Source organism: Diplotaxodon limnothrissa, linkage group LG7 (assembly GCF_057381915.1).
Source record: "Diplotaxodon limnothrissa isolate DT_005_m linkage group LG7, D_limnothrissa_male_GT1.1, whole genome shotgun sequence".
Lineage (NCBI taxonomy): Eukaryota > Metazoa > Chordata > Actinopteri > Cichliformes > Cichlidae > Diplotaxodon > Diplotaxodon limnothrissa.
Window position 1 is genome coordinate 24588071 of NC_140602.1, and position 144179 is coordinate 24732249.

Here is a 144179-nt window from a genome sequence, read left to right on the forward strand (position 1 = left end):
TACCCTGTAATATTACAAAATAAAGTGAGAATCTCCCAGCATGTTTCAAAAATGAAAAAACAAAACAAATAGAGGGTGTGTAATAGTCAACACTATTTTATTTTCCTAAAACAACTTCAGCTGAAATGTCAAATATTAGCAAATGTGTTTTGTATTCATGCTAAAAACACTGAAATAATTTTATGTTACATATGTTTAGCATAACACTTGAAAAAAAATGCCAAATAAAAAGTTTCTACAATTTAACAGAGGCCGACTGCTTCTTCTTTGTCATCCTTGTATGCTTTACTTAAATACCAGCAGGTGGCTGAAATATTCGAAGCTGTATGTTTTGTTTGATTTTGATGATGTTATACATCCTATGTTACAGATATTATTATAATGCCATGTCCAACATCCAAAGTCACCTTTCTTACAGCGTTTCTTTCAACCAGATGCTACTAAACCAGAGAGGGGGATTCACACGAGTATTCATCCGTGGCATTTGCAGTTGTGTGTGCATTATTAATCCTGATCTAATGGGGCAAAATTAGACTGCTAAGGGTGTGTGGTTTTCAGTTAACGAGACACAGTTTACATTTAAGCCCAACCTCGTAAGTTGGTTTCACCGATAAAAATTGCCATTACAGTTGCATGAAGCCTACTGGTTACATAAACAAAACATAAACTAAAATTATTTTCATTTTAAGGAATAGATACTGACTCTTGGAAGCCCATTTTATTTCCTGTTTTCTGTCCTTTTCTGGATGTTGTTTTCCTAGCAACAGTGCTGCTAAAGGTGAAGAGGTGGGAGTTTGATTAACTGCAAGTATTGGAGAGGGGGGGGGGGGGGGGTGATGGAGGTTCCCAATTACTTTCCTGGCTGCATGGAGAAGAGGAGGTCAAGACCCCTTTTCAGCCAACTTATAAGTGTGAGTGGTTTGCCCTTGGCCTGGGCCTATACAGCTCCAAACTTGGCAGTTGTGAATTAAGTGACATAACTGTTTGGCACTGGACTGAATAAAATCCACTGACCACTTCCTAGTGGATTTTATTCAGCAGATACAAAAGTAGCAGGGCAAATGAGCTCTTAAATAAAAGGCCATTGGTTAAAGTCTCATGGTGACTGAACCACTCATCTAACTTGAAGTAACAAGACGAAAATAAAATCCAAACATAAAGGTTTGCATGAGACACTTCTTTCTTTTTATACACGATTAACTCCTTCCTGGAGATTAACCTATATATAAGTGTTACATCCCACAGGAGGATGTTGGTTTTCTTCTCTCAACTAACTCCTTATGTTTTGTCTAAGCTCCACCTCCTCTGTCCTGATTGGATGCTGCTCAGAGTCCAGCTAATTGTTAATCAGAATACTTAAGGCCTGTGGAGCAGTGTTTCTGTGCCCTCTGGCCATTTTGTTTTCCATACCTGTACAGGCGTGCATGCCTTTGTGACTTGTATGTGCATTTTTTTGTTTTCATGTTCAGACTGCTTGTAGGGGAGAGCTGCCTTTTGTTTTGACACCCTGTTTTCTCCTGTTTACGTGTTGTTAGGTAGGTTATGGTTATAGGTTGTATATTTGGTTTTCTTTGGAGTTAGGTAAGTTTCTTTTATTTTCACATCAGGGGTGTTTTGTTTGTTATGTTGGCCTTGGCTCTCCCTGAAGTTATACCTCAGTCTGAACCCAAATTTCATCACTAGCATTAAATAAACCTTTTTAAAACTACCATCTTGGCTCCTCCTTCACTTTCCACCTTTATGTTTGTCCCTTCAAACCCCCTAGACTAGCCAGGGGATGTAACAATAAGAATGAAAATGAATGAAACTTTTCAAAGACTGTCAGTGGACTTTAAGCCATTAGTAACAGAAGACTAATAAAAAAAATACTTTCATTTGATTGGTGAGTCAAAAGGGTAAGAGTGTGAAGTCCATATAAATGTGAAGTGTAATTTTTCTGAACAACATGACCAACTAAAATATATACTGAGGGAAAACATTACAGAACTATGGGGCTTCCCCCAGTGTGAAAACACTCACAATGTATGGTGTGAAGCTCTCCCAAAACTATTCAAAAAAGTATTTACAAAAAAGAACAGAAAAGCAAAATAAGGTTATTAAGAAATAGCCAGTGGTCACTAGTAAGAATTATTTTCTCATAACTTAAACTCAAATATAATCAAATCCGTTTTGTACAATTTTTTTTTAAAACCTTTACTTTAAAAATTCGTCAGTTTTGTAAATTACTGAAAAAAATATAGTGATTAGTTGATTTGTCCCTGTGCGCCATAGGTTGAATTGTGTGTCAATCAAATAAATAAGGCGGTGCTCTCATTGGATAGTAGAAACGCCTTAAAAACATATCTTTGGTGTGATTGGACAGAATTGACATGGCAACAAGTTGCGTGGTGATGCAAATTGGTGACATTTCTGCCCCCATAAGGCTACTAGCTTTTGGGCTCTCTACCAGCTAGCTAATGCAAACAAAGCGGCCAGTAAGGGGTTTGTGTGTGTGTGTTTATGCGGCTATCTCTCTGCTATTAGCTATCCTAATACCCTCTTTATTTATAAATCTTCTCATTTCTTCTTTGGTAGTCATACAACAAAACAAAACTGAAGTTGCTTTGGTGAAGGTAAGACATTTCTTTCCTTTACACGACCGCACTGGTTTTTCCAAAATGGCTTCTGCTAGCTAGTAAGCTAAAATTGAAACGTCTACCAACAGCTTGCTTAAGCTAACTATAGCATATTAGCTTAAGAGCCGGTGGATAGCCTAGCTTGCAGATGTCTCGGCTAATTTAAATAAAGGTAGAAAATGGCGTCGTCCTTTAGCTACTCCAACGAAAACTTAAAAGTACACAAACGTGTTAATGGGTCCGCTAAATGATTAAATTCACGAGTCCCACCACACAGATTCAGCCAAGTTCGCTTCAACACTCGTATGAAATCTGTATAAGTAATCTCAGCAAGGGATGGCGACACGAAGAATCGGCTGTAAACGTTAGCCAGCCATGCTTGCCCTGCCCTGTTTCACTGCAACACGGTGCAGCGCTGGGTATGCAGACTGGTCCTCTTTTCGAGCTATAGCAGCAAAGCAACACAAAGCACCAACTGTGGAGAGCCAGTGTAACCCCAAGCATCTATTTCCACGTAGCGTCACGCTTCTCATTTAACACTTGGTAAATTGTAGAAAACTATAATGTTAAAACACGGTTTATGGAAAAAATTCTAAAAATCTTAGCAATGTCGTGACGTAGTCTATGGCTTTAGAGACCCACCAGGCTAGCTAATTAGGTTAGCCAGTTAGCTGACGCACCTTTGCTTTGTTGTAGCCGAGCAAAGACCTGCACAAATGTTTACATTTCGACATTTAATATCGTTTTATCATGCCACTTAATCAGTGTTCAGCAAACACATCTGTAGTGGGTTCGTGTATAACTTGCTTAAGTAAAGAGGCAGGTTTATGTTATTTATTTTTATTTATTCTTTTCTGTGAGTGGCTGGGCCTCGGAAGACCTAGTCACGGAATTGTTTATCAGTCGTGTAAATGTCTTTGGGTATTTTTTTTTTTTAAAACCTAATCGTGTCCTGTTTAACGTTTCTCTAATCGTGTAGTCCGTGCCTGTCTTGTTTTCCCAGAGCCCCTATAGTGGCTAATTGCATTCCCTTTTCTCTTCCTCAGCACCGTTTTCCCCATCCCTTCCTATTCTTCTTATTCTTTTGAGTATTCTTCATTCTCAAGCCGCCAAAGTGGAGAGTGTGATTGCAGAAGGGGGTGCTTCTCGTTTCAGGTAATAAGTCATGGCCTGTGCAGGAAATGCCAACATGGAATTTTCTTTTTCTCCCCATGGTTAGCCCTCTGCTAGCATTTTGAGCAGGAACTTCCGGCCTATAGAACAAAGCAGGATGTGGGAAGGCTCAAAATGGCTGTCAGGCAATTCTTTGTGAGACCTTTTGAAAAAGGGGGTTGGGTATACAGACTGATCCTTGAAAGGGTTTCTGTCCTATTGGTTGGATGTTGATAAAGGCAGCACATCTGCAGGCAGAGGTAGCCAAAGTTACAGTCATTCTTCACTTGAGTAGAGGTACAGATACTTGACTGAGGTAACGGGGAAAAGTAAGGTCTTTTGTATGAATAAATTTGTTTGTTTTTGCAAAGGAAGCTGAACCTCATGTGTTAATATAATGATAATAATAAAACTATTTTGAAGTCACACGAATAGAAACAATTGTTCAACCTTAATGGTAATGAAAGCTTGAGCATCTGTTGTGTAGAACCCAAGCAGAGTAAAAACTAAAAGAATTTTATAAAAACTACCTAGCTGCTGTTGCTTGCATTGTAGATGGATGCTGCCTCCACATCTAAACAGAGAAAGGAGTACGGTTGGGATTTGGCAGTTGTAGATCATCTGTAGTGGTGGAGAGTGGGGGGGTATGACTTAGAAATGTCACATTAATGTCTGTTGTGACCACTAGTAGATTTTGTGTGCAGGCTGTGATCAGCTGACTTGCGTTAAACAGCAAAGCAGATGTTAACACGGATTGTCACGGCTAATTTCCAGCACCCAGGCAATATAAAGGTGGAATTCAGTGAGTGAATCAAAATGATTGTAACTGAAGTTAATTCCATCTAAACATAGTGTAACCTGACATTGTCCTTTCAGAGTTTATATCTGACCAATATCTGTTCATTAAAAAAACCTAATTAATTGTCATACTTTTACACAAAATCTTTAAAATTTCCCTCTCAAATGTCACAAAGTACTCCTTAACTTTAGAAATAACCTTCTTCTTTCTTTGTCTCTGAGCGGCTTCATCGCTCCTTCTTTTAGCTCCCTGGGAAATAAAGTAGCTGTACCTTTAGCTAGCAGACAGACAGTGAGGAAAAACTGCACAGAGACAGTTTTGCTGATACTGTGTTTGCTGATATTTGTTCATTTAAACGTTGCAGTTCCAGCTCATTCTGCCCACTTTAACCCCTGAGTGTGGAGCTATACATTATAGGGGGCGATCGTGGCTCAAGAGTTGGGAGTTCGTCTTGTAATCGGAAGGTTGCTGGTTCGAGCCCCGGCTTGGACAGTCTCGGCCGTTGTGTCCTTGGGCAAGACACTTCACCCGTTGCCTACTGGTGGTGGTCAGAGGGCCCGGTGGCGCCAGTGTCCGGCAGCCTCGCCTCTGTCAGTGCGCCCCAGGGTGGCTGTGGCTACAATGTGGCTTGCCATCACCAGTGTGTGAATGTGTGTGTGAATGGGTGGATGACTGGATATGTAAAGCGCTTTGGAGTCCTTAGGGACTAATAAAGCGCTATATAAATACAGGCCATTTACCATTTACCAGGCCATTTTTGTCTCTCCTCATGTACAATAAGCACCAGTGATGGATACACCAATAGCATTGTCTTTTCATCCTATTGGTGTTAATTTACTTCTATTTAAGTAGAAGCTGTTTTGGGAATATGAACTACCAATGTTTCAGAAAAGAACAGACCTAAATAATTTAAGTCAAAATGGCAGCAACAACAAAAAAATATTAATGCAATAATGGGTTAATTTGCTGAGCAACTTCTGAATGCAATCCACATAAATTAAGTAGAAGGAAACTAAATTCGATCCAACAATACAACATAAAAGTAAGGGCTATACCAGAGAACTGCATTTTTACCAAGCTGACTTTACATTTGGAGTTAACCTTTCTTCTTGCAGATGGATTGAATTTGTCATGCAATTCATAAATATAACAATTCTTTGTCAGCAAACACAAACTGTTACTGGCTCTCTAATAACTGGCATAAGTGCCTCAAGTGAGTCTTATTCATAAAGCTCTTGGCCCTGCCAAACCTTTACTACTTCTCAGTTTAGTTTAATTTTTATTAATTTGTATATTTAGTGCCTTATAGGATTTCAAGCGAGCTTTGTTCTTCTAGCGATTACAAAAACTAGAAGATAGTTGTAAATCCAGTGATCAGTTGCGGTGCTACAGTTTAATTGGAAAGATATTTTGTGTTGTGCGGTGTGTTATTTTATATCTATGTAGCTCTTTACAATAGTTAATTATCCAACTGTGCAGTTTTAAAAATGTATTTTTAGTGAGTGCTTTTCTCTCAGTGTGTTCTTTAGTGCAACTGAAGGTTGAATGAAAAAGCACACCAGTGCTGCATGAATTTTAAGTGTTCCACTGTGTTGTTTACTTCTGCAGTGCTTCTTCGGGGGGAGGAGGTGGTAGGGGTGCACCTCAGCACTATCCCAAGACTGTCGGCAACAGGTTTGTATGTGTACTTAATATGTGATAAACTAATTGGTTGTAATAAGGAATCAGTAGGTATTATTCATTCCCCCAGTGTGGAAGAGATTCACTAGAAAATCTTGATTACCCTGATGTCATGCAACATAATAGCTGCAGATTGCCCAAACGTGTTTACCATTCTGGGAAGCCTGAGATCACTTTACAACAAAGGAGTTTTAAAAAGTATTTAACAAGTTGGCAATGCATTAACATTTGTGTTGACCATTTAAAAATATTTTTGACTGCTTTTAGTGAGAGGCTTATTTTTATCCATCCATCCATCTTCTTTTTCCGCTTTATCTGGGGCCGGGTTGCGGGGGCAGCAGTCTAAGCAGAGAAGCCCAAACCTCCCTCTCTCCAGCCACCTCCTCTAGCTTATCTGGGGGAACGCCAAGGCGTTTCCAGGCCAGCCGAGAGATATAATCTCTACAGCGTATCCTGGGTCTGCCCGGAGGAGGGGACATGTTCCGGGCATGTCCCCTCCTCTGGGTAGGACATGCCCGGAACACCTCACCCAGGAGGCATCCTTGTCAGATGCCTGAACCACCTCAGCTGGCTCCTTTCGATGTGCAGGAGCAGCGGCTCTACTCTGAGCCTCTCCCGGATGGCTGAACTTCTCACCCTATCTCTAAGGGTGATCACGAAATAAGGGATATCACAAAACAAATTCCCCCTATTTAAGTGCCTTTAAGGAGCCTCCTGTAGAGACCTCGAGGATGTTGAGAGAACAAACCCCTCCACCACCTTATCGTGGTGGAGGGGTTTGTATGTCCCAGGGATCCCAGGGTCTATGTTGTCCGGGGGCTTTTGCCCCCTGATAGGGTCTCCCATGGCAAATTGGTCCTGGGTGAGGGACCAGACAAAGAGGGTTTCAGAAGACCCTTATGAGGAAAACGTTGCGGGAACAGTTTACCCTTCCCAGGATAGGGTTACCGGGGCCCCGCTGTGGAGCCAGGCCCAGGGAGGGTGCCCGAGGGCGAGCGTCTGGTGGCCAGGCCTTAGTCCATGGGGGCCGGCCGGGTGCAGCCTGAAAAGGGGACATGGGCCCATCCTCCCGCAGGCCCACCACCCGCAGGAGGTGCCGTAGGTGCATTGTGTGCCGGGCAGTGGCCAGGAGCCGGAGGCCCTGGTGGACTGATCCCCGGCTACCAAGACTTATTTTTATTTAACACCTAATTTTAATTATTGCTGCTCTGCTGCATGCTTTGAGGGGGCAGATAGACCTGCGGGGATCACTGTTGTGATGAGTGTGTGGTATTAAGCTCTATGCTTGAACAATTGCGCATTTCACTTTACCCACCACAAATTGAGATTCTGTGCCAGTATACTCAATCTCTTGCTCTGTATTTCTACAGCGAGTTCCTGGGGAAAACCCCAGGGCAAAGCGTTCAGAGATGGGTTCCTTCACGAAGCACTAGACGAGATGTCAACTCCAGCAACGAAAAAGAGCGACACGATGCAATCTTCAGGAAAGTGAGGGGGTAAGGTTCAACTCCCGATGCATATTTAAAGGGTTGACTGAGAGAGAGATTTTTTTTTTTTTTAATTGCTACTTAACCCATTTCAGTTGTGCTCAGACTAAACAACTAAACAAATTCATCTAAACAGATCAGTGTTTGGATGCCACAGTAAACCTGTCTGTAAATCAAGTTTAATCTTCATCCAAATTATACTTTTGTTTTGTGCAGACCTCTGTGGAATCTGTTAAATACCAGCTTAAGAGTTAAGATTAATTAATTTATTATTGGTATTGATTTATTTTGTTTTGTGGGTCATTGTTTACTGTGGTGATGAATAGGTAAGATGGAGGCAGGAGTCTCCATGGGCTGTGTGTGAATGAGAGTGAGACAGATGTACTAGTGAGGAAGAGAGTGCTGGCAGGGTGGAGTTGACTCTCAGGTGTGATTTGTGACAAAAGCATAGAAGCAAGAGTGAAAGTGAAGATTTACAAGACGTAAGACCTGCTATGATGGTTTGGAGTCAGCGGTACTAAGAAAAGAGACAGGAGCCTGAGTTAGTTGGCAGCGCTGAAGATGTTATGGTTTCCATTGGAAGTGATCAGTTTGGCCAGGATTAGAGAGGAGTACATCAGAGGGACAGCTGGATAGGCAAGGCTGAGATGGTTTGGATATGTGCAGAGGAGGGTCAGTGGATATATTGAACAAGATTTGTGGATGTAGTGAAGGAGGACATGCTGCCGGATGGTGTGATGGAGGATGCTAGGGATGGGGTGAGATGAAGGCTGATGATTAGGGCTGCCACAAACGATTATTTTGATAGTCGACTAGTCACCGATTATTTATGCGATTAGTCGACTAATCAGATCATCATCCACTGGACATAAAACTACAGCTTATTGCACCAGCAGCATCTGCTCTTATATAACTATCATTAGCTTACAGCTTTAAGCTTTTAAGGTGCTAACTAAAAATAAAGACAAGATGATAGTTTATTCAATTTTAATGAAATTTGCAGATTGTTTCGGTGAAGTTTAATAAACTCCTTGCTATCTAAAATATAACAGGACAACGGAGTATATTCTCGAGCATCTCTCACTTCTGATAATCAGCTGTCTGCTTGACGTTTATTCAGCTGTGTAAAAACTATAACTTTAATCTCAGACAAACCGATTTACTCAGGAACAAATAAAATACAAAAAAAAAAAAAAAGCCAAACAACAACATTTTTAATTTATCTAAGTGACTCATATATATTTAACCTGAGTAGCGAAAGACGGCGGTGGGTTTGAAAACAATTTGCGGGGAGTCCGGTGTTCTCACGGCGCTAGTGACCTAGCCCCCGGCTAGCTAACGAGCTAGTGGGTAACAGACGTCTCCGAAAACGTCGGAGCGCTTTTGAAAATATGTGGTGTCCTGATAAACTGAGCCGATATTTGAGGTTTACACAGCTACATTCTCGCCTGAAAATATGTTAAACGTTTATTTTGTGACCCAGAAAGAATAATAAGAGTAATATTAAAACTAACTAGCTGCCGCCATTGTTGGAAACTAAGCTGGGCCGCGCTATGAATTCTGGGACACAGCTGCTTCTTCTTCTTCTTCGGGGTTTAACGGCAGCTGGCATCCTTGTACATGCAGTGCTGCCATCTTCTGTTTCAGTCCATTATTACACTCTTAAATCCTGCTACTTATTCCTGCGTCTTTTGGGATCTTACAAAGCTTCAAACGACGCGTCGACTATTAAATCAGTCGTCGACGATTTTGATAGTCGACGTAATCGTGACTAGTCGACAAATCGTGGCAGCCCTACTGATGATCTGCTGTGGCAATCCATGAAGGGACTTACCAAAAGAATATAATTTTGGTTTTCATTAAGGTGTTTATACCTCTTATTGAGATTATTCCAACTTGATTAGAAATGAAGTATTGAATTTCGTAGGGCTGGAGTCACTTACATGGCATGTGTTTTGCTAAAGGCACTTAAGCTCTGCTTTGTATGTATCAGGAGATGTTCACAAGTACAAAAGATCGGGTGACAGTGTTTCCTCTGGCAATCTAAGCTTGCCAGTGTTGACCACAGAATGCTCAGGATCTGAGCTCAGGATTTCTGTCTTTTTTTTTTTTCTTTTTTTTTTTCCTTTTTTGGTTGTTGTTGTTGTTGTTGTTGTTTTGTTTGTTTTTTTTTCCCCCCCTTACAATAAACAGAACCTTCTTGGCAATATCACATGCCTACTTTTTGGTCTTGGGCAATCATTATATCCAGTCAAAATCCTTAAAATCTAATAAGTGTTCAGATTCTAATATTTAGTCTTGCTACCTCTCTTTCTTCTTTTTCTTTTTCTTTTTTTTTTTCTTTTCTTTTGTTAGCATACTCAACAAACTCACGCCTGAGAAGTTTGACAAGCTATGCCTTGAGCTCCTGAATGTGGGCGTAGATTCAAAACTCGTCCTTAAAGGAATCATCTTGCTGGTAAGCACTTATCTGTATTCTTTGGAACGAAGCTAAATGGAAATGTATGCATCTATACTTGGCCGGCTGCTCTGAGTGGTTCATACACTACGTGCTTTAATGACCTCCCTGGTTTTGTTTCTGCATTTCAGATTGTAGACAAAGCCTTAGAAGAGCCGAAATATAGCTCGCTCTATGCTCAGCTATGTCTGCGCTTGGCAGAGGACGCACCAAACTTTGATGGCACTTCACCTGATATCCAGACACCCCAAAAGCAGAGCACAGTGAGTCTCACTGATGTTCTGCTGCAAAATATTCTTTTCAGTCTGTGATACAGCAAAGTTTTTCTGTTTGTGACCTTGCTGTTTTATTAGGCCTGCTCAACACAGTTTAAAGTCATTAGGAACTCTTTACTTTTGAAAAGGATAATTGTGTGGGTTTTTTTTATTTTTTATTTTTTAAATGACTATTGTTTTTAAAATCCCCATTTATTCAGATGAAAAAAGCAAGTCCTAACACTTTTTGTTAACCTTTATGGAAATGCCTTGAATTCATTTTTTTTTTAACTGTTCAAACATTGGGTTTTGTCTGGTTTTTGTAGACCTTCAGAAGACTGCTGATTTCCAAGCTTCAAGATGAATTTGAGAACCGCACCAGAAATGTTGAAAGTAAGTCCGTTTGTCTTTGTGAATCTCCCAAGAGGTCCTCGTGGTGTAGTTAGTTACATAAACTTTTTGTTGCTTACCTCTGATAATCTTTTCGCCTCAGTCTATGACAAACATGACAACCCTCTTACTTCGGAGGAGGAGGAGCAGCGTGCCATTGCCAAGATCAAGATGCTTGGCAACATTAAATTCATCGGGGAACTTGGCAAACTTGACCTCATCCATGAATCTATCCTTCATAAATGCATCAAGACAGTATGGATTTATTTTTTTAAATTGTGTTTAATAATCTTATCTTTTAATTCTGGGGTTCTTATTTGCAAGATAAACCAGAATATAGATCCATTACATATTCCATGACAATTCTCCCTTGTTTCCCTGCGCTCTGAAGCTTCTGGAAAAGAAGAAGAGAGTCCAGCTCAAGGATATGGGGGAGGATCTGGAATGCCTCTGTCAGATAATGAGAACAGTGGGGCCGAGACTCGACCATGAGAAAGCAAAGGTGACAGCTTTCATAAACTATAGCTGTTTGGAGAGGCTGTGTATAGGCTTAAGGTGTAAACACAACATCTCAATTCAACACTTTTTTTTTATTTATTTATTAAAAATGACTGTGTAACTAACATTCATAGGTCACAAAGTTGAATCATTAGTTTGTTAAATGCAAGAAAAGTAGGTGCATTTATTGTTTTTACTCCATCAGACAGAACCGTGAAGGCAATTGACCCAGCCAGCGTTGATATAAAATCAGCTCTAAAACTTTATTTACGAACTGCTCTTTGCTCACTTCCTTTTTCTCTCCATCCTGTCATCAGTCTTTAATGGATCAGTACTTTGGCCGTATGCGATCCTTAATGAACAACAAGGAGTTGCCCGCTAGGATCCGCTTCCTGCTGCAAGATACAGTGGAACTTCGAGAAAACAACTGGGTCCCCCGCAAGGCTTTCATCGATAACGGACCAAAGACAATTAACCAGATCCGTCAAGATGCAGTGAAGGCGAGTCCATTATTTAAGGGTTCAGTTCATTCTGTTTACGTTTCTGTACATTAGCAAGGAGTCCCTTGTGATAAATGTGATGCGAGAAGTAAGCAGACAGTTAAAGGTTTCCACTCTGAAATGTGTTTAATTTAGTTCAGAGTTTTCAAAATGGTTAATATTGAATTTGAATTCTGGACTGTGGCACAGTTATTGACTGATTCTGTCATGCATGTTGTTGTAGGATTTGGGTGTTTTCATCCCAGCACCCATGTCTCAGGGGATGAGGATGGACTTCTTCCTGGAAAGCCCTTTCATGCCCAGCAGAATGAAACTGGACAGGGAGACTCTTGGGGGTTTGGCTGACATGTTTGGACAGATGCCAGGTGTGTTTTGTTCCTGTATCATGTATGCCTGTGCACTTCCTTTCTTGTTTTTGTTGTACGAGGCCATCTTAAAACATCTTTGTTCTCTCAGGCAGTGGGATTGGAACTGGCCCGGGGGTTATTCAGGACAGGTACTCGCCTACTATGGGACGCCATCGCACCAACCCACTCTTCAATGGCCACGGTGGCCACATTGCCCCTCCACCTCAGTCACAGTTTGACATGGGGCCCAAGTCTTTTGTTAAGTCCAACCAGGTAGCCTGCTTTTGAAAGTTTACATTAGTTTAGTCTTAAAGTTCTCCAGGTTAAAGCTGTGTGGAAATGGGGAAACAAATTATAGAACCTGTTTAGCTGCTTTTGACTGTCTTTGATCATTTGAATCTTTTGCCTGTGTGAACACTTATAGGTTCAGAACCAGCATTTCCTCAACCAGAACCAGAACCACATGGCCCAGCAGCAGGTCCAGTCCAAGGACATGCCTCCACGATTCAGCAAGAAAGGACAGCTCAATGCTGACGAGGTAAGTAGCTCCTAGCGTGGCTGAGTTAATTGTTGCCAAAAACTTTTTTTTTTTGTGTGTGTGTCATACTAAAAAAAGATTTAACAAAGTTAAAACATCAAATGTTTTACACTAGCCTGTAAAGGCTGCATTCTGCTCTCCTAATGTCCTGTGTTGAGTCGTGATGCCCAGTGATTATAAAAAGACGCGTTATTCTGAGGAATCCAACCTGCTGCTAGTCTTTCTTTTACTATCGTCTCTGTCTTTAATCTCCTCTTTTCTGTCCCTCCTCCACTTCTCCTTTTTATTCAAACTGGCAACAGGGTCCGCTGACTGCGATTATGAGATATGAGGGCATTTTATTTATAGCTGATATGGAACTTGAGTTGTTTTTGTTACATACAAAGACTAATACTATTGTCTCCTTTGTTCATGATGCCTCATGGCCCCACAGATCAGCCTCAGGCCTGCTCAGTCATTCCTCCTCAATAAGAACCAGGTGCCCAAGCTCCAGCCCCAGATCCCGACCATGATGCCTCCCAGTGCCCAACCCCCACGCACTCAGACTCCCCCTCTGGGACAGGTATGAGAGTGTCTACTTGTTTGTCAGTGAGTTAATCTAAGAGAACAGTTGGTGAGTTTTTAAAAACAAAAAAACTGGTTGTTGTACAACTAGCATATAAACAGCAAACATTAAATCACAGATTGAAGTGTCGTTTTGTTGGAGAGCTGTATCTGTGAACTCAAATACATGACTTTTGCCCTCAGCCTCCACAGCTTGGCCTGAAGACCAACCCTCCACCTATTCAAGAGAAACCGCAGAAGACTAACAAGAAACCACCTCCTGCAAAGGAGGAGCTTCTTAAAATGACGGTAGGGAGAACAGTTTCTGTCACATAAGCATATGTTCCAGGCTGAAGCAACACTTGACAATCATGTAAAATCCTCATGAATAAAAAGCTTTACCACAGCATACTCACAATTGAATTAAAACTGCAGGTCAGTTTTCCAAAAGGTTTGCTACACTGTCTGATGTAACCATAACAGCAAAGCAGTTCACTTATAAATATTGGTAAGCCTCCCTGTTTAGCAGTTTCTATTCATCACTGGTGAAATATAGAAGTGGCAAAATATATTTATGTAAGCACTTTGGTGTACTGCAAGATAATCTGCTTGCTACTAAAAAGATGAATTAGACTTGAAGCATTTTACCTCCTCAGCATGTGCATACAGAGTAGATGAAACCACAAGACCTACGTATGAGTTTGTTATGCTGGGTGATCAGAGTGACCACGGTTCAGTTCTGTTCATGTGCTTGCCTACTCCGTTTAGGAGGCAATCATGACTGAGTACTTGAACACTAAGAACCTGACTGAGGCTGTGAGTGGCGTGAGAGAGATGAAGGCTCCAAAGCATTTCCTGCCAGAGATGCTCAGTAAGATCATTGTGTGCTCCCTGGATTGTCCAGATGAGGACAAAGAGCACGCCAGCACTCTGATTCACACACTCCGCACTGAGGGCCTCATCACTGGGGAGAACTTCATGCAGGTATGTCTGCTGTTCATTCAGTATTGGAGAGCATTTCTGTGTTTGAGCACAAACACATTCAGTACGTTTAAAGACAAGAAAAGCTCTTTTATTATTTCACAATTATTTCACTGAGATTGATGTAATTATTTGTGACTAATTACATCGTATGTCACTGAACCCAGAAGGGCATAGTGTTATTCTTCATGCTTGAGGTATTTTCTTTCTCCCCTCACTCATTTTAGGCTTTCCTTAACGTCCTGGACCAGTGCCCTAAGATCGAGGTGGACGTGCCCCTGGTGAAGTCTTATCTGGCCCAGTTTGCGGCTCGGGCTATCATCGCAGAGCTGGTGAGCGTGGCGGAGCTGGCTCACCCCCTGGAGAACGGAACCCACTTCCCACTCTTCTTGCTCTGCTTGCAGCAGACGGCCAAGCTCAAGGATCGTGAGTGGCTCACTGACCTCTTCCAGCAGAGCAAGGTCAATATGCAGAAGATGCTCCCAGGTAGGCCCCCAATCCATCTACCAATTCAGGATTTTTTTTTTATTTTTATTTTTTAAATATAGCAACAATTCACAACAGATAAATCTTAAAATCACCAATAAGCACTTGGCAATAGTGGCAAAGGGAGGGGGAGAAGCAAGTGTGGAATAAAATCTCAGATGGAAGAGAGCACAGGGTTACTCTACCCCCTCCTGGGAAAAAATGCCAAAGTGATTTCTCCCCTCATCTATTAGGCTTCTTTTATTCTGTCATTTTATATTCTCAGCATTTCCCTCCAGTTTACAGTATAACGATCACCAGAATAGTTGTACAGTACCCAGTGAATATTCAAGTTTGCCCCATCGATGATGTCTGAATGAGACAACATTACATTCATATTTAAATGAAGTTACAGTAACATACAGTCCTGCCAAATGTCAGTTTGTCAGAAGAGATTTGTAGGTAATGATGCTTCTTGTGCATGTTATGTTGGAGTATTGTGAGTAAATGAAATCTTAATAGGATGGAGCTAAATATTTGTTCCTGACCATATTAAAATGATCACTTTCTGAAACCTTAATTACCTAGGTCATATCAGGAGCACGTTCTGTCTGGCTAATACATGACTTGCTCTCCCACTTGGTAGAAATTGATCAGAACAAGGACCGCATGCTGGAGATCCTGGAGGGGAAAGGCCTGAGCTTCCTGTTCCCTCTGCTGAAGCTGGAGAAGGAGCTGCTGAAGCAGATAAAGGCAGACCCCTCTCCACAGTCCATCTACAAGTGGATTAAAGACAACATTTCACCCAAGTTTCATACTGATAAAGGCTTTGTCAACATCCTCATGACCAGGTAAATTTGCAGATGGACTTGACTGAATCTGTTTTCCCAGGATAGTCTTAGTCTGTTTTTATAACAGTTATAAATTGCATGCAAGTGTTGGTTTGTCTGCGATGTCACTAAATATATAGCCGCAAGGTCACACATTTAAGGCATTGTAACGAAGTTCTTTAGTTTAACTAACATTTGTCCTCTGATCTTTTTTCAGTTTCCTCCAGTACATCTCCCAAGAGTTGTGCGAGGCAGAGGGTGATGAGCAACTGGCAGCGCCCTCTAAAGAGATGCTGGAACAAGAGAAACAGCTGCTGCTGGCCTTCAAGCCCGTCATGCAGAAGTTCCTGCACGACCATACCGAGCTGCAGGTCAGCGCCCTCTACGCCTTGCAGGTGCACTGCAATGCCCGGGGGTTCCCTAAAGGTAAAGCAAATCTTGTACAGTTTAGCTAGTAAGCAACAAGAAATGGGGAGTGCAGGGATGTGAAATCTTGATTACTCTGATTAGTTACAAAAGTGAAATATAAATAATGCAGGAGTTGTGAATTAAGTGCATATTAATTCATTTGTTTGTTTTTAACAAGGCATGCTACTGCGCTACTTTGTCAACTTCTACGACATGGAGATCATTGAAGAGGAAGCCTTCCTTGCATGGAAAGAAGACATTACCCAAGAATTCCCTGGAAAAGGAAAAGCTTTATTCCAGGTACAGTAGTGCAGTTTAGTTTGTTAGAAAGAAAACACAAGAGTTGACAAGTTTTATATTCTCTCTCTCTCTCTCTCCCCCCCCCCCCCCCAAAAAAAAAAAAAAAAAAAAAAATTCAGGTAAACCAGTGGCTCACCTGGCTGGAGACGGCAGAGGAGGAGGAATCTGAGGACGACGCAGACTAAGAAACCAAGCGGAAGCATCATGGCGTAGATCAACCGTATCTTATTGTTAGACTTGTGTTACCTTATTAAACTCCATGCTTAATTTAACCACTACGATGTGGCACTCGGCTGCTTGTGTCTTGCAAATATAAACCGAAAGCTTTTACCGACAGGGCCTCATGTGCTACCACCTGCACCGTGATGATAGGCTGAGAAGCATTGTTTAATCTGTTGCCTAATTTTCTGAGATCTGTTTCCTAATCAGCTACATGAATTCTAGAGTGGCTCAACCATGTATTGTTTTTCTCAATTTGCTCCGTTAGGTTGTAACTTTATTTTCACTGTATTGCTTTTTCTTACGGATTTAAACCTCCCCCAGATAGGAAACTGCTTTATGGTAAGAACATGTAGGATTTTCCTCTCTAAAATAAGACAAATCTTTCACGATCTTTGCTAATTCTAGTTACAAAGCAAACAACTAGAAACATTAACATAAGGTCTTGTCAGCAAGCTGCTTTTGTGATCTTCTATCAGGGCCTAGCCTGGATTGCTTTTTATCATACATGCTTAAAAACAGCACCGGGGATGTAGACAAACGGGCTGCACAGCGATCCTTCTCGTGAACCACACGTTAAACCTAGATGGCCCGCTGAAGTTGAATGAAGCACAAGCTGGCAAAACATTTCATGACTGATAAAGATGTCTCTTATTCAACATGTGCTCACTAAATTCCCACTTTGTTTTTGTTTTTTGTTTGTTTGTTTTTTTAATAAGTGCTCTTCATAGTCCCTGATGATGAGCATGTTGGTTTTTTTTTCTTTGTTTTTTTCATTAGCATTAATCTTTTTGTTCTGTCCTTTCTTCCTGTCTTTTTTTTTATCATTATTATGAGTGGTTGCAATACCCATTCTCCAAATGTTACAATATTTAAAAAAGAGAAAAAATAAATCTGTAATCATTGGTTTGCTGTCGTCACGTTTCAAAATTGCCTGTTTCTACCTCTTAGTTAGATGGGCTTTTTTTTTTTTTTTTTTTTGTGCTGGGATAAAGAAATCCACTAAGAAGAATATTGAGCCCATGCAGATGCTGAAGTATTTGGTTTAATCCTGGCCTAATTGCACAATAAATGTATTGAAGCAGACATTAACAATGATGCCGTTGCATGTTTTACAAGTGTTAACATCTCATTAGGATTTTTTTTTTTTTTAAATTTCACCCACATGATGAAATGTGTACTTATCAAAAGAGTAATGTCGACTAGATTTTGAAGCGGCCCTGATGAGGTTGGTTTTTATATTGAGGGCTCAAAATAATAAATGTTAGATTTGTCTGGCTCTTAAATTGGCAAACTATAAATTGTAATTCATTTCCCTTCTAAAGCTAAACAAATGACCATCAGGCTTAACCAAGAATTGTACTCTCAAGCCATGATTATGTCTAAGACATATGATTAGGGTCTTATTGTAAGGTATTCAGAATTATTGTGCACCTCTATTGCTTTAATGTCAATAAAGTCAGTACATGAGCACCTACTGTTTACCTGTATTTACTCTGCTTTACAGTTACATATTCCATCTGTCCAATAAAATACTTCACACTTGAACAACAGTTTGAATCTTCCAAGCAGCAGCTCTACTGGAGTGCTTTGATTTTCCCAGCAGCATGTGGTTACATTTGTGGTCAGTCCTGATCTGTGGGAATCCAGAAGTATTCCACCACCTTCCTGCTTCTGCGCAGAGGGCCTGAGTCGGGTCGCTCTCCTCCATAGGCAGGCAGCTCATCAAAGTGACTCGGACCCAGATCTCTCCCCATGTGTGGTGCTGTCACCCTGAGCATGGTCCTGAGTGAATACAGTTCACAATTAATTCTTAATAGTGGTCTTCAACCAGAGAAAAGCTTTACACTTACCTATTTGCCTTCACGTTTTTGTAAATTAGAATTTTAATCTTATGTTGCTACCATATCTGAACGATTGTAGTTTGTGTGGCTTCCCCCTGGTGGCCAAAGTTTGTGTTTACCTAGATGAACTCCTTTCAGGCTCTTCAACGCTGGACTCTGGAGTGGAGATGTATACAGGATCTCCTTCCTGAACAAAAACCATAACATAAGCTTCTGATTTACTTTTTAAATGTCCTGTATTGTAGACCTAGACATGCACAGCTCTCATGTGAGTATGAGATGTAGGATCATCTCACTGTGAAATTTCTCGGAGTGCCATCTGGATTTTTGAGAATTTTAACCCTCTGGTCGCTTTCAGTCATGCACAGGAAGTAGCTTTTGATGTGGGCTTGACACTGTTGAGAAAAAAAATCACTTAAAGATTTTACTTTAAAGAGATGAAAATGTACAGAACAAAATTTTTTTCTTTCAGCCTTGTTGCAAACGTGTGACTTGCAATATTGTACCACAGTGAATCACTCAGGGACGTTTTTCAAGATGGAAATAATCATTTAAACAGTATATTTTATGCTCAGTTCAAATAATTTCTTCCGTGACTGTTTGGGGATAAAAGGTGGGAGATGGCACAAAAGCACAGTAGTGTCCACTGTTTTGTAATTGTTCAGTGGGCGTGAGAGCAGTGGTGCTGTCTTACTGCTTTATTCTGCCTCAGAGCCTTCAGGTCTTCCTGAACTTGAAACATGTCAGCCAGCTCCTGGTACTTCTCCCTCCAGCTCAGGCACTCGGCCACTCTCTCCTGCCTCTCCTTCTCAGCCAGATGCCTCTCTGCCTCGACTTCCCGCCGAGCCTGGGTAGCTCTTTTGCTCCCCTCTTCTGATTCTGTTGCTCTGCGTTTCCAGTTCATCTCACTGAGAAGGGACAGGATGAAATTGCATGCTAGAACATCATAGCCAGACTGCATCTTCATGCACCTTTAAGCTAAATCCAGTTAAATCTTTAAACCGTCTTGTCTTCAGCCTGTTGTGAAGCGTACTCTCATTTCTGGTCTGCAGGATAAAAGCAATAAAGAAAATAAAGAAAATCCCTAAGACGTGAATTGAAAATGGTAAATGGACTGGTCCTTATATAGTGCTTATATATATATATAGTGCTTTTCTACTCTGAGTACTCAAAGCACTTTTGTTAACTGTGTTGTCCAGTCAGGTATTTGTTGTTTGACTCGAAGTCTGTGCAAAATAAGCACACCTGGTCTTTGGTACTGTTCCTCACACTCTTAGAAGAGTCATCTTGTGTTGTGTTCACGGGACAACACAGAGATCATGTGAAAACTATGCAGTGAAGGTAAATAAGTACACTTTTACAGACTTTCTACACTTTTACTTAGCAGAGCAGCCTCTTAAAGTCCTTTATATATTGTACGGAACGTCTTGGAGTCAATATGTCTGTGAAGGTTCTCAGTCATCCAGGTCATCGTAGTCAAAGGAGCTTGCAAAGAAAAGCGTCTGGACTTCTTTAAGTTGCTTGAAGACGTTTCACCTCTCATCCGAGAAGCTTCTTCAGTTCTAAGGTCAAATGGTGGAGGCGATTAGAGGATCATCAGGGGGTCCTTTTGTCCCTCTGTGGGGGGGTTACTCCCACTAGGTTTATATCTGGGACTCTCCACCATTTGACCTTAGAACTGAAGAAGCTTCTCGGATGAGAGGTGAAACGTCTTCAAGCAACTTAAAGAAGTCCAGACGCTTTTCTTTGCAAGCTCCTTTGTCTTGGAGTCAAGTACGCTTCCTCTGACTTTTCTCTTTGTTTCTGTTTTCTCCTCCTCTGCCTTGCTGATGTGACTCAGCTGAATTGAATTTTCTCAGAGCTATCAACTAAAAGGCCGTTATTGTTGCACCACGGACGGTCATGGACAATGACACTGAGTTTTGGGAAATTCCCTCTGAAGATAAATGGGAAATCCAAAAAAACCCCTCTAAAAACAAAAGTCAAAGTAATCACACACATATACAAACATGTTCATAGGTCTAACATCCTGATGTTAGAATTGCTCTTTTCTATATTCCCAGCATTAGATTGGATTTTTAAAAAGAGCTTGTGTATTTGGTATATCACAGAGCACTGGTTGGTACAAAATGCATTTTAATCAAAAAATCTGAATAGTTGTTTTTTTTTATCACACTCAAAAAAAATCTCACTTTTTTGACAGGAAAGTAAGGAATAAAGAAGACATCTCTAACTAAGATGTTTAAATTATTTCTTCTTGGGCTCACACAGTGTACTGTTATACATAGATTTGCAACACAGTGGCACGGTGGTTAGCACTGTTGCCGCACAGCAAGAAGGTCCTGAGTTAGACCCCATCATCTGGCCGGGGTCTTTCTGTGTGGAGTTTGCATGTTCACCCCGTGTTTGCGTGGGTTCCCGCCGGGTACTCCGGCTTCCTCCCACCGTCCAAAGACATGCAGCTTGTGGGGAAAGGTTAATTGATTAATCTAAATTGCCCATAGGTGTGAATGTGAGTGCGAATGGTTGTCTGTCCCTGTGTGTTGGCCCTGCGACAGACTGGTGACCTGTCCAGGGCGTACCCCGCCTCTCGCCCTATGACAGCTGGGATAGGCCCCACAGTGCCCCCCGCGACCGTGAAAAAAGATAAGTGGAAGTGAATGGATGGATTATTGCTTCCCTCATCTACTCTTGTTAAGGCAGTACAACTTCTTATTTATGTAGAAGAAGCTAGGACTAAAGCACAACTCCTATTTTTCATTAATGATAAAAACAAAACAAAACCCTGAAAGCAAAAATCAGAAAAGAGAAGTACTTAAAGATGATTTAGTGGGATGTAAGAAAATCAATCACAGTTGCCAGGTGTCACTAAAATGTATCTACCCCTCTTTAATTTGGACATTTTCTTGGGTGAGCTTCCTCAGCTTGTGTCGGAGGTCATCTCTGTCTGCCTCCAGGCTCCTGCTCTCCTGCAGGAGGGCCTGTTTCTCTCCAGACACCCGATCCAACTTCAGCTTACTTTCAAAGTAGTTCTTCTCTGTTTGTGCCAGTAAAAGCTGCATGTTCGCGTGCTGCAGAAAGAAAAAGCAGATGTCAAATTAAGTGTTACGGGCTTTGATTGAATGAACTAATCTTCCCGCTTGATTCAGGAAGTTCATTAACTGAGGTTAAACAAAAAAAGGAACTGAGCTGGAAAACTGCGTCTAAAAGCACTTTGAGTTATTTCTGCCCACAGAGATTGCATCTGCAGTTTGGACGATGGATTGCCATGATGACACGGGCGTCACAAACCATGTACATATCCTGGAAAGCTCCTCTTAAGGCTTTATCCTTCACTTTAACTCATTAAGCCCCAAAGTGACATCAAGGAAAATCGATGGTGTAGTCATGTCAAATATTCCCATGTTCCCAAAATAGCTAACTTTAGAATGCTTGTTTTTAATGATCAAAAGTCATTTTCAATCTATTTAGGATTCCTAACTCATCATGTCCGATATTATATCACGTCAACAAACTGATGCAAAGCAAGCTAAGTGATACATCCCAACCAACACAAGATTTTTAGGACTGATAATATTTAGTTATTTAAAAATCTGATATTCTCATATATCATCCAATAGGTTTTTTTTCTTTTAAATTTACAAAACAGATTTGTCTAACAGTTGTTTTGCCCGTCTTTGCTCAGATCCGCTGGCTGTTGCGTTTTTGGTGCGCCAAACGCTTTGCAGAGTGCCCTCTGGTGGTATGACTATGCAACATCAACACTCATAACATGGTTGAAGGGTGTTTCTCCAATTTCTTCCTTACTTTTTCATTTTCATTTATCTGTCATTATAATTCCCGTTACTTACAGATTGGCAAATAGCTACCTAATCAGGTTCCACTATGTGAATACTGTAAGTACTGTTTCTAGTCTTATAACAAGAAACAATCAAAGGAATTTTTTATTTAGCTCTCGCCCTAAGACAGCTGGGATAGGCTTCAGCGCCCCCCGCAACCCTGAAAAGGACAAGCGAAGTGAATGGATGGATGGAATTGTATTCAGCTTAATAGATCAGCGTTCTCTGTCATGTGTTTACCTCCTTTTTAAGCTTCTGCAGCTCTTCACTCAGACGTCCCCTGTCAGCCTCAGCTGCATCCTTGTCCCGCTGAAAGCCCAGGGACCGAGCCTCAGCCACAGCCCTGCCCTTCTCTGCCTCCGCCCTGGACTCCTCTGCTTCATCTGCAGCTCGCGAACATAACATCGACCTTTGCTGGCTCTGGTACAGCTTCTGCTTCAGCTGATTTGGGTCACACAGAGAGAGGTGAATGCGTGCTGCAGTGACATGATCGAGAAACAGTAGACGCCTGCTTTGTTTTACCAACGTAACGTGATTCTAACCCTTTGGAGTGACAAGGGTCTGCTTTAGCTGGCATGAATGGGTTAGGTTATATAGGTTAGCGGAATAATATGCATCTCCTTCATACATTCATATAAGATGTCTTATATAAAACTAGATCTAAGACTTCAAACACCTTAACAAGCTTTTCTGGACATAAAAAATTCATTTATAACACTTACTTTTATTTAAAGAATGCCTACTGTAAAGATCCCTCATGTTCCCTCATTGACACAATGGCAGTTCTGAAAAGGCAGTCACATTTCCTGCCACAAAGATCTCCCCCAGCATACCACAGCCACATAATCCTCTCTGTGTAGGGTCAAGCAGTACGGTTCTCCTGGTTTATGCTACACATTCAGTTGCCCATTTGTCAAAAACATGGTGAGGAATGGCTAACTGACCATAGCAGGTTTTCTTTACACATAAATTTCAAAATATAAAAAGGTCACATATTTTATTAAAGCTGTAAATTTAGTCTGACATTTAAAGCTGGCATGTAAACACTGTTTGATAGAAGCACATGCTGTTTTGCTGCTGTTTTAACATATGAATCTAACATTAATGTCCTGGAGAACAGGAAGCTGCTATAAGCCAATTGTAACTTGATGTAACTGAATTAAAGTTTTCCAACAGATGTAAAGACAAGGTTTGAAAGAAGAACATGTCTTGATTCCTTCCAAAAAGTCTGATTGACTACCATATAGGCGTGTGGTTATACTTTCGTTTTTGTGCTCATAAGTGGCCTACTGTTTCATCTCTTGGTTATTAGTGCCATTTAATAACACTGTTTGGCTGTACCTCCTTAACTTGAGCCTGTAGCTCCTGGTTCAAGTTTCTGAGGTTCCTCATGGTTAGCTCACTCTCTGTGCGCATCATAATCCGTTCCATGTGGATCTCGTTTGATAAATACTTGTTTTCTTTCTTCAGGTCCTCACATTCCTGAGAGAATTTATTAGTGACACACAGTGTGAACTAGAAGCTACGGAGCCGCCCCCCAGCACCACCACCCACCCCGAAATATACAAACTCATAAAATAATGAATTATGTCATCATGAGAAATTATGACCTTTACAAGTTCTCATTATATTTACAGCATTTTTTTCACATTCATCATGCTTTTTGTTTTACGTTTTATGGTTTATGGTTCATGTCGTCTTTTTAAGATCATTTAACTGGCCTTGGAAATAATAATACGAGTGTGATAATTTTTTACGCTCGTCTGGGAAACTCTTTTCCTTCAGGTTTTCCCAGAAGGATTCAGCTTCTGAACCAAGGTCTTAGATATCTGAGAGGTCACGAGTGCACTGGCTTACACAACATGAATTATTAGTATTTATCATACATTTCCTGTAAGGATGCTCTTACAGTGAAGCTGGAGGATGTTAAATGTTACACCTGCTGTTATGAATCATATGAGAACTCAGCAGTAAAATCTACAAAATAAATAAATACAAATAAAAATGTTTCTAAAAGTGAAAAAAGTGTGTGTTAGCTCTGTAACTGATTTTACAATTGCCTGAATATTTGAATGCTGAATCAGAGTTAATACGAATTATTTAATCTTAACGTTACATTTTGTAAAGAAAACATTCATTGTCCTTTTCTACCTTCTTACCTTCCTCTTTCTGACCAGCTCCCCCTGCAGATGATTGAGCTGGAGGAAGGAGCCATTGGAGCTGACGGCGCTGACTGGCCTGACCGCCCGCACAGGCCTCCTGGACGGCCTGGAGAGGACTTTAACTTCTTCCGTTACCCCATCCTTGAACCGGCTGCCTCTGTTAACGTTACTGCTGCTCATGGAGAAAGATTTGTACAGGCTGTCATCTAGCGAGGACATCTGCAGATCTGTGTGCGATCTGGCCCTGATTGACATTTCAAAGAAAAAGAGAAAAAAACAAAACGACTGATGCAGTTTTGCCAAAATGTCACTGTCACCAAAGGAAAACAAGGGCTCCCGGTTTGTTGTTAGAACATAGGCCAGCAACCTGAATAAAGTTCTCAGTTTCATGTTTGGTTCACTGGGTGGATCCTATCACCAGCCCAGCTTCATTCAACATTTATTGGGCAACACGATAGCAGAAAACGCACTGAGGCAAACAGTCTCTGTGTTTTGGTAAGAGGACACTTTCTATTCCTTAAAAAGCCTTAAAATTATTAATAATTTTTATATGTGAAATTGAAAAAGTCAGTGGTGTCAATTTATTTTTATGTATTTAAAGTTTTTTCAGTTAACTAAGGACCAGTAACCATGGGTAGCATATCAGAACAACAGAAGCACACACACACACACACACACACACACACACACACACACACACACACACACACACCTCTATATCTATACTTGAAAGGTCACTGAGACCTATTCTTTTGATGTCAGATTTCATTTTCATGTTTTCACACTTTTTTTTTACTGGTTCGTGATTTTCTGACAGTCTGTAGAAGAAGATAGACACACCCAACCGAGGAAGTGTGACCACTTAACATCTTTCCTGGGCCTATCAGTGGACCAGCAGTCTATCACTATCCTCAGTCATTACTGCTTCAGCCTGAAGAAGGCAGGAAGCACCATTATTTACACAACAGTCACTGAGTCATTGCAGTAGGACACACTGGACTGTTTTGCTTCCTGCAGTAGAATGAAAGTGGTGATACTGCAAGTTTTAACACAACAGGGGAAAGTACTCGTCATTCTAACCTGCCTTTAACTCGTGATTATGATGTGTTCAGGGTACCAAATGCCAGGTCTGATCACATGATTAGAGATTACATGAGAAAGCATGCATCGTTTTTATTGAAAGGCTAGTTTTAATAGTGCAAAAAGTTAAATGCGTCAGCTGAGTTGATAATCCATATGCAATCAATACGTAATTAATAAATAACCTTAATACTCAATACTTAATACTTAACTGAAAATGCCACACTTTGATTGTTGGGTTTTGTTGGGTCTACCTTACAATATAAAGTTCCTTGAGGTGACTGTTGTTGTGATTTGACGCTCTATAAATAAAATGGAATTGAACTGAACTTTAATCATAAAAAAAATTAATGCAAAAATATTCATGAGTCCTTTCACTGAAAATCATTCAACTTTACTTTCATGATTAGATGTTCTCATCTAATCATGAAAGTGCATTATTCAAGTGTTCATGATAAAAACCCGTGTGAATGTTTTTCTTGGGGTTTTTTGGTATTTACTAAGATAGAAACTAAACTGCAGTGAGGCGTTTCACATGATGCTCCAGGCTTAAGCATTTAGTGTGCCACTTCTTATTTTTATTATCCCAAAAGATTTGATCCCAAAATTCTGTTATGTATTTTTTTTGTCCATGTGGAATATACTATATAAATTACCTTGCAGAATACCATGAAGCTCTCTTGTTTATGTTACTATGCATTAACCACCAGGGAAAAAACTTACTGGTCACAAATCATAAATAACATGTGCTTCTACACATGTTTTTTGTCGCTTTGCTTTCCAGCTGTGCACCCTTCCTGAAGTTGAACATTTTTTTAAGCATCTTTTTCTTCTCAGTGTTTGCAAGTGTATATACAGTCCTCATAAAGGGACTCCTGCAGTTTGTCTCTATAATATAAAAGCCCTGTGTTAACTGTTGTCGTGGGTTGGTGCTGTATGAATAGATTAAAACTGGTTTATTTTTTCTATACTTTTTAAAATATACAACACTATATTTTTGTATACAACACTTTTTAGTCCATTGATTGATCATTTTATTTTGAAAAAATTGTATAATATCAACATTATGTATGTATTTTGTAAGCTCTGTTAATGGAAAGGGGCTGGGGCTGATATAGTGCTACATGTTGAGTCGCTTTAGGAAATGAAAAGATCAAACAAATGATTGATCAATGCATAATCGATGTAGGACTTAAAACAATTAAAAAGTAAACAAGCACACAGCAGTTTAAACAATTCTAAATACATTTGCACCATTACTGTGAAAGACAGACTTAAATATACAAGTAGTTCAAAGATTATGTGCCATGAGTCGTGATTTTTTTTCCTTTTTTGATCTTTGATAGGTGCCGTGAATGTGATGATTTGAAACATAATATAAACACAGAGGAAACTTGGTTATACGTATAAAATTGGTTCCAATAGCAGACAGCAAGAGTGAGGACAGCAGAGGAAAAGTTGGGAGGAAATTCCTTTTCCTACAGCTTATGGAGTGAAAAAATACCTTCATCAGAGATGCTTACGAAGCAGAAAAGCTCAAACTCATACAAATAGTACAAAACAACATTTAAGAAGGCTTCTTTAACCATATCCACTTGTAAAGTTTGATTTTTTAAAAATGAATAAACTCTTCACCCAATTGACAGTTTAGATTATTACATCCTTTTATTTGATTCTTTTATGAAACCCATATTCCTATATCTCTGCTTTGGAAATCATTAATATGTTATCACTAGTACAAGATTAGTGCTTTAAATGTCATATATGTCATGCATCTGCAATTTGATCACCCAAACAATAACGTTTAGAGAGTTACTGTGAAGGTCTTTCTCATGAGGATGCGTGTCCTATCTCCTAACAGGCCATAAAGCAGATTTGACCTTGTTTTTCCTGTTTCCTCTTCTCTTCCCTGTCACATTTGTTCTTGGGCTTCTCCCTCTGCTTCAGTTTATTTGATCCTCCACCGTCATCCACGTTGGGTATACTTTGTCATACAAGACATGGCAAGACTTTGTTGTTTGCCATCAGTATTACCTGTGATGTTTGCCCTGTTTTTACAAACCTGCGAATCCACTTTAAATAGAGGTAAGGTTTTTGTATGTTTATTTCTTCATTCACTTTTAGATTTAATCCTGGGATATCCCACAAGTTTAGCGTTTCAAATTCTAAAATTTCAGTCTTGTGTTTTTGAAATGTCTTTTAAGACTGCCATCAGATTTTATTGTTAAGAAGACGAAGATGTGTGGCTCCTTCTGTGATATTAAACTTTAATATATTAGCAAAAGATTAAAAAAATGATTTTTTAAAATGTTTTTCTGAGTATTCTTTGTCGCACACGGAGTGTGTGTGTGTGTGTGTGTGTGTGTGTGTGTGTGTGTGTGTGTGTGTGTGTGTGTGTGTGTGTGTGTGCGCGCTCATATTATGGTTTATTTCTTTGTAAAGTAGATGTACACACTGTGGTTACCTGTATATTGATATGTATACTTTACATCATAAGTAACAGATCATAAGGCTTTTCACAGGACAGTCAGTTCTTCTTTTACATCCATCCATCTTTTCAATGTAATTTATTTACAAAGAAAATTCGCTTTAAAATTTTTTTGTTAGTAATTTCTGAGAGTTACAGAGCCACTGGAGTCTTCCTGCTTATTGAAGGAGGAACCTACTACACCTTGAACTTCACAGCTGCCAGAGATGCCTGTCTTTCACTAAATGTCACCATGGCGACGGAATATCAGATATCAAAAGCAATCACACATGGACTGGAAACGTGCAAGTAAGCAGAAAGCATTTAACTAGGGTTTAATACATGTTGACCCATATGCATTTTTCATATTAATAAATCATGCACAAAAACAGGCGACTAACTCGAATGCGTTTCCCAGTAATAACATAAAAATATTTTAGAAAACACAACTAACTGTCCCAAATACACAAGATCGATGTATTGCATAAGCACTTGGGTCCATATATATTTGGTTAGTGGCACTTTTTTTGGGGTAATTTTGCCTTCTTACACCATCACACTTTAAATTAAACCAAAGATTATTTAAATCAAGGAGTTTAACATTTGCATTCCCTGTTTATAAATTACACACAATCCCTGATTTTCTGTGGCTCAAAACTAATTGGACAGACTGACCTAATTTTAACCATAATGATTGTTGTTTAATATGTGGATAAAAACCATTACTATATTACTGTTACTATTTTAACAGATATGGCTGGATAGCTGAACAGATTGCCGTCATCCCACGAATTTCCCCTAAACAAAACTGTGGCCAAGGCAATATCGGGGTAGTGTCATGGAAGACATCAGCAGATAAAGAGTTTGGCGTCTTCTGCTTCAATGCATCCGGTATTACTTATTTTCTTAGTTTATGAGACTAATATACGCCATAAACGTCAATTCATCCATCACAGATGTCAAATGTCTAATGCCAAGACCAAAGTGTCTGAGTGGCACATAACAATGAGTGTGATTGTGACCCGCAAGTGGTTTTCATGTTGTGCCTAATTACTGCCTGTAATTACAGCATCTGATCACTTAAATAGAACTGAACCATTGATTTTCTCAGCATTAACAGATTTGGAGACAACAGCCAGCCCACAATCCCCCACATCTCCAACTCCACTGACAACTCAAACCACACATTTGGTCACATCAACAACAAAGTCCATGTCCTCAACAAAAAAGTCAATAACAGGAAAATCTCAGCCGACACTTCAGCCCACACCCTCAACTTCAGCTTCTGATGTGCTTGTCAAGACATCGCAGTCAGCAAGGATTTCTTCCTCTGCCACCCCTTCTTTTAAAACGTTCTCAACCCATATTCCTGTTTCCTTGCCTCCGATTACCACTCTGAACCCCCCTGGTACCACTTTTACCTTTTCTGCTTCCACTCATGCCTTCAATTTCCCAGCTTCCTCTGAGTCGGTGCTGCCACAGACTGAGAGCCCCACAAAACCATCTCTAGGAGGTATGTTCTGCAATATCTTCTTTTTTCATTGTTTGATTTTGCTAACATCATTTCAGCAAAAAGAAACCCAAACATTTGGATAAATGATTTTAATCAAATTAACTTATTTACTTGTTTTCTTTTGTTGTTGTTTTTCTTTATCAGCTTTACATGTAACAGTTATTGTTCTTGGCATCATTCTTCTGCTCCTGACTGCAGCAAGCGCTATGTGGTACTTTCAAGTGTGAGTAATGTTTTCAGCACTTAAGGAAACAACTTTTGTTTCTTTGTTTGCAATAATGTGGTGTAATCCACATATGTTGTCTTTTATTAAAAACACTTTTCTCTGTCTTTTTGGAAAAGGAATGTTTTCAGGTGCTTGTCTCACTGGCAGCAGATGGATAACATCGAGACAGAGATGTGGAATTTTACTGATAATGATATGAACCAACTCGGCCAGTATGGACCGCAAGGAGATGATGATGATGACGATGAAGAAGAATCAGACCACAAGTACTCCAGTGATATCACTCTGTGTGTGAAATCAGACATCAAAGCAAACTCTTCAGAGTAATATGACCATTTTGTGCAAGTTTTTGTAGACACAGCTGTGTTGTCTGATAAAAACAAGATTAGAAGATCATTTACGTCATAAACTCTTCGGTTGATTGTTGTACTCATAAAAATCCTTTATACAGCCTGATGCAGGACTCTTCTGGCTACAGACAACTGACTCTGGCTCTATGTTTAGACTTGCTGTCATATACACATGAATGAAGGTGGAAGCCAACATATGCTTCGCTCCTGGTGGTGGAGAAAAAAACAATACAAATATGTAACTGACACAGACCATATTGTAAAATAATATTGAAAATATACAATAATAATTGTGTGACCTGTATTTCTGTATTACAGACAACCGATACTAACAAACAAGCTTTCAAAGTAATACTATTATTACTTTTATTATGAAAATAAATTGTGTTAATGTTATTTACAAGTGTCTTCTACCCCCCGCCCCCCCCACACACACACACACACACATAGACATATGCATATCTAGATTTAGCACAAAAAGTCGGGTAATTTGTGTTTGGGCAAATATTTCTTTGTAACTTTGCATCTTGGCAATAAATACTGTTGCAAAGCCTGTTTATTTCCTCTTAAAGGGCGCCATTTAATTCCCAAAGAAATGCATGTGTGGATTGTGCAGCAGAGACGAGTATGAAAAACTTACCAAATCTTCTCTGCCAATCCAGTAAAAGTACATTTATTTGCATTTATTTCACGTAAAATAGCAAAAAATATATACTTCCAAATACACATGGGTACATGTTGTTACCAACGCAGCAACATGGCGGCGGTAATGAATCGTTTCGGTATTTACTCACCGACATAAAACCAGCGAAGAAGACGACAACTCCAGAGCCAAACCGTTGTTGATTTTTTTTTTTGCTTTGCTCATCCATGTTTGTAAACGTTAAGTTACAGCTTTGGTAGAAAGCACACGAAATGAGACGCCTGGGTTCCGTACAGCAGAAGATACCGTGTGTGTTTCTGACAGACGTGATGGAAGAACAGTCCAGAAAACGCGACTGTCAGGTGAATGCATCTGCAGACACATTATCAGGCGCAGTAGGTTTATTATGGGTATCTCTTGCTGCTACAGTTGTTAGCACGGAGAAGCACCCGTCGTGAACAAGTTCTTAGTCGTGTCTTTTTTATCTTTTACTGGAAATGAAATGTAAGCAGAGTAAATGTCTGAGCCAGAGCAGGGGGAGGTGGCTAACTGTTGTCCTTTCGCCTGTAGCACGAGGACACACCTCAGGTCTTCCTCGGCAGAGGACCACACTGATTTGCATAATGTAGACAACAGGTTGAACAAATTAACTGACACATGGTCGTCGTGACAAATAGTTGTGCAGCTGGTTTCAACAGCAGAGAAATTTCTGTCTGATTTATTTATTTATTTATTGTAAATGTGGTGCAATCTGGCATCAAACAGTTATTTGCTGTGCCAACTTTCCAGTTTTTAACAGTGAGTCGAGTAGAGCCAGTGCTGTGTGATGAATAGAGTAGAGCAAATACCTGCATGGCTGAATGAAGGGTTTTTCCTACTTACTCAAGCTTTACCAAAGCACCAAAATCTTCTTTGTCAGGTAACACACAGACATATGCAGACCACTCTTGCAGGCTTAGTCACTGCAAGTCTGGAAAAAACAAACAAACTCTGGAATGAAGAAAATTTTGGCCGGGCTACTTGAAAGCAGAAGAAGAGAGGAAGAACGTGCCAGTTAAAAGACTTATGGACATTTCAGCTCTATCGTTAAGGGCATGGAAGAACCTGACATTAAATTAATGTTTCATAACGTGTAAGACTGAGAGCATCTTTACATAATTCAAATGTAGGCTAAACCTAACTGCAAGTTTGATATAAGGAAGTGCAAATAGATGGCTTGTTTCAGGATTGTAGTCAGTGAGACTTGTAGAACATTAAAACCCTACAGGAAAAAAATCAATGAATAAAGTTGTTTCTGAGAATTGATATTAATTACTGATGCTCATTACCGAAAGACTTTAGACACTGTTACTATTCACTCACTGAGCTCTGAGGGATCTTGTAGAGGTATTACTATCTGATGTTAATATACACAGCTCAAAGGAGAGATCTGCAGGTGTCAGGATAGGACTACATATAACAGGAAAAGTCTGTTTTCACACATTAGCTGTTTACCCTTAAGTTAAATCGTTGCAAAGAATTATTTCAGTCATTTCCCTAGATAATCAGTAACTTAATACTATCATTTTCTTTATTCATTTTTTAGCGGTTGTTTAGTTTTTCTTTTAGAACCCTACCACAGGGGGGCCACAAGCCGATGTAGTGCTAGTGCCGTTCTCAACCCAGCAGAAATGGGGAGGGTTGTGTCAGGAAGGGCATCTGGTGTAAATCAACCATGTGAATCATCAAGAATGAGATTTCCATAGCAGATCAGTTGAGGCCTGGGTTAAGAACGACCGCCTACGGTGCTGTTGGCCAACAGGGTGTGGATGGAAGTTGTGCTGCTGCTGGCCAAAGAGGAAAGTTGGAAGGCATGTTCGAAGACAGAGAGAAGGATGGAGCCAGGGAAGAAAAGGGGACGGCCAGAGTGAACAAGGCCATGCAGAGGCTATTTGTGGCAGAGGAGGATGCTTGAAATGGAGGCAGAAGATGAAAAAGTGTTGTTAGTGTCTTTTAGGATGCTAGCTGGCCCCCCAGATTTTTCTCCACAGCGATACATCAAACAACATCCATCCATAGGTCTCCAGCCTGTCCAAGGCCCAAACAACATAGAAATGACTTGATTTGTTCAGAATGGTTACCCTATTGATGGAACAGAAATATAATTACCACCATATTACTTTATGGCTGTGTTTACCATCCTTTTGGAGCTACGGCACATATTTCACATTAGAAAAATCACATGGCACACCACCAAACAAAAATGTCACAAAAAGCATATTGATCATTTTTCCTGTGCACCAGGTACAGCAGAACCACTACTCATGCTAGGGCCTTCATCTGGGTCAGATTGACTACTTTTTCTTTTCAGATATTTATCTATTGCTATGATGTGCTGCGTCGTCTCACAGCATGACTTTTTAATTTCTTCTTCATCATCTTCTGTTTTCCCGGCAGTTGGCAACCTATTTAATTAGAGCAGGTAGCTGTACTGCTCTCTAGTGGAAGAGATTGTAATTGTTCTGCCCGTTACTCACGCCGGTCCTCAACCTTTTTTGCTCCACGGACCGGTTTAATGTCAGACAATATTTTCATGGACCGGCCTTTAAGGTGTCTCAGATAAACACAGCAAAATAAAATGAAACAACCAAGACAAAAACAATGATATTTTGTAATTATAATAATAAACGCAAATTCATTGTGTAATTGTGTAACTTTATTAGCAGCGTCCTCGTGAAATACGGCAACAACATTGAGAGTAACATCCTCCTCTCTGCCCCTTAATGCTCTCTGGTCACTATGGTAACGCGTAAATATTTCTTTCAAAATAAGACACACAACTACAACACGGGAAAAGACCCAGGATAACCGAGTTAACGATAAAACCCCGGAAAACCATCAATTTCACACCCAAGCCTCAACATGCCATATCCACTTATCCACTTGATATAAGGCTAACTGGCAAACTGTAATGTTTTTCAAATTTTTTCCCCCTCTCTGATTTTTAAATGCATGTGCCTTAAAACCACCAGGTGCAAGAGTTCCCTGCAGAGCCTGGGATTAAAGTTTGTGGCTCTTGGAGGCCTGTTTCCTTTGCACAGGTTTTCTCTGAATTAGCTGGAGCAACCAGCTAATTCATGTCATATGTGCCGTGAGCACATTGGCATTCGTTCAAACTCTACACCACTTGAAGATAATTTCGCTTTCAGTGGAGTGATAGATTTCAAATAAGTGTTTTTGAATCATTTGCCAAACTGATATACTTCATCCATCCATCTAGAGCTGTAGAGAACGCTTTAATCTTGGCATAATGATGACACTTTATACTGATGATCATGGGCCTCATATCACTGGCACCTCATTTGTATCTCCTTAATGTTATGTTTTTATGTTGTGATAAATGTAGTCTTGTAGTCATGTGTGTTTTTTGAAAATAGCCAGAAACTGAAACGTCATTTGTTTGAATCAGCACCTGTTAATAGATATATAGGAGATATACTTTAAGAGAATCGCTTTTCATGGGATTCACTTATATTTCATGTAATTGATTCTCTGGTTGCTAAAACTTTGCAGTCATGAAATTATTCTCAAATTGCATTAGATGAATTGTGCAGCTGATTCAGTGTCAGCACAGTCATGTAGTCTGTTGTTGGTTCTTTAATCAAGCCCAAACTTATAATTGAAAAGTGGTGGTTTATAATGTGGGGCTTCTGTTTGATGCTATATAATATGTAGATAACTGATTTATGCATTCATGGTACCGTTACTAATGTTGGGTATAGTCACTTTCATTTATATCTTGCACTGATCAAACATGGTTTTGCTTCTCTTTAGCAATTTCAGGTTGTTGCCACAGAAAATGTGAACCCTGTTGCTCTGCAGGCTAACATACATAGTGCGCTTGCCACTGAAAAACTTGATGGCACCTGTTGCTATGTTACAGTTTATAAAGGTGAGAAGATCTCAGAATAACACTGATCATTTCCTAGTCAGCATCTACAAACTGCTACTACTTTGTAGTTTTCTAAGTGGAATTGATCTGTTTTCTTTAGGGCAGCCTTACCTGTGGGCTCGACTTGACAGAAGACCAAACAAACAAACAGAGAAGAGGTTTAAAAAGTACCAACATTCTCACAAAAGTTGTAAAGGTAGATTAACTTTGTCAAAAACAGTTCCCCCAAGATTTTTGAACACGTTTTCTTTTTGGTAATATTGCTTCTACACATCACCACAGTGGGTTTTTAGTGACTGAAGCAGATTCTGAGCCTCAATTCAAAGGGTTTAATAACAGTATTACTTAAAAATCCACTGTATTGGTATACACAAGCATAATTACCAGAAACCTATGGGGCTAATTGTGATAATATTGAGTGTGGACCAAAAAAGAAAAGGCCTGGAAAATGTTAATACATAACACATTTAGCAGTGGGGAAGGGTTTTATTTTTCCGGGCTTTCTTTCAGGTTTCACGTGGAACATAGAGGAAGATTTTAAACCGGTGCCAGAAACATGGATCCCAGCTCATGGAGTCAAACATCACAGCGGCCGTCCAGTGCCCGATGAACATGGACATATTCCAGGTTCTTAGTTCTCATTTTAGTTTGTGTGCAGTGAATTCACCTATGTCTATGTAAAAGAGTTTATGTAGAAAAATGGGGGTAAGTGTCAAAGTGATGATAAGCAGCAAGTATCGTCCTTCACATGGAAACCATCAGCATGACGAGTACTTTTCTTTGTTGTTATAAATATGTAGGCTGGGTTCCAGTGGAGAGAGACAACAAGCAGTACTGCTGGCACTCCTCTGTGGTGGATTACAACGTTGGGCTTGCTCTTGTTCTCAGGCCTCGACGTGACAACGAAGACATGTTAGAAATCACATCAGTCCCATTAGCTGAGCTCCAGGAACAAACACTGGAGCTTATTGGAACCAATGTCAATGGAAACCCCTATGGTAATAGAAACTACATTCATTTTTTTTTTTTTATATATAAGCTGTGGTTAGGAATTAGGAATTAATTATGTTGTTATGTTAATAAATGATTAAGATTAATTAACTTCATTGGGTGATTGATTTAAAAGAAAAACTGAAGTAAACAAAGGTTCATTAATATTGTACAAACAGGGCTGGGCAGCAAAAAACAGCCTGTCCACTGCCTGGTTACACATGGGAGTGTCCCAATCAGAAACCCACCACCTGTGGACTTCCAGCAGCTGTGCTCCTGGTTTCATGAGAATCCAGACGGTCGAGTTGAGGGCATAGTCTGGCACTGCAGTGACGGCACTCTCATCAAGGTGGGATAATATATATATATATTATTCAGTACATAAAATAGATTTAAGTATCTGTATTAAAAGATTGAGCTGCCATAAGCAGTTTACAGGGAGCAATGCTTTCATGCTTCAGTGTTCTAAATAGTGTGAAATCAGGCACCAAGCTCTTCTGTGTGTGTTGTTAGGTCCATCGTCATCACCTGGGACTGAAGTGGCCAGAAGCGAACACTTGCCTTGGTAACAAGCCGACGGCCATCCGTGTTGACGCTTATGGCAGCACGGAGTTGTTTACATCGTTTGTAGCACTAAATGGACACTGCTTCAGCCGGCTTCAGGACATTCACTTTGAACTATAAGTCCATGCGGTCTTGTGAGGATCTGCCGCTTCGCTGATAGATCCCTGATATTTCATCTGTAATTCCTTGCGAGTGATTTACAATCCTATACTCATATAGATTAATTTATTCCACAGAAACCAGTTAAGAACTGCTGCTTTTTGAATTCATGAAAGTCTTAAGAGTAGCTTACAGTGAGTGAGCTGTTAGTGGAAGAAATAAGGAGAAAACTGACTGCCAAAGTTTAACGTTTGGCACCCAAAAGAAACGGTGGAGTGAATCAAAACTTAAGATGGTTTTTGCAGAGATGTGTACTGCTTTAATGTAAAAATAACTGACCAACTTGGCTTTTTTTTTAGCAAGTTAAGTTATTAAAGGGAACCCCAGCTATTAAGACATGTTTGTGCTAAAATATGCACTATGCTTTCAATAACATGTGGTATTAAAATACGCCAAATGTTTTCCTTTTAAGCACATTTTATATAAAACTGATTTACCAGTAGGCCGCCATTGTTATTTACTTCTCAATGCACTCTGGGTAGTGACATCATATGGTTGCACCGCATTGAGTTCAGTTAGCAGCGCACTGGAACTGGCTTCAGTTCAACGTTTCCAGTTTGAACCAGAACAATCCGAGAGAGAGAATGAAAATAGTCAACCAGCACTTATTTTAGATGAAGATGAAAACAATCCGTCACACGAGGACGCGAGAGTGAGGGAAAACTACTGGTGTCTGTGCGGTTACTGCTTGCCCGTGCCAATCGTAATTTCACTGTATAATAAAAATTAGAATTCTATTAATGTTTTTATCACGCGGTTATGCGATGCCATGGATAGCTGCTGCCATAAAACTGAGCTCTTTACAACAAACGCTCTCAGTAGCCGCACAGACACCAGTAGTTTTCCCTCACTCTCGCGTCCTCGTGTGACGGATTGTTTTCATCTTCATCTAAAATAAGTACTGGTTGACTATTTTCATTCTCTCTCTCTCGGATTGTTCTGGTTCAAACTGGAAACGTTGAACTGAAGCCAGTTCCAGTGCGCTGCTAACTGAACTCGATGCGGTGCAACCGTGTGACGTCACTACCCAGAGTACATTGAGAAGTAAATAACAATGGCGGCCTACTGGTAAATCGGTTTTATATAAAATGTGCTTAAAAGGAAAACATTTGGCATATTTTAATACCACATATGTTATTGAAAGCACAGTGCATATTTTAGCACAAACATGTCTTAATAGCCGGGGTTCCCTTTAAAAATGACCACTTTATATATACTGTATCCCAAAACTCATCTGTTGCTAAGTGAAGAATGAATGAATAAATATTAACATTTTATTCAACAATTTTTTATTTGACAGAATACAAAAGTGACTTACAGTACACAGAAAAAAACTTTCATGTTACGTACAAATTTACATTCTCACAACAATAAGTTAGTATTCACATATTAACACAAAAATATTGTGTCATTTCATTGTTAAAAGGAAACTCCTTCCTCAAAATTTCCAAGGAATGTGACTGTAAAAGCATGACTTACATACCACACATTAAGTGATAGACACACTGGGCACTTCTGCCTTTACCCCAAATTGTTGACACACTTTTTTCAGCTGCTCCTCCAACAGAACATTCTTCTTCACCTCTAAGTTGTAGTTATATTTCAGGTCTTCGATTTCATCAAAAAATGCTGGGTCAAAGTTCTCCAGTTCTTTTTTCAGCTTCGTGACCTCAGCTTGAAGTTTGGTTTTTTCAGTTTCAGCTGCCTGCAGAAGCTTTTTGAGTTTCCCATAATCTATGGACACAAGAAGAGAAACCATCATGATTCTTCCTTAGACAGTACTGTACCTCATACCTATCAAGGTGTTTGTTAAGACGGCGCATATATATATATATATATATATATATATATATATATATATATATAAAAATAAAAAAAAAAAGTCCCAACCTCCCTCAGATTCACGCTGACAAAACAGTGTAGCTGGAAGACTCGCCTAGTTTAGATGTCGTCTCGCCGTATCGTTCACTGTATTCTTGCATCCTTCGTTTCATTTCTTCATTCTCTTTTCCCAGCTGAGTGCTGGCCAGTCTTCACATACATGACATGTAGAGTTTAGTCAAAAGCAAAATGTAAAGTTGAATGTTTCAGACAAAGGAAAAAAAAAAAATTTTCATGCGAAGTTTAACGTACCGGATTTCCTGGAAGGCCTTGCTGCTTCCTGCATCACCTTTTCCAGCAGCAGGAAAGGTTTTTAACACGTCAGCCTAAGAATGACAAACTGATAGTATCAATCAAATACAGCACCTAAAAAGACAAAACATTTTGTCACAGACATAACCGTGTTACATCATAGATTTTGTCATCTCTTTTTTCCACAGAAAAAAGAACGATAACTACTAAAAACTAAAGCTTCCCTTGAAAACACGACAAAATGTCAAGGAAAATAAGACGTGTTATGAACTGTGGAGCAACTCTAAAAACACAAACTTTTACACTTTATATTTTATTTCACTGAAGCAACTTTAGATTTCATGTACTATAATCTTATGACATTAAAACTAAATGATGCTTTTGTCAAAATATGATTAAAACTACAAAAAAAATTTGCTGTCCAAATTAACTTAACCCTCTAGTCTACTGCATAGCGTTGCCCTGAGGCAACAAACCACATTTTCATCCTTTACACTGGCCCTTCAAATAATGCTACCAGGTACATCTCTTTCCAATAAAATGAGTTGAAGGTGGTGTGACTTTCATGGGGGGGGGGGGGGGGCTTTCTGCAAGGTGCACTACATGAGACATCTCATTAGGAGGCAAGATAAAGATCACTATTTTACATGTTTATAGTGAAATACATGTATATTAAAAATACTTGTATGTGCATGAATATGTGAAGAAGAATATTTGATTGTTCTACTTTTTAAATTTCATTTATACAGTAAAACTGTTAATTTTCATTCATTGCCTCAAGGCAACACTGCACAGTTAGCCCAATTTTTTTCAGGCAATATAATGCATTTGCATATGTGTGTAGAGATGTGTTTGTGTGCATTTATATGATCATAGTCAATGTTTTTACTTCACAATCTACTCATAATTACAGGACATGGATGTAAATACCTTTTATGGAAGGAAACCAAGGGAATGTGCACTTTCTGTCCTCAGAAAGTGAGGACAGTGAGCTTTCAGGGAGTGACACTCTTCTTGTGTGGATGCCTGAATGAGGTTTAAGGGACACTTAGGAGCTCAGGGGTCAGTTGGTAAAGTAACTGTGTCTGTGTGTGTGTGGTCGTGTATTATTTATTGTTGTGGGGACACAAATTTGTTTACACACTCACATTGTGAGGTCTCGCCTACTTTATGGGGACAAATTGCAAGGTAAATCATTATATTTTAGGGTGAAGACTTGAGTCAGGGTTAGGGTAAAGTTCAGGCAGGGACTTGTGATGGGTAGAGTCAGGATAAGTCTCCAGGAAATTAATGTACCGTATTTCCCGGACTACAGAGCGCACCTGAATATTAGCCGCACAAGCTAAAAGCAGGGGAAAATCCTGTTTTGTACATACATTAGCCGCACCTGACTAAAAGCCGCAGGTGTTTCAATGTTGACTTATCATATGTAAGAGAATATGCACAAATCGAATTGTCAGGAAAGAGATGGCTGTTTGGAGACACACCACTTTTATTAATATTTTGAAAAACAAGTTATGGGTACATATTTGCATAACCTTTTAGGGTATGTGTACAAGTAGTGGTAATTACAAGTACAAAACATGTACTGTGCTTCATAAATGAGTAACAAATGTAGTACATAACAATAACCTACAGCACACCAGAAAAATAGATTCAGACTACCTTTTAGGCTCAGGTGCAGTGACACAGCTTTAACAAGAAGAAAAGTCAGTCATTCACCACCATCTTTCTCTTCTTCCTGCGCACTAAAACCACCAAAGTCCTCTTCTCCAGTGTCGGAAACGAACAGGCTCAGGGTGGCTTCATCATCCACTCTCAGCTCCTTTCTTTCGTTGTCACTTTCAAAACCAAAGAAATCCTCATTGTCAGTGTCAGAGTCGAACACCTTCTGAAGAGCCTCCTCTCCATCAGGCAGCAGTCCAGCCCTTCGAAATCCGTTGGTGATCGTGGATGTTTTCACACTTTCCCACGCTGTCAGAATCCAGTGGTAGAGTTGGGCATAACTTGCTTTTTGCAAGTTTATCACCGCTCATCATCCACGCCTTCAGCTGAACGCGTAGCGCTACTTTGAAGTTTGTTTTTCGCGCTACTTCGTACGGCACTACGTTGCCTGGCGGATGGACATGTGACTAACATACCACTCTTGAACTCCGATCCTTCCGCCAGGCAACGTAGTGCTGTACAACAGCGGAACAAACAAAACAAATCCGCTCATGGACAATCCATAGAAAAGCCGCACCTGACTAAAAGCCGCAGGGTTCAAAGCTTGTGCAAAAAGTAGCGGCTTATAGCCCGACAATTACGGTAAGTTAATTTAAGGTCCCCAAAAGTGATGGAGAAACAACGTGTGTGTGTGCGCACGTGCGTGCATGGGGTTAGGGTCAAATGTTGGATGTGTTTTATTGTTCTGTGAAATGTTTACATAGTTTATTTGTTGTTTATTTATTTGTTCATCCTTGTTGTACTAATGCAACTTATTATAGAATAACTTGGCGTTTTACTACCCTTGTCGCACAGTGTTGCCTTGAAGCAACAAACCAATATCTGTTTGGGGGGGGGCAAGGTGTCAAATTTTATGATTGATATATTATTAGTCACCCTAAAGCTCCCCAAAAATTAAAAAGTCATGCAGTAGAGGGATAAGATGCTGGATTAAAAACAGCCTGGGTAACAACAAGAAGTTTGAAAAATGGACATTTTTGGTCAGTATCTGCTTACCAAAGATTGTCATGACTTCTAGATTCAGCACTATCTTAAATAACAGGAACACATTTTAAAGTTTTTGCCACCTGATCCTCGAGTTGTCGTATTGTTATCTGAGCTCTCTCCTCCCGCTCTGTCATCTCTTTCAGATGTTGTTTGAGTTCAGACAGTCGGATGTTCTTTTGGGAGAGTTCCTTCTCCAGCTCCTTCATCTTGTTCTCAAACATCCTGCACAAATAGAAGTCAAATGACCATCAGATCTCAAATTGTGTCCAAAGTAAATAAACATGCTGTTTGTTAATATTGTCTTATTAAAGCTTGAGCATGAGACTGACGTAAATGAGCAGCCTTTATTACCAAAGAGTTTGCATAATGTTGACTAAGCCTGTTAGCGACAGTCTATTTCGCAGCATACCAGAGTTTGAATCCCATGGGCATGATAATGATTGTGCATTTAAGTCACACGCTGCTGATTTAACCTGCTGCACAACCCTAAAGCTTACAAATTACTTTTAAGTGCCCTTTTCTGGAAGACTATTGGTTTTGTTGACCTGGTTACCACAGATGACCTCATGGTCTTAGTGTCCACCCCCTCTGTGATGGGCCTGGACAGAGCTTCCCTCAGTCTTTGCTTGATGTCTTCCAGCTCTGCCTCAAGCTTCTCATTTGTCACTTCTAGTGTCATCTTGGTCACTCTCAGCCTCTCTGCAGCCTCCATTTCCTTTTACAGTGACACACATTTTCAAGCATAGCCAAGAGACAAAAACAAGCATTTAGACTTTTTTGATTGTTTTTTTTTTTTTTTTTTTGGAATAATTAATTCTGCCCCGACCCAACTTCATTAAAACGAACTTATAATAAGTCATAGAAGACGTTACCCTTTTAATCTCCTTTCGAAGACGTTCATTTTCAATCACTATTTTCTCCAGTCCTTTGGTTTTGGATTCAAGTTTGGAATTCAGCTCAGTTTCAGCCTCACGCTTCAGTGTTTCAAAGTCGGCCTGGAAAACAGCGCTTACTGTAAGCTGCAGTCACGGAACAGAGATGCTAAATAAACCTTCCCAAAATAACGTTTGTGATGTGTAAGGTGACACAGGCGTTGGCAACCTTTAGCTTAATATTTTCTTTCTCCAGGGCAGTGACTTTGTCTTGATTCACAGTGGCGCTGGATTTCTTCAGTGCTTCATTTTCCCGCTGCACCCTCTCCACTACCTTCTTCATCAATCCAATCGTCTTCTCGAGCTCAGGCACCGTTTTACCACTGTGACCACCCTGATGAGGATCACAGAATAAATAACGTATTAGATCAGAACTAGTTCATTTTTTTGTAAACTGTGTTTCAAGGTGATTCTGTTTTAATTCCTATGTACAGATTTATTTTCAGTTGTTTTAAAGATTGTGTAGGCAAAGAAAAAAAACATACTCCACGTATATGAGCCAGCTTTTTTTCTGCCTCTGTCTTTTCCTTTTTCAGTGCGTTGCATATCTCCTTAAGGTCCGCAACTTGATTCTGTAGGGAGCAAAAAAACAAAATACCTTTGGCAAAAAAAACCCAAAAAACTACTTCCAGTGTTTCCAAATCAAAGTATTAATTCAATAGATTTGCTCCATTCTTTTAAACCTCTTAATGTGGTGCTGAAAGAAAAAATTATGCTACAGATGAAATCACTTTTTATTAAAGCAAACTTTCATACTTTTTATGTATTTTTGTAAATGGTCTATTATTAAAGCAATTAAGGCAAATGCGTTTAATGAAGAGGTAAACTCTCCAGGTGCCATCAATAGTCTTCTTCCACGGGGCGATCGTGGCTCAAGAGTTGGGAGTTTGCCTTGTAATCGGAAGGTTGCCGGTTCGAGCCCCGGCTCGGACAGTCTCAGTCGTTGTGTCCTTGGGCAAGACACTTTACCCGTTGCCTACTGGTGGTGGTCAGAGGGCCCGGTGGCGCCAGTGTCCGGCAGCCTCGCCTCTGTCAGTGCACCCCAGGGTGGCTGTGACTACAATGTAGCTGCCATCACCAGTGTGTGAATGTGTGTGTGAATGGGTGGATGACTGGATATGTAAAGCGCTTTGGGGTCCTTAGGGACTAGTAAAGTGCTATATAAATACAGGCCATTTACCATTCTTTATATTTTAAAATTATAGTTCTCACACAGGAAATGTTTCCAGTCAGAGCTTTCTGCCAAACTGGCTCTCCCAGATCTGCAGCTTGTAACATTTATTAAAAAATATATATATATTATGGATGTATGTATGTTTTCATATATCCATAGCGCTCGTGTTGAACTGATCAGCTACCTCAGTCTAATTGGGTAATGTCTACCTTGAGCCTCGGCAGGTCTTTGTTGGTCTGCTCCAGCTGAAAGCGCAGCTCCAGGTTCTCAGAGGCCAGCTTGAGGTTTTCTTTTTGGCGGTCCTGCTCTCTCTCTGATGGAGTATTGGTGCCTCGTCCTGAAGTCTAGAGGACAGCAAGGGCACAGAGTGAGCCAGGTGGAAATAAAGGTTATCAAATTAAACTGAAACAAAATATTGCAAAGGGAGTGCAGAAACCACTGGGAACATCGAGTCCATGATCGACGGTGTGAGGGAAAGAAACAACTGCACACTAAAAAGCAAGCCATGGCCTAATCTTTGCTCTTCCATGTCTAATGCTATCACAGCATTACCACTCTAGCAGGGTGACTACAGAAGCCTTCAGATACCTTTCGACAGCTCACAGATTTGCCTTCACGTTTTTGTACTTCATGATCCATCTTGTTCCTGATGAAGTGTTTGGTATGAATAGAGCTGGGGTCCTCATCTTCATGTAATGGATTTTCCACAGTTGCATTCTTTGTTGTTTCATGTTTCTGTGTAACCCATTCGTCCACCTGCTGTGACTTCTCTGATGCGATTCCCACATCATAATCATTATCATCTGTATTTTGATAGTCTTGGTCGCCAACAGCCTCTTTATTTGGCGCTTCACTCATTTCATCATCTGTAACTGCCTCTGCTGGAGGAGGTGATATAACCGATCCCGGTCTTCCTGACAGTTCATCAGGCTCGCTTGCCTTTGTGGCCTGTTCTTCTTCCTTGTCTTCAGGTGTATGAACTTTAGAGCCACAATGAATTTCTTCTGTGCCTTCTAAATTGTCACCTTCGCTTTGTTTCTCATCATCTTCAGCATTATCAGTTCTAAGATCTACTTCTCTGGTCACATCTGGTTCGAGATAGCCTGGAGCTTCAGAGCTTGGTTGCGCTTGTTTACTGTGAACATCATCTGCTTCTGCACAGCTGGTCTGGGTTTCTCTGTTCACCCAATGCTGCTTTGGCTCCCTCTGTTGGTCAAAGGTATCTTCAGCAGTTTCAGTGCTAAGAAGGCTTCTGCAGGATTCGACAGGACAGGAACCTACATGCTCTTCACATGACCCATTGTCCACATCAAAAGTAGCAGAACGAATCTCTCTTAGAGTCTGAGAAGAGATGCTTTTTCCCTTCGTGGACAAACACAGTTAAATGAAAGACGTGTATTAAGAAAACTGGACGTAAAAAAGGGTGAATGCAGAAATGAAATTAATTTTAACAAACCCCCTTTCATTATGTTATTTCTGAAAAGTAACAGGCAAACCTCGGCTTCTGCTTAAGGTCCATACTCATAAATAAGAGTAAAAAAATCTTCCAATTAGAGCTGCCAATGACAATAACATATAAACAGATGTTTACTTGTACACCCATGCCCTTATGAATAGCAACCAAAGAAATTAATTGACAAAATAATGGCCTTAACATTAAATCCCATGTTCTGTGTGGCCAACAAACGCAAAGTTAAGAATAATGAATTTAAAATGACATAAAATGAGTAAAACCAACAAATTTCCATATTTCAAAGTTGGAAGCTGCCCTTTCGCTTGATGAAATTCTTACATTATCTTATTTGTTGATCTCAGAGTCAAATAAATACTTACAGAAGGTCTTGATGGAGATTCTTTGATAACCTGGCTCTCTAAGGAACGGAGTCTCTCCTCCAGGAAGCGGTTTCTCAGCATCATATCCTCAATGGCACCGTCACGCGGTAAAGCCTGTTGCTGTCTGTACATCGAGTAAGAAAACAAAAGCCTCGGTTTGGACTATGTAAAGCTGCTCTATCAGACAGAATCTACAATTACCAACAGTTTACAAGCACTGAAACGTATAGTTGTACAGGCAAAAGCAAGGACATCAGTGCTCGAGTGGCATCATCTTTATGTATCCATGCACACATGAACTTGATTTAGGTTTGCCATATTAATCCTGAATATGATTAGTGTAAGCATGTTTTTTCATAACTAATCCACTGGTGTTTTGGTCAATCTTTACAGTGTATGTTTGTAATTAGTTTTATTATATTATTATGTTTATTACTGCGTATTTATTACTAAAAGAATTCATTGTGTGTTTTAATTCTCCAATTAGTTCATGTGTACTGCCTCTTTTGTGTAAATGTAATTTAACGGCACACTACAGATAATATTGAATTTTGTGTATGTGATTCAGATTCTTTTATTGTTTCGTAAATTTATCATGTTCCAAGAACGGCCTCCTCTCCATCAAGAAGAGAAAGAGACGAAGACGAAGCCTAGAAAACTATAAACATGCCCGCATTAATGCAATCTACACGTTAGGACATTTGAACAGCCTGACAGATACTTTATAGTGAGAATCTCTGTCTCCAGGTCTGAATTCCTCTTCTTCAGCTCCTCCATCTCCTTCTCCATCTCAGTGGATCGCACGCCCACCACCTGATCAGCAGTGACCCCTCGAGCCTTCAGCTTTTTCTGCAGTGCACTCTTCTCTTGTTCCAGCCTATAAACGCAAAAAGACACAAGAAGCAAATAAAATGAATTAAGTGACAGTTCCACTGACACATTAACGTCTTCTACATCCACACAAGTGCCTCTGGGTTTTAGACAGAAAACACGAAGAGAAGTAGGTCAGCAAAGCCTGTTTGTGTGTGATGTCCAAACTAACCTGGCATAGAGGTCTTTAAGAGTGCTGAGCTGTTTTGAGAGGGATTCATTCTCTCGTTCCTTCTCCTTCAGTGAATTTTTGACCTTCTCCATCTTGGCCTGCCATTTCTTGCCCTCCTCCCATCGCACAATTTCTTCTTTAGTCTGTCCAACATGCATTAAATCACTACATGTACACCACATTAATATTAATAATATATTAAAAGGCTGCAGAAAACAACAGTCCTTTTCAGTCGTGTCCCAAAAGGCCATCGGGGAGCCACTGAGATTAAACACATTCGCAAGGGAAGGTTTTCAAATGACAAACGGCAACTTTGGGCAGCAGATTTGGTCGAAGTTCCTTCAGAGATCAGTGCAACCCTTACAAGCAAATGCTTTCTTCCAAATATCTTGTTCTGCTTATTGATAAAATAACAGGGCTGGTTGCAAACTGATGTTATTTTGCACTAAAAAAGAAAGAAAAACCACAACGACTATACTGACTCAGTTTCAAGTGACTCTTCTCTAATATGTGCCTCTTTTTCAGGATGTGTATAGCCAGGAAAAGAGCAAAATATCGCTGTACTATTTGGCACCGGTCACTGCACCACCTTGAAAACAGGGCCCAAAATATTTGATGCCGACTGAATTGATGTTCATACCTTTCCGTGATCGTCTTTGACATGTTTTATTTCAGCTCTTTTCTCCAAGTCAGACTCCAGTCTCCAGATCTTCTTCTGCAGATTCTCAATAGTTGGTCGCTTTCCATCTGCTTCTCGTTGGCTCTAAAAACAAACACGAAAGCACCTTTTCTCAGACAGGTACATAAATGGAGATGGAAAAGTTTCTGTTTAGGTTAGGGTCACGGTGGGGAGTTTTGGTTAATATAAATTATAGCCCAAGTCCTGAGATAAACCTGAAACTTAACTTACAAAAAACTCCTACATGGTACTGATCCACGAGAATATCTAAAGAATTAAATCAGTTCTGACATACGAGCTTTGTGACATGTGAGATTCCATTCTTGATGAATGCTTCAGTTTTTGCCACAGATAAGCACGACAGGGTTTGGATGTCTCTTATCTCGTGTTTTATCACCTGCAAGGTCTGAATATGACGCCTAAACGAAAGCATGTGGTCGCACATCAGCATGAGGTTTCAATGTAACACATAGCTTAGATTCTAACAACAACAAGTTGCGGCTCAAAGCAACCTGATGTGGTTTGTGATTTCGCACTTTCTGGAGGCACTAACTTGAAGAGCGCTGGTGAGCCTTTTGATTTGCTGCTTGAGTTCCTCGATTTCTTGTTCTTGCGCCTCCTTCTCAGCTTGCAGACGCCTTTGGGTTTTCTGAGCTTTCTGGATGTCTTGGTTCAGCCTGTCCACTTCCTCTTTCAAGGAGCTCTCGCGGCCTCTGGCTGATTTGGCAGACTCCTTTGCAGCTTGAAGTTCTTCACTGAGTTCTTGCATTCGCACCTTTGGGGAAAGAAAAAGAAATTTTAAATCTTTTCCGATTCAAAAAGTCTGATATTATTTCCATTCTCTTGATTTTGTGGCCAAAATCAGCATTTTGTTTTGTTCTATAGAGCAACATTTTTCCTCAAATCAATTAAAACACATAAAGGTTTCATAGTGTTGTGCTGGGTGAAGTTTACTTTAATACCACAAATACTGTGTCAATCACACACAATGTTCTTTAAGTGTAAATAACGACCAGTATGGAAAAACGGCTGCATTTCCCTAAACAAATACGATTATGAATAACGTTTAGATCATCTAAATTTTTTCCCCCTTAATCAGTTGAACTAAATCATGATAACTTTTTTCTATCTACTACCTTTATAAATCACACTGAGCCTCCCATGAGGACGTTAATGGTAATTAATGATGGGAGGAAGGGTTGGTTGAGGCTAGCCAGATGTCAAACATGCTGTTTATGCAATAAGCCCAGTGCAAGCAGCTTGTTCACCAATTTGATCTTTGGTTAGTTCCTATTCAAAAGCATCAGGTTGTGACTGTATAAGCCTGGCTCCTAAAACTGAGTGAATGATAAAAAATGCAATCAAATCAGAATGCAATGATTTTGAGATCATCTACAAATCTATACCATATAAAAATACAACCAGGACCAAATATTAAATATGAAATTGACAGTTTTTTTTGGTTTTTTTAAGACCAACATGTTTAAAAAAGGTTGGAGCAGGGACATAGTTTCCACTGTCTGGTATCTGGTTATTGTAGTTCTAAAAGCAAATTGTTTTTCCATATTTGCTTGATAATGTGTCATACGATACTAAATGTTGGTGATGGGTTACAGGTCTGGAAAGTAAAGACCGGAAAGAGATGCTGTTGTAATACACGCAGAATCTCTTTGGCTTTGTTTCCCTAAAATGGCCAGAATACTTGGCATCCAATTATTTCCAGAATCCGTTTGATTGGTCAGGGTACATGTCACGGAGCAGTGTGCTGTGATGCAGGTAGGATAGAGGGCCCAAATGCAGGACTCAAAACCAAGAAGTTAACTTAAAGTGCAGTTTATTCACTGGGGTGACTCATCAGAGAAATAAACATTACTCAAACACGACCAATAAATGGTGAACACGAAACTAGACACTAGACTGGAACCTAAAACAAGATAACACACAGGAACAGAACCAAGAACATGAATGAATTTCAAACACAGCACAGGGAGGAAGTGGACGTCAATGACCCGACACAGAGCAGGGAAAACGCAGGGCTTAAATACACACTGGGATATCGAGGGCATGAGACACAGAAGGGGAGCACAGCTGGGAGAGATTAGGGCTAACGAGACAGGGGGAGCAAAACTAGACACACTGACATGAGACAAACCTTCACAATAAAACAGGAAACAAGAAACCACCACACAAAGACGGAGACTAGACGCAGAACCTAAGAACTAATCCCCTAACAAACATAAACTAAAACATAGAATACTAATAATAATCAACAATGCACAAGAGTCAATACAAAATACAAAATTAAACCAAAACATGAGAAACTCAAAATGCTGGGTCAAAACTGACCCAGAACCGTGACAGTACGGGACAGTTTCCTCTCTTTCCCAGTCCATCTTCAATGAGCTCAGGCTCAGAGAACATGAAGGCAGTCTAGGATGTTGTTTATAAACATAATTTATAAATATCTTTTCCTTTTTTTTTTAAATCTAATCTTATGAACCTTTAGAATATTAAAAGTATTAAAGTGATACTCTTTCTCTTCACCAATATAAACTAGTAATACATTTTTGGTTAAGGTAAATAAAAAAATACAGAAATGATCATTGTCCATCAGATTGCCAGAAGGAGAAATGTGATTTATCAGTCCAGATAACACGTCTCCACTGCTCTAGAGTCCAGTTGCAGCATGCGTTACATCGCTGCATCTGATGAAACAAGTTCCATGAAGGTGCATGCTGCTCTTTGCTAATCTGAAGGCCACAAGTTTGCATGCCTAGATGCTTGATGTTATACACCTGTGGCCGTGAAAGTGATTGGAACACCTAAATTCAATGATCTGGATGGGTGAGTGAATACTTTTGGTAATATAGTATATCTTTCTTTGCATAGTATTGCTTTGAGTCTAATTTGCGGATGCAGAAACAAACTTTGATCATTAACACTGGTTTTCAAAAGTGTTCATGAGCCATGCTGTGATTACTTCCATCTAGGAGGATATATTTTTGGTAGCATGTTATTCTGTTTGTTGGTAAACACAATGGCTATGTAGGGGTGTAGAGTGGGGTAATGTTAACAATCCATTAAAATTTGCCTTACACCCACCAAAGTGTTCAAGGTCAACTTAATGATTTATTGGTCAAATATTGACAAAAAAGCCTTATAACACAATAAAACTGTGAATCTTACAAATGTGGTGTTTATTGTCAATAAATAAAAGCATCATATAAATATTTAAAATATGGCACATTTGACCTCTCCGTCAACGTCAACCAAATTATCTGTAAGTCAAACTGAAAATGTTATATAGAGCTATTTAAAACTATGTTTCTTGGTTCCATTATCTGCATTGACAACATAAAGGCATATAAGAACGATATATGGAGATTCTAAATAATCAAAGTAAACATCTGTCATGCTGCCCTGTCTGATCTATACTACACTACTAAACTTACTTTTAAAAATTATTCCCTCAAAAGTAAATTCTGCCCAGAGAGTGAGCTGTCTTGGCAGACGTTTGCATTCTCTAATTGTTTCTTGTTTCCACCTGAGAGGCCAGAAGATTGCAGAAACTCTTTTAATAACCAGTTTCTTAAGATTTCTCCAGATTCTCAAACTTTTCTAATATTATTTACCATGCTTGACAAAAAATCTTTCCTTTTTTACTTCTGAAACACAGCCTCAAACAACATCTCCAGAAAGCTCATTTCATTGTTTGTTTTACCATCTGTTGTGGCCAATTTAACTTCTTCCTTTTGTAACTTTCTGGACTCATATTCAAAGTGAGCATTTAATTTTCTAGGAACAATAAAAAAGTCTTAGTAGTACTTGATTTATGGTCTTTGTACTATTTTCATTTTAATATGGTGTTGAAATAAATTACATATCCCTGCATTCTGGGTTTTTGTTTTTCACTTTTAAACAGCGTACCAACTCTTCTCAGAACAACATTGTAAAACATTACAAACTAGAAGCAGGTTTTTGGCAAGTATAGAACCAACAATAAATCATATTTTGTGGTGTTGAATAACTAGCTCAACAGCTGATGAAATACAACATACACAAACACACGGACACCCCACACAAAACAGAAAACAAACCAAAACAGAAATGATTACATTCTGATGACTGTGGGCTCTTACCTTAAGGTCTTTGGTTTGTCTGTCAATCAGCATCTGGACATTCAGACTTTCCTCTTTCTGTGCAGCACTTGCTATAACTTGCTGTTCTGCAGCAGACGTCATCTCCGCACGCAGGTTCAACAGAACCTTACTGAGAGCCTTTAAAGCATACGCAATGCATCATCATCCATTAACAGATTATTTGCCCTCTACCATACACATCATTTTGGTAAGCAAACTGCAAAATTGACACAAACAAAAACATCTGACTTTACAATGTGTGTGGTGTAATTATAAATGTATCATTTAAAAGACTTTCTGCAGCCGTAACAGATATCCAAATCATTTAGTCACAAAAACATTATGCTGGGTGAACTCTAAATATTCAGGTGAGGCTTCCACTCCATCACACCGCCAGTGCAGAGAGAAGACAGTCAAGATTTATTTCACAAATTTGGAGTAGGCAGGAATTACGGTACGCAGGGAAAATACCAACTATGAGTGGAAAGCATTTTCTCAGTACGCTGAAACTGAGTGCCAACCACTTTACATGTGTGCACAACTTTCAAAGAAAAACTGGGAGGGAAAAAAAACAACAACCTTTAGCTGTTTCTCTTTCTGGGTGAGCTGTGCCTTCTGTTGTTCCATTAGATTTTTCATGGTGTTACTGGGGGAGCGGACATTAGCCTCCTTCTGGGCCTCCAGTTCAGCTCGAAGATCATTCATCTCCTTCTCCATCTGGGCCATCTGGCTCCTCTGATCCTCATTCTCCGCAGTCAGAGCTTTCACCTGGCTGACATGGTATTCCTCCAACCTGCAACAAATCCCCCATATCAGTTTTAAGACAAGAAATCTGTTAGCTTTGGATACCTTTGGGATTACTTTGCCTCAGTTTGAGAATAATGACTTAAAAAAAATGTGATCAACATGTGTCTGTGGCATTAAAAGGGATTTAGTTATGAGTTTAAAAAAAAAATATTGGACTATTGAAAGCAACATTATTTCCCCTCTGGGCAGTAGTTAGCATTGTTACTTTACAGCCATAAAGTTAGAAAATTACTGGTTTGAACCACAAGTGGGGCCTCTCTGTTTTTGGATGTTCTCCTGGTGACTGGTTTGGGTTTCCTCTGAGTAATCCAGCTTCCTTCCACACTTCAAACACATGCATGTTAGATTAACTGGTGATTCTAAATTTCCCATGTATAAGAGACAGACAAAGTGCCCACAGTTACAGACTTTGTTGTTAAATGTGGCTTCTACTCTAAAGTACTTTAAGGTGGTCAGTAAAACTTGCCATTTTGATATGAAGTAACGCCAGTGATATAACTGTGTAGGCGTTAGTATTTTAGTCTGCAAGATCAGGACAAAGGAGCTGTGGAATGATGCTTTGTAAACTAAGGAAAGAATCTGTCAGGCACTAATGCAGCTCTGATCCCAGGCTTATAATGATCTCAGCCATTGCATCAACTGTGTGAAAAGCAACATAGCAGCATATCAAGGGTTAACAGGGTCTAATGCCAGTTCTAGGGCGTAGTCTCACACTTCATATCCTTAAACCTGAAAAAAATCTCTACTCTTTTAAATCTTCTAACTCAGTGAGTTTAAATAATATTGAAATACCTAATGTTGATAAGTCAGAGTTTGACACAAGCATAGATATTCTTTTTAATTTCTACAGATAGCATGTCGAATCAAACGTCACAAACTGGGTTGCCCATTAATCAGAAGGTCTGTTGTTCGATCCTTGGCTAATCCAGTGTGCATTTTCAAAGTGTCCTTGGGCAATATTCTGAATCCCAAAACAAAGCTTCTATTGGTATGTGAGTGTGATAAGGAAAATGTCATATGTCTACAATAAGAGCTGTATGAACATGTGAGCAAATGGCTAAAGCTTGTAGTGTTAAAGGCCTTTTGAGAACAAAAGTCTAGAAAAGTTGCATCTTTGTGTGGACGCACCCATAGCTTAAATACTTATAAAATATAACACGGTACTATTCAATACCACCACAGCCTCCAGATATTTGCATCATCACCTCACGAGTCTTAACTGCAGCTGCATTATTGAAGAGGCCCACGCAAGATTAAGGCTGTGCTTATATCACAACCACATCAGACACAGTATAACATGTTTTTTTAGCATTAAATTTGTTGCAATTTCCATTAAACTGTGTAGTGCAAATCAAATTTACATCATTAATTCAAGCACCCTCCTTCCAACATGTTGCTCTCTGAAAGAGAAACTCTTACATATGCACTAAGCCAGCCAAACCCTTTCAGTCACAACACTGATGCTGTCCTTCTTCAGTAAATTGAATGTTTTGGTTAAGTATGGGTACACACTTCTGGCAATGCTCATTTTCTTGGATAGTTATGAATGAATCCATTAAAATGAACCCATGTCCACAGCACTGGTGGTCACCCTTTTTGCTGCTTAAACAGCCCTGACCCTTTTGAGGCATGGACTCCGCTAGAGCCCTGAAGGTGTGCTGTTGTATCTAGCACTGGGATGTTAGCAACAGATCATTTAAGTCCTATTAGGCCTCCATGGATCTGACTTGTTTGTCCAGCACATCCCACAGATGAGAACTGGGGAATTTAGAGGCCATGTCAACACCTCAAACTTGTTGTTGTGCTCCTTGTGAGCTACAGTAGCTGGTCTGTTGGACCACACGGGCCAGCCTTCACTCCCCACGTGCATCAGTGAACCTTAGCGTCCATGACCCTGTTGCTGGTTCACCGCTGTTCTTTTTTTGGACCACTTCCTTTATAGATACAAAGCAAATACAAGACCACACTGGGTACACACTTCTGGCAATGCTCATTTTCTTGGATAGTTATGAATGAATCCATTAAAATGAACCCATGTCCACAGCACTGGTGGTCACCCTTTTTGCTGCTTAAACAGCCCTGACCCTTTTGAGGCATGGACTCCGCTAGAGCCCTGAAGGTGTGCTGTTGTATCTAGCACTGGGATGTTAGCAACAGATCATTTAAGTCCTATTAGGCCTCCATGGATCTGACTTGTTTGTCCAGCACATCCCACAGATGAGAACTGGGGAATTTAGAGGCCATGTCAACACCTCAAACTTGTTGTTGTGCTCCTTGTGAGCTACAGTAGCTGGTCTGTTGGACCACACGGGCCAGCCTTCACTCCCCACGTGCATCAGTGAACCTTAGCGTCCATGACCCTGTTGCTAGTTCACCGCTGTTCTTTTTTTGGACCACTTCCTTTATAGATACAAAGCAAATACAAGACCACTGCAGTCTGGGAACACCCTACAAGTGCTGCAGTTTTACTCTGACCCAGTCGTCTAGCCATCACAACTCAAATCCTTATGCTTGCCAATTTTTCCTGCTTCTAACAGATCAACTTTACAGACAAAATGTTCACTTCCTTCCTAATATATATCACCCACTAAAAGGTGCCATGTAGAAGAATTAATCTGTGCTTGTAATGTTATGCCTGTATAGTGAAGCTAATGTAGAAATTGTCTTACAGCTGTTTCTTTGGAAGGGCCACCAGCAAGTGGTTCTTCTGGCTGCAGAAAAAGTCTGATTGCACAGAAGTCTAAAACATCCTTCAACTTCCTGGATAAATGACTCCAGTAAACTCTTTCCTGTTGCATTTATGGTCTTGATTGATAGATTTAAGCCATACTGAATACAGTAGGATATTTATTTTATAAATTATGTTTCTCATTAAAGTAATTAAGAAGGATAAAACAGGCTCTGCTTGCACAAGGTGCTATTATTTGAATGTGCAGTGAACCAAGATAATAAAAGCAAAAATGTACATCTTGTGCCTTCACGTGGGACTTCCCTAACAAATGGGCAACCAATATGAGTAGCTACATCCATGAAGTACTTAAATATTTACTTTACAGACTACATTAAGGAAACATTAAGCATTCCGATGCTGCTTTAATATAACTTTTAGTCGCAAACACTGGGTTAAAAAACTGAAATAAACACACATTTAAAAAAAACAAAAAAACCAACTAAAAGTGATAATCACTTTGACGTCTCGCCAGCGTGTCTCTTAGCCTCTGTTTCCATGGTAGCTTTCAGTCGCTCCAGCTCAGCAGTGGTCACTTTCAGCTTCTCAGTGAGAGAGCAAAGTGAAATGTCTTGCTCGGCCACTGTTTGCTCTAGCTCAGCCAGACGCTCCACGTGTTTGGAGGTTGGTACCCTTAAGGTGGGCTTTTTCATCAACTCCTGGACAGAGAGAGAATTAAACAGAAGCCTTATAAGCTCAAAGACTCTTAGAGACATGTTTTTCTCTGCTGGTCTTTCTTTATACAAATACAGCACATCCTTTGTTGATTATCTTTTGTTACGTTGGGAAAATTGGTGTGAAATACATCCAGTTATTTGTGGAAATACACTTCAAGAAATGAATCTGAATGCCTTATCTGGTCTGCAGTGGTCTAACGTTCTTGTGAGCCTTACATCAAAGATCAAAATCTACAAAAACAGAACAAAAAAGTTCTGAAACAAGGGCACCAGTACCATCGCTGTCTGTCTGAAGCGATCCAGCGAGGTGTCTGTGTGCAAGTCCAGCTTCTCGTGCAACATCTTCATCTCCTCCTGATGTCTCTTTATCAGTTCCTCTTGGTCCTGGTATCAACACCATTGAGGACAATTAAACAAATAAATGGTTAAAAAAGAAAACATGTTTAAACTGTTGTGATGGTGCCTTAAATGAAGTAAATAACTGAAATACTTCATGTATAGAGTTAACCAGTGATATTTACCCTGTTTAAGATCTGCGATTTTAATTTTTTCACCTGTTGAAGATTCTATAACACTGCAATTAATCACTAATAAAATCTTACTGACTTGCTAATGATTCTCCTCAGCCCATAGAAAAGAAATCAACATCAGAGACTTGCTGTGCTTAAAATCACTGCACAGCCAATATTTCATCTTATATCACTGTACCTGTCTAGCTTGAGCCAGCTGGTTCTGGTATTTCTTTATTATATCCTCTTTTTTGTCAAGTCGATCCTGCAGGTCTTTGATGGTCTGGTGAGCCAGCTTGAGGGCAGACTGTCTGTCTGACTGCCCCTCTTCATGTTTGGCAAGGTCGGCTAGCAGCCGTTCTCTGTCGGCAGCAGCTGGGAGCCGCAGACGCAGCTCGTTGATTACTTTATCCCTTGACACGATGTTCTGTTCTGCCTTCCACAGAGCTGCTTCCCTCTCTTTCAATTTCTGCATATGTACAAATGAACAAATTAAAACAATAATAAATAAAAAATAATATTGCTATATACTTATAGGGACTGCTGAGTATGTGAACAGGGACAAAATACTGTGCCTTGTCCAAACTTCTGCACGTGGCCTGTGTCTCCAAAATGGTGCGGACATGCTCTCTGATTTTTCCCAAGGTAAACTCTAACTGACGAGCAAGAGGTAGACTTGGGTCTGGTAGCCATCCTTTACCTTCATCAAGCTTACAACAGACAAAAATAGAGTAATTACCTTTGCAATAGCATGTTAAAGAAACTAATTACATGTAAAATTGCACATTAAATAATCAAAAACTGGACTGCCAGTGCTGCCCCTCAGCCTCCTAGTAGATACACTTATGGTATCAATTCGAAAATCTTAGGTGACATCTTTCAAGTTATCATGTACACAAGATTTTAAGATAACTTGACCTCTCACCATGAGGTCAAGATCACCAATATTCATCTGAGACTTTAAGGAAACGCATGAACTTGTTCTATATCACTTTGCCTCATTCTCGCATGATGGATGTCCACCATGCCCGGTCCATCAGCCTTTTACAGTTGAGGATTAAAAATGGAAAAAGCTGGAAATCCAGCTGGTTTTGTTTTCAGTGTTTTCTTTTTTTTTTTAATTAGTTAAACAATGGTTTACCTTTTCTGCATTGCTCAGAATTTCATCCTGATGCTTCTCATAATAGTCCAGCTGACGCTCCATCTCCACCTCTCGCTGATCCCATGCAAGCTGGCATTCTTCGTGAAGCTTTATACAGTAATGAGAAGATATTACTGCATTACCCCGAAGCGCTTATGCACCTAAAACCTCATTAATAAGTTTCCTAAATATGTATTCACAAAAAATCTCCACTCATTGCAGTTTAATCAGCCCACAATCATTTCAATTTCTGTGTAACTCTCATGTGTGGATTGCACAACACTGGACATTATATTTCTTCATTTCCACTTAATACTGTACAGCTGCTGTTATTGTGTGTATATATATATATATATATATATATATATATATATATATATATATATATATATATATATATATATATATATTTCTTCATACATTCTTATATATTTCTATACTGTGTATTTGTGTATTGTGTATTTTGTTGTACAGTTATTTTATTTTCAACTTTAATTTATATATTTTATTCCTTCCTAGTTAAATTTACCCTTTTTAATTTTCATATTTATTTCCTATCTTATTCATAGCCTTTTTTTTTTTCTTTATGTCACGAGCAGTTGTGTAAGCATTTCACTGCATATCATACTGTGTATGACTGTGTATGTGACAAATAAAATTTGAATTTTATAGTGATTGAGAAATGAGCAAATTTGGGTGTGTGTAAGAATAAATTTTTCGCTCACAGTCTTTTGCTGAACAATATCCTCTTCCAGTGAGTGGATGGTTTGTTCCTGTTCCTTTACAAGGTTCCAGAGATATTTTATCTCCTCCTTCTGGACCACCAGCTCCCTGCCTTTCCTGAGCTCCTGCAGGCGAGTTTCCTCCATCTTTTTGTGCCACTCAGTGACCTGGTTTAAGTCATAGACAGTGTGGTTTTTGGCAACTGTCAAAACAAGACAAGATGTGATCTCAAGAATATTACTCCCCACTAACCTTCTGGGCCCCTTTCACATCCTTTAGGGTTGAGACGAGCTCTTCCAGCCCTTGCAGCTTTAATTCCAGCTCCTCTGCCCTTCCCTCCACTCTCTTGCTCTCCTGCTCTGCCCTCTTTTTCTCCTCTTGAGCTTTTGCTCGGTCCTCCTGGAGGCTCAGCATGGTCAAAGAGAACTTTTCCTGCTGAGGAAGTGGCAACGCACCTGCAAACTGCCTACGGAGCGACTGGATAGTCTGCCGTAGGTGCTTCGAGCGGTTTCTGCCCTCTTGGCGAGCGAGAAACAGAGTACGCTCACTTGCATCGAGCCGCTGTTCAGCTCGCAGCTTGTAGGCCTCCAACTGCTGGATGTGATTGGTGGCAGCCTCAAGTTTTCCCAAAGCATCTGACTCACTGAGCTGCAGAGCCACAATGTGCTGGTGAAGCTTTGCAATGAGGGCCTTCTCGTCTGACTGCGACTGAGTGAAAAACAAAGCATGATTTCTCTTTGATTTTTGTCTCGCAGACATGTGAGAATTTAACAAACCACTGACATTTGTTCCACTTTTTTGTTGAAAGCAAAGATCTGAAAATCTATACAAATCACCATAAAAAGTTGCAATGATTGATTTCAAAGTATCTCTCACTGTCAAATGGCAACAAACAGAAAGTGCAGTAAAGGACCTGCTTGAGAAAGTTCTTTTATCAACACAGTCATCAGGTTAAACAACGTAAACTCAAGTAAAGAAGCTGAAAGCAAAACCAAGTTACCTGGTAGTCCAATATTTGCCTCCTCAAAGTTTCCACTTCTTTTTCGTTGCTTTTTTGTTTGGCCTGTAGAGCAGACACCTGTGTCACAGCCACATCAGAGACCTCCTGAAGCCTGCCAAAGGGAAAAAAGCATAGAAATTGCAACATAACATGTTTTATGTTTTGTTTTTAAAATAAAATAATGAATCCCTTTAAATACCAACATTACAGCTGCGTATTAGTTTAGGTGTTTTTTAATTTTTGTTAATGATCTGGTATTTTATAGTGAAACACTGTGATCATTGTCTTTAATTATTGATGAATGGATAAATGGTGGTAGTGGTATCAATCAATACTAAACAATCATAAAAATCAAACTTGCTTGTAATATTTTGAACCCCCCCTGACAAGGACAAGCTTATCTTTGATAGGATCCTGATGCTTGATCTTGAATACAATGCTGTGACCTCAAAACCTATGCTTCTATAAATCCACCCCCCTCCCCCTCCACACACACACGGGATGATTGTGATTGCAGTGCTTATCAAAACTTAGAGCACACAATAGAGAGCAAAAAACAAAACAAAAACAAAAATCAATCTAAGGCATAGTCGCTGTCAGACGCACTTAGAAACCTCATTGCGAAGCTCAGCCTCTGCCTTCTCCAGCTCTGCAATCTTGGCTCTGTCTGCATCGCTCGCAGCTTTGCTCACGCTGCTTGCCAGCTCATCTCTCAGCTCCCGCTCAAGCCTTTGGGCCTCCACATTCATCTTAGTCAACTAAAGAGAAACAGAAGTAAGACTTCTTGATAAGAGTCATATAAATTCTTTTTTGAACACCCACAACCTGATAGAGACTGACAAGCGAGATATATCGCAAAGGTTGTGAACTAAAATGTTAAGATAATGAAATAAAAAATTCTTTTTGAGCAGGTTCTGGATAGCATAAAAATGCAAATCCAGTCCAATCAAAATGAATTCACTTCTCTCACTGTAACATTATGTGTCAGGTAAACCAAATAGCCTTTTAGATATGTTAAAAGATGGTCATGGTGATGGCTGGGAAAACAACACATTTCATGTGCCACAGAAAAACATATCTGTCTATTTCCTTGGTCTCATACTTCCACAAACTTGGATTCCAGTTCCACATTGCGCTCCTCCACCTGCTTAAGTGAGTTCTTCACGTGCTCATACATTTTGTGGGCATGCTCAGCTCTCTGCCTCTCATTCAGCTCCTTCATCTCTAAAGTGGTGATTCGTCTTGCAGCAGATATCATCTCATTGTTGAGTGATGCCTTTTCTGCCTTATCCATCTCATTTTCTTCTCCTGATAATAAAATAATAAACAGTGTGGAATGATAATTTAACACACACAATATATTAAATACAAATATAAAGATTATATGCAAAATTTACTTAAATGACGTTAAACTGTGGCATTGTATACAGATAAGGACAAAATTATTAGCCAAAAATTTCCTGAGTGCGTTTTTTAACAGAGCAATCAATCTTCGACATAGAAATTCTTATCATACTAATTTTATTTAGAAAGCACAAGTTACTTCTGTTGGCACACGATAACAGAATGATTTCAGAACAAACAAAAATGACCAAGGTCAAATATTATTAGTTATTTGAAAAACTGACTGCTGTGACTTTGTAGTGCTCAAAGCATGTAAAACCACGTTAAAACTGAGGGTTATCTTCCAGGCAGAAAAACCTCAGGAAGGTTTTGACTAGGCACGTGCAAAAAACAACACTCCCAAAACAAAAACAACCACTTTAAACTTGAGCGTTTACGAGTGTTAAGAACTGGAACGATAACTATTATCAAGAAATTCATGCTGCTGAGTGACTGCTGCTCGTCAAACACATTTCATTGCAATGTTGACCCTGTGCTAACTTGCATATGACAAATAAAACTGAAAATTGAAACTGAAATTCAAGGAAGAGCCACACGGTGCAGAGTGACCCTGGCAGAGGTACAAAGTGAAAGATTTCAAAGACTCTGGAAAGAAAACTAATGAGAAATGTGCCTGAAGATTCAAAAGAACTGCCAAGACACTAGTGAATGAGTTAGAAAGAGTTAGGAATTGTAGTGTCAAAGAAGACAATCACTAGAACCATGCACAGGAATGAATTGAATGTTGAAGCATGCTATAGGCAACCTGGAGAAAGATTCTGTGTACTTGACGCTCATCAGATGAGATTAAAAACAGACCGTTAAAACATAGTTTGGAAAAAGAATGGAGAAGCATACAACCTAAAGAATACCACAGTAAAACATGGTGGTGAGAGTATTATGCTGTTAAGATGTTTCAGTACGCCTGGAACTGGGAATCTCGTCAAGGTGGAAGGAATCAGGAAGAAGGAAGGATACGTGAAGAATCTGGAGAAAAACTTTAAGCAGCAGCAAAACTGGGTCTAGGTCATCGTTTTGTCTTCTAGCATGACAAACACCCAAAACATGGTCAAGAACTATGTCCAGAAGACCAAAGTGAATGTTATTGAATGGCCTGCACAAAGCCCTGACATAAATCTCTTTGACAAACTGTGGGGTGAACTGAGGATTTGCAAAACTTCAAGCAGTTATCCAGCAAAAATGATACACAACTGTCTACGAGCATTGTTTCATACCAATTTGCTTTCAGATATGAAATTCAAAAATGTGATTGTTATACAATTTACCCACCCCTACACTGTTTATGTTGAAGGTGGGAGTCCGTTTTTAATGTTGCAGCCGGGCCAACACTCACATCATTATATGATGAATTTTACCCAACCTCCTCATTGTTGAGACAGGAATGCAATGACCCCACTAGCTATGGCTCAGATCCAATGAGCACTAAATGTATTCAAGCTGTCTTACAACACTGCATGCAGGACAATACAGTAGATAAAAGCTCAGGAAGAAAGCAGTAGACATAAATAACTGTAATTTTTGGCCCTGTGGGAAGCCTGTGCCCTTGGTTTATTCCAGCGGTTTTACCACAGCCCAGTAAATGTTTTCATGGCGGAAACTTCAGCTTGTAAAAGCCTTCATAGACTGTGATACCTTGTTGTGAATCCAAGAATGCTGGAACATCTTTTATTCTAACTTCAAAATATTTATATTGAACTACAAGATGTTCCCTTAAACCTCTTTATGGACAAAAATAGGATCAAATTTATAAAAACTGAGGTTGAACCAAAATTCTTTCAGACCAATTTATTTCAGATATGCAGTTCAGATGTGATTCTTGATTCTTCTACCCACCCCACCCACCATTGTTTTTGTTGAAGGTGGGAATCAGTTTTTAATGTTGTACTTGTGGCCAACACTCACATCATTATATGATGAATTTTGTTACAAACAAAACTGTTTGTAATGATCAATATCCTTAGTTTACCTGTTGAAGGGATGTTCTCCCATCTTTGCTCTAAAGTATTAAGTTTCTCCTTCGTGATCTCCAGTTCTTTATTCATGGCAGAGATTTGTTCTCGGAGAGACTCATTCTCACTCTGAGAGGAAAAGAAAAAAAGATTAATAAAGTGTTATCATTAGTCAAGAACACAACATGAGATGTGGGACAAACCTGGTCAGGAAATGTTTTTTTTAATACCTCCAAATGTTCTAAGTTGGTGGTTCTTTGTATGAGGTGGCTGTCTCTCTGTAGCATGTTTCTGTATTTGACTGTTAGCTCTGTGTACTGTTTGTTAGCCTTCTCCAGGTCTGATGAGGGCACACTATCATCCAAAGCTTTCTGTAGTGCTGCTATTTTATATGCAGCCATTTCCTAAAGACCAAATAAAAGGCAATGACGTTAGAAAGGTGCTGAATGAACATACAGTAGTGCTAAAAACACAACTTTTTGCTACACTCTCTCTGATAGAAATGTTCACAATATTTCATAAATTATTTTCTGTTATTTAAAGAAAACTTTGAGTGAGAAACTTTTATGTAAAATGTTTTATATAGTCTCACCTAGTTGCGATAAAAGACAATAGATAAGAATCGGTTTCCCCCCCAAGGCTTTTGGTGGGATTTAGCTTCTTGGTACCTTGTATCTCTGAAGGTAACCTATCCTCTGAGTGACCGAAACCTGCATCTGGCTGCTCTCATCTCTCAGCTTGCCGTTTTCCTTGCGGAGGTGCTGTTCTTGTTCCAGCAGGGTTGTGTAGCGTCGCGCCAGTTTCTTCTCATTAACTTTGAGCACTGTCAGCTTACGAATTGCTTCACTCAGCTGTCTTCTGATGTCCTCTGGATCCTTCTGAAGTGTGTCCAGCAGATCCTGATAGATAAGGTGAATAATTGCTCTTAATAAAACTGACACCAGAAGGAAAAAGAAGCACAGCAAAATTCTACCCTGATATTTTATATTTGTACATCTCAAATTTGTAAAAATGTCAAAACATAGTTATTTAATCACTTAAGAGCTGCTGGTCGACTTGCTGATATTGCACACTACACACCAGAACAAGTTGTCTGTTCCCCTAATGTGCATTTTATGTTTATTGAGTTAAAGGAAAATATTCCAGTAATTTGTCTGAGACACATTTAGTTCCATGTTATCAGCCTTTAACAGTGAATCATCGTAAACCATATGTCTATGTGAGTGAATGAGAGCCACATTGAAAGTGTTTGCAAAATAAACACAGTGCATCTTGTAGCATTTAAGTATTATTAACCTTTTAAAGCTGACTTACACTGAACTCTTTGATTTTAACGTCATCCACCTGCTTTTGTTTGTCCAGCCTGTTCTTCATCTCTGTGAATGTCTCCTTCTCCTTCTGCCACTTTGCCTTCTCACTGAGAAAAACACAGGAAAATATTTGAGATTCTTACATGTAAATAAATCACCCACAATGCGCAAAACCTTTCATGATAACCCACCTCAGGTACTCTTTGTAGAGAAGTCCCTGTTGATGGCTAATAACAGAAAATTTCTCCTTGTATTCTTCCAGAGCACCTGCAAGTTTCTGCATTTTTTCCTCCTTGTTTTTGAGCTCCTAAATAATTATGATCAATTTATTTAGATTTTACTTGAAACAATTAGTTTATAGTTCTTCCCAACCTTATTATTGGAAGACAGCGACACTAACCTGAAGGAGTCGAACGGCGTACTCATTCAGGGAACTGATGACTTCAGTGCTGCTGGGCTCCAGGCCCTCGGGAAGGGTCAGAGGTCTGAGGACGACTCCATTACTGCCAGACTTCCTGAGCAACTCCAACTCACTTTCAAGTTGGCATATCTAACAGGCACAGATAATTTAAAAAAAATCACAAGCAAAACCTGGCTATTAAACGTTGTGTTGTTTATCAAAAAGTTCCTGCATTTGTCTCTAGATTCAAAGTATTATTTAGCACAGTTTGGGACAATACGGCATGGATTGCTTGATTACTGAATGTGAGGAGGCCATTGTAATGTACCACAAACATAAGGTAACAAAACATTATTGAGACTAAAGGCAGTAATACATAGATGATTAAAATAACACTACACTACTTGTGAAAAAAATTATCAGACAAAGGAATAAATAATGAAAAAGAATAATCAACAAAAAGAGAAAATCTTATTTGAAAATAAAACTGGAGAAATGGCAGAGGAGTTCTGTAAAGGAGGCTTCCCCATTTTAAACAAAATTGTTACTGTCTGTGTTCTGGATAATGTGGCTTTTGTTAAGTGTTATTTGTAAGAAAGTTTTATCATTTTGAAAATTGAAACTGAATGCATGCTGAACAGTTGAGACAGAAGTTTGTTTACCTCGTTTCTCTCATTATATGAAACAGAAGTAGCAGATATCAAAAACAGGCGACTGACCAGGCCAAAAAAAAAGGAAAAAAATATCTTCTAGACATGTTAATGACTCTCCGCCATGGAGCCCATGCCAGGCATGCAGCTATCTTCATAAATCTTTATATTTCAGTGGTTACAAACTTTTACATAAGAAAATAATTTTTTTTGATTTGGAGAAGAAACACGCAACCATTACCACTGGGATTTGGGCTTCCATAACTAGAGTTTAATACATGCTTGGCTTTGAGAAAGTTGAGAAATCATACCGCTTTGTTTTCTTGCCAAAGACAGAAATATGGCCAAATAAAGCTGCCAGTCCACCACATTATTAATTTGTGTAATTAACTTAAATCATATTAATCTACCTTTTCTTTGGCTCTGGCAAGCTGACTCAAGCTGTCGGTTGCCTCCTCACGAGCTGATTTTAGCTCCTGCCTCAGTTCTTCATTTCTCCCCACCAGCTGGTGTATTTGGGACTTGAAGTGTGGGGCTGACTCAGACTGGCCACCCATGCCACTGACATCTAAAGCCTGTAGGAGAATGAGTAAAGTTTACTGCCACCCCCAAAAAACCCCAGCTATTCTCAAATCCTCGATGCAACAGTTGTAGAGGATAAAAATACATTTATGCCACTATCCAAGATTGATTTTCATGTGTTTGGTGTGTGCTAGCATCTGCTACTTCCTTGCTGATTGGTATGTTGCATGGCTTTCTTGCCTTTTTCTTTGAAGCTAACCACATTTGTTTATCAGGTTGCTATGAGGCAAACCCTGTGTTTCATCAAATGACAAGGTCAACGGTAAAATGCAGACGAGTGACAAAGTCCATAGTTTTCAGCTTATCTACGTGTAAAGGCATGATGTAAAGTGAGCCCGTGTGAAACACGTTGAAAAACACTATCTATTAATCAAATGTCGTCTTAAACTAAGCACTGTTTCACATTAGTTTTCATGCATACTTACATTGGCCAACCTTTCCAGATTAGGAACAGAAACAGCCTCTTGATTAATCCTCATTGCTTGAAGGACATCTTTCAGAGCAGCCTCCAGATCTTTTTTCACCTTTGAAAGTTCTTCCACTAAGAGTTCATGCACAGGAATGAATAACAATGGGGAAGCAGTACCCCAGAGATAAATCATTCAGATAAAAATGTTTTAAATACACTATATTGCCAAAAGTAATCGCTTGTCTGCCTTCACACACACACACACACACACACACACACACACACACACACACACACACACACACACACAAATGAACTTGAGTGGGATCTCATTCTTAATCCAAAGGGTTTAATGTGATGTCTTTGTAGCTGTAAGAGCTTCAACTCGTCTGGGAAGGCTTTCCGTAAGGTTTAGGAGTGTGTATGGGAATTTTTTTTACCATTCTTTCAGAAGCTTCCCCTTTAATTCATCCCAAAGATGTTCTGTCAGGTTAATGTCAGGACTCTGTGCAGGCCAGTCAAGTTCTTCCACACCAAACTTGTTCTTCTATGTCTTTACAGACCTTGCTTTGTACACTGGTACACAGTCAAGTTGGAACAGGAAGGGCCCGTCCCCAGACTCTTCCCACAAGACTGCATGGGTGCATGAAATTGTCCAAAATGTCTTGCTGAAGCATTGAGAGTTTTTTTTTCACTGGAGCAAAGGGGCTGAGCCCAACTCCTGAAAAACAACCCCACACCATAATCCCCTCTCCACCAGATTTGAAACTTGACATTTGACACAATGCAGTCAGACAAGTACTGTTCTCCTGGCAACCGCCAAACCTAGACTCATACATCAGATTATGGATTGCCAATCACAATCTGCCAATTGTATCACGGTCCCACACTAAAATTCACTGAGCTCCAGAGAGCGAGCCATTCTTTCATGAACATATGTAAAAGCAGTCTTTATGCCTAAGAGTGATTGGAACACCTGAATTCAATCTTTTGGATGGGTGAGTGAATACTTTTGGCAATACAGTATATATTGCATTGATCATCGTCTCATTACATAATGTACAGATGCTACAGTGACTCAAGTGTAAAAACATCTGTGTGAACTTTAAGTGGAAGTCAGAGCAGGACTACACTTACATTTGACCTGAAACTGGGTCCGGTGAAGTTCCAGCTCTCGCTCCTTTTTGCTTAACTCTTTTTCAAGGTACTCATTCTGAAATGCAGTGTTAACGTAACGTTTCAAATTAAAAACCCTGAAAACTTTGACATAACCCTTTCCCATGGTATACCACGGTATTCCATGGGAAGCAATATGCAACAAAGGGTGCATTCTTCACTGAATAATATGAAATAAAATTATAATTCTCACTTAGTTTGTTTGATGAGAATGTTTCTTTTTTAATATAGGGCACTAAGTCAGGTGGCAAGAGGTGATGTCACTACTGAGAGTCTTACTTTGCGCCTGGTTTCTTCATCTGTGTACATGCCACTCTGATTGAGCGACAGCTGTGCCGCCCTGCTCGGTCTAACATCTTCCTCCAGCAGTAAGCTTGACTGTGGAATCCCTGTAGACACAGCTGATTAAGAGCAACATTTTTTAAAATGTATGTCTGAAACAAAACTCAAAATTCAAGAGAAGTCAGGAGAAAAATAGCTAAATGTCTTCCTTTTGTACAAGCTAAACCAATAGATTTGGTTCAAACAAATACATTTTAGGTGGAAAAACCCTGCAAGGAAAAGATATCATCGGGCCAATGTGTTCATATGTCCCTTCCATTAAAACTGACAGCAAGTGTCACAAAAGGATGAAAATGAGTTTGGTCTGACCGGGAACCTTAAAGGAGTGTTGTAGGTTTCATGTCTGTGTATATAATAGGGGACAACTGGATTTGAGAGACATAAATTTCACATTAACATAGTGGACAAGGCTCCTTACTGAGGCCTATGTGCCTGTTTGTGGAGACATTACACCAGGAGTCGGCAACCCTGGGCACGTGCGCCAGCTGGGTTAACTGATGGCACGGCGCACAACGCACAGTGAATTAATCTGAGAAGGTGCATTAAAAAATTATTGGCCAGGCCAGTGGTGCACATCGCAAATGAGCTCGCATAGTTGTGCCAATTCTTAATGACGGTATTTTAGCTAACAACCCCAACTACCAGATTCAACTTATAGTTGGCTAAAAATAACAGGGATGTGGCTAGCTGGCAGTTTTTTCAAGCGATGTTGAAATTTCCACATTCCAACACTTCAAATTTCCTTCGGGATTAATAAAGTATTCTGATTCTGATTCTGAAATGCTTCAGGAGCTGTCCGCTCAGCGCAGCATCAGCACCGCAGAAATACACCAATACAGCCGTAGACTCAAGACAGAATTCACAATGCGTTTTCAGGACTTTCAGGTGTATGGACCAATGTTTTCTTTTCTGATCAAACCAGAAAGCTTTAATGAGCAGCTAGATTTGTCTCGCATTAACTGGCTGGACAGAGGACATAGAAATACAGCTGATTGAACTGAAAAGCTCGACTCTGTGGGGGTCAAAGTTTGCAGAACTACAAACGCAGCTGGAATCCACAACTGTGCGTGTTCATGGAGCTTATATTTTCACCTGCTGGACATCACTACCTGACAAGTTTAACTGTCTTCAGAACATTGCAGAGGCCTTATTGAGAGTACTTGGCTCTACATATCTGTGTGAACAGATTTTCTCTCACATGAGTGTCCTCAGGTAGCCGTCTGAATGCTGGACACACAGAGACCTGTGTCTCTGAGTGGGAGACGAGAGATCACATTAACATGTGTATCCCTGTATTAACAAACACACATTTTCTGTTGTACAGTTCATTTGCTGTTATGGAGTTCTTGTTATGGATAAAAAGTGTCTTTTTTTTGTTTCAAAATAGCTGATAACTATTCACTGATAGCTGCCAACATCTGCGAACAAATATAATTCTATAAAGTGGTTCTATATAGTGTGTAACTGTTCATATAGAGCATTATTACATTTATTGCTAATGCAATCATATGGCACACTGACTTCTGATAAAATTTTAGATGGCACTCATCATCAGAAAGGTTGCCGACCCCTGCCTTACACGATAGATGTGGTGAACCAACTACACATGAGCTTTTCAGAATGGGTGAAAAGAGTTGCTGATATACAAATATACTTTTTAAAGGAACAATCTGTGGAATTAAACCGAGTGATTTTAATGTCACCTCTTTCCTTCACCATGCGTCTGATTTGTTTCTTTAATTCCAGTCTTTCCTCTTCAAGTCGTTCAATCTAGAAAATAATCAGGGTGTTAGTAGAAGACGCTCATGAGCAAAATTACATATAAAAATATTGGCTTTAACCAGTATAATTCCCACTATACCTCTTTGGTGAGCACTTGGTTTTCTGCTTTGTACCGGCGCTGTCTGAGATCTGTGGCACGCCTAAACTCTGTCAGATCCACTTCCTGCTTTGGTTCCAGACCTTCGGAGTCAAGATCAGTATAAACAAAAGCTAAATTAATTTTATAGTTCCACATCAGTGAGTGTTGTCTAAATATACTGAGCAATGTGACCATTCAAGTAAAAAACAAAAAACAAAAAAAACAAAACATCTGACCTAGTTTTTCTCTAAAACCTTCGTTTTCGTCCATGAGGTCATTGATTCTCATCTCAAGCTGGTTGATCTCTTTGGTCATGGCCTCTGCCTCACATTCTCTCTCTCTAATTAGATTTTTACACTCTTTGATCTCTGCAATGGCTGCTTCCAGGCCATAAGTGCCCTGTAAAACAGAAACCAAGTTGTTGTTCAAAGTGTTTCATTCACCAAAAAGCAAGTCTTGTCTAAATGTGTTTTTTCCTTGTTTTTAACTCATATGCTTTTTGTGGAAATCAGGATGTGATTTGGCATGGTGAAAAACAAACACCATGTTTGTAGACCAAAAAAAGCACGTGGATCACACCATAGTCACATTGTCATTTCAATGTCTCTATTAAAAGTGAGGATGGATGGGGAAAGGAAAAAAAAAAATCACATGCATCAATTCCTGGAAATTAAGTCACAAATAATTTAATTTGGCTGCAAACATTTTACTGAAAGCCAAAATAAAACAGAAAAAAATGAGGAACAAAAAATATGTTTGCAGACTTACAGACTCATATTGGCTCAAGCGGTTTGAAGCCTCAATAAGTGCTTTGTCTTTTTCCTCAGCATGAGCTTCTGCTAGTTTTACCACATGCTCTGCTTCCGTTGCTCTTGTCTCTGCAGCTTCTAGCCTTAACTTCAGCCCCTCCATTTTCTTCTGCTGTAAGGTAGGTGGGAGGCCTTCAAGAACAAATGACAAATGTAATTGTAATTATGCATATATATGTGTGTGTGTGTGTGTGTGTGTGTGTGTGTGTGTGTGTGTGTGTGTGTGTGTGTGTGTGTGTGGATAGATAGACAGACCGATATATGAGGCAAAATTCTTTTACAAAAAGCTAAAACTACCAGGGTCAAAATGATGAACCCAATCACCAGGTTTTTTTTTGCTGAATAAACAGCCTTTTAACAACAGTCTCGCACATGTTTCCTGAGCAATTTCAGCCCATTGTTCTTTGGCAAATCTTTCAAGTTCCTCCAGATTTGATGGTTTTCTGGCAGAAATTTTGTCTTCAGTTTACAATGCACATTTTCAAAGGGATTCAAGTCAGGGCTTTCTGGAAGCCATACAGTAAAGTTCACTTTGGATTTCTGGATGCTACTACGTCAAATCAAATCAAATCAAATCACTTTTATTGTCACATCACATGTACAGGCACACTGGCACAGCACATGCGAGTGAAATTCTTGTGTGCGAGCCCCACAAGCAACAGAGATGTGCAAACACAACAACACAAACGAGCAAAATACAAGAATGGCCAACCTGAAACTAATAAATATATGTACAATATATAATAGTGTATGCATTTCTGGATGTGTATACTAAATATTTTCCTGTGTGTGTGTGTGTGTGTGTATACACATTTTTACAAATTAAATAGTAAAAAAAATAAAAATAAATAAATAAATAAATAAATAAATAAATAAATAATAATAATAATAATAATAATAATAATAATAATAATAAAATATATAAAATATACAGAGTTGAATATGTGCAAAACAAGTGGCATTTATATACAGTGTGGAGTGCATAATGTTAAAGTTCCAGTAGTGTACTACGTGCTGGGATCATGATGTGCTGGAAGACAAAACGACAAGCCAGATGCACCCTATATGGCACTGTGATTTTCTTTTGATTTTACACTTTTCCCTTCTTCCTCCAAACATAAACAACATCTCTGAGGCCAAAGAGCTCTAGTTTCGTCTCAAAGGCCGAGTTTCCAGTGTGCATAATCTTTCTCCAGGCTGACTGCAACCTAGGAGTTCACTCCTGTGCAAGGTTCTAGTGACTGTCTTCTTTGAGACTACAATTCCCACTTTTTTTTTAAGTCGTTCACTTACAGTGGGGCAAAAAAGTATTTAGTCAGCCACCGATTGTGCAAGTTCCCCCACTTAAAATGATGACAGAGGTCAGTAATTTGCACCAGAGGTACACTTCAACTGTGAGAGACAGAATGTGGAAAAAAAATCCATGAATCCACATGGTAGGATTTGTAAAGAATTTATTCGTAAATTAGGGTGGAAAATAAGTATTTGGTCACCTCAAACAAGGAAAATCTCTGGCTCTCACAGACCTGTAACGTCTTCTGTAAGAAGCTTTTCTGTCCCCCACTCGTTACCTGTATGAATGGCACCTGTTTGAGCTCATCATCTGTATAAAAGACACCTGTCCACAGCCTCAAACAGTCAGACTCCAAACTCCGCCATGGCCAAGACCAAAGAGCTTTCGAAGGACACCAGGAAAAGTATTGTAGACCTGCACCAGACTGGGAAGAGTGAATCTACAATAGGCAAGCAGCTTGGTGTGAAAAAATCAACTGTGGGAGCAATCATCAGAAAATGGAAGACATACAAGACCACTGATAATCTCCCTCGATCTGGGGCTCCACGCAAGATCTCATCCCGTGGGGTCAAAATGATCATGAGAACGGTGAGCAAAGATCCCAGAACCACACGGGGGGACCTGGTGAATGACCTGCAGAGAGCTGGGACCAAAGTAACAAAGGTCACCATCAGTAACACACTACAACGGCAGGGAATCAAATCCCGCAGTGCCAGACGTGTTCCGCTGCTGAAGCCAGTGCATGTCCAGGCCCGTCTGAAGTTTGCCAGAGAGCACATGGATGATACAGCAGAGGATTGGGAGAATGTCATGTGGTCAGATGAAACCAAAGTAGAACTTTTTGGTATAAACTCAACTCGTCGTGTTTGGAGGAAGAAGAATACTGAGTTGCATCCCAAGAACACCATACCTACTGTGAAGCATGGGGGTGGAAACATCATGCTATGGGGCTGTTTTTCTGCCAAGGGGACAGGACGACTGATCCGTGTTAAGGACAGAATGAATGGGGCCATGTATCGTGAGATTTTGAGCCAAAACCTCCTTCCATCAGTGAGAACTTTGAAGATGAAACGAGGCTGGGTCTTCCAACACGACAATGATCCAAAACACACCGCCCGGGCAACAAAGGAGTGGCTCCGTAAGAAGCATTTGAAAGTCCTGGAGTGGCCTAGCCAGTCTCCAGACCTCAACCCCATAGAAAATCTGTGGCGGGAGTTGAAAGTCCGTGTTGCTCGGCGACAGCCCCAAAACATCACTGCTCTCGAGAAGATCTGCATGGAGGAATGGGCCAAAATACCAGCTACTGTGTGTGCAAACCTGGTAAAGACTTATAGTAAACGTTTGACCTCTGTTATTGCCAACAAAGGTTATGTTACAAAGTATTGAGTTGTATTTTTGTTATTGACCAAATACTTATTTTCCACCCTGATTTACGAATAAATTCTTTACAAATCCTACCATGTGGATTCATGGATTTTTTTTTTTTTCACATTCTGTCTCTCACAGTTGAAGTGTACCTCTGGTGCAAATTACTGACCTCTGTCATCATTTTAGGTGGGGGAACTTGCACAATCGGTGGCTGACTAAATACTTTTTTGCCCCACTGTATGTCTGAGCACATTTCTCACTAGTTTTCTTTCTTTGAAATTTTTCACTTCCAGGCTTTGTGGCAACTCCTTGGAATTCTTGATGATTACTCCAGTTCTTGATACTTGGAAACACTGATGATGACACTCAGTTTTAACTCGATGTTACAAGCTTTGAGCATAAGCTTTAAGCTCTTCATTGCACATCAGTGGTTTGTGGTTTCTCCTATGTCTCATTAAAAGGTCAGTTTTTTGGGGGCTAATAACACTGACACTGGTAACAAAAAAAAAAATCCAAAAAGCTAATATGCTAAGAAATGTTATGTCCAAATTCCCTTGCTCTGTTTAAAGAAAAAAAAAAACACTTGGGAAAAATCTGACTCACATTAAAATACATAAACTGCTCAGTGGCACCTGCAAGTTCTGAGCCATTTACCTTCTTAGGCATGCAACCATGTTTTATCAGTTCTAATTTAAACAGTTTAAATTTTAGTTTAATCATGAATCTCAAAAATGTAAAAAACAAACAAACAAACAAAAAAACAACAACATAAAACCAAAACATCTATCTCAAAAATTCAGATATATTCAGAACATATATCTTTTATGATGATTATATTTTGATGTTTGGTATTTTTTTAAGGTTAACTTAACCTGTTGGTCTACAGTTTGCTCTTTTTGGGCATTCCCCCGTAACTACAAATGTCTGCAATCAACAACTGTCAGAAGAGAGGCTAATGAACAACATTTGATAAATTAAACAGGGATGTATAAACCTCTGTCTTTCTTCGTAGATGTCTTTAGCTCCTCAATAAGTAGGGTGTGCCTCTCCATTTCCCCTGTATACTGCTCCACCTGCTCACTCAGCATCTTGATCTGATTATCACGCTCTTGGACAACCTTTAGGATATTCACCACAAAATCAAAACACAACACAACACAAAACACAGAATTATCAGGATTTCAATGTTAGACACATTTTACACAGCTGTGGCACACATAAATATTTACACATTCATTGTTGGAGAACGTTATGGACCGAAAACAACGGGAGGTTACAAGATAAGAGGCCCACGATGGATGAAACTTACAGCGCAGAGCTCATATATGACCTGACCCAGGGCAGCAAGAGACATGGAAGGAAGGATAGATTTATATGTAAAGACAGGGCAAAGAGAGAGAACCAAAAGAAGAAACATGACATACACATAGATACAGATAGGTGGAAAACAAGATATGACTATAACCTCCAAATTAGGATGCCCCTGTTCCAAAGAATAAAAATAAACGTATAAACAATGACCCCCCCGAGCATTTAAGATGTACATAGGGTTATTTTATCACAGTATTTTATTTATGCATATAAGGTTGATAAGAATTATATCTGTAACAAACTGTTTTGTTTTAGTTTTACTTTTTTGGCAACAGTGAAGTAAAAGTATGCTTTTCTTTCTATTTAAGCAAACGTCCTCAGAAAAAAATGTGGGTAAAATAAAAATCTTTTCTATGATAAGGTGACATAAAATAACATAGATGTATATCCAAGCACAACACTCAGATCCATTAATAACAAAGTCTGTGGTGAAATGTGTTATAAAACGTCCCCAAATCACTTTTAAGATAAGGTAAAAGTTGCATTCCTATGCTGAGCTCGGGTTTTTGTGTTCACGTAAACAAAACTGTCGCCATGATTACACAATCACCTACATTCAGTGCACCACAATGGCAGGAGATGAAAGTCAGAAATGTTTATACACAAATGAGATTATTTCATCCCTATTTTTGAACAGACCTGCTGCAAGGCCAGAATGTTGCTTTTGTCCAAGTCCAGCTGTGCTGAACGCAGCTTTTCCCTCAAGTCACGAATCATCTGCTGGTACACCAAAATTTCATCGTCCTTCCCAGACAGCACTAGCTATCAGGAACAACAAAAGTAAACTCATGTTAGTCCTGTAGAATAGTTTAACAAAACTCAGTGATGAACTCAGTGACTGAAATTTGCAGGTGCCCACATGGACAATGCCTTCAAGAAGAAGGTTCAATGGTGCGAGAAGAGAAAGACTGAGCAATCTGGCCACATTGACAAGCAGTGTTCTTGGAAAAGTAAAGGTGAGACTTTGAAACCTGAGAACACTGTACCAGCTGTAAGAACCAGATAAAACAGATGAAAGATTCATAGCTAAAGTATTTATTCACAATCACAATTTCAAAAAGGCTAGGATGCTGTTCAAACTTTAAATGAAAACAGAATCTGCAAAGCTCACATACCCATATCTCATTCACCAGAAAACATATCAAATGTTTAAAGTTAGACATTTTAGTATTTCCCGAAAAATAGAAACTCACTTTGAATTCAATTGCAGCACACATGTTTAAAAAGGTGGGATGAGTGCAACAAAAAACTTGAAATGGTACCAAAAAGATACATCTGGAGGGACATTTTGCAGCTAACTAGGTTAACTGGCCACAGGTCAGTGAGACACCAGACTATTATAAGAGCATCTTATAGAGGCAAAGTTTCTCAGAAATAAAGATGGGCAAGATCTTCACCCGTCTGTCTAAAAAATTGTGGAAGTCAGAAAAATGTTTAAATACTTTAAATATCTACAGCACATACCATCATCAAAAGATTCAGAAAATTTGGAGAAATCCAGAAGAGACGGCTGAATACCAGTACTGGGTGCCTCTGATCTTCAGCCCCACAGACAGCACCGCATTAAAAAAAATATAGAGCAACACAGGGCTTGCACATTTCAGCAAGACAATGCTAAGCCCCATACTTCATCTGTTATAACTTTGAAGTTGAAGACTCCAAAGAGTGAACGATTTTTTACCAGCCAAAAACATTTGGCTCATTATGAAATGAGAAAATAAACTGCTGTTAACTGTGAAACAGCTAGAATCCTCTATCAGAGAAAAATGAGACAATATTACTTTCCCAGAGTCCAGGAACTGGTCTTCTCAATTATCAGATGTTTATGAAAATGACTGTTACACAGTGGTAAATATAGGCCTGTCTAATATTTTGCAACATGTTCAAAATTGCCTTATTTCCGAGTGTTACATTTTCTCAGTTTAACCATTTGATATGTTTTCTGTGTTCTACTGTGAGTAAAACATTGATCAATGAGATTTGTAAGTCTTTTCTACAATTTGGGTTGTAGTTTTAAACTATGTGAAGAGGCAGTGAAGAGACTAGTCCCATATGTAGGGATACCCATAGGTAAATGTTGTATTAATCAATATTAGTATTAATGTTCAGTGATCCTTTGTTTTAAGCGGAGAAGTGAAGATTAACAGAGGCACCAGAAGCCCCTTGGTGTAAGGGTTAAGGTTGCAGGTTTTTCCTTGAATGCACCTGCTTAAAGGAAATAAACTAAACAAATAAAACTTGCCCTTTGGAGAGTAAGTTTAAATGCTTACCTTCCACTCCTCCACTTTGGCATTGACAGCTGCCATAATAGGGTCGTTCTCTTCAGTCATGCTATGAATCTTATCTGTTAACTCTCTGACCTGCACATAAAAAGTGGAGCCATGATTCTGTACCTTGCACTCAAACATTATTTTATCAGCTTAAAAAATTGCAGAGTGTGACATAATAAATGGATTCAGGTAACTTATCTCCATTAAAAAAACAGTATGTGAACCCATATGGAAAAGAAATAGTAAAAACATATATGATTTACTCATGAAAGTGGCCACTTTCTCATTACTTTCATATATTTTTTTAGTAAGTATACCAAACATACAAGTTTCATTATATAATGTTTCAATGGATCTTATATGTGTTTTCACTCTTGTATGCTTTTCATACAAGTTTCATACAAGACAGATAAAAACTTTATAAGATTTATATATATCTTTTCCATATGGGAAGAGAAGGATCTTACTTGAAGCTTTGTATGATCTCGCTCCTTCCTAAGCTGGTCCATAATGGAGTCAGTCTGCTGCACCACAATCTTCAACTTATTGTACTCATCCGTCATCTTCTCCATCTCCTTCACAGATTCCTCCAGGCTTCTCTGCATCTGCATATTCTCAGTCTTCAGATGTGTGTTTTCATCTTCTGCTCGCTAATAAACACAATATAATTCAATAAACATCATTTTAGGGGGCGTAGTCTAAGACACATCAATCAGCAGTACAAAGAGTATGTAATAAAAAAAATGAAAGCCATAAATATATGCAGTAAAGGTCTTAATTAACAATTACAAACAGCACTAATCTTGCATGTATGAGGCAGCGTAAGATGGCCTTGGGCATCCGATACATGGCACCATTGCCAAGCTTGGCACAAAATAGTCTGTTGCCTAGTTGACCAGATTTTATAGTAAACAAACAGATTTTCAGTACCTGCAGGTCTTCTAAACATTGGTAAAGCTGGCGGTTGGCAAGGTTGAGCTTCCTCTGAGTCTCAGCATTCTCATCTTTTGAAGACATAGGCTCTTTCTGGTCCAGCTCTCCGCGATAAAAGTCCACATCCTGCTGGAGCTGCTCATTCTGATGTGATGCGGCAACACAGACGTCAGTTCAGAAAATGAACCAAATAAAATTTCCTCTGCTCACTCACAAATATGGAAACACTAAATTGACTTTCGAAGCCCCTGAAATACAAGCCTGTCCTGCTTTTCAGTATACTTTGAACAGCGATGGATTTTACTATGATAGTTTATAAGAAAACACACAGTCTAGAAGGTGTCACCTTATGCTATTTTAAATATAAAATGTGTTATAATTTATAATCTATCAGGTTAGTCAAGTTCACTTTGTGCACAAAAATCAAAACTTAAACCCTTTAAAAAACCCTAAATTCTGCTAAAATTCCATTATGTTAAGGATCTCATATTGCATATGATATACTTCTTATCATCATCCTATTCACTTTTTGTATGTACATTTATAAAAAGCTGTGATGCAAAAAAGCCTCATGTACACCTTTATATTGCTACAAAACCTACAAACTATTCCTCATTTTACTTAACTACACTACCTTTGTTTCTTACCTTCCTCTTAAGCTTTTCTAACTACACCACGGAACAGATGGAGACAGAAAAAAAGACTAGATTAAAAGGAGATAATGAGTAAAAAATGAAGGTAAAGCATGAATACACAAAAGTTTTAAATGAAGTGCGAATGGATCATAACTAAACAAGGGATGAAATGAAATGACGAGTGTAATGTCAACTATCAAATACCTCTCTTTTCAGCTTCTTGATGACTTCCTCAGCCTTCTCTACTTGCACAACCAACTAGAAAGACAAAACCAACTTTACAATGTAGAAACATCGAAAGCGTTCTGTTGTTGCCTTGTAACCATCAGAAAACGATAGAAAGGTGGAAGCAAACAATGTCAAACAAGATTAGCAAAGCAACAGATGAGTCAAACCATTTGTATCGTATTCTTGTATTGGTTGTTTTTGTATATAAATTTGTCCATACATAAATATTTTCAGTTTAACGTAACATTCAATCTTTTCACCAGCATTTTTTTTTTTTTTTTTACCAGCGCTTTGTCAACATAACATGTGCAAACTAATAAGCTAACATTTGCAAGTCTACCTACGGCAAGTAAAGTGCTCATACCTCCTCATTGGTTTTCTTTTCCTTCCCCATTTCTTTCTTTAACTGGGTCACCTCATTCTCCCTTTGCTCCAACTGGGTCTCAAGGTGCCAAATCTGATCTCTAATAAAGCCGGTGTTCTGCACAGTGCTGTGGAGCTGAGTAGTATAAACAGGAGACAAGATGCACACCCAAACAACCCCCACAAAGAAATCTCTTAGTGTCTTATTACCTCCATCTGTTCATATGTGTTCATTTCCATGACCAAGTTGTTAAACAACATTCTGTTCACGTTTTAAGGCATAAAAACAACCAGAATATAAGTAGTGACAATCCACAACCCTGGGAAAATTGAAAATGGTTAACAATTCCAAACGATAAGCAATTTCTGTGAGTGCGCAAGGAATTAGCTGTAATCTTCTTAGGGGTCACTACAGCAAATCCCTTCATAAGGAGGGTTACGTTCAATGATTGGCTGAAAGAGTTGGCACTGCTGAAAGGAAGTAAATAAGCATAGAAAGTGATATCAACAACATAAACATTCATAATGATGGTTGAGTTCAACCATGTGAAGAAATAACAGTTCAGCAGATCAACAAAAATGCCCAATATATAATGTGTAAGCAATAACATATACAGTTTTTAAATATATATATATATATAAAAACTAGATTTGTTTTACCTTCTGTTCTTGTTCCAACTGTGACACTTTAGCCAAGAGTTCTTTTTCTAAAACACAGAAAAATAATGCAGATGTTGTTTTTTAACCTCACAGACAAAAAAAGAAAAATGTCTAACAAACTTTATATGATACTAACCTTTTCTAGCATGTTTTACACCAATGTCATCGATAAAGTCGAAGGCAACAGAAAGTTCTCGATCTCTAATCTAACACAGAAACGTAGAGAAGACGTTGAGAAACAAATATTATTTCAAAGGAAATATTTCATGCATAAACACGTAAAAGCACCAAGGTCAGTAGTGTGACTCCTTTATGAATATTCTTCTTTCCTAAAAATACATTACAGATGTTGGTAGGGTGGTTCACAGATATGCGTGGGAGAGATCAGAATATAAAAACAATAAAACTGAACACCTTCAGGAGGGATTGAAACACCCTGAGGACTTGAATAATGTTCTCTGGAGCTTTATCCTTCACACCCCATTCTTCTGTCTGCATGGGAAAAGTCAAATGTAGAGTCATTCAACCTCATAATACCAATGCTTGTACGACACAACTGCCTAGACCAAAACAATCTATATTTATACGTGTAATATGACGAGGTGTACAAAGACTGATCAAGGTTCAATCGCAGTACTCAGGCTTATGCGGCAAATTCATCAAGAGCTTTCAGCATAAGTTAGATTGTTATGTGTTGTATCCAATGGTCACCGAAGGCATGAAAAATTTAGCATACATAAGTACATAATTTTTGACCAATCATCAAGTGATTGCTATACTCAAAATAATATGAGCAGGACTATAGTCTGTCTTTATTCCATCGACCATCAAAGACAGACATTCAGTGAGCTGATGGAATTTGCAAATTAAAAAATATAAAACATTGCTTCTTGTCCAGAAGTAAATAGCATAATGTCATCGACGGGCCATTACCAAAACTAACAGATCGAAGACCTTATCCACTTCGTCTTTGTCGCGTTCATTGAGGGTTTCTGGGTCAATTCTCAACATTTTATCCCAATTAAGAGCTGCAGGCATCTTGGCCATGATGTGTTTTTAAAAGACTTAGCTAAATAGGAACTGATATAACATCGATGTGGCACTTAAATTTACGGTTATAGAATAGAGACGCATTGGCTGCTAGGTTACGGCTGACAACAACAGTTAGCTAATGAAGCTACTCCAGAAGAAAACTACAAAAAAATCGGTAAAGTTCCCGGAAACTTAACTAAACCGTAGCGAGACGGTGAATATAAAGTTATTAAAGTGTATCGTCGCAGTTTTGCAACTCGGTACTGTCCATATTTACGTCAGTTAGTCCACAAAAAGCATCAAATTTGGCTAGGTTCAACTTGCGCGGTCACCTCTGCACCGGAAGTTATAGTGGGTATTCGCCAAAGCTACTTAGCACATATAGAACGCCGCTTGATGAACTGTGTATTCCGTCTACGTTTTGTCAGCTAAAGTGTGTTTTATGAGCTCAACTGCCAGCCCTGTTATAGACACGGTGAGAAAGACCTAAGCTACTTCTCTTCCCACCTTATCCAGCCTAAACACAGGCGACAAGGTAGTTAGCTGTAGCCGCTAATTTAGCTTCATCGTTAGCTAATGTTATGTTGCAGCTACGGTGGCTCTGAAATTGTCATTACATGCTGTTTTGGGCTTTTTGTGCCATTATGTAACCATTAATGATTGGTCACAATGCCGACTGAATTTCATTTATCAAACACCTGGTGTTCGATTTCTCGTAGCTAATTCTCTCAAGTAATATTAGCTGGCCACGACAGCGCGTTGGAGTACGCCCTCCTTTGCTTTTGCTGCCAGCTGTAACTATTCGTTTTTTCAACAAATAAGCACAAATTTACTCACTTGTACTTTTATTCGTTCTATAATTTAGCTGTTATATTTCCAGTTACATCTGACTCTGTAGCTTTATCTACAAACCAGGGAGGCACACTCTAAGAAGTAATGCTTGCATGCTATTTAATTTACTGGGTGCTGTGATGAGGAATCGGGCTAAGAAGACTTGTTTACATACACCGTACATCACAAAGTTGCACTATAAGTGAAAATATGTGTCCAATGATGAAATAAGTTTGAACTCATACGTGTCTATTTCACAAATCGTCATGCCATCAAAATTGTAATAATACTAAATTTTTTGTTGTCCTGCACAGTGATCAATGAAGGCTTTGGTCAGCAATGGCTGTTGTGTCATGGAAGGAGATTTTACTTTTGAGTGGACTGGTGGTGGGGTGTTACTGGAACAGCTTGTCATGCGGGTTTGTGTTTGATGATGTCTCAGCAATCCTTGACAACAAGGATCTGCGCCCATCAACCCCAATCCACAACCTTTTTCTCAATGATTTCTGGGGAACACCCATGGCTGAGGTAAGCTTTAAGAAGACTCAAACTCAATACGGGATTATGTAATTTCTCTTTAGAATTTTATATTATGGATCAAATTTGTCTCATTGTCATTTGTCGTTACTCAAAGTAATTTAGAAAGAAATAAACCTTCAACATGTGTCCCACTACAGGAACGGAGTCATAAATCTTACAGACCCCTGACAGTACTCACCTTTCGACTGAACTACCTCTTCAGTGAACTCAGCGCAGCTTCCTACCACCTGCTCAATGTCATTTTACATGCTGTTGTATGTGTGCTTTTCCTGCGAGTGTGCCGATTGTTCCTGGACAAGACTTCCAGCTTAGTGGCAGCATTACTGTTTGCTGTGCATCCCATTCACACTGAAGCTGTAAGTGTACAATTGCTTTGTGAGCAAATGTTAAAAAATGTGTTTTATTAAATTTAATTTGGCCTAATTGAGAATTATGTTCACGTACAAGTCCATGGAAAAAGTGTAAATTAGTGAGAGAAGTAACTGGAAATACTCCTAATTTATCTTTCACTTTCTAAATTAAAGTAATCTCATCAAGTTATGCTCCACCGGATGGGACAGACCCACTGGGAATTATAGGCAAATGATTGGCATTGGTTAGGTGGTCCTTGAGTCCCATCTGCAATCCAACTCTTGACTTCCTCAACATTCTCATGTGCTATTTTAACCATTTTCATGAGCATTTGTTAGGCAAAGTTTTAGGAAAAATGAGATAGAATACAAGGTCACTTTTTAACTTTTTTTTAAACTTTAGGAACATCTGTCTGGGTTTGTATAACTAAGCATTCCACTTGGCTATCATGGACGACCTGTCATGGATGGTTCACAAATCTGTTGCAGGGATAACACAGATACACAACCGTTCTAGTTTAAATAAACACTTCTGGCCAATTTAGAATTGCCAGTTAAACTTACATATGCTTGTCTTTGGTACAGAGTTTCAAAACTTTGGACAGTGGGATCCAGCCAGGGTCTCTGGAGAGAACTCATACAAGCATGCAATGTGCTAACACTGAACTGGAAGCTAGGTCCTTCTCGCTATGAGGTAACATAGCCAGCTAAGCTGCCCTAGCTAAGCACTGGGTTTTCCACAGAAATTATAACCACTGGATGTCTCACTTGATCTCTAGTACCGCAAACCAAATAAGCAGTAATGTTAGCCGCACCTTCACTCTTCCTTTAAAACAAGAAAGTTGGCTTTGTGAAATGCGTTGAGTAGCCCTGTAATATTCCAACTTAAGCTGAGCAATTCACTTGATAGTGCTGTAGAAGTATTTTCACTGCACTGTAAATGTGGCTGAATTAAAAGAATTCTGCATAGAAGAATGGGCCAAAATTCCTTTAGATGGAAAAAACCAGTTCTTGCAAACAGTTGCTACAATGGTGGTACAACAAATTATTCGGTTTTGGGGGGGAATTTTTTTTTTTCCACATAGAGACAGATAGGTTTAGATAAATTTTTCCCTTAATAAATGAGTTTGTAATTTAATAGTGGAATGTTTTATTTATTTAGGTCATCTAATACAAATATGAATTAAGTCAAAAGCATTAAAAGAAATTAGGAACGGGTCAGAGATCATTTGAAGTTTGAAAATCTACATGTGCAATAAGGTGTTAAAGAGACTTCAATATAGAAACAGTTTTTACATGTAAAGACTTTGTGTCTTTATGGAGCGTTGTAGGACATTAAGAGTAATCAGAAACTTAGCTTTGCACCAACATGTCCACTGTGGCATACAATCTGAATGCATTTCAGTGATTGTTAAAATTTCGTCAGAGTGAACCAGACAATAAACAGCAATTGAATTGTCACATCTTGCCTGTTATGGCTTGCTCAAAAAGGAACTCCACCTTATTCAAGTAAACCCTTTTGTTCATGCTCATGACATTAACTTACTTGTGCTACACGTTACATTAAACCTCTGTTTTTACTGTTGTCATTTAAGGCTGCATTAACATTCTTTAAATGCTTTAAAATTTTTGCTTCCATTTTTTTTCCTTCTTGAAATATAAAGATAGTTATTATAGCTTATCATGGATGTTGTCTGTAACACAAAGCTTATTGAACTTAATAGGAAATCAAAACCCTTTAGCTTATTGTTTATTTGAACTTTATCTCATTCTACTGTCTGAAAAGCCTCTTCCCCAATTAGGACTTGTATTTCATCCTTTTGAACATAGCTGAACTGATGACCAGACAGGCCTTGACCAGAGTAAAAAAACAAAGGAAACATTCTGCTTCTTGGGTGTGGAGTGCTACTGTTACACAGCATGCATCACTGTTCCTATCTTCCTCATCATGTTCTCTAATCTATGCACAGTCTTTCAGACTTCTTGAATGGAAACAATTTGCCTCACAAATGAGCCTTTAGTGTTAGTCCAGCAAATGCCCTTCATGTTATCACCGTCTGGAATCTCTCACTGAACGGATCATTTGTTTTTTGAATTATGCTTCAAGCACTGAAGGTCCCTACATTATAAGCTTATACAAAGAGTGCCTGTGTGTCCCATGTCTTTTTCAGTAGGTTTTTTTTTTTTTTTTTTTTTGGGGGGGGGGGGGTGATCTGTCTTTTTGAATGAAGACTTCAGTTTTTTTTTATATATATCTTCAAACATCTTTAGATACAAATGACACTAAATAATTTGTATCTAATTTGTAACTCCATCCATCTGGATGGATGGAGTTGCCAACTCTGTATAGATGGAAAGTTAAATTTGTAGTTTGAATATTTTCAAGAAATTGAGCCAACTGTAATCAGTCTTTCTAAGATTCTGTTGAAGTAACATTGCACTGATCAGACATTTTAGGGGGCTCTTGAATGCTGCCAGTATTTTTTCCTTCTCCCACCAGTTGACAAATAGGTCAGTCAGAGCACAGTGCCTGTGCTTGTTTTGAATCTTCATGGCAAGCCCTATTTATTGGAAGCTGCAGCCCTCTCATGATGCCAGTTGAATTCTTAAAGTGTAAACAATCCCCTCTTCTTTTAGTGAGTGCTTTGTAGAACTATTTGTGGGACCTTTATGTTCTTAGAGTATGTCTCTTTCCAAGAACTTAATAATGATATTTCTTCCGCATGAGGGCAGTCATCATGTACTTAAATGACAGACGTTGCTGTCAGAGAGACTATGTTACATATAATTGCTTCCCCATCAGTTGATTTGGGTTGAACAGAACTTTTTATTTTTAGAGCCTTAGACCATGAGCTCTGGTTCGTGCCAGTCAAAGACACATGTGTAATGTTCTCAGAGTTCTTAGATATGTTGTCTGAGACATGGAGGTCATGTGGTGGTGGCTTCAGAGTCGAGGCAAAGTAGCATGGGTATAGAATAGCATCTCCTAATAGGAAAAGTAAACTTTTCTGTATTATTTTACAAACTTATTTCAGAAATTTTTATCTACATTTCAACTTGAATTACCAAACAATGAACATTTAAGTATATTTTAAGAAATCATCTTTCCAAATCTTTATGGTTGGGTCGCTTGTGTTGATCGACTGTTATCATCAGGTCACTGGTGTGGTTGGCAGAGCTGAACTTCTTTCATCAATCTTTCTTCTGGCTGCTTTCCTGGCGTATACAAAGTCAACTGGACCAGACCATTCCATTGGTAAGTATAATGTTCTTCCCTGGCCTTTATTTATTTCTGTCTCATGTGCAAAATCTACTGGGTCGTTAAGTATGAACTTATTTTCAACATGCTGTTGTCTGTTAACATTATTTCATTATTTTAATTGCCAAAATAAGCAAATACAAAAAAATCAAGATCACAATTAAAACATTTTCAGCTTTTTTCCAACTTCTTCTTCTATGTAACCTTCAGCTTTTAGCAGTTCAGCACTTTTGTTTTCAGGTTAAATTCGGGTTTTTTTTTTTTATCTCATTCAAGATTTTTAACTTAAATTCAGTAATTAATTCATTTCAGTGCATACATTCAGATTCAAGCATTCACACTGCAGTTTCTTCAGAAAATGCACTTTCTAGTTATATATTCCGTACGTTTTTTGGCATCTAACTCCTTCAAAACCGTTCAACTTAGAAAAACCATTCAAACACCGTTAGATTCCTCTTCTTTTGGACATGACTGCTTCTACTTTTCTCATTTTTAACATTTATATTTTTAATTTTATTCAAGTTTTTTCAACAAAAATTTCCCATGTATTTCAATGGGGAGACCCTTCAAATTCTCATTCAACTTCCTCCTATTTAAACTGTATCTACTTCCACATACATTGTCATAGAGCCACCATTCAAACTTTAAAACGAAGATAAGACATTCAACTATTCAACTTGTATTTATCTTTTCAATATCTATTATACTTTTTCTTCAGTTCCAGTTTAAGTTTCATGATGTTTTTTCACCCGTTTCAGAGTTTATCATGGGTGTGTATGGGACGGAATGTTGGGGCTAGAGTGAGACAGCTGAACTGCTAGAGTGAGAGGAGCAAAAAAATTAATCTTAAAATCTTTTTTAAAACTGCTGCTGTGTCCGCAGCGTTTGCTCTACAGGTATGATTTTACCCTCAAAACGTAGCCATCGCTGTCCTCTTTCATCCAATGTGTTTACTATTGTACTAGGTGTTATGGTTCTTTCATAAATGTCACCAATGCACAGCCTCCTCCCTCCAACTCTTCCATAGACTCTAATGTTAAACTTTCTCAGAAGGTTCGTTTGAAAATCAGAAGAGAATGGTGTCTTTCCACTGTCACCACGTCCATATAATAAACTCCACAGGCATGAAAACTGAGAATTCAGTAGACTAGAAGCTGCTGTCGCTCACGGTGAAAGAATTTCGTCAATACGACTTTTACTTTTCATTTGGGAACGATTTGTTTCGGCCTGACTTTTCTGTTCATTTTAAGCAGCAAAAGTGAGGTGCATGTCTGTGTCGTGTGTATGGAGCCACTGGGTGCAGTCACTATAGCAACCAGGCTCACACCTGCCTGCTTAACGAGCTCTCTCTGCCACTCTGCCAAGATTCATCTTAAACACTTCTCTTTCAACTGCTGCTGTGTCCACAGTGTTAAAGCCATCATTTTACCCTCAAAACGTCGCCATCGTTGTTCTCTTTCCAACACCGTGTCTTTCAAAGCTCAGACTTTTAAATTTTTTAAACTGTGTGGATCCAAGCGGAGGGATCACATTTTAGTCATTCAGTGATTCAAAGAATATGAACTTTTAATATTCATTTAGATGTTTTCTGACTCTAAATTTTATTTTCTCATTTCTTAGGTTTTTCTAATTGACAATTAAAACATTTTCAGCTTTTTTCCAACTTCTTCTTCTGTGTAATCTTCAGCTTTTAGCAGTTCAGCACCTTTGTTTTCAGGTTAAATTCGGGGTTTTTTTTTATCTCATTCAAAATTTTTAACTCAAAATTCAGCAATTAATTCATTTCAGTACATACATTCAGATTCAAGCATTCACACTGCAGTTTCTTCAGAAAATGCACTTTCTAGTTACTTATAGTCATGGTAATAAATCTGTCAAGTATAAGGTTTTATGTATCCAGACCTGATTGTTAACAGGTCTTAAAATTAGGTAAATAAAACTTTAGCTATACTACAACTTGTGATATATTTCATTATTTATGTATCCAAAATTAAGCCAAAATATGGAAGTGGTGTGTGAAAGTGCACTCTCGCTGCTTATATTCGAACTAAGGGAGTAATAATTAAATGCAGTTGATTAAATGATCATCAGCAGGTTTTTACCACCTGTGTAAAAGCAGTACCTTTGGTAGTCTGCTGATCTTGAGCACTCGGGCATGTATTAGAGTAGAATACATGCCTGTCATTGCCAAGTAGAAAATGTATCTGCAATGATCTTTAAGCAAGCAATTGTTGTTGTAATCTATCTGGCAAAGATTTTTTTATTCCCAAGCAATTTGAAGTCTACAGTTCTATAGTAAGAAAGATGATTCATGTACATGCAATCTTCCCAGGAGTCGATGTCTCAGGAAATTTACCCCAAGATCATCATCAAAAAACTGTAGCGCTCCAGCTCATGTCAGTTAGATGTTCAAATCCATGACAATACAATTAGAAAAAGATGAAGCAAGTGTGGCTTGTTTGGAATGGTTTCTAGAAGAAAGCCCAGGCAGCACAGCATAGGTTTGCAAAGTGGCATCAAACCGCAAGATTTCTGGAACAATGTCCTTTAGATGGAAAAATCCAAAGTGCAGATGTTTGGTTATGATGCATAGTGCTGTATATAGAAAACCACAGCAAATCAGCAAACATACCCCATACTGCCTGTCAAGCACAGCGATGGGAGTGTGACAATTTAAGATTGTTTTGCAGCCACAGACCTGGGTACTCTCCAGTCATTGAACTCCTCTATATGCCAAAGTATTCAAGAGTCAAAGGCCCTCTGTCTGACAGCTAAAGCTTAATCAAAATTGGGTCACACCGCAGGACATTGAGCTGAGGTACAGCAGCAAATTCACAACAGAATGGCTGAAAAAGAAATGAATCCAGCTTTTGCAATGCTCTAGTCAAAGTCCAGACCTCAATCTGATTGAAATGTTGTGGTAAGAGCTATGCATAAATGAGTGTTTGCAATCTTCAATTATCTTATGTAAAAGACTGATTAAGTAATTGCTTTCTGTATGACTTTAACTTGCTGCTGCTAAAGGTAGCTCTAAAGCTGCTGAATTATGGGATGCATCTGGATTCTCACACACAGCTTCTGCATATGTTTTGGAAAGTTTTTGTTAAATAATAATGACGCTGTATAATATTCATCTCAGGTTGTATTTTTAAGACTAGGTCAGTTTTTATGATGTCCTGATATGTAAAACCTTGGAAATGACAGAGGGTAGAGCAGGGCGATATTACCAAAAATATTTATCACGATATACATTTGAGAATTTGCGATAATGATATAATTGACACTAGACAAAATACTTTACAACTCTACAACTTTATTATTAAGCAGTTGTTTTTTATGTGCATTAAAGTTATATAAAAATTTAACAGTGCAAATGCAAATTCCTTGCTGACAGTTTAACCAAAAGGCATTTCCAGTGGAAATTGGCCGACATATCCTCAGCATAACCATGTATAATATCCACAAAACTTAAAAAGAGGTTATACACACACAATACAGTAATATTATGTTGAAGCACAGTACGTATCACTCCGCGAGGCTCCTGCCTATGATAGACGTAATGCTCCGACAATCCATCAAGCGGTGCGGCTTCGTAGCTTAGCAAAGTCCTACTAAAACATTTGACAGATTTTCGAGCGCCGTGTACCACATAAAATCGTTTTGAGGTCAGTAAACACAACCAGAATTCATACATAAGGCACACGGGATTATAAGGGGCACTGTCGATTTTCAGAAAAATCATAGGATTGATTTTAAGTGTGCCATTGTTTTCCAAAAAACACGGTAATAACGACGGCCCGCTAGCATGCTCTACTAAAAATAGTGCTTTGTTGTGTGCCTGATGGACGAAAGCTAAACCAGTTCCACACCACTGAAGTTGAACCATTTTTACAAACCAGTTCTGGTTCATCTGTTTCATTCACCGATCTGCTTTCGCTCTTCTCATTCATGCTTTTTTTCACCATGTGCATATGAAAACAAAGGCACTGCGCATGCGCATTTTACCCATATTATATCGCGATATTTTATTTTCTTATCGTTGCCCAACATTATACCGCGAACGGCATGATATGGCCCAGCCCTAACAGAGGGTACTTTCTTTTTAGTATGGCTACACCTACCATGCTCATCTAGATGCCTCTAGATGATGCAGCTGTATGTATTCACCAGTCTCCCAAAACAAATTTCTCTAGACCACGTGGAAGAAATCTCTTAAAATTTGGAATTCAGTTGAATTTGGTAAACACGCACACAATTTCCGTCAAATGTTTTATTGGATAAAATTAGAAAGTGATAGCATTTTGTATCCAAGAGTTCAAATTTAAACTTTATTGTAACATCATAATGTTCTGGAAAAAAACAATTTCTGCAGTTATTCAACACTAAAGCTTAGGAGCAGAGGAGGAGATAAAATGTTTGTTTTGTTGAGATATTGAGTTTGTATCAGTTGTCCAGTTGTATTCATCTGTGGTACTTCCTTTTTTAAATTGCTCTAGTTTTCAAAGAAGATATCACTGTGTGCGAGTCTGGACCTGCATGTTTGCTGGTGAACACACATAACTGTGAGGCAGTAATATTTAGTTCTGAAGATGCAAGATCAAGTAATTGGTTATAACAGTAGCCTCAGGTTTTTAACTTGTATCCACAGTGAGCTGTTATGTTATTTTTTTTAATCATTCTTCTGTTTATATGTATCACAATAAATCAAACTATTAAAGTAACCCAATTTAACATGTATGAGTTTTCCCATTTCCCCAGTCTAGACAAATACTGAAAATATAAAACTATTAACATAACACACCAAGAATTATGAAGTAAAAAGTGGATTCAATCGTTCAAATTACTTTTTTATAGAATCTTCTTTATGAGGTTTCCACCTTTTACTGTTCAGTTTTATTATCACTGAAGACAAAAGTGTTTCTAAACTTGTAACTGGTGCTATATGGAGACGTTAATATGACATCTCAGAGGTTTTTATGTTCATAATGGATCAAGAGAATTTGTTGCATTTGTTAAGTTACCAATGCACCAGTGGCTACAAGGTTAATAAGTTGTCATGTGTATATATTAATATATATATTTTTGTTTTTTTCTTCTTTTGTTCAGTTTGGCCTCCCATTGCTCTGACAGTAGTTTTAGTGGCAGCGGCAACACTGTGTAAGGAACAGGGAATCACGGTTGTTGGTGTCTGCTGTGTCTACGAGATCTTTATTGCACAGGGGGTAAGGATCAGAAACTTTTTGTGTCATAAAACATTCTATAAATTATATCTACATCTGACCACACACACACACACACACACACACACACACACACACACACACACACACACACACACACACACACACACACACTGTATCACAGTCATCCAGCTTTTTGTATTTACCCATGCTGACCACAAGATTTCTGCTTTGGAGATACTCACACTCAGTTATCAAGCTATAAACAGTTTGACCCTTAGAACCAAGTGCACCAACTTCAAGAGTGGACTGTTCAGATCTTGACATGTCTTCTATCAATGCTTTATCTTTGAGTGTTCATAATGTTGTTGTTGTTGTTTTTTATTTCTTCTATAGGCATAGATTTCATTATTCAGAGGTTGCTTCCTGGAATAAATGTATATGTCATATGGGTATTGCTTTACATGATGATGGTAAGTTGATTGTTTCTGTCTTTTTTGCCATTCTCAGTTTACATTGCCGATGCTGGTGGACACGATATGGCAAGTTCTGCAGGGTAAAGATGGGTTTCCCTATGCTGTCCTGCAAACTCTTCTGAAGCTCATTGTTCTAGTCATCAGCACCCTGCTGCTCGTTATAATCAGGGTCCAAGTCATTCAGTCGCAGCTTCCTGTCTTCACAAGGTAGGCAGTGTTACGGATGGAAAACTCACCAGCATTTTAATAAAATAAACTTTAGCCAGTTTTGTTAATTATTTATTTATTAAGCTAAGCCAAGTGAACATAACAGGAATAACAAGAATGGCAGACGGTTCTGCTCAAAGGTCATTTTCATGGGGAAGGAAAAGCCCAGTTTCAGTCATTTAGTGACCTGCTAAAAGGCACACATTTCACAATTTAAAAATATATTTTCTCTAAGCAAAAAGATGTGTTGAAGAATTTTCAGTTTGTTTTAATTGATTTGTCATTAAATCTTTTGTTTTTCCTCTCCAGACAAAAGAAAAATAAATTAGAAGCTGCCACTAAAATATATATATATATATATATATATATATATATATATATCTATATATATATATCAATCACTCTGCGATGCTCAGCTTAGCAAAGTCCTACTAAAACATTTGACAGATTTTCGAGCGCCGTGTACGACATAAAATCGTTTCGAGGTCAGTAAACACAACCAGAATTCATACATAAGGCACACGGGATTATAAAGGGGCACTGTCGATTTTCAGAAAAATCAAAGGATCAATTTTAAGTGTGCCATTTTCCAAAAAACACGGTAATAATGACGGCCCGCTAGCATGCTCTACCAAAAATAGTGCTTTGTTGTGTATCTGACGGACGAAAGCTAAACCAGTTCCACACCACTGAAGTTGCAGCATTTTTACAAACCGCTTCCTGGCCATCCGGTGAAACTGCTGGGAGGACAATGTTGGAGAAACGTTAACATTTTATTTGTACTGCATAATCTGCCGATTCTGACAGAAATCTGCAACTATCCTTTGAAGCACCGCTCCTCTAAAACAGCAATAAGGATAATTATTATTATTAGGATTATTAGGTTATCCACATTATTATGTAAATAACAAAATAACTTAAAGCAAAAATTGGGAAACGTAAAGTCCGAAGTCTTTATATTAAGGGCCATCAGTCAAACAATACTGTTTGCTCTGGGTCTAAACAGAGCGCATTGTGTATGACGTCTTCTTTTGCGCATGCGGGCCGCTTTGAGCGTTCACACTAGAGCGCGTTTGCTGTCGCATTTTATTTGTAGTGTGAACGAGCAGACAAAAAAATTGGATTTGGTCAAAAAATCGGAATTGAGCATTAAGACCTGCAGTGTGAACGTAGCCATAGTCATGTTGTGAGACAAGGCAGCGCGTAATAGCAATATTGGGACTTTTGGGGGTGTGTGTCGTGGCTCCAAAAGGTTGGGAAACACTCCGTTATACTACTGGCTTATTTACTTTCATGTTACTCTGTAAAATCTTATGTAACGTACTGTCTCATAATTACCAATTAAAAATATAAGCCTAGAGGCTACGGCCCCTAATGAGGACACGTGACCTTTCTCTAAGTATTTAAGTATGAACACAAAGCTGACAGCATAAATCAAAGATGAAAACCAGAGACTTTAAGGAGACTTTAAAGCGATCTTTACGGTGATTCTACTGTAGAAACATGAACAGGTAGAAATAGAGGCTGCAGCCTGACTGGTCATTAGTTTGTTACTCGTTGAAGTTCAGCAGCGATTGGCTTCACCGCAAATGCCAGCTCGCCTTATCACGGTGCTGGGCTGGGGTCAGCATTTACTCAGCTTTAACATCACTCTGGGCTCTTGGCTAATGTAGCATTAGCATGCTGTGCTTGCAGAGAGCTAAAGTTGTGTTAACAGTATAATGCAATAAAAATAAAAGTAATGTCCATATCCACACTGTAAACTGCGCCACTATTTTCCTTCTCCAACACTGGAGAAATCAACCGATCGCAACGAGAGTGCAAGAACCGATAAGCGGAATCGATAGAAAGGCAGACTAACAATTCCAAGCAATTGAACTTCCCATCCCAACCTATCATCTAGTATCATATTGAACAGTAGAAAAATGCTATACAAGAATCAATCCATTTACCTTTAACTGATTTTCAGCATTAACATGTGTTTCCTCCACCCTGCCATTAGTATGCTTCACTGTTGAACTTGGGGACTGCATCCTAATCTGAACAACAGCCTTTTTGTGGTACTTAATTGTATTACATGAATGTGCTGCGTAAAGTTGTTTAAACTTTAGCTGATGTACCTTAAATGTAACACACAGAACTATTAGTCATCATTGGAAGGTTTTTAACTATTTTTAAACACAATTTACAATAGGTCCTTTGTAATGTAGCTGAGAAGTTTCATGGTAAATCTCTTTAAAACACAGAGCCAGATGAATGACAGATATTTAATGCCCAAATTCCTATAATATGGAGCTATTGTTGGGATATTCTAAGAGGTTAGAACACCATAAAAATGCCAGATTAGTAATAATTCAACTAGATTATGCATTTATTGAGCCTAAACTGTCTTGGAATTGTCTGCACAGGATTGAGCCTAATGCCATTTGACAGGAAAGATAAGATCCAGTTCCTAGAGGGCCTAATCCTCTAGTTATAATCCTCAAGCTGTCTCCGATTGTCTGAGACGATTTCTGTGTTCAAGCCATAACAATACCACACCTTTAGATTATAAAATCCCCAGCTGTGATTATTATGGACTGAAACGCCTCTGTAAAGCAAGTTTGGGCAATGTGCTTTGCCCAAACAGTTCAGATACAAAACACTCCTGCGGTTCCTATTGTAGCGTCTTTACTGGCAGCTGCATAGATAAACCCAGAGACCATCTTGTTATGAGATCACACCACCAGTAGCGACTGTTCATCATATTGGTAATTTGAACTATAAACACTTTGAGATTCCTTTAGAGCAAGGGTGTCAAACTCATTTTCACAGAGGGCCACATCAACATAATGGTTGGCCTCGAAGGGCCAGAGTAACACTATGAATGTAACAAAATACAATGTAATTTAAAATATACGAAATCACCCTTGTTTATATTCTTAGATAACCGTTTCTGTATTAAATTCTGTATGCATTGAAGTCAAGGGGGGCAGGACTATGGCACAACCAGCGTACGACAGAAGTGTAGTGATTTATGTAGATTTGTGTTGTGTCCTGGAAGAATTTCATTTGTCAGATAGAAAACACTTAAACTTAGATACAATACAAATACACTACAGTATAATATTGTATTGCACACTATTATATACACTCCCACATTTCATGACATCTATGGTTTTCCTTATTTTTTTCACCCTCCACATTTATTATATACTTTATTTCAAGAAGAATATAATGTGATCCACAGCATCTGATATCAAAAATAAAATATAAATTCTGAATCATTTTTCTTTACTTGTTTTGCAGTAATTTGATCCTTCCAATCAGATAGAATAAAGCATTCATGATTTAAGAATTTCATGATAACACCAAGGAAAGGGAAAGTGGATAATATGTAATGTTTATCATCTCCTTCTCTCCCTATGTAATGTTCTTGCAGATTTGATAACCCTGCAGCAGTCAGCACTACACCCACCAGACAACTGACTTTCAACTACCTACTTCCTGTAAATGCATGGCTCCTGCTGAATCCCTCAGAGCTCTGTTGTGACTGGACTATGGGCACAATCCCCCTGGTGGAATCACTTGTAGATCTGCGTAACCTGGCTACACTAGTATTTTACATTTTTCTAGGACTGCTTGCTTATCACAGTCTGCGATACAGACACAGTTCTGCCAAGACAGTCATCATGGTGAGAGAAAATGTGGTTAAATTGTGTGTGTGTGTGCGTGCGTGCGTGCGTGCGTGCGCGCGTGTGCGCGTGCATGTACATTTTTATTTTTTTCACAAAAATAAACCAGACAGTTAGGCAGTTCTGAAAACTAAAGTGTTACCTCTGCTTGGTCAGGTTGTAATCAGTTTGATGCATCATCTCCACATCCAGTGTGGGCATATGAGCCCCAGACTTAAATATACCCACCGTCCTGTTTCACTGTGGGTTTGATATATTGCATTTTATTCTGTTTTGTTAGTCTCCTTACATTAACTCTTCTGCTACTGCCACAAATCTAAAACTTGTAATTATTTAGATTATTTCTAGCCACCCACTGTGAAATATTAATGTCTTGTCCAACCCCAAGTGTTTGGCCCTTTTTTTTTTCTCCTGAGACCACTGCTAAAAGCCGTCTTTTGACAGTACTTCTGCTGATTGGATTTTGGCCTTCATTATTTTTTGTATCTGTGATAAGAGAGCTTTTCTGTTTCCCAGTAAACAAAGCTTAAGGTATTCGTCTTCTGGTGGTGTGGCCTTGACCAGTGACAGGCTTTTATTTGTTGCTGAAAAGCAGAAGCCCTTTGACATATAAAACTTTAATAGAACACACAACACAAATATATCTATGTTTTCCTTCATTTTGTTGAAAAATAGTGAAATGGCAATTGGATTTGAATGGAATTGGAAATGTATAGGATCATAAATGTCTCCTTTTCACATCTTCTGTTTTTAAACATTCCCAAATCCTTATTTCTAGCTTTACATCAAAATAACACACAACAAAATAATAGATTTTCAGTACTGTAAGACTTTTGAACAGCACTCTTTATAACCATTGTTCTTAAGTATTTAGGAAAGTTTGGAGGTCAGTAAAAAGAAAAATCAAAAGTATTACTAGTGAGACATATGACCAACAAAATGTGGTTTCCTTTCTTGGGGAACATAGCAAGGTTCTTGAAGTATTTGCACAATATTGACTTCAATTCAATTCAGTTTTAGTTATATAGCAACAGTTGCCTCAAAGTGCTTTATATTGTACAGTATTCATTGTACTCAACTCAAAATACAACAGTATTTTGAGTTGAGTATCTGTAATAGCCTAAGCATATGATCTGCATTGGCCAAAATAGTTTTTAGTTTTTTTTGTTCTTTTTTTTTTGGGGGGGGGGGGGTTGTTTTTTTGTTTTAATAGCATCTGTCTGCTTGTGGGGAAAAGAATAACATGCTGACTTGAATTACTTTCTACTACATTCTAACTGTAGGCCCTTTATCCCCCTCTGTAGTGCCCTGGGTTCACATTGCATACAGTTTGCATAGCTTAATGGGATGTAAACAGATTCTAAGTACTAGAACTCATTTTTGTGTGTGTGTGTTTTTTTTGTTTGTTTGTTTTTTTTAAATGCAAAGTACCATAGAAGAGCCCTGACTTTAGAATAAAAAGCTAAAGTGGTTCCTTGTGTCCACTGGTCATATCCACTGCTTAGTAGACATTCCAGATAATGATACTTTATCCTGCTAAATTGGGTAGTGGCTCAACATACAACCTGATGCAATAGTTTACCATTATGTTTTGTGTGTGTGTGTGTGTGTGTGTGTGTGTGTGTGGGGGGGGGGGGGGGGGGGGGGTTGTTGTTTGTTTTCTTTTAAGACAAATTTTATTACCACTCTTTGTGTATATTTAGCTTTTTTCGGCAAATGAAGTTGGCCAGCAGAAATGAGCAATGAAACACAAGTTCTTAGTTGAGCTTTGAAGGGATGAATGGGTGGTGAATGTTTACAGAGGTACATAGAAACAAATTAGCATGTGTTGTGCAATAGGTTCATTGTTCTCATGCTTAAAGGTCAGTAAACTTGCTCACAATATTGCTCTAAGCTTCAGCTTTAGAAAGGGGAACACAAGTCAGCACAAAACACTGAATTATGACCTTTTGCATTGTTTATTCTGGTTTGCTAAGAGCCTTTTGGAAAATGTTGCATAACAATATCACAACACATTAACATACTGCATCACTACAAGGTTGCCAGCTGTCTAACATGGAGCATGAGATATTAATAAATAGTTTTAGACAACCACTGTCCACTGAGGAGCCCCATTCTAGATTGTAGATGTGCTGCAGGAACTATCACAGAGTCAGTTTTTAGTGCTGAAGCCCGTCTTTATTTGGAATTCTGTTTGATATTTTGGAGATTGGTCAGTCCAGTAGTTTTGCATATTTGTAAGATGAAATCATAGACAAATTTTGTAGGCGTTTAGCTGATAGCAAAATTAAGGCTGAGTTCAAAGAGATGTAGTGTGTGAACTTGGTGGCATTGTGGCTAATGGTGACATCAGTTTTACCTTTTAGGTGGGTTTTTTTGAGGGGGGAGGTGGTTTTGGTTTTTTTGTTTGTTTTGTTTTTGTTTTTTAAATTAATCCTTTTGTAGATAGACAGACAGTAAATGTCATTCCTATATCGTCATGTAGCAAGCTTTTAAAGAGTGCTTTAGGTGTTCACTGGTGAAGAACATGAAGCTAACCTGTTTGTCATACAAAGATGAGAAATCCTGCAAATTATTGTAAGTTTTACAAATTACAGATTTTAACCTAACCACCTGCTACCTACAAGTGAATGAAGTATTAATGAACTTCTGAGATTTAAACATCAAAAGAGCTGCCAAATTGAACACGTCAAAATCCAGTTTTCTTGTTTTTAGACACAGACTTTTTTTTTCCCCCTTAGGTCCGTCTCCATGATAATTTCTGAGTGTTCAAGTATTTCAAAAAAAGAGCTCTGAGCTTGTCATATGAACTGACATATTATTTCTTTCTTTTGTGCGTGTTTGTGTGTGTCCTGCAGGCCCTGTCTTTGATTGTCCTGCCTTTTATTCCAGCATCCAACCTCTTCTTCCCTGTGGGGTTTGTCGTAGCAGAGAGAGTACTTTATGTTCCCAGTATGGGGTTCTGTGTTCTTGTTGCACATGGATTCAAGATGATCTCACATAAAGGGTAGGTTCTTGTCCAAAATGACGTTTAAAAGAAGAATCCCTCAGAAGTGCAAAACTGTTTGTGAAATTATGAGTTTCTGTTTGTGGTTACACTTTTACCCTTTTTTGTTTTTTTGTTTTTTAATATTGGTGCAGATATTTAGGTTTTGTGAAGATTGTGAAAATGTATATTTAAAATTACATTGATCTGCTTAATAATGTCCTTTGTAGACAATTGAAGAAGATTTCCTGGTTGATGATTGGACTGCTGCTAACTACGTACACAGTGAAAACTTTTCATAGAAATTGGGACTGGGAGTCAGAATATACTCTCTTTACATCTGCCTTGAAGGTATGATGGAAATGCTGTTTTTGTGGTGGCAGAGTGTCATGTCAGTTTGCCAATGTCTGTAAACACCTTGTGATTAACAATTTTGAGTAAACCAGAATTAATCATCCACTCACAAAACTGACGAATGTTTATTATCGTTAAGTCTCTTTTAATTTGTCATCTACTCAGGTTAACAAGAACAATGCCAAGTTGTGGAATAATGTTGGCCACGCTTTAGAAAATCAGAACAATTATGCAAAGGCTTTGCGGTATTTTCTCCAGGCTACTCGAGTCCAACCAGGTGAGACACTTTGATGTCATTCATAAATCATTGAAAAAGGAAGGATGGTTTCATGGAAGTGATGAAAAATCCACTACAGTTTGCAAAATTCTTTCTTAAGAAGATCAACAAATAGTTGATCTTCTTACAAACTATTTGTTTTTTTTGGTGGAGGATACCAAATGAGGTTACAGTATTTTTCTTTGTGTTGAGAGTAACTGTTTTACTTGTTGTTCTACCTGTTCCAACAGGTATACAAAAACAGAAACACCGTATAATACAGTATAACTGCTTTAAACACTAATATTAAATGAAAAAGACCCAGAAGTGTAGACATTCAGCTTTAGTTTAGTGGGTTGAATAAAAAGATTGCATAAAAATGTGAGGAACTAAAGCATTTTTAAATACAATCTCTTCATTTCAGGGACTCAACTTAAGTAACTAAAAATAAAATTTCATTTCTAATGAAACTTCATTTCAAATACTTAGTTGGGTTTCCTCCATTTTAACGCCAGGTCTATACTGCAGCAGCTTTCAGTTGCTTTTTGTTTGTGTGCCTTTCTGTCCGAAGTTTAGTCTTCAACACGCGAAATACATGCTCGATTGGGTTAAGATCAAATGTCTGACTTGGCTATTCAAGAATATTCCACTTCTTTGCTTTAATAAACTCCTGGGTTGTTTTGGCTGTATCTTGTGAAATGCCTCCCAATTATTTAACTTCATTCAGCTCATTTTGGGCAGACAATAGGTCTCTAAATACTGCTCTAAAAATTGCTTTCTTTCTCAGGATGTACCAAGCTTTAAATTTTGTCACTCCTAATATTGTAGCAATTTCTCAGATGGGTTTTTCTGTTTTCAGAGCTTAAGGGTGGCTTGTTTCACCTGCATGGAGAGCTGCTCTGACCGCATGTTGTCTGTTCACAGCACAGTCTTTCAGATGGAAGCACCAGACCTCAGATCAGCTCCAGGCCTTTTATCTGCTTAATTGATAATGACAAAACAAAGGAATTGCCCACACCTGCCCATGAAATGGCCTCTGAGTCAACTGTCCAATTACTGTAGGTTCCTTTAAAAAGAGGGTTGCACATGTTAAAGAGCTGAAATTCCTAAACCCTTCGTCCAATTTGAATGTGGATACCCTCAAAGGAAAACTGTGTCCATGTCCACTATATAACTGTAATTAGAATATGTTTCAGTGAGAGAGAGAGATCCTATTCTTGCCATTAACCATGGTGAGCATGAAAATGTTTGTTGATTGAAAAAGAATCAAAGAAAAATCCCTTACATTGTTCAGCTGCTCTTTCTATTGTTTATGGTAGACTAAACCATCTATCAGTCTACATGAAGGAAATTAGCCTTTGTGCTCTAGCCCAGCGGTCCCCAACCCCCGGCCTTGGACCGGTACCGGTCCGTGAGTCGTTTGGTACCGGGCCGCGAGAGTTGAGGCTCAGGTGTGAAATGTATGGTTTTCAGGGTTTTTATTGGTTTTCGGCGTTATTTTGTTATCGTTTTTATCGTTTACTCGGTTTTCCTGGGTCTGTTCACGTGTGTTATGAATAAATCTTCTTTTTTTCGGTACCGGTACTAGTTTTATATTGTTGTATTTATCCGCAACACCTTAAAGGCCGGTCCGTGAAAATATTGTCGGGCATAAACCGGTTCGTGGCGCAAAAAAGGTTGGGGGCCGCTGCTCTAGCCCATTAGTGCTCTACCCATGGTGTAGCCAAAAAGACCCATAACAGTCCTCAGGCCTATTTACTTTTCTGCCAGAAACCATGTTTTATGTCTGTCATGTAAATAACCTCAGTTTCACTGGTGGCTGGATACAACTGCAAGAAAGTAATTCTAGCTTGATGGTCAGAGGTTCTCATTGTACTTCTCATAACATTGTTCATTTTTCAATTTGTAGGAATAGTAAGCAAGTACAAGTCATTGTGCTTTTTGATTATCTTATTTCAGGGTATGATTTTTGCTAATTTTGTTTGTCATGTAGAAGTATTTGTAAGGTTTTTTTGTTTTGTTTTTTCTTTCGTATTTAAAAATGCACACAGCAACTATTGTACAATAGTTGCACTTACACAAGATACCATTTTTCCTCTTCAAATTCAAACAGCAAATCAAGGAAGCTTATACAGTGTGTGAAATGCTTATTTGATTCCCTGCTGAGTTTTTCTCCCTTGCAAACAAATGAATAATCTAAAATTTTTATGGTAGTTTCATTTTATTGGAGAGCGACAGAATGTCAACTAAAAAACAAATCCAAAGGTGTCCGCATGTCACGGAGTAAAATAAGTACTTGATCTCTAAGCAAAATATGACTTAGTACCCTAGTATTTTTTTGTACGGTAAGATTGTTATTGGAGCACTTTTGCCTTTATTGGATTGTGGAGCAATGAAGGACAGGAAATTATTAAGAAAGAGAGAGGCCTCTCTAAATCCTTTGTTTGTTGGCTTCTGCTTGGCATCTCAAAGCTTCAGTTCCCTTGACAGATTTTCTATAGGATTAAAATCTGGATGTACTCCACTCCATGACCTTAATGTGCTTCTTCTTTAGCCACTCCTTTGTTGCCTTGGCAGTATGTTTTCGGTCATTGTAATGCTGGAAGAACCATCCAAGACCTTTCTTCAGTGTTCTGGCTGAGAAAAGGTTCTCATCCAAATTTTTACAGTATACGTTCCATCCATTGGCCCCTCAATGCAATAAGTTGTCAATACACTTGGCAGAAATACAGCCTCAAAGGTTAATGTTTCCACCTCTGTGCTTGATTGTGGGGATGGGGTTCTTTGGGTCATACTCAGCATTTCTCTTTTTTCAAACACAACTGATGATAAAGAGCTTGATTTTGATTTCATCTGACCACAGCACTTTCTCCCAAACCTTCTCTGAATCATTACGTGTTAAATGGCAAGGTTAAGACAGGCATATAGATCTGCCTTCTTGAATAGGGGGACACTTGTGGGCACTGCAAGATTTCAGTCCATCACGGCGTAGTGTGTTACCAGTGGTGTTCTTGGTGACTGTGGTCCCAAGCACCTAACAAGCACAGACAGCCAGGATGTAGTTTTGGGCTGATCTTCCACCTTTCATGTAATGTATTTTTTCTGGATTTTTAGCTGATATGTTGTCTCTCTATTAAAATGAAACTACCGTAAAATTTAGAGACTTCATTTCTTTGTGAGCAAACTTATAAATTCAGCAGGGGTTTAAATAATTATTTCCCCACTGTAGGTAATCACTGCTTACATTATTGCTTGACTCTTCCAAAAACTCTTAACAGCTATGTCACGTGGTAAGCCAGTAATGTGACTTCAGATTGCATTGATAGTGTATCATAAACTGTTTGAACTACTGGTTCCAACCTTTTTCATTTAAGTTTTAGTAAAGTAGGAACTTGTTTTAACAAAGGATATTGTGCATTGCTCAAAAGACCTAAGCTGTCTGTTAATGCATTTGCTTGTTTTCCTATAGTCAGGGGAACAAAAACAATCAATGGGAAATTGTAAAATTAGATTAAAAATAAAGGGGGACAGACGACAATAGACTAAAGCATGGCAAAGATTCAAAGAAAAAACACAGAATATTGAGAAATTAAATGTAGGCTCCATCAAATGGGCTGCAAATTCACATGTAACACGGTGTTTTTGTGTAATGAAGTTAACTCAATTATTTAATTCAGCAGCAGTTTAGAAGAAATGAAAAGGGTGACTGTTGGAAGATTAAATGCTTACATAGTAACACTCTTGGCTAAAAATATGACCAAAAAATCCCCTGGACAGCTAGTTCAGTTGAAAGTCCAACAAGCTTTTTTTTTTTTTTTTTTTAACTTCTCTTGACACATACAGTGGGGCAAAAAAGTATTTAGTCAGCCACCGATTGTGCAAGTTCCCCCACCTAAAATGATGACAGAGGTCAGTAATTTGCACCAGAGGTACACTTCAACTGTGAGAGACAGAATGTGAAAAAAAAATCCATGAATCCACATGGTAGGATTTGTAAAGAATTTATTCGTAAATCAGGGTGGAAAATAAGTATTTGGTCAACAACAAAAATACAACTCAATACTTTGTAACATAACCTTTGTTGGCAATAACAGAGGTCAAACGTTTACTATAGGTCTTTACCAGGTTTGCACACACAGTAGCTGGTATTTTGGCCCATTCCTCCATGCAGATCTTCTCGAGAGCAGTGATGTTTTGGGGCTGTCGCCGAGCAACACGGACTTTCAACTCCCGCCACAGATTTTCTATGGGGTTGAGGTCTGGAGACTGGCTAGGCCACTCCAGGACTTTCAAATGCTTCTTACGGAGCCACTCCTTTGTTGCCCGGGCGGTGTGTTTTGGATCATTGTCATGTTGGAAGACCCAGCCTCGTTTCATCTTCAAAGTTCTCACTGATGGAAGGAGGTTTTGGCTCAAAATCTCACGATACATGGCCCCATTCATTCTGTCCTTAACACGGATCAGTCGTCCTGTCCCCTTGGCAGAAAAACAGCCCCATAGCATGATGTTTCCACCCCCATGCTTCACAGTAGGTATGGTGTTCTTGGGATGCAACTCAGTATTCTTCTTCCTCCAAACACGACGAGTTGAGTTTATACCAAAAAGTTCTACTTTGGTTTCATTTGACCACATGACATTCTCCCAATCCTCTGCTGTATCATCCATGTGCTCTCTGGCAAACTTCAGACGGGCCTGGACATGCACTGGCTTCAGCAGCGGGACACGTCTGGCACTGCGGGATTTGATTCCCTGCCATCGTAGTGTGTTACTGATGGTGACCTTTGTTACTTTGGTCCCAGCTCTCTGCAGGTCATTCACCAGGTCCCCCCGTGTGGTTCTGGGATCTTTGCTCATCGTTCTCATGATCATTTTGACCCCACGGGATGAGATCTTGCGTGGAGCCCCAGATCGAGGGAGATTATCAGTGGTCTTGTATGTCTTCCATTTTCTGATGATTGCTCCCACAGTTGATTTTTTCACACCAAGCTGCTTGCCTATTGTAGATTCACTCTTCCCAGTCTGGTGCAGGTCTACAATACTTTTCCTGGTGTCCTTCGAAAGCTCTTTGGTCTTGGCCATGGCGGAGTTTGGAGTCTGACTGTTTGAGGCTGTGGACAGGTGTCTTTTATACAGATGATGAGTTCAAACAGGTGCCATTCATACAGGTAACGAGTGGGGGACAGAAAAGCTTCTTACAGAAGACGTTACAGGTCTGTGAGAGCCAGAGATTTTCCTTGTTTGAGGTGACCAAATACTTATTTTCCACCCTAGTTTACGAATAAATTGTTTACAAATCCTACCATGTGAATTCATGGATTTTTTTTTCACATTCTGTCTCTCACAGTTGAAGTGTACCTCTGGTGCAAATTACTGACCTCTGTCATCATTTTAAGTGGGGGTACTTGCACAATCGGTGGCTGACTAAATACTTTTTTGCCCCACTGTAGTTAATAGGCAGTCAGTTGTTATGAGTCCATTCATTTTACTCTAAGATCTCATGACTGCAGTCAAACAGGCCAAAAGTATAATCCTACTATCTAAAGCAGGGGTGTCAAACTCAAATACACAGTGGGCCAAGATTCAAAACTGGAACAAAGTCGCGGGCTAACGTTAATATTTATTGAAAAAAAAATCTTCCTCCAGATATAAGAATGAATCTTTTCTTATGGACTCAAATAAGTTTTGAATATGAATATGGAACAAGCAAAGCTTAATACTAAACAATATATATATTAGCTGTATAATACCAGTAGGCCAGCTCTAATAGTAATTTGGTATGGCTTCGCGGGCCAAATGTAATTAGGCTGCAGGCCAAATTTAGTTTGACACCCATGATCTAAAGTGTATCATTTCGATATCTTGGGCATCTGTCTGTGTTTTTGTTTTTTTTTTCATTTGTGCTTAATGCCTTAGTTTAGAGGAAGCCTACCATAAACTGAGATATCCACAGCTTTGCCGGTTCATCACCCACAAGTGTTTCCCCAAGATTAGCAATGTAAACACATTTTCCCAGCGAGGATTTCCTGCTCTGCTAATCAAGCATCAGTTCTGGCTTTACAAACTGACCTCTTTTAAAGTTTAATTTTTCTTACGTCTTCCTAGAAGGATTAAATAAGCTCCTCAAAATAATGTTGCTTGTTTTGTCTTACACTATTGATGGTATAGTTGAAAATCATTTATATTTTCTAGTCATGTTTAGCATTAGTTGGTATTTAATATAGTCATGTTTAGTAAATGTGTTAAAACACACATAAACAGATGGAGTAGGATTTTGTTTTCTCACTGCTCTTTCTCATTCTTGTTGCTGCAGATGATATTGGTGCTCACATGAATGTTGGAAGAACCTACAAGAATTTGAACAAGTCCAAAGAGGCAGAAGAGGCTTACTTGGTTGCCAAATCCCTCATGCCGCAGGTATTTAATCATTTGCTTTTTTTGTTTTTTTCTGCTTCCTTTTATGCAATTGTTACTCATTCCTGGCTGTAAGGTTCATTGTAGTCACTGTTTACCACCTGATGGTGGCAGATCATGCAGCATACAACAGCCTTTCAGTCATATCATGGAAAACTTTAATTATATATAACGAACGTGGGCATGATGTTGATGAATTATAGTTATTTTGCTTATTTAATTACAATGTTAGGATCAACACTTACAGGATTATTCCTGGCTCAGATATGGGGTTTCTGGGGTGACTATACCTTACATGGCAGAAACATTAAGTAAATATCCTTGTTATTTTAACTCCACTTTCAGTAAATAAGTAAACAACAATTAACAAAACTGGTTGAAAAAGCAAAAATAACTTTCTTATAATGCAAACTTTTACTGGGGGTACCAAGTTCTTCTATTCAGGAAAACAACCTTCCCAGGATAAAAGCAATGATAGTGATAAGAGGTATAGTTGCAAGTTGCATTACCCAGAAAGGCCTGAGCCAAAAAACAGGGACTAGAAATCTGCATTAAAATCTAATCTCTCATAACAGACTGTAATATGATGATTTTTTTCCACTCCCTTCAAATTCTCTACTTTATTTGATGTTACACAAGCTTTGATTCTAATGAAATGTTGTTTGTCCACACATTAGGTTATTCCTGGTAAGAAGTATGCGACGCGTGTTGCCCCAAACCATCTCAATGTTTACATAAACCTAGCAAATCTGATCCGGGCCAATGATTCGCGGCTGGAGGAGGCTGATCAGCTCTACCGGCAAGCAATAAGCATGAGACCAGACTTCAAACAAGCTTACATCAGCAGGCAAGTTTTGTTTTGATTTTTTTTTTAAAATGGCACACATATTCTTTAATAAATGAATAAAATCTTGATCTTAAATGTATTACTGTCAAAGATTTGTACTGAGACATTCCCCTTATCTCAAATTTTGTTGGTCAAGTAATGTAGTAATGTGTTAGTGTTTTTTGCATTATCACCTCTATATGTATTTATTTATTTGTTTTCTTTTTGACTCAGAGGGGAACTGCTTCTCAAGATGAACAAGCTTACAGAAGCCCGGGATGCCTATCTCAGAGCCTTGGAGCTTGATCGCACCAATGCTGACCTGTGGTATAACCTGGCCATCGTCTACATTGAGATGAAAGACCCATCTGAAGCCCTGAAGAACTTCAACCATGCTCTGGAGCTCAACCCACGCCACAAGCTGGCACTCTTTAACTCAGCACTTCTCATGCAGGAGTCTGGTGAGTGTAATGAAGATATAAATAATTTAAGCATGATTGTTCCTCATAAGAGGAATGAGGAGAGCCTTACTTGTCACTTGTTAAAGGAAATAACCTTGTATTACCTTTAGGGTGTAACCAGATGCTTATTTTGAAGCGCACACTGCATGTACTGACAGATGTTCTTAGCCAAGTTTCTGTTCATTCATCCTTCATCAGCTCAGTGATAAAAGTGTTTACTAGTTTCTCCACCCCTGTATTTTTTATTTTTTTTTAAACACAGATGGCAAAACCATAATATCAGTTGTAATGACTCAGCATGGGAAAAGAAACACAACTCACAATAATTTCTATTGAGAGCTCCATTAGGTTTTCTTAGTGTACAGGTGATTAGCTGACCTGCTGGTCATATTAACTTTATACTAGACAGACACTGTGTACTGGTCATAAACACTGTTATTTACTTTAAATCCATCAGCGAACAGCAAACTAACCTGTTTATCCTGCACCAACTTGCAGAGTATTTCCATTCAACCGTTAAATAACACAGTTGATCTACCTTTGTTTGTTTTGCAGCAGATTTCACAATATCACAAAAAAAACAATGTCACATGTACGACCCAGAATCTGATTTTAAAACATGAGGACTTGCGCTTTAAATTTCCATTTTATCAAATCTAACTTCTCTTCTTCCTCTCTTCTCCTGTCTTTGTACATCATTACTTCCCACCTCTGTTTTTAAATGACCCACCAAACTGCTGCTGGAACATTGCTGCCGCAGGTCAATCAGAACGCCTTACTGATTGTAAGGGGCTAAACATATCAAGTACAGCACTTTTTAAAAAATATATATATATATTTCGTGCAAAATTATTTGAAAAACATTAGCAATTACTTTATTAGTTAAGTTCATCAGAGCACGTTTCCACTTTCCTTTTGTTTCACCTTGTCAAACAGTTTGTATTTCGGGGAATTCTTGGTTCAACAGGTCTGGCAATAATCGGCCTGGCTCTAGCAAATGAAATCGAATTCAGCTTTTCAAAAAATGGATGCATTATGATTAGTTGAGATAATCTTTTTTTTCCTGAATAAATTCGATTATCGTTTTAAAAAAATTCCATTTTGTTTTTACTCAGAGTATCTTTGTCTAATATTAAGATTAGTTTTATGCAAATGTGCAAAAAGAACAAAAGATCCAGAAGGAGGCAAATATTCATTTTCCCTGTGTAAGAGTTGCGAGTTGGCAGGAGCCTATCCCAGCTACCATGGATAAATGGATGCAAGGATGGACAGATGGATAGCTCTGTATACGATCCATTGTCAGTTCTGACACCAAGACCAATAAGTCCACAATCTTTTCTACCGTAGATAAATAGACATGCATTGTAAGACAAATTAATTTCAATAAAGGTTAGCTTAACAGTGTGCTGTTGTAAAATAGACTGTCCTAGCATCCAGTACAGTCTCTCATAAATTCTACAGTCTGATTTTTAAATAAGCTGAAAACCCATGCACATATTAACTCTCACAAACCTCCATCCCTCAGGTTTTTGAATTGTGGATTCCATACTAATATATCAATATTAGCAAATATTTGGGGGAGAAAAGTCAATTAATCCACATTTCAATACATGAAAAACCTTGGTTCAATCACTGGTGGTGCTGACTATCCACTCAGTGCCCTTAAGTGATTGTGGAAAAGAGACATAACAAAATCACAAAACCTCAAACTGTAAAAAAAGATTGCAGTAAACATGATTTACAAAGTTTGTTTCCAATGGATTTTGTCACATTTAGCCATTATTGTTTTAAACTTTTTCATACCAGCTAAGGGTAAACAAAATCTTGCACAATGCACATAAAAGCACCTTTTGTGGTTGAATATCAACGTTTGATTACCCAAATTCACCCTGTGCTTTGTGTCTGTTTCCTGTGACAGGTGAGCCCAAGTTCTGGCCTGAGGCCAACCGTCGATTCCTCACCTATGTGGAGGAGGAGCCTGACGATGCCAATGGCTATTTCAATCTTGGCATGCTGGCCATGGATGCAAATGAAAATGCAGCAGCTGAGCGGTGGATGCGCAAAGCCATTGGTCTGCAGGCTGGTTTCCGCAGTGCTCTGTTTAACCTAGCTTTGCTCTACTCTCAATCAAAACGTGAAGTCGACGCATTACCTGTGTTGGATGAGTTGCTACACCACCATCCAGAGCACATCAAGGGCCTAATCCTTAAGGGTGACATCCTCATGAATCACAAGAAGGACACCCGTGGTGCTAAGGCCTGTTTTGAGCGTATTTTACGCATGGACCCCACCAATGTCCAAGGGAAGCACAACTTGTGCGTGGTCTACTTTGAGGAGCGCGACCTGCCACGGGCCGAGCGATGCCTGGAGGAAACGCTGGACCTGGCACCAAATGAGGAGTATGTGCGTCGCCACTTGAGTATTGTACGTAGTAAAATGGCTGCCATGAGTGCAGCAGGCCGACCACTGTCTTCAGCTACCACTGAAGGAGCAACCACGGAGGGGGTAGCTGCATCATCCAAGGAGGAAGTGCTGCAGAGTGTTAAGGAGGGCACGGAAGAGGCTGCTGCGGGTGGAGAGGAAGGGAGGGGTGTTGATGCAGTTGGAAAGGAGGTTGGGGATGAGAAGAATGAGCGGAAATCCTCTACAGAAAGTGTCAGAGGTGTGGGTGTGGACCAATCAAAATCTTTAGATAATAGCCAGTCTGACAAGCGGACTAAGGGTAAGTCCACGAAGGACATTAAAGATATAGAGAAAAAAAGAGCAGCTGCCTTGAAGAGACTAGAGGAGATTGAGCGCATATTGAGTGGTGATTGACATTGTTGCCATTTTTAGCTGGACTACTTTTCCGGAGCTCTTTAATGCTCCAACTAAGACTTCTCCCCTTTAGCAATGTGTAATCATAATCAATTATCACTTTATTTCTTTGATTTATCTGCTTTCACAGGCCACTCAGTATTGTCTGCTGGTTTAACATTAATTATTTAAGGGAAATTTTGATCTGCACATGAAATTCACAACATTAACAGTAAAATTAAGCACAAAGCAAACTTGGGATGATCTATTTAAAGCTTATGTAGATGCCTATGTGTGCATATGTGCTTTATCTGAATGGGATCATATATCATAGATCGGTAGTAGTTTGTTTTTTCATTTGTAATCATTGTTTATCACTGGATTTTTTTTTTATTTTTTTTTTTGTCTCACCAAGATGTGAGTCATTGCGCTATTGTTTTTAAAAACAGAATGATTGTATCGTGGACAATTAAGGGAAGTGACATGTTTGGCAGATTTCCTCAAAGCAGGATTATATCTGCAGAGTTTGCCCCCTCAAAATAAAACATACAGTGAACAAAATGACTCCATACTACATTGACATCAATCTACATATGTGTATTCCATTGCAGCAACATTTGTTAATCTTTATTGATCTCACTCAGTACTTCCTGCTACTGCAGTCTTTACCTCAAAATTTCATTGTGACCCTATCTAAAGATATTTATCTTATTCCTTTTGTCACATTACCCATCCCTCCCCCTAACATCTCTACAGCTGGCTCCTATGCTTCAGACACCATGGCCCCATTAGAGATGTTTTGGATGTCTTGGGGTTTTTTGTTTTGTTTTGTTTTTTTTGCTTTTTCCCCCTCCGTCTTTCCCAGTAAACTCCCATAGACATTGCTTTGACATTGGCGAGACCCATTTTATATGACCGTCAACAGTGACGCACGGTCATCCTCAGCGTCATGCGTTCTTCATTTGCCAAAGGTCCTTTCACATCAGAAGAAAGGGGGAGGGGGGGATTTTCAGAGCACATTTGAAAATCCATCCAAAAATGGATCTCCCGACACACTTCTCTGCAGTCATGATTTTTATTTTTTTGTTTTATCTTGCTGGGACTGAAACATTGAGGTATTCAACATTTTCAAATTTTGATAATAGACCTTGTATTTGGAGGGGGGCGGGGGTTGTTTTTCCAGTATTTACAGCTATGTGATCAGTCGGATCAAAAATGCCCCGAAGTATCAACAATAAAACTACACTTGATCTGCTGGTGAACATGCGCACATAGTTTTTAGTTTGTTTGTTTCTTTTTGTTTTTTTTTAAAGTGCACAGATTTCTCCCTCTTGTGTTCTTGGCTATTTTTATTTTTATTTTTTGTCATTACACCACTATAAAACCCTGTGGCTGATTGGCTACTGTTCAAGAGGTCTAATGCTTAAATCAGTAATGGTGAGGAAGTGACAAGCTTGAATACTACCTGGTACTGCAAATTGTTACTGTCACAGCCATCTACAGAAGCCATGATAGTCATGAAGAGCAGCCTATTGACTACATGTGGTTTCCTCTTCACAGTGCCGTAATTTGTTTCAGCAAATTGTTTTGCTTGGTACTTTTTTTTTTTTTTTTAATTTCAAATAGGAGATCTGATTACTGTAGATTAGGAGTATTGTAGTGGTACTACAAAATCTTGCTATGCATTGCGTGACCCTATGTACATACATTTACAGGATATTGTATCCAGTGTTATTTATTATTTTGGTATGCGCTAGATGTTTTTGTTTACCACTGGTAATTGTTTCATTTCAAGGTGCGTTATTTAGTCTCTGCAAATTTGTGTGTATCGTCACATGTTTGTTTTTTGTTTTTTTGTTTGTTTTTTAAAGTCCTGTATTTCAGTAGAGTTCATGTCAGTGTTAAACATGTACGAAATCATTCAACTGGCTGTCCAGTTAAACAAGTACAGTTTGGAACAAGGATGCATCCAGTTTGCCACGACTTCTGTTTCGCCTCATTTTGAGTAAATTTTTGTAAGATTTTTTTTTTTTTTTTTTTTTTGGTGTTTTTTTTTTTTTATTTTATCTGTTGGTGGTGGGGGTGTCGGTTATTAAATAAAACTAGCTGAAAACTCTGTGCCTGTTCTTCTGTGTGTGTTACTAACGTACAGTAAATGTTCTTGAAATGGATTGATCCTACTGATTTGCTGCAGAAAATTTCAGTCTTTGAAAAAGGAAGCTATTGCTAGAGGTGCCTTAAACCTGTTTCTTCTAATGGGGGGAGTCCTGTGGTTGCAAAAAGGTTCAAGGTTGTGTAGAAGTCTAAAGTAAACAAAAATTACAAAATTTAAAGAGTAATTTATTTTTTCCCCACTGCTGTTGAATTTAACTGCAGGGTGACATGCAAGGAGATGTTTTGATCGGTCTCATAACATTTCACCACAACAGTATGAAGCAAAAGTCAATTAGTCTGACCTGGGGTTGAAAAAAACAAATTTTGTACAGTGTAGGAATAAAACATCACATGACAACAAAGCAAGAATTCTTCAACACTTTGAACTGTGCCAGGGCCAAATCTGTCAGCCTGAGAGGAACAGAGTGTAACTGTCAGTAGCTGCCAGTCAAAATGTGCCTTTCATTCAGTGTGATGTACTGTTGGCCCCAAAGCCTTGTGCTGTCCAAATATACCGGCTGTGGGTTTTGAGATTATCTTGTCAAAAGATACGTGAAAAACTCTGAGATTTTTTTTTTTTTCACAAGAACATTTCTTTTCAACCATAAAAACTGACTGCAAAGTCATATGCATTCAGGTTTTCATAATGTCACAGAAAGTGACCTTAGTGAAGGTTACAAATGATCGTCTTATGGCCTCTTACGGTGGATTCACTGTCCTGCTAGACCTCAGTGCAGTGTTTGATACTGTCGATCATAATATCCTTTAAGAGTGATTTATATCTGTGTTTCCCAACCACTGTGGCGTGGCACATAGGTGTGCTGTGAGAAATGACCAGGTGTGCCATGGAAGATTATCTGGTTCCACCTGATTAGTACTCTAAGCAATCGGCGTGAGTAACGGGTAAAGCAATTACATTCTCCTCCACTAGAGGGCACACTGAAGTTAATTATGGAGTTCCACAGGGTTCAGTGCTAGGACCAGTTTTGTTTATGCTTCACTTAGGCAGTATCATCGGAAGGTATAGTATACATTTTCACTGCTATGCAGATGACACAACTTTATCTATCCATGAAGCCAGATAACACGCACCAATTAGTTAAAATGCAGGAATGTCTTTCCTATTTCAGTAGCGGCCAGGCGAGATACTCTACAGCAGAGAACAGGAGCAGCGAGCATGTCATTCGTTCTGTCTTCCTTCTCTCACCCCAACCGGTTGCAGCAGATGGCCTGTTAAAGGGGAGTTTTTTTCCTTCCCACTGTTGCCAAAGTACTTGCTCATAGGAGGTCATATGATTGTTTTTCTCTAAGCATTATTCTAGGAATCACAAAGGATTAGAAAAATGTGTGCTTTATTGTCAGATTTCCAATCCATATTATACCTACAAGTCAAACATTTCCACTGTTAGGGATAGTTTTTCTTTATTTCTCACACATTCACTTAAAACAAAACAAACAAGCAAAATAAACATTTCTATTTCATATATTTTGCACGCAGTGTTGGGAAGGTTACTTTTAAAATGTATTCCATTACAGAATACAGAATACATGCCCCAAAATGTATTCTGTAACGTATTCCGTTACGTTACTCAATGACAGTAACGTATTCTGAATACTTTGGATTACTTAATATATTATCATGCTTTTTACAACAACGTGAATGTACTATTGCTATGTGATTTATTACTATTACTGAAGGTCCATGACTCCGAACCGTAGTAAAGGGACCTCTGACTAATACGACGGGGTCCCTGTCGGCTCGTAGCCGAAAAATAGCTTTACTTTGTTGTGTGGGTCAACTCTTCTTGCGAGAGACAGAGAGAGGCGTCGAAAGGCTGCTCCAACGGAACTTAGAACACGGTGTACAGTCGAGTCTTAATAGCTTACTTACAACTGGGCTCGTCAGGCACTCTTCTTGGCTGCAGTGGTTATTATTATATTTACATGCTTCCAGCTCCCGTTTTTGCTCGATGACAACTCGTACCTTTCCACTCCCCTTTTTCTCCCTCCCTCCTTACGCTCACAGACCCGTAACATGTATGGCAGTCCATTCTCCCTGCAGCACGGACTACACTGCCCATGATGCTACATTCTTTAGAGCTATGCTTGTAGCATTCTGCCTGTTAGCTTAGCACAACAACAACAACAACGAAAAGGCGCTCTCTCACCCAGGAAACACACAGTCGCAGAGAGAGAGAGAGCATCGCCCTGTAACCATGGCAACCGTAACGCTGCCGCCTGGAACAAAGAATGTAGCTGTCAAACAAAACCCAAACAGTCCTGACCCGCGACAATACTAAACAGGAAAGTACCGCAGTGTAATCCATTTATTTCAACAAAGTAACTGTATTCTGAATACCACCTTTTTAAACGGTAACTGTAACGGAATACAGTTACTCATATTTTGTATTTTAAATACGTAACGGCGGTACATGTATTCCGTTACTCCCCAACACTGTTTGCACGGCGTGAACGCGTTAGCGCCGTGCAGCCCCACACACGGGGGCCATGGGCACGTTGTGTGCACTACCATCCAAAAACTAGAGGGGGAGGTATTCTGCACATGGCACATGCACAGACAGTGACTGAAAAATCTTCATCATGGGATACTACTAAAACAACACAGGGATCTTCAGAAGAGTTCCTCTCATAGCTGTTACATGACTGTGTAAACTGATTGATGCCACCATGATGAGAGTACACACAAACAACACACATAATTTGACTTTAATTGCCCACAAAACTGTCAACAGGAAGTGCAACGAAGAAAGTCTTCCAGTTGCTCCCAAACAGTACAACTGACACACAAAGGCTAAGAAAATGTTGCACAGATGAAATAACATGATGTTCAGTTTATTTATTTATTTATTTATTTATTTATTTGGCTCTTTTGTCATCAGAATTGTTGTCTAAAGGCAAAGAAAGATGCCCAACGGATTTACTTTACCAAATTGACCATCCCAGCCTTGCCGTAATGGTCCATTTGATTCACCTTTTATTGTTTATTTTATTTTCACTTACTGAATACGGGACAGACTTGACTGGGGGAAAGAAGGGGAGAAAGAAAGAGGGAAAGAGAAACAGCTGAGAAGAGGGACGGGGGAGAAGGGCAAAAACCAAAAACCAACAGAATGAGCAGAAAAATAAAAAAAATAAAAAAATGCATATATCAATCACCTGGGTCACCTGCTGAGAAAGAAAAAAGAAAACAAGCAGAAGAGAACAAGAGTAATAGAATAAACAACATCACAATGATATATGGGGATATGACAGTAAATACTAAATATTAAACATTATTGTGCAGCACATAAGATCAACAGAACACAGTGTGCTTTGAGGTAGGAGCCAAAAAGGGTGTAGTTTGTGGGTGTGATCACCCGTGTGTACACCTGTGAGCATGGACGTGCTTGTTTTTTTGTTTTTTTAAAAGGTTCCTTCATGTAATGATCTGCTAGAGGGTGTGGGGGGGCCACAGCCCCGTCCTCCAGGGTATGAAGCAGGTATGGAGGAGATCAAAACTCCAGACATCCAGAGGCCCCCAGAACACAAGAGACCAAGGAAGACCAACAGAGGGGCAGCCGCGCCACTGTCCCAGAAAGAGCTGAGGAGAGTCCCAGATGAGGGCTCACTCAGCAGCCGCGGAGCAGAAGCCAGGGGGAGTTGCAGTGACGCGCCCGTGAGCTCCGCCGGCAGCCAGCCGTGCCTGAGTGACCGAGCCCCAGGCCGAGAGGCCGGGGGCACCCCACCTCCGAAGTGGCCCGAGCGAGCCCCAGGCTCCAGGCCCCGATAAGCGGCCGCCAAGGAGTGAGCCGGTGTGTACCTGGACGCCCATCCCCGGACACAAAGAACCACCAACGCACCGACACCTGAGGGAGTCCGCCACTGGCAGGGGAAGTGGTGGTAGGGGGAGATAGGCCTCCAAACCTTGGAGGGCCTGAGATGTCCCCAGAGAGGTGACGTCTGACACCCAACCTGACATATAGACACAGAAATACAGGCACACACAGATACAAACATCCATTCCCACCCTCATTCTCTCATATGCACTTACTCCACACTCAACCAACGTGGAGACAGACATAAAGAGACGCTGTACACACGATCACACTCCCCAAGCGTACTCTACGAACCGGGTCTAGGTACCCTTGCCCCTGGAGGGGGGAACTGCACCCAGACCCAGGTGGTGTTACCCTTTTCCCTGCGGTGGGGAGAGGCAGACCGCCCTGACTCCGCAGCAGCAGGGAGGCCCCACACTCCAGACTGCAGTCGGACGGCCAACTCCTCCTCCTAGCCCCCCCGCTCCAGCAGGCCGCAGAGAATGGGGGTGAGAGAAGACTCCAAACCTCCCTCCACCCGCTCATTGTAGTGTTGATGCATGTGTGTTCTAAGGTGCATTTAAAACCCAGGAGGGCATGGAGCTACCTGCCAGAGAGCAGCAGGTAAGCGCATAGTCCCTCCTGATAGCCCTCAATGTCTACGTGTATTTAAAATTGAGGGGTGGGCAACGACGCCAGGGGTGAGGTGTACACCCTGATGGTAATTTGGATTCCGTGTATCGTGCCCACCCCCAAGATCCTATATGTATGTGTAATGAGAGTGTGAGTAATGTGAATGTCTAAGTTGTGGGATAAAATGGAGGCAGAGGCAGCCAGAAGGGGACAGAGGGGGGGGTAGCCTCCTCTGCACCCTGGTGACATACCCCTACTCCAAGGTCCTGCATGTGTGCGTGGTTGTGGTGGAGCGGGAAGGGGGAGGCAGCTGGAGATGGGGAGAGAAGGAAGGGAGGGGCAAGTGACCCCTCCCTGGGGCCAGCTCCCCCACTGACCCCAGTAGGCACCCCCATACTCCACGACCCGCCAGGGAAAGGGGGCCCAGGCCCATCCAGACCGGGGCCCAGTGCAGCAGCGCCTCCCGGCCCCACAGAGCCCGGGACAGTCCACCCAACCCCACCACAGAGAAAACTACACCCACCCCACAATCCACTCATCTTCCAGACTACATAAGACAATAAACACCCAAGCTGAGATCTTCCTCCACCTCTCCTGTATCTCCCCCTCCTGCAGAGAGAGTTCCTGAAGAGAGGAAAGTTCCTGCAAGATGTGACAATCTCCCCCACCAGTTGAAGAGCCCCCCAGGTGGCTCGATGCACCGGCGGCACCCTGCTCCAGGGCTGGGCCCCCATGCACCCACCCGCCCACAACCCCGGCAACACACCAACCAGGACCCAAGCCCCCGAGGCCCGGCCCGGGCCCCAGCCCAGAGACGGAGCGCCAGTTAAGTTTTTTTAAAGATGCTAATGCTGGACTGATGACGAATTGCTATGTTAGTGAACCCCTGTTTAAACAAAAAGCACTTGGTTTGGCGTATTTCCCTACATGATCCCTATATGTAGTGAAAGTATATTACAAAGCTGTATGAGTTTTCTGTGGCTTACAATTCACAATTTTCTGTAATTATTATTAATTAATCAGTTCTATTAATCTGTTAGTAGAATTCTTTTTTTTTTCAGCTTTGTTTGTTTGAAAGAAGTAGGCAGAGACACCAGAGAGGCTACAGGTACACAGAGCAGTCACTTGAGATTGTCCAGCTCTCTTGACCTGACTGACCAACCTGTGCACTATCTGGATTGAGAAAGTCTATGACTCAGTGCCTCAGACATGGAATGCCTAAAACAAGCTCAACAAGAGCCTAGGAGCCCTCATCAGGAATTCCATGGGAATATGGCGAATAACACTAGAGGCCAGCTTCAATCCAATTGCACAAGTCACCATTAAGTGTGGGATTTAAAAGGAGATGCTCTGTCCCCACTGCTGTCCTCCATTGTCCTGCACCCCATCAGCCAGATGATTATCAAGACTGTATACGGATACCGATTACAAAATGGAGCAAATGCCAGCCACTACAATAGAGGCTGGGGTCTACCATACCAAGAAAGACCCCAGTTGCAGGCTGTGCAAAGAGTTCAGAATGATCCTGTAGGACTTCCAGATACATAAGGGAAAGCTGGTAATGGCTAACCAACCATACACAGTAGTAGTGGGCAAGCAGAGGAAGAAGGTCGTAGTGATAGATGTAGTAATAGCAACATCAGGAAGAAAGATCATGTGAAGCTTGAGAAATACCAAGCAAGCGCTAAGAGATGAGAGAGATGAGCTAGAGAAGAAGTGGAGGACGAAGGCAGCAGCACCAACTCGCCCACTGCTCCAGCAGATTAAAGAATGACATCTGAGATGTTTGTACAGAAGAGAATAGTCCTAGGAATAGCAAAGATAATGCGCAGGAAGCTCCTGGGAGGCTGAAGCTAGTGTAGGGCTAGTGCACAATATATATTTATGTGTGGAATATATACACATATAATACATATATGTGTGTGCATGTGTGTAAAATTAATCTCTGTTTACAGGAAAAAGCCACATCTGAACCCAATCGGGTGTGACTAACTATTTTCATAGCTCATGTCCAACATTAATGCAAAGAGGGTATCAATTAATGTTAGGACAAACTGATTTATTAAGGTACATAAAATACCCAAAGTCCTATCATTAATGTTAGTAATGATTATAAATAAGATAAATCTGAAGCAGCCATGCGTGTTTCCTGGAAAATTGGTTTCCCTTAATTGGTAAACATGTTCACTCATCCACCAGGAGCACCTGTTTTGTATTTCATGATGCCATGTGCCCAAGTAGAGCTTCCTCTGTTGCTTTTCATGTCAAACAGTGTTGTGTGTGTGTCTGGGGCTGGGGTGAAAACAAGGACTGTTTACGATTATACAGTCAGCTAAATACAATTCCATTTTCTGAACACTCTGCTGTTTTTTATCTGTCCATCATGAAAGCAGACCATTGAGGTTGTTGTGGATACACTATAAAGCACTGTGCATGGTATTTGTTTGTTTGGAAACAAAAACATATTTATTTTGTTTGCAATATGTAACAAATTCCAACTTACAACATTCCTAAATCTAAAAGTAGAAGAAACAAGGTTAAACTCATCACATAGCGCCACTATTAATGACAACATTTTTACTAATGTCATGGATTTCCAAATTAATAGTGGCCTGCTTGTCTGTGACATAACTGACCACTTACCAGTTTTTACTTTGTGTGACTGTGATTTAAAAAAAAAAAAAAAAGATACCAAGATTACGATAGCAAAGCGAACAATAAATGAAGAAGCAATTCATGCCTTCAATTTCGATTTAGCACAAGAAGATTGGAGTTCGGTGTATGAAGAGTCAGATGTGGACAAGGCTTATGATAATTTCCTAGACATTTTCACTATGTTGTACAATAAACATTGTCCTGTAAATGAACACAAGACAAAGAAAAAAAAAGATAAAAAGTCCTTGGCTCACAAAAGGAATTATTAATGCTTGCAAAAAGAAAAACAATCTGTATAAGCAGTTCATCAAAGTAAAAACAAAAGAAGTGGAACAAAGATATAAAGCATATAGAAATAAATTGACTGATATTATAAGAACAAGTAAACAACTTTATTATAGAAGAAGATTATATGAAAATAAAAACAATATAAAAGGAACTTGGGATGTGTTAAATAACTTAATTAAACAAGGATCTTCTGGAACATCATATCCTGAATGTTTCATTGATGCAAATGGTGAAAATCATAACATGAGTAACATTGTAGATGGGTTCAATAAATTTTTTATAAATGTTGGCCCTGAACTAGCAGCGGACATCCCGTGTCAAAAAAATGAAAATATCAGTAATATAAAATCAAATCCCTTTTCACTGTTCCTCTCAGCTACAAATGAGCAAGAAGTAATAAATATCACATTAAAATGTAAAAGTAAGTCTTCAATGGATTATCATGACATAAATATGTCTGTAGTTAAACAGGTTATTCTGAATATTGCTAGTCCCTTAACATATGTCTGTAATTTATCATTTCAGTCCGGTTGTTTTCCAAAAAAAATGAAAATTGCGAAAGTAATACCACTATACAACACAGTTTTACCAATTATAGGCCTATTTCTCTACTGCCTCAATTCTCAAAAATTTTAGAAAAACTTTTTAATTCAAGATTAGAAAAATTCCTTGAAAAACATCAAATAATAAATGTTGGTCAGTATGGTTTCAGAACGCAAAGAACCACTTCATTGGCGATAATTGAGGCAGTAGAAGAAATTACTAATGCACTGGATAAAAATAAATATACAGTTGGTATTTTTGTTGATCTCAAAAAGGCCTTCGACACAATCAATCACCCAATTTTATTGGATAAATTGGAAAGATATGGTATTCGAGGGAAAGCTGGTAACTGGTTAAAAAGTTACCTAACGGGTCGGGAACAATATGTTAGCATAGGGCATTACCACTCAGAGAAACTTGGTATTACATGTGGTGTTCCCCAAGGGTCAGTGTTGGGACCAAAACTTTTCAATGTATACATAAATGATATTTTTGATGTTTCTCAAGTACTTAAACTCATAATGTTCGCAGATGACACCAACATATTTTTCAGTAGCGATGATTATACTGATCTTGTAATGACCGTAAACAGGGAGCTAAAATTAATAAAAAAATGGATGGATATAAATAAATTATCATTAAATATAAATAAAACTAAAGCAATGTTTTTCGGTAATTTAAAATATAATATAGAATTACCAATTATCATTGAAGGTGTACCAATTGATAATGTGAGTGAAAATAAATTTTTGGGGGTCGTAATTGATAACAAAATTTCATGGAAACCCCACGTCAGACACATAAAAACCAAAATTTCCAGAAGCCTCACAGTTTTGAACAAAGTGAAACCATACCTTGATAAAGATGCACTTCGTACTCTGTACTGTACCCTGGTTATTCCATATCTTACATATTGTGTGGAAGTGTGGGGAAACACATATAAAAATACAACTAATCCATTAGTCACAGTACAGAAACGAGCACTGCGTATTATTCACAAGGCTGGTTATCTAGATCATACTCACAAATTCTTTCTTCAGGCAAAGTTACTTAAATTCCAGGATCTGGTTAATTACAATACATCTATAATCTTATACAAAGCCTTTAATAAACTTCTACCTACAAATTTACAAATTATATTTGAAATTCGAGAAAGGGTTTATAATGTGAGAGGCTTCGGGGAATTCAAATTACCCAGAACTCGAACAACCCGTAAAGGTTTTTGTGTGTCTGTATGTGGTGTGAAAATCTGGAACAGTCTGAGTTTACAACTGAAACAATGCAAAAATATTCATAGATTTAAATTCCTCTACAAACAGTTGATCTGGTCACAGTATACTCAATGATGTTTTAGTGTGCTCTGTAATGTCTGTTCTCTTACCATTGCTGGTATGGATTCCAAAAAAAAAAAAAAAGTATGTGCGTATGTATGCACATATATGTACATGTGTGTGTAGATATATATGTATGTATGTATATGTATGTGTGCTTGTCACTATGTAATTATTATTGCCTGTTACCTGTGGTAACGCAATTTATAATTATTATATATTCTGTATTTAGTTATGATGGTTCTAATTGTTGTTTGCGAGCTGCCGTTGAGATGCTTGCATGTGCCCGGCAGCCCGGGGCTGTTGATGGTTTGATGGTTTGTTTGGTTGTAACGATGGGCGTAGCTGTGGGAAGCTTATTGTTTTTTTGTTGATGAGTGAGTATAGGGGTGGGATTTAATAAGTTTTCTTCGTCCCACTCCTTTTCAGGTAATTTTTGTTTTTTGTTTTGTGCACTTTATGTTCAATATATATATTTTGTTGTGCCTGAAATGAATAAATAAATGAATGAATGAAATGAAATGTGTTCAAAGGTTATTCCTCTGTAACAAATATACCAGTTAATTTTAATCAAATTTCTACCTGTCTCACAACTTCACTGACATCATGAATGGCTATAAAAGCAGGTATTTGTTTAGATTTTTTGTATTACACCCTAAAATGTTCAACTTTACATGTTTCAGTAAAACATGTCTAGTGGGAATCCATGTGACCGCTGTTTACTCAGAGGATCAAACTGTATGATGGTGAAAAATCAAGTCAGAGAACAGAGCCCATGTGTCCTAGAATAGTGCAGAATGAAAAATTATTATGGGGAAACATCAAAGCATAGGGTAGATAATATCTTTGAAGTTCCAAACTTGAAATAATAAATCAGAAATCAGGCTCTTTGTAAATTTGATAGAATTGTATAAACTATCCAAATCCAGTTGTACAATGTGAATTAAAACAGAACTACTCTAACTGTACCTATAATTTAAGAAATTTCCAACAAACTTTCTTAAACTAAAGATTTTTTGGTTTTTGTTTCTTTTTAAATCATTTTGAGTCACTGAATGTGGACGAGTGGGGGCTTTTAGGACTTTCTTCATGTAATGACAGTTCAGAACCACAATTACCTCAAGGCAGTTTATATTGTAGGGTATAGACTACAATATTAGAAGAAAACCACTATGACTGGCAACAGTGGGAAGGAAAAACTCTTAACAGGAAGAAACATCTGGCTCAGAGAAGAGATTGCATTTTTCTCTAACCATTGGAAATGATTAGGGAAAAAATTAACAGCAGACATAGATGTTTTAAGCAAATAGAAGTTGATGGAGCAGGAAATATTCTAAAATTTGATCATTGTGGATCATTGTGGGCAATCCATCACAGGGCTAACACATAGAGACAGACAACCATTGGAACTTAGAGAACCATCTGTAAACCTGTTAACCTTTTTAACAGAACAGTCTGATACTTTTGTTTTTGTGTTACAGCTTGTCATATTTGCTCAATGTATCATAAAAGTTTAATGAAAGTTATTCTTCTAGCTCTTCCAGCTCATTGCAAGAGTGATTATTGCCTTGCAAACAATATTTGCCTGCTCCCAGAGCTGTATATTTCTCTGGCAATTAGCAATAAATACAAACACAGACTGTGGTCTTTTTCCTGTGGATAAATACATGAGGTTAGATACAACAACACTTGATTTTTTTTACACCAAGATGCTTAAGTGGATATAGTTTTGCTTCTCAACCAACTGCTTTTTTTAACCAGTGTTTCTGGGACCTACAATACTGACCATTTTTAATTCATCATCATAGTGATATCATCATAGTAACTATGCCCACTAAAGATAACAGTTGTTAAAATGAGAGTGGGCTGGAGTATACTGGAGATTTCCACTCAGTAGTCATTTACTCTGTTTGACTAAATGCTAACATCAGAAGTTAAATTAAGTTAACTTCTACACGTTCCCTCTTCAGGCTGAATTCATTTATCAAAGGACCACGTTTTTACTTTCCAGTTATTCGTAATCTGAGATATCTTAATTTTTTTTTTGCATAACTGACTTTTAGCCTGGCTTTTAATTAGAGTGACTTTTTTTTATTAATTTATTTGATTAATTGCATTTATATTTTAAATTTCATTTGTCACTAGTTTACTTTTAGTAGTAATCCTACTTCTCTTTTTGCATCTTTTCTCACATAGCTTTTTCCTCCCAGCTATTTGATGTCTTGTTTTTAACTCATGCAATAGCGTTTTTAAATTTGGACAAAAGCTTAGTGTCTGGGAAGGTCAAAATTTGAACTTGCCAGAAGCAAATGAGAGCTTGGCTCCTCTTAAGACATGAGCTGACCTGAAAACATGACTTGTATCATCAATTTATGCTTTTCTTACTCTTCGCAACCAAAATTTTGCAGGGAACTTGAAAGTATGAAAAGAAACTAATAGTGTTCTCTAATACTAAACCAACTGCTATCAAACACAAAGCTGATCATGCCCATTTGGTCTCCCTTTTAATTTTCAAGGAATGAAGACATGAAAACGCCCAGTAAGTGAAACTGTTAAGCTCAAGAATAACTGTTTTTGAGAACATGGGCAAAAAGCTGTCAATGTCCAGCTTGGAGCTCAGTTAAGGCTTTCAGACGGAGACAGTGATGGGGACAAAGTGTGATCTTATGTATGTGGAGCAAAAGCAGACATTCTGTTCTTTATCAATGATGAGAAAGGCTCAATGTACCTAAAGCTGTAATTACATAAATTGTTTTGCTCAGAGCTCAAATCCAGATATATTCTATTCTGAACTATGTAAAGCAGGAAAAGCCTGCAAATGATTACACTGCTGTTTAAAACCCCTCACAAAACAACTCAGCATTTGCTATTTAAAAGATATTATGGTTTAACCAACCTAAATAAAGTTAAAGTGAGATTTAATTTTTTTTTCTTTTGATGGGACAAATAATGGACCAATCATTACATTCTCACGTTCTGTTGTAGTAAAGCAAGCAAGGAGATTTTTCTTGTAGCTAAATAAGTACAAATGTGTTTGTGTGAATGAAGCAGTACTTCATCAGATGCTTCTGGCAGCAGTGAATGAAGTACTTTGACCCCTGGTCATGCATTCTGAGCGATACATGAGTGTAGAAACTCTGCTCCAACTTGTATTCTTGAAGTTCCTATATTTATTTTGGGGCACTTTTTTTTTTTTATCAGACCAGGCTACTGACCACACATCTAAATATATCTTGAACCAGAAACGACTTCCTTGAATTCTGTGAGAAACAGTTGTGGACTCTGATACATAGTGCCGAGGTTTAAATTACGCAGGATGTTCAACACATTTTTCATGTTAGATTTCTATCTCTGCAGTTTTTCCAGAACAGATGGGCTTAAATTACATGGATGCAGATGTTCATGTGCCCAGTTTATCACATAGATATAATCTTTTAACCACAGTAGAGTTAAGCGCCTCAGTGAAGACTCAAGATTCATGTAGAATGGAATAAAATTAGATAAAGTTTTACATTTCACTGTCATATATTTGTTTTGTTATTCTACCTCAAATTTTGAAGAGCTTAACAAATTGAAGAAATATTGAAAGGCTCAAAATATGACTACCATACTAATAGAACGCCTGACTTACTTAATCATACAATTACAAATGAATAGATTAATAGATTGATATCCTAAATTCATTGCTGTCTCACTAGAAAGCTTCTAGTGATATAAATAGAAAAATAATGCTGGGAAAGCTAATAATAAAGAGAAAAATCTAAATCTTTACAAGGGAATTGATTATGCTTATCTTATCAACTTTGTAATTTTATTTATGGACTCCATTTGAGTCACTTTGCATGAGCCACGGTTAAAAAAAATGCACTACTTTATAATATTAATAATATTACTCTGGGCATTTGTGCAGCTGCTCAATTTGAGTCTTTACAAACAATAGCAACAACCTAATAGGTTCTTGTGGTAGACTCTTCCAAACAAACACAGTAGGTAAAGGAGGCGAATGTGCTTATATAACCATATGATGCCCCACAGAGCTAAATGTATAAAAATATGAACACCCAGTATTAACAGTATATAAAGAAAATAAAGAGAAGCATAATAGGTTTATTTCAAATTTACTTCAACTAATTATCCTTTGAATAATTTTAATTGCTATAAATACAATGTAAAAGTGGTAGATCGTGAAGAAAAAAATATATCACTTAACTGTGGAGTTCCACACACTTTAAGAGAGCCTTCAGCTCACTGTTTGAAACAGAACGGTTTGAGCTCATTATCCTTTTATTTCTTGTTTCCAAAAGAAACGGAGACCTCTTTAGCAAAAAAAAGTCTCACAAACCTGTTCAGCTTATAACTTTAGTCTAGAGTTTAGCTGCTATATAGTCAGATATTTCCCTGAGGGAGTTGGTGGAGGCCAAACAGGGTTAAAAGTGTAACGAAATTGCTCACACATAATTATACAAAAACCATTAAAAAGTAAGTAACATTAAAAAGCAACAATGCACCTTACTACAATCAATAATTATCTGGTCAAGGTGATTTTAAATATTTCATATACTTTCAAACTTGTTCATGGTTGCATTTATATTTCAAGGATAAATCCGAACACTTTTTGCTACCTTATTTTAAAATGTAACTCTTTTTAAACATTTCAAATAAAGACTTTTTCAGTAAATACTTACTGCCCAGTTGTAAGAAATATGAAAGATTTTGTCAGTGATATTCAGGCCTCATGCATAAACAATGCAGTAAGATAAGATAAGATAAGATAACCTTTATTAGTCCCACACGTGGGAAATTTGTTTTGTCACAGCAGGAAGTGGACAGTGCAAAAGTTATGACGCAAAAATTAGAATACAATAAGAATAAATACAGTACACAGCTGTACAGAATAGAATAAAATAATATACTATATACAGTAGAATAAAATAGAATAAAAATATACAATAAGATAAAAATAGAATACGAATGCTATATACAACTGAGTAAAAATACAACGATGCCAGAAAGGATTATTGCACTTAGTGTTATTGCACATGTGTGGATGTGTGTGTTTGTTCAGTTAAAGTCTTTGTTGTGGAGTCTGACAGCAGTGGAGAGGAAAGACCTGCGAAATCTCTCCGTCCCACACCGTGGGTGCCGCAGTCTCCCACTGAAGGAGCTGCTCAGTGCTGTCACAGTCTGCTGCATGGGGTGGGAGACGTTGTCCAACAGGGATGACAGCTTAGCCGCCATTCTCCTGTCACTCACCACCTCCACTGGGTCCAGAGGGCATCCTAGAACAGAGCTGGCCCTTCGGATCACCCTGTTCAGTCTCTTCCTGTCCCCAGCAGAGATGCTGCCGCCCCAGCAGACCACACCATAAAAGATAGCAGAAGCCACCACAGAGTCATAGAAGGTCTTCAGGAGTGGGCCCTCCACCCCAAACGACCTGAGTCTCCGCAGCAGGTACAGCCTGCTCTGCCCTTTCCTGTAGAGGGCGTCTGAGTTATGAGTCCAGTCCAGTCTGTTGTTCAGATGAACACCAAGGTACCTGAAGCTGTCCACAGCCTCAATGTCCATACCCTGGATGTTCAGTGGTTGCAGTGGAGAATGCTTGTGCCTGCGGAAGTCTACCACCAGCTCCTTGGTTTTACTGGCGTTGATCTGGAGGTAGTTCAGCTGGCACCAGTCCACAAAGTCTTGAGTCAGTCCTCTGTACTCCTTGTCGTCCCCATCAGTGATGAGGCCGACTATTGCAGAGTCATCAGAGAACTTCTGCAGGAAGCACTGGGTGGAATTGTGGGAGAAGTCTGCAGTGTAGATGGTGAAGAGGAACGGAGCCAGAACCGTTCCCTGTGGGGCCCCCGTACTGCAGACGACCCTGTCCGACACACAGCCCTGAGTCCTCACATACTGTGGTCGGTCGGTGAGGTAGTCCAAAATCCAGGTAGTGAGGTGATGGTCCACTCCAGAGTTCTCCAGCTTGTCCTTCAGAACCGAGGGAAGAATAGTGTTGAAGGCACTGGAGAAATCAAAGAACATGATTCTCACAGTGCTTCCAGCGGTCTCCAGGTGAGCGAGGGAACGATGTAGGAGGTGAATGACGGCATCATCCGCGCCAATGCCAGGCTGGTAGGCAAACTGAAGTGGGTCCAGTGATGAGCTTGTTAGGCGCCGAAGCTGAGCCAGGACCAACCGCTCCAGGGTCTTCATCAGGTGGGATGTCAGAGCCACCGGCCTGTAGCTGTTGAGGTCCTTGGGGCGTGAAGTCTTTGGCACTGGTACAACACAGGAGGTTTTCCAGAGCTGTGGGACTCTTCCCAACCTCAGGCTCAGGTTGAAGAGGTGCTCCATCACCCCACACAGTTGGTCCGCGCAGGACCTGACGACCCTCGAGCTGATGCCATCTGGACCCGCTGCCTTCTTGCCATTAATCCTCCTCAGTTCCCTCCTAACCTGGGTGGTTGAGAGAGACAGGCTGGAGCCTTGTGTTGAGTGTGTATTGGATGCTATTGTTGGGGGTGGGGGGGAGTGAGCAGGGTGAATAGAGGAGGTGTGAAGTGTCTGAGGTGTCAGAGGTGGAACAGCAGCAGTGGGGGTGGGTGAGTCTGCAGCCGATGTTGTAGACTGTCTCATGGTTGAATCAAATCTGTTGAAGAAATGATTCAGTTCATTTGCCCACCTCACATCCCTCCCAGGCAGAGAGTTCTGCTGTTTGTGGCCTGAGATGGTTCTGAGGCCTCTCCAGACTTCACCAACGTTGTTTTGCTGAAGCTGGTTCTCCATCTTCTGCCTGTAGCTGTCCTTCCCATTCCTTATCAGTCCCCTCAACTCTCTCTGCACCCTTTTCAACTCCTCTTTGTCTTTGGATTTGAAGGCCCTCCTCTTCTGCTTGAGGACAGCTTTAATTTCTGGGGTAATCCAAGGTTTGTTGTTGGAGAAACACCGTACAGTCCTGGTAGGTACAGTGTTATCCACACAGAAATTAATATAGTCAGTAATGCATGTAGTAAGGCTGTCGATGTCCTCTCCATGGTCGTCACAGATCACCTCCCACACAGTCGACTCAAAACAGTCCTTAAGAGCCTCCTCGCTCTCCTCTGACCATCTCTGCACTGTCTCTGCATGCTGTCCATATGGCTAAAAGCAGGTCAACTACCTCAAGTACGGTTTAAAGTCAAAGTGTACAACCTTTGACATTCTTCACCAATTATTTCAGCTTATTGTATGTGTGAGATCATATTTTCTATGTTATTGTAGAACCAGAGCTAGTTAGAGGCTGACAACTGTACACAATCAGTTACATTTCCTTTCAAGGGGGCATGTTGTCTAGTATTTCATTGGGTTGAAGTTTAATGAAATAATTAAGAAGCTTGTTCATTTCCACTGACTTATGATTTAACAGTCATGAGTCAGTTAAGTACTGAGGCCATTTCACATGACAGGAGTTAAGTGTGAGGTCGGATGCTGGCACGTTGATAAATCTGGGAATCATGAAGTGGTGTATAAAAAAAGTCAGATTATAGGAGTAGCTCATTGTTAAAAAAAGTAAAAACTCCTGATGTAACTCTCGTGGAACAAAAAGTAATTTGTCATGGCAGTGGCTTACAGCCAATGGTTGCCAAGTCTATGCCGCTCTCTATGTTATTGCACTGCTTTTGCTTGTTGTTTCTGTGTTTTTGATGGGAGAATCAGGTCACTGTGTAAAGTCATCTGCAGTGCATCCCAAGGTTTCTCAATGGGATTAAATAAAAACTATGTGGTGGCTCATCTATGTGTGAAAATTATGTTTCATGCTCTCACAACCACTCGTTTGCAATTTGAACCTGATGAATCCTGGCATTATCATCTTGGAATATGCTTGTGCCATTAGGAATAAAAAAATAAATAAAAAATCCAAATCAGTATATTCTGGTAGTCAACACTGCTGAACCCAGACCTGACCCGAGCTCACAGGCTTTCACAATAGGCACTACACATGATAGGTGTTCTTCTTCTGCCTCGCTTCTTATCAGTGATGAACATTTGCAAACTGGGAGAATATAGTGTTGCCCATTGAAACTTCCTTCCTGCTTGAACTTAAGTTAAGATAAGATAAGATAGAACTTTATTAATCCCTCGGGTGGGTTCCTCTGGGAAATTCGGTTTCCAAAAGCACAGCACCGACAGAAGTTACAGTTACAGAATGTTATATATATATATATATATACACACACACACACACACACACACACACACACACACACACACACACACACACACACACATATAAATACAGAGACAAATATAAATAATAAATACAGAGACAAATATAAATACAGAGACAAATATAAATAAAAATAAAATATACGAAGGGGATAAATAGAATAAATAGGAATAAAAAATAAAAATACAAGTGAATTGCACATTTCAAGTATTGAGTCTATTGCACTGTTGACTATTTACAAAAGTATTGCACAAGGTATTGCACAGTGAGGTGAAGAGGCACTACAGCTTAGTTGTTCCCCCCTCCTTTGTCCTCCTGTTTCCCCTCCCTCTCCCCTCCAGAGAGGAGTTAAACAGTCTGATGGCGCGTGGGACAAAGGAGTTTTGAAGTCTTTTAGTTCTTGTCTTGGGGAGAAGCAACCTGTCACTGAACAGACTCTTCTGGTTGTTAATGGCCATGTGCAGAGGATGCCCAGCATTGTTCATAATGTCCAGCAGTTTTTTTAGTGTCCTTTTCTCTGCCACTGTCACCAGAGTGTCCAGCTTCATGCCGACCACAGAGCCAGCCTTCCTGATCAGTTTCTCCAGCCTGCATGAGTCCTTCTTTGCTGTGCTGCTCCCCCAGCACACCACAGCATAGAAAAGTACTCCAGCAACCACTGACTGGTAAAACATCCTCAGGAGCTTCCTGCAGATGTTAAAAGACCTCAGCCTCCTGAGGAAGTACAGTCGGCTTTGGGCTTTTTTATACAGGTGCTCTGTGTTGCATGACCAGTCCAGTTTATTGTCCACCCACAGCCCGAGGTACTTGTACTTGTTGACCACCTCCTCCCCCTCTATCTGAACCGGCAGTGGACCTTCTCTGGACCTCCCGAAGTCCACAACCAGTTCCTTAGTCTTTGAGGTGTTGAGTTGCAGGTGGTTTGTGTGACTCCATGCGACAAAGTTCCTCACCAGACTTCTGTACTCCTCTTCCTGATCATCCCAGATACACCCCATGATGGCTGTGTCATCTGCAAACTTCTGAATATGGCATAATTCAGAGTTGTAGCAGAAGTCAGAGGTGTACAGGGTGAAGAGAAGAGGGGACAGCACAGTTCCCTGTGGTGCTCCTGTGCTGCTGACCACAGTGTCAGACGTGATGTCTTTCAGCCTGACGTACTGTGGCCTGTCGGTGAGGTAGTCGGAGATCCAAGCCATCAAGCAGGGGTCCACCTCCATCCTGTTCAGTTTTTCCTGAAGCATACAGGGCCGGATGGTATTAAAGGCACTGGAAAAGTCAAGAAACAGGATCCTGACCGTGCCTTTTCCCCCATCCAGGTGTGAGTGGGCTCTATGCAGGAGGTACAGGATGGCATCCTCCACTCCGACACCCGCCTTGTATGCAAACTGTAGTGGGTCCTGGGCATGTTGTACCTGTGGTCGGAGGAGGTTGAGGAAGAGCCGCTCTAGAGTCTTCATAAGATGTGACGTCAGTGCCACCGGTCGGAAGTCATTCAGCTCATTGGGCCGGTTCTTTTTGGGGACCGGGACGATGCAGGATGTCTTCCATAGGGCGGGCACTCTCCCCAGTCGCAGACTGAGATTGAAGACTCGTTGTAGCGGCTCCCCAAGTTCAGCAGCACACGCCTTTAGCATCCTAGGACACACCTTGTCTGGGCCTGCTGCCTTTCTGGGGCGAAGCTTCCTCAGTTGCCTCCTGACCTGATCCACTGTGACACTGGGAGATGTTTGGGAGGAGGGGAGGGGGGGAAATGTCTTGCTGCTGAGAGAGGGATTGGAGGAGGGGGGTGTCATGGTGTCAGGAAGGGGGGGAAGCGAGGGAGGTAGGAGAGTGGGGAGAGGTCTCTGTAGTATCAACATTGTGAACAATGGACCTAACCTGATAAAAGTACTAAAAATTGAGGCTGCTGGTGGTATAAAGTGTGGAGTTTGTCTTCTAGGCCAACTTCACACCCAGTCAATCATGATTTAAACAACACGTTGTATCAGACTATTGCTGGCCATCATCAGACAAGCTGTTGACCATCTGAATATCATTATGGTCCTGCACCCCATCAGCCAGATGATTATCAAGACTGTATACGGATACCGATTACGAAATGGAGCAAATGCCAGCCACTACAATAGAGGCTGGGGTCTACCATACCAAGAAAGACCCCAGTTGCAGGCTGTGCAAAGAGTTCAGAATGATCCTGTAGGACTTCCAGATACATAAGGGAAAGCTGGTAATGGCTAACCAACCATACACAGTAGTAGTGGGCAAGCAGAGGAAGAAGGTCGTAGTGATAGATGTAGTAATAGCAACATCAGGAAGAAAGATCATGTGAAGCTTGAGAAATACCAAGCAAGCGCTAAGAGATGAGAGAGATGAGCTAGAGAAGAAGTGGAGGACGAAGGCAGCAGCACCAACTCGCCCACTGCTCCAGCAGATTAAAGAATGACATCTGAGATGTTTGTACAGAAGAGAATAGTCCTAGGAATAGCAAAGATAATGCGCAGGAAGCTCCTGGGAGGCTGAAGCTAGTGTAGGGCTAGTGCACAATATATATTTATGTGTGGAATATATACACATATAATACATATATGTGTGTGCATGTGTGTAAAATTAATCTCTGTTTACAGGAAAAAGCCACATCTGAACCCAATCGGGTGTGACTAACTATTTTCATAGCTCATGTCCAACATTAATGCAAAGAGGGTATCAATTAATGTTAGGACAAACTGATTTATTAAGGTACATAAAATACCCAAAGTCCTATCATTAATGTTAGTAATGATTATAAATAAGATAAATCTGAAGCAGCCATGCGTGTTTCCTGGAAAATTGGTTTCCCTTAATTGGTAAACATGTTCACTCATCCACCAGGAGCACCTGTTTTGTATTTCATGATGCCATGTGCCCAAGTAGAGCTTCCTCTGTTGCTTTTCATGTCAAACAGTGTTGTGTGTGTGTCTGGGGCTGGGGTGAAAACAAGGACTGTTTACGATTATACAGTCAGCTAAATACAATTCCATTTTCTGAACACTCTGCTGTTTTTTATCTGTCCATCATGAAAGCAGACCATTGAGGTTGTTGTGGATACACTATAAAGCACTGTGCATGGTATTTGTTTGTTTGGAAACAAAAACATATTTATTTTGTTTGCAATATGTAACAAATTCCAACTTACAACATTCCTAAATCTAAAAGTAGAAGAAACAAGGTTAAACTCATCACATAGCGCCACTATTAATGACAACATTTTTACTAATGTCATGGATTTCCAAATTAATAGTGGCCTGCTTGTCTGTGACATAACTGACCACTTACCAGTTTTTACTTTGTGTGACTGTGATTTAAAAAAAAAAAAATAGATACCAAGATTACGATAGCAAAGCGAACAATAAATGAAGAAGCAATTCATGCCTTCAATTTCGATTTAGCACAACAAGATTGGAGTTCGGTGTATGAAGAGTCAGATGTGGACAAGGCTTATGATAATTTCCTAGACATTTTCACTATGTTGTACAATAAACATTGTCCTGTAAATGAACACAAGACAAAGAAAAAAAAAGATAAAAAGTCCTTGGTTCACAAAAGGAATTATCAATGCTTGCAAAAAGAAAAACAATCTGTATAAGCAGTTCATCAAAGTAAAAACAAAAGAAGTGGAACAAAGATATAAAGCATATAGAAATAAATTGACTGATATTATAAGAACAAGTAAACAACTTTATTATAGAAGAAGATTATATGAAAATAAAAACAATATAAAAGGAACTTGGGATGTGTTAAATAACTTAATTAAACAAGGATCTTCTGGAACATCATATCCTGAATGTTTCATTGATGCAAATGGTGAAAATCATAACATGAGTAACATTGTAGATGGGTTCAATAAATTTTTTATAAATGTTGGCCCTGAACTAGCAGCGGACATCCCGTGTCAAAAAAATGAAAATATCAGTAATATAAAATCAAATCCCTTTTCACTGTTCCTCTCAGCTACAAATGAGCAAGAAGTAATAAATATCACATTAAAATGTAAAAGTAAGTCTTCAATGGATTATCATGACATAAATATGTCTGTAGTTAAACAGGTTATTCTGAATATTGCTAGTCCCTTAACATATGTCTGTAATTTATCATTTCAGTCCGGTTGTTTTCCAAAAAAAATGAAAATTGCGAAAGTAATACCACTATATAAAAGTAATGACAAACACAGTTTTACCAATTATAGGCCTATTTCTCTACTGCCTCAATTCTCAAAAATTTTAGAAAAACTTTTTAATTCAAGATTAGAAAAATTCCTTGAAAAACATCAAATAATAAATGTTGGTCAGTATGGTTTCAGAACGCAAAGAACCACTTCATTGGCGATAATTGAGGCAGTAGAAGAAATTACTAATGCACTGGATAAAAATAAATATACAGTTGGTATTTTTGTTGATCTCAAAAAGGCCTTCGACACAATCAATCACTCAATTTTATTGGATAAATTGGAAAGATATGGTATTCGAGGGAAAGCTGGTAACTGGTTAAAAAGTTACCTAACGGGTCGGGAACAATATGTTAGCATAGGGCATTACCACTCAGAGAAACTTGGTATTACATGTGGTGTTCCCCAAGGGTCAGTGTTGGGACCAAAACTTTTCAATGTATACATAAATGATATTTTTGATGTTTCTCAAGTACTTAAACTCATAATGTTCGCAGATGACACCAACATATTTTTCAGTAGCGATGATTATACTGATCTTGTAATGACCGTAAACAGGGAGCTAAAATTAATAAAAAAATGGATGGATATAAATAAATTATCATTAAATATAAATAAAACTAAAGCAATGTTTTTCGGTAATTTAAAATATAATATAGAATTACCAATTATCATTGAAGGTGTACCAATTGATAATGTGAGTGAAAATAAATTTTTGGGGGTCGTAATTGATAACAAAATTTCATGGAAACCCCACGTCAGACACATAAAAACCAAAATTTCCAGAAGCCTCACAGTTTTGAACAAAGTGAAACCATACCTTGATAAAGATGCACTTCGTACTCTGTACTGTACCCTGGTTATTCCATATCTTACATATTGTGTGGAAGTGTGGGGAAACACATATAAAAATACAACTAATCCATTAGTCACAGTACAGAAACGAGCACTGCGTATTATTCACAAGGCTGGTTATCTAGATCATACTCACAAATTCTTTCTTCAGGCAAAGTTACTTAAATTCCAGGATCTGGTTAATTACAATACATCTATAATCTTATACAAAGCCTTTAATAAACTTCTACCTACAAATTTACAAATTATATTTGAAATTCAAGAAAGGGTTTATAATGTGAGAGGCTTCGGGGAATTCAAATTACCCAGAACTCGAACAACCCGTAAAGGTTTTTGTGTGTCTGTATGTGGTGTGAAAATCTGGAACAGTCTGAGTTTACAACTGAAACAATGCAAAAATATTCATAGATTTAAATTCCTCTACAAACAGTTGATCTGGTCACAGTATACTCAATGATGTTTTAGTGTGCTCTGTAATGTCTGTTCTCTTACCATTGCTGGTATGGATTCCAAAAAAAAAAAAAAAGTATGTGCGTATGTATGCACATATATGTACATGTGTGTGTAGATATATATGTATGTATGTATATGTATGTGTGCTTGTCACTATGTAATTATTATTGCCTGTTACCTGTGGTAACGCAATTTATAATTATTATATATTCTGTATTTAGTTATGATGGTTCTAATTGTTGTTTGCGAGCTGCCGTTGAGATGCTTGCATGTGCCCGGCAGCCCGGGGCTGTTGATGGTTTGATGGTTTGTTTGGTTGTAACGATGGGCGTAGCTGTGGGAAGCTTATTGTTTTTTTGTTGATGAGTGAGTATAGGGGTGGGATTTAATAAGTTTTCTTCGTCCCACTCCTTTTCAGGTAATTTTTGTTTTTTGTTTTGTGCACTTTATGTTCAATATATATATTTTGTTGTGCCTGAAATGAATAAATAAATGAATGAATGAAATGAAATGTGTTCAAAGGTTATTCCTCTGTAACAAATATACCAGTTAATTTTAATCAAATTTCTACCTGTCTCACAACTTCACTGACATCATGAATGGCTATAAAAGCAGGTATTTGTTTAGATTTTTTGTATTACACCCTAAAATGTTCAACTTTACATGTTTCAGTAAAACATGTCTAGTGGGAATCCATGTGACCGCTGTTTACTCAGAGGATCAAACTGTATGATGGTGAAAAATCAAGTCAGAGAACAGAGCCCATGTGTCCTAGAATAGTGCAGAATGAAAAATTATTATGGGGAAACATCAAAGCATAGGGTAGATAATATCTTTGAAGTTCTAAACTTGAAATAATAAATCAGAAATCAGGCTCTTTGTAAATTTGATAGAATTGCATAAACTATCCAAATCCAGTTGTACAATGTGAATTAAAACAGAACTACTCTAACTGTACCTATAATTTAAGAAATTTCCAACAAACTTTCTTAAACTAAAGATTTTTTGGTTTTTGTTTCTTTTTAAATCATTTTGAGTCACTGAATGTGGACGAGTGGGGGCTTTTAGGACTTTCTTCATGTAATGACAGTTCAGAACCACAATTACCTCAAGGCAGTTTATATTGTAGGGTATAGACTACAATATTAGAAGAAAACCACTATGACTGGCAACAGTGGGAAGGAAAAACTCTTAACAGGAAGAAACATCTGGCTCAGAGAAGAGATTGCATTTTTCTCTAACCATTGGAAATGATTAGGGAAAAAATTAACAGCAGACATAGATGTTTTAAGCAAATAGAAGTTGATGGAGCAGGAAATATTCTAAAATTTGATCATTGTGGATCATTGTGGGCAATCCATCACAGGGCTAACACATAGAGACAGACAACCATTGGAACTTAGAGAACCATCTGTAAACCTGTTAACCTTTTTAACAGAACAGTCTGATACTTTTGTTTTTGTGTTACAGCTTGTCATATTTGCTCAATGTATCATAAAAGTTTAATGAAAGTTATTCTTCTAGCTCTTCCAGCTCATTGCAAGAGTGATTATTGCCTTGCAAACAATATTTGCCTGCTCCCAGAGCTGTATATTTCTCTGGCAATTAGCAATAAATACAAACACAGACTGTGGTCTTTTTCCTGTGGATAAATACATGAGGTTAGATACAACAACACTTGATTTTTTTTACACCAAGATGCTTAAGTGGATATAGTTTTGCTTCTCAACCAACTGCTTTTTTTAACCAGTGTTTCTGGGACCTACAATACTGACCATTTTTAATTCATCATCATAGTGATATCATCATAGTAACTATGCCCACTAAAGATAACAGTTGTTAAAATAAGAGTGGGCTGGAGTATACTGGAGATTTCCACTCAGTAGTCATTTACTCTGTTTGACTAAATGCTAACATCAGAAGTTAAATTAAGTTAACTTCTACATGTTCCCTCTTCAGGCTGAATTCATTTATCAAAGGACCACGTTTTTACTTTCCAGTTATTCGTAATCTGAGATATCTTAATTTTTTTTTTGCATAACTGACTTTTAGCCTGGCTTTTAATTAGAGTGACTTTTTTTTATTAATTTATTTGATTAATTGCATTTATATTTTAAATTTCATTTGTCACTAGTTTACTTTTAGTAGTAATCCTACTTCTCTTTTTGCATCTTTTCTCACATAGCTTTTTCCTCCCAGCTATTTGATGTCTTGTTTTTAACTCATGCAATAGCGTTTTTAAATTTGGACAAAAGCTTAGTGTCTGGGAAGGTCAAAATTTGAACTTGCCAGAAGCAAATGAGAGCTTGGCTCCTCTTAAGACATGAGCTGACCTGAAAACATGACTTGTATCATCAATTTATGCTTTTCTTACTCTTCGCAACCAAAATTTTGCAGGGAACTTGAAAGTATGAAAAGAAACTAATAGTGTTCTCTAATACTAAACCAACTGCTATCAAACACAAAGCTGATCATGCCCATTTGGTCTCCCTTTTAATTTTCAAGGAATGAAGACATGAAAACGCCCAGTAAGTGAAACTGTTAAGCTCAAGAATAACTGTTTTTGAGAACATGGGCAAAAAGCTGTCAATGTCCAGCTTGGAGCTCAGTTAAGGCTTTCAGACGGAGACAGTGATGGGGACAAAGTGTGATCTTATGTATGTGGAGCAAAAGCAGACATTCTGTTCTTTATCAATGATGAGAAAGGCTCAATGTACCTAAAGCTGTAATTACATAAATTGTTTTGCTCAGAGCTCAAATCCAGATATATTCTATTCTGAACTATGTAAAGCAGGAAAAGCCTGCAAATGATTACACTGCTGTTTAAAACCCCTCACAAAACAACTCAGCATTTGCTATTTAAAAGATATTATGGTTTAACCAACCTAAATAAAGTTAAAGTGAGATTTAATTTTTTTTTCTTTTGATGGGACAAATAATGGACCAATCATTACATTCTCACGTTCTGTTGTAGTAAAGCAAGCAAGGAGATTTTTCTTGTAGCTAAATAAGTACAAATGTGTTTGTGTGAATGAAGCAGTACTTCATCAGATGCTTCTGGCAGCAGTGAATGAAGTACTTTGACCCCTGGTCATGCATTCTGAGCGATACATGAGTGTAGAAACTCTGCTCCAACTTGTATTCTTGAAGTTCCTATATTTATTTTGGGGCACTTTTTTTTTTTTATCAGACCAGGCTACTGACCACACATCTAAATATATCTTGAACCAGAAACGACTTCCTTGAATTCTGTGAGAAACAGTTGTGGACTCTGATACATAGTGCCGAGGTTTAAATTACGCAGGATGTTCAACACATTTTTCATGTTAGATTTCTATCTCTGCAGTTTTTCCAGAACAGATGGGCTTAAATTACATGGATGCAGATGTTCATGTGCCCAGTTTATCACATAGATATAATCTTTTAACCACAGTAGAGTTAAGCGCCTCAGTGAAGACTCAAGATTCATGTAGAATGGAATAAAATTAGATAAAGTTTTACATTTCACTGTCATATATTTGTTTTGTTATTCTACCTCAAATTTTGAAGAGCTTAACAAATTGAAGAAATATTGAAAGGCTCAAAATATGACTACCATACTAATAGAACGCCTGACTTACTTAATCATACAATTACAAATGAATAGATTAATAGATTGATATCCTAAATTCATTGCTGTCTCACTAGAAAGCTTCTAGTGATATAAATAGAAAAATAATGCTGGGAAAGCTAATAATAAAGAGAAAAATCTAAATCTTTACAAGGGAATTGATTATGCTTATCTTATCAACTTTGTAATTTTATTTATGGACTCCATTTGAGTCACTTTGCATGAGCCACGGTTAAAAAAAAATGCACTACTTTATAATATTAATAATATTACTCTGGGCATTTGTGCAGCTGCTCAATTTGAGTCTTTACAAACAATAGCAACAACCTAATAGGTTCTTGTGGTAGACTCTTCCAAACAAACACAGTAGGTAAAGGAGGCGAATGTGCTTATATAACCATATGATGCCCCACAGAGCTAAATGTATAAAAATATGAACACCCAGTATTAACAGTATATAAAGAAAATAAAGAGAAGCATAATAGGTTTATTTCAAATTTACTTCAACTAATTATCCTTTGAATAATTTTAATTGCTATAAATACAATGTAAAAGTGGTAGATCGTGAAGAAAAAAATATATCACTTAACTGTGGAGTTCCACACACTTTAAGAGAGCCTTCAGCTCACTGTTTGAAACAGAACGGTTTGAGCTCATTATCCTTTTATTTCTTGTTTCCAAAAGAAACGGAGACCTCTTTAGCAAAAAAAAGTCTCACAAACCTGTTCTGCTGAGCCAGTAGCTTATAACTTTAGTCTAGAGTTTAGTTGCTATATAGTCAGATATTTCCCTGAGGGAGTTGGTGGAGGCCAAACAGGGTTAAAAGTGTAACGAAATTGCTCACACATAATTATACAAAAACCATTAAAAAGTAAGTAACATTAAAAAGCAACAATGCACCTTACTACAATCAATAATTATCTGGTCAAGGTGATTTTAAATATTTCATATACTTTCAAACTTGTTCATGGTTGCATTTATATTTCAAGGATAAATCCGAACACTTTTTGCTACCTTATTTTAAAATGTAACTCTTTTTAAACATTTCAAATAAAGACTTTTTCAGTAAATACTTACTGCCCAGTTGTAAGAAATATGAAAGATTTTGTCAGTGATATTCAGGCCTCATGCATAAACAATGCAGTAATGCTGTCCATATGGCTAAAAGCAGGTCAACTACCTCAAGTACGGTTTAAAGTCAAAGTGTACAACCTTTGACATTCTTCACCAATTATTTCAGCTTATTGTATGTGTGAGATCATATTTTCTATGTTATTGTAGAACCAGAGCTAGTTAGAGGCTGACAACTGTACACAATCAGTTACATTTCCTTTCAAGGGGGCATGTTGTCTAGTATTTCATTGGGTTGAAGTTTAATGAAATAATTAAGAAGCTTGTTCATTTCCACTGACTTATGATTTAACAGTCATGAGTCAGTTAAGTACTGAGGCCATTTCACATGACAGGAGTTAAGTGTGAGGTCGGATGCTGGCACGTTGATAAATCTGGGAATCATGAAGTGGTGTATAAAAAAAGTCAGATTATAGGAGTAGCTCATTGTTAAAAAAAGTAAAAACTCCTGATGTAACTCTCGTGGAACAAAAAGTAATTTGTCATGGCAGTGGCTTACAGCCAATGGTTGCCAAGTCTATGCCGCTCTCTATGTTATTGCACTGCTTTTGCTTGTTGTTTCTGTGTTTTTGATGGGAGAGTCAGGTCACTGTGTAAAGTCATCTGCAGTGCATCCCAAGGTTTCTCAATGGGATTAAATAAAAACTATGTGGTGGCTCATCTATGTGTGAAAATTATGTTTCATGCTCTCACAACCACTCGTTTGCAATTTGAACCTGATGAATCCTGGCATTATCATCTTGGAATATGCTTGTGCCATTAGGAATAAAAAAATAAATAAAAAATCCAAATCAGTATATTCTGGTAGTCAACACTGCTGAACCCAGACCTGACCCGAGCTCACAGGCTTTCACAATAGGCACTACACATGACAGGTGTTCTTCTTCTGCCTCGCTTCTTATCAGTGATGAACATTTGCAAACTGGGAGAATATAGTGTTGCCCATTGAAACTTCCTTCCTGCTTGAACTTAAGTTAAGATAAGATAAGATAGAACTTTATTAATCCCTCGGGTGGGTTCCTCTGGGAAATTCGGTTTCCAAAAGCACAGCACCGACAGAAGTTACAGTTACAGAATGTTATATATATACACACACACACACACACACACACACACACACACACACACACACACACACACACACACATATAAATACAGAGACAAATATAAATACAGAGACAAATATAAATACAGAGACAAATATAAATAAAAATAAAATATACGAAGGGGATAAATAGAATAAATAGGAATAAAAAATAAAAATACAAGTGAATTGCACATTTCAAGTATTGAGGTCTATTTGCACCATTGACTATTTACAAAAGTATTGCACAAAAGGTATTGCACAGTGAGGTGAAGAGGCACTACAGCTTAGTTGTTCCCCCTCCTTTGTCCTCCTGTTTCCCCTCCCTCTCCCCTCCAGAGAGGAGTTAAACAGTCTGATGGCGCGTGGGACAAAGGAGTTTTGAAGTCTTTTAGTTCTTGTCTTGGGGAGAAGCAACCTGTCACTGAACAGACTCTTCTGGTTGTTAATGGCCATGTGCAGAGGATGCCCAGCATTGTTCATAATGTCCAGCAGTTTTTTTAGTGTCCTTTTCTCTGCCACTGTCACCAGAGTGTCCAGCTTCATGCCGACCACAGAGCCAGCCTTCCTGATCAGTTTCTCCAGCCTGCATGAGTCCTTCTTTGCTGTGCTGCTCCCCCAGCACACCACAGCATAGAAAAGTACTCCAGCAACCACTGACTGGTAAAACATCCTCAGGAGCTTCCTGCAGATGTTAAAAGACCTCAGCCTCCTGAGGAAGTACAGTCGGCTTTGGGCTTTTTTATACAGGTGCTCTGTGTTGCATGACCAGTCCAGTTTATTGTCCACCCACAGCCCGAGGTACTTGTACTTGTTGACCACCTCCTCCCCCTCTATCTGAACCGGCAGTGGACCTTCTCTGGACCTCCCGAAGTCCACAACCAGTTCCTTAGTCTTTGAGGTGTTGAGTTGCAGGTGGTTTGTGTGACTCCATGCGACAAAGTTCCTCACCAGACTTCTGTACTCCTCTTCCTGATCATCCCAGATACACCCCATGATGGCTGTGTCATCTGCAAACTTCTGAATATGGCATAATTCAGAGTTGTAGCAGAAGTCAGAGGTGTACAGGGTGAAGAGAAGAGGGGACAGCACAGTTCCCTGTGGTGCTCCTGTGCTGCTGACCACAGTGTCAGACGTGATGTCTTTCAGCCTGACGTACTGTGGCCTGTCGGTGAGGTAGTCGGAGATCCAAGCCATCAAGCAGGGGTCCACCTCCATCCTGTTCAGTTTTTCCTGAAGCATACAGGGCCGGATGGTATTAAAGGCACTGGAAAAGTCAAGAAACAGGATCCTGACCGTGCCTTTTCCCCCATCCAGGTGTGAATGGGCTCTATGCAGGAGGTACAGGATGGCATCCTCCACTCCGACACCCGCCTTGTATGCAAACTGTAGTGGGTCCTGGGCATGTTGTACCTGTGGTCGGAGGAGGTTGAGGAAGAGCCGCTCTAGAGTCTTCATAAGATGTGACGTCAGTGCCACCGGTCGGAAGTCATTCAGCTCATTGGGCCGGTTCTTTTTGGGGACCGGGACGATGCAGGATGTCTTCCATAGGGCGGGCACTCTCCCCAGTCGCAGACTGAGATTGAAGACTCGTTGTAGCGGCTCCCCAAGTTCAGCAGCACACGCCTTTAGCATCCTAGGACACACCTTGTCTGGGCCTGCTGCCTTTCTGGGGCGAAGCTTCCTCAGTTGTCTCCTGACCTGATCCACTGTGACACTGGGAGATGTTTGGGAGGAGGGGAGGGGGGGAGATGTCTTGCTGCTGAGAGAGGGATTGGAGGAGGGGGGTGTCATGGTGTCAGGAAGGGGGGGAAGCGAGGGAGGTAGGAGAGTGGGGAGAGGTCTCTGTAGTATCAACATTGTGAACAATGGACCTAACCTGATAAAAGTACTAAAAATTGAGGCTGCTGGTGGTATAAAGTGTGGAGTTTGTCTTCTAGGCCAACTTCACACCCAGTCAATCATGATTTAAACAACACGTTGTATCAGACTATTGCTGGCCATCATCAGACAAGCTGTTGACCATCTGAATATCATTATGGTCAGTTTACAATTCAAGCACAACCATGCACCTTACCACAAAGTTGCCAGACTGGTTTTGTGAACATGACAATGAGTTCAGTGGCCTCACCAGATACCAGATATGTACTACTACAACTGCTACTATAAAAAAACACTTTTGAAATGGAAGACCTGATTAATAAGTAAACTGGCAGTTTGAATGCTGCAGCTGACAAATAGGGTGTAATAGTGTGATGCAAACACGCACATATGGAGTGTGTTTTTTCCAACACCTCACAGAATCTGTAGCATGAATTAAAGCTGTTCAGAGAACACATTCACAGAATTTGGATGATTTGATATCCAAATATTCAACTACACATGAATAAAAATGTTCCAAGTCTTTTTTGGACTGGAACCGGAGAACATTTAATAAAATTCAACATCAAGATATGGAACACATGGATGATTAAAGATATGATGATTCAGATATATATACAGTGGGGCAAAAAAGTATTTAGTCAGCCACCGATTGTGCAAGTTCCCCCACTTAAAATGATGACAGAGGTCAGTAATTTGCACCAGAGGTACACTTCAACTGTGAGAGACAGAATGTGAAAAAAAAAAATCCATGAATCCACATGGTAGGATTTGTAAAGAATTTATTCGTAAACTAGGGTGGAAAATAAGTATTTGGTCACCTCAAACAAGGAAAATCTCTGGCTCTCACAGACCTGTAACGTCTTCTGTAAGAAGCTTTTCTGTCCCCCACTCGTTACCTGTATGAATGGCACCTGTTTGAACTCATCATCTGTATAAAAGACACCTGTCCACAGCCTCAAACAGTCAGACTCCAAACTCCGCCATGGCCAAGACCAAAGAGCTTTCGAAGGACACCAGGAAAAGTATTGTAGACCTGCACCAGACTGGGAAGAGTGAATCTACAATAGGCAAGCAGCTTGGTGTGAAAAAATCAACTGTGGGAGCAATCATCAGAAAATGGAAGACATACAAGACCACTGATAATCTCCCTCGATCTGGGGCTCCACGCAAGATCTCATCCCGTGGGGTCAAAATGATCATGAGAACGGTGAGCAAAGATCCCAGAACCACACGGGGGGACCTGGTGAATGACCTGCAGAGAGCTGGGACCAAAGTAACAAAGGTCACCATCAGTAACACACTACAACGGCAGGGAATCAAATCCCGCAGTGCCAGACGTGTTCCGCTGCTGAAGCCAGTGCATGTCCAGGCCCGTCTGAAGTTTGCCAGAGAGCACATGGATGATACAGCAGAGGATTGGGAGAATGTCATGTGGTCAGATGAAACCAAAGTAGAACTTTTTGGTATAAACTCAACTCGTCGTGTTTGGAGGAAGAAGAATACTGAGTTGCATCCCAAGAACACCATACCTACTGTGAAGCATGGGGGTGGAAACATAATGATAATAATAATACTTATTTTCCACCCTGATTTACGAATTAATTCTTTACAAATCCTACCATGTGGATTCATGGATTTTTTTTTTTCACATTCTGTCTCTCACAGTTGAAGTGTACCTCTGGTGCAAATTACTGACCTCTGTCATCATTTTAAGTGGGGGAACTTGCACAATCGGTGGCTGACTAAATACTTTTTTGCCCCACTGTAGATACATGTTCAGGAAGATTCAGATACTGGATAGCTTGTTATTTGCCTTAAATGTATTTCAGAAACATATTTTATTGCCTTTATTGGCTATGTTGATAGTATAGGAAAAGGATTTGCTAATGAGCTGCTACGTTTGTTTCACTGTGAATCCGCAAGATGACAGACCAGATGCTGTAGAAGAGGGAGAGCGACTATCAGTCATCTATTGTAACTCTGCTTAGTTCACCTGTTTAACATGTGTGCTGGGAAGTTTTATAGTCCCTTGTGTTAAAAACAAATGCCCCTGAAGACAGCAGGTTAGGACTTGGCATTGTTATTAAACAATCATTCTGACGACTAACTTGTCAGTCAAGTGACTGACAGAAATGACAGAAATAAACTGTACAACATCTGCTGGGTTTTTACTTGCAGACAACTTTTCACCTCACCCAGAAACCCATAAAAACTATAACTTTGAGTGAAGATACCCGGCAGAACAAGATTTATGGTGTTTACAACACCAAACCAAAAAATGCAGACCTTACTAAAGGGATTTTGTTTTTGTTTGGTTTTTTTTTTTTTTTTTGGGGGGGGGGCACTGTTATGTAATATGCTGATGAATTGCATCAAAAGAACAATTTGATTAACTGATTGCAAACATAAAGTGTGGGCCCTATATACATATTTTAATATGTAATTTGAAAACCATGGCCACCACACTGCTGCTAGGGCTGTTCAGATGAGGGCTGACTACAAGAGTTTGGAATCCAGCTACAGACATTTGCTTCCATTTAACCACTGAGGTCAACCAACAATGTTGTGTGAAAAAGCCTGGCTCACAGCTGGCATTCAAATTCTTCCTGATGCTGTTAGGAAAAAAGACAAAGCCAAACAAAAATTAAAACTATAATGAGACAAAACAAAAAACTTTACGGATAAAAAAGAGGAATCAAGAGAAAATAGGAATCTTAATAGAAAACCAAAAACCAAATAATTCTATACTAACACTAGAAGAGTAAGGCAATCTGAACTGATACCCAAGATTGCACAGACGCTAAACAGGAGCGTTGGCAAAAATAGTCATTCACAGTGGGGAATTGATTGATTGACGAATTTGTAACTTTGCTCAATGAAGTGAACATTATTTATGGTAATTTAATTTTAACACAGAGAGACAGAATATCAACCAAAAATCCAGAAAAAACACGTGACATAAAACACATCACAGAAGTATTTGATCCTCTGCAACCCAGCCAGAATTCTGCCTCCCACAGATTGGTTGTGTGCCCACGTAGCCCACAGATTACAATCATTTAATTACAGCTGCACATGCTCTCACCCCTGTCACCATGATTAACATGGAGAAGAGAGAAACTTATCCAACCCGCGCCCTTTCAGACAACCATTTTATATGTAGAAAACAAAGTTGTCCATGGAATCAGTCAGTCAATTCCAAACACTCCACCAGCAAGACCAAAGAGTTCTCAAAGC

The 144179-nt window shown here is 39.2% G+C and overlaps 6 protein-coding genes and 1 non-coding gene across 8 annotated transcripts; 5 read left to right on the forward strand and 2 right to left on the reverse strand.

The window, feature by feature from the left end:
• Positions 1-2990: 2990 nt before the first annotated feature.
• On the forward strand, positions 2991-17931 carry eif4g2b (eukaryotic translation initiation factor 4, gamma 2b). Its single transcript, XM_085357039.1, has 21 exons — positions 2991-3105; positions 3662-3770; positions 6175-6240; positions 7617-7742; positions 10089-10191; positions 10323-10454; positions 10772-10838; positions 10939-11090; positions 11227-11337; positions 11651-11833; positions 12057-12198; positions 12290-12453; positions 12605-12718; positions 13152-13280; positions 13466-13570; positions 14030-14245; positions 14470-14728; positions 15354-15558; positions 15755-15963; positions 16124-16245; positions 16365-17931. The coding sequence occupies exons 1-21, from the start codon at positions 2991-2993 to the stop codon at positions 16428-16430; spliced, it is 2895 nt and encodes a 964-aa protein (XP_085213165.1). The 3' UTR covers positions 16431-17931.
• On the forward strand, positions 12882-13055 carry LOC146628331 (small nucleolar RNA SNORD97). The gene has a single exon (XR_014906459.1). It is a non-coding gene; the product is annotated as a small nucleolar RNA SNORD97 (small nucleolar RNA).
• Positions 17932-18089: 158 nt separating the features above from the next.
• Positions 18090-24699, reverse strand: LOC146628332 (uncharacterized). The gene is made up of 8 exons (XM_085357751.1): positions 24307-24699; positions 23489-23629; positions 22388-22588; positions 21192-21379; positions 19003-19216; positions 18605-18703; positions 18428-18495; positions 18090-18249 (listed from the first exon to the last, which is right to left on the reverse strand). The coding sequence occupies exons 1-8, from the start codon at positions 24697-24699 to the stop codon at positions 18090-18092; spliced, it is 1464 nt and encodes a 487-aa protein (XP_085213877.1).
• A 2690-nt stretch (positions 24700-27389) lies between these two features.
• lyve1b (lymphatic vessel endothelial hyaluronic receptor 1b) lies at positions 27390-29922 on the forward strand. Its single transcript, XM_085357752.1, has 6 exons — positions 27390-27474; positions 27997-28165; positions 28608-28747; positions 28968-29369; positions 29514-29592; positions 29712-29922. The coding sequence occupies exons 1-6, from the start codon at positions 27390-27392 to the stop codon at positions 29920-29922; spliced, it is 1086 nt and encodes a 361-aa protein (XP_085213878.1).
• An 866-nt stretch (positions 29923-30788) lies between these two features.
• rlig1 (RNA 5'-phosphate and 3'-OH ligase 1) lies at positions 30789-41337 on the forward strand. Of its 2 annotated transcripts, XM_085359468.1 has the most exons (8): positions 30789-30950; positions 34402-34519; positions 34620-34715; positions 35030-35146; positions 35320-35517; positions 35689-35858; positions 36023-36074; positions 41221-41337. In XM_085359468.1, the coding sequence occupies exons 1-8, from the start codon at positions 30861-30863 to the stop codon at positions 41229-41231; spliced, it is 852 nt and encodes a 283-aa protein (XP_085215594.1). In that variant the 5' UTR covers positions 30789-30860; the 3' UTR covers positions 41232-41337. The 2 variants fall into 2 exon arrangements, with proteins under 2 accessions (XP_085215594.1, XP_085215593.1); XM_085359467.1 differs by lacking the exon at positions 41221-41337 and having other exon boundaries at positions 36023-36551.
• On the reverse strand, positions 37722-79815 carry cep290 (centrosomal protein 290). The gene is made up of 52 exons (XM_085359469.1): positions 79409-79815; positions 78890-78967; positions 78612-78681; positions 78476-78522; positions 77817-77951; positions 77429-77482; positions 76587-76733; positions 76124-76306; positions 75657-75746; positions 74026-74148; positions 73010-73133; positions 69313-69485; positions 68781-68943; positions 68545-68645; positions 68387-68453; positions 66621-66742; positions 66303-66378; positions 65182-65297; positions 64585-64749; positions 63525-63674; positions 63316-63431; positions 63129-63231; positions 62483-62713; positions 62045-62218; positions 61832-61943; positions 59564-59769; positions 59068-59219; positions 58462-58573; positions 57714-58169; positions 57464-57628; positions 56739-56846; positions 56173-56307; positions 55797-56066; positions 55365-55472; positions 54871-55070; positions 51456-51669; positions 50877-51014; positions 47291-47512; positions 46699-46821; positions 46059-46201; positions 45738-45893; positions 45017-45140; positions 43772-44545; positions 43393-43527; positions 42495-42581; positions 42179-42343; positions 41950-42072; positions 41623-41792; positions 41158-41299; positions 38366-38439; positions 38169-38263; positions 37722-37966 (listed from the first exon to the last, which is right to left on the reverse strand). The coding sequence occupies exons 1-52, from the start codon at positions 79520-79522 to the stop codon at positions 37722-37724; spliced, it is 8076 nt and encodes a 2691-aa protein (XP_085215595.1). The 5' UTR covers positions 79523-79815.
• Positions 79816-79870: 55 nt separating this feature from the next.
• tmtc3 (transmembrane O-mannosyltransferase targeting cadherins 3) lies at positions 79871-108340 on the forward strand. The gene is made up of 14 exons (XM_085357753.1): positions 79871-79982; positions 80653-80866; positions 81016-81234; positions 84385-84484; positions 89594-89709; positions 90178-90350; positions 93772-94024; positions 96883-97031; positions 97241-97361; positions 97530-97641; positions 103931-104034; positions 104709-104878; positions 105092-105318; positions 107237-108340. Exons 2-14 carry the CDS (start codon positions 80678-80680, stop codon positions 108133-108135), a joined length of 2832 nt encoding a protein of 943 aa, XP_085213879.1. The 5' UTR covers positions 79871-79982; positions 80653-80677; the 3' UTR covers positions 108136-108340.
• The last annotated feature ends 35839 nt before the right edge of the window (positions 108341-144179 follow it).

Coding starts and splice junctions, on each gene's coding strand:
- eif4g2b (XM_085357039.1), top strand. CDS start 2,991: ATGCTTGCCCTGCCCTGTTTCACTGCAACACGGTGCAGCGCTGGGTAT. Junction 10,839..10,938: donor CCGCACCAGAAATGTTGAAA/GTAAGTCCGTTT, acceptor TTTTCGCCTCAG/TCTATGACAAACATGACAAC. Junction 15,559..15,754: donor GTCAACATCCTCATGACCAG/GTAAATTTGCAG, acceptor ATCTTTTTTCAG/TTTCCTCCAGTACATCTCCC.
- lyve1b (XM_085357752.1), top strand. CDS start 27,390: ATGGCAAGACTTTGTTGTTTGCCATCAGTATTACCTGTGATGTTTGCC. Junction 28,166..28,607: donor CATGGACTGGAAACGTGCAA/GTAAGCAGAAAG, acceptor CTATTTTAACAG/ATATGGCTGGATAGCTGAAC. Junction 29,370..29,513: donor CACAAAACCATCTCTAGGAG/GTATGTTCTGCA, acceptor TTTCTTTATCAG/CTTTACATGTAACAGTTATT.
- LOC146628332 (XM_085357751.1), bottom strand. CDS start 24,699: ATGAAACTGAGAACTTTATTCAGGTTGCTGGCCTATGTTCTAACAACA. Junction 21,380..22,387: donor TGCAGAAGCTTAAAAAGGAG/GTAAACACATGA, acceptor TTCTTTCTGCAG/CACGCGAACATGCAGCTTTT. Junction 19,217..21,191: donor AATGTCCAAATTAAAGAGGG/GTAGATACATTT, acceptor GTCCCTTCTCAG/TGAGATGAACTGGAAACGCA.
- cep290 (XM_085359469.1), bottom strand. CDS start 79,522: ATGGCCAAGATGCCTGCAGCTCTTAATTGGGATAAAATGTTGAGAATT. Junction 62,219..62,482: donor GTTACCTTCAGAGATACAAG/GTACCAAGAAGC, acceptor TTTGGTCTTTAG/GAAATGGCTGCATATAAAAT. Junction 42,344..42,494: donor AGCTGGCTCATATACGTGGA/GTATGTTTTTTT, acceptor GATCCTCATCAG/GGTGGTCACAGTGGTAAAAC.
- tmtc3 (XM_085357753.1), top strand. CDS start 80,678: ATGGCTGTTGTGTCATGGAAGGAGATTTTACTTTTGAGTGGACTGGTG. Junction 80,867..81,015: donor GGGGAACACCCATGGCTGAG/GTAAGCTTTAAG, acceptor GTCCCACTACAG/GAACGGAGTCATAAATCTTA. Junction 90,351..93,771: donor CAGCTTCCTGTCTTCACAAG/GTAGGCAGTGTT, acceptor ATGTTCTTGCAG/ATTTGATAACCCTGCAGCAG.
- rlig1 (XM_085359467.1), top strand. CDS start 30,861: ATGAGACGCCTGGGTTCCGTACAGCAGAAGATACCGTGTGTGTTTCTG. Junction 30,951..34,401: donor CCAGAAAACGCGACTGTCAG/GTGAATGCATCT, acceptor GCTTCTCTTTAG/CAATTTCAGGTTGTTGCCAC. Junction 34,520..34,619: donor CTATGTTACAGTTTATAAAG/GTGAGAAGATCT, acceptor TGTTTTCTTTAG/GGCAGCCTTACCTGTGGGCT.